Raw genomic sequence first — 144179 nt, 5'->3', positions numbered from 1 at the left:
CAGGTACTGCTCTAATCCTTAAGTTCGTCTGTTTTCCCTTGAGTTCAATCATAGAAAGCGTCAATTTCTGATCCTTAATTTGCCTCTCCAAATCTGGGACTTTCTCCGTTTCCAATTGAGTTGTCTTGAATTCCACGGCATCAGCTTTCTTCTTGGCTTCCTCTGCGGTCTGTCGGGTCAGAGTTGATTCCTGCAGCAATTTCTGAATAGATTATGTGTTGGTGTTCACCTTTTGTCCCAAACTATTTAAGCTTTCTGTATTTAAATCAATTTTAGTAGTTGCTGCATCTACCTTCGATTTTGTCTCATCCACTATCACCTTTGTCTCTTCGACCCTCTTATTTGTCTCTTCAGCCCTTTTATTAAGTCTCTCCAAAGATTCATTAATCTTAGCCAATGCAGCCGCCAGAGTATCTTCTGATGACATTCCACTAGGTTTAGGTTGTGATGGTACAGTCACTGATGAAGTGGGAAGGCCAGCAACTGATTGTCTTCGTGCCCAATTCTTCCCAGATCTTGTTGTTTTGTCTGGGAATTGTGAATCTACTTTTTCTCTCCCATCTGCCATAACACTTAAACAATAGAGAGGCCAAGGTCAATCCCAGCTACGCAGTTTGTCTTTACAAGTGGAAAATTCCCCTGGTAACAGTTTAACAGTTTCAGAATCTAGGGGGAAACAGTTGCAATAATCCAGGAAAAACTCTTTTTAAACTCAAGCAATAAAAGAAATAAACAGTTCAAATTTTTGTTACTTTTCAGTTACTTTCCCTCTTTTCAGTTACTTTCCCTCTTTCTTAGCAGCAGCAGAGGAAACTGGCCACAATGTATCTCTCTTGCTGAACTAACTGTCAGCAAGTCCCCTGTTCACAGTCAAAGCTCAGTTCAAAGCACGGCAGTCTTTGTCTATTGGCAGCCGTTCCCAAGTTTAGAGCGATGAATTTTAGGTTTTCCCCCTCTCTCTTGTGGGTATATACGGTCCAAAACTTCCCCCCTCCTGCCCCTGCTTCCTTGGGGGGGGGGGGGTTACGATATTTTAGTGTTAGAAATTTAGTCCTTTCCAGTCAGTTTTCCCAGGCTTTAGCTTGTTTTCTCTTTGCTTTGATCTATTTACAAAAGAGGAAGGCGGACTTCCTGTTTAAACCTTCCCCACTTCGGTGTCAAATTAAGTCTCTCTTATACTTCCAAATTTCCCCTACTCACAGGTAGTTGCTTTTATAATTTTCACAAGAAGTAGTCAGCGCTCTCCAGTAACGGCTGTGTGGCTTCACTCCGGGGAAGAAGCAATCAATTCACAGCACCGCGCCGCTCACCCGCTTCGCTCCGGAACCCGTAGTCGAGGTTCCCCGCGAATTTGGGGGGCGCAAAGGGTGCCCGCTGAATCCCACGCTCACAGGCTTCGCCTGCCTGTGGTTTTTGAAGGGTCTCCGGTTTCGCCGTAGCTGTAAGACCCGATTCCCCCGAGGCAAATCCCCCCTAGTCAGAAGGATTCCGCCATTACCGATGGCGCTATATCCGGAAGTCTTATTCTAGCTCTATTTCTTTTATATATATATATATATATATATAAATAAATTTATTGATTTTCCAAACAGTTATACAATTTTACCCAAAATACAACAAATTGTTTCTTTTTTGAACTTCCTTCAGCGTCTCTGACAATCATCCGTATTTATAACTTTGGTTACACATTCCCTTCTTTCGTATTGCCATTATACTTCCCTTCTCCCACTATTTCATATTAACAATACTTCTCCATTTTTACAGTGCCTCTTGAAATCCCACTAGCGTTGTGTTCACGCCACATATGTTTTTCAGATAATCTACAAACTTTCCCCAGTCTTCGATGAACTTTTGGTCTTTGGTGTATCTGATTTTCCCAGTTAATTTGTCCAATTCCGCATAGTCTGTCATTTTCAGTCTCCATTCTTCTATTTCCTCTTGTTTCCATTTCTGGGCCATCAAGATTCTGGCTGCCGTTACTGCATATTGGAAGAGTTTACAGTCTTTTCTTCTTATATCCTTTCCTACAATCCCTAAAAGAAAGGCCTCCGGGTTTTTTACAAAAGTATATCTTAACATTTTTTTCATTTCATTATATATCATTTCCCAAAAGCTTTTCACTTTCTTACATTCCCACCACACATGAAAAAACGTCCCTTCTTTTTCTTTACATTTCCAACATTTGTTACACGTCTTATACATCTTTGCTAACTTTACAGGTGTGATGTACCATCTGTAAAACATTTTCATAACATTTTCTTTCAATATCGTGCATGCAGTAAATTTTATATTCTCTTTCCACAAGTTTCCCCATTCATCAAATTGGATATTATACCCAAAATCTTTTGCCCACTGTATCATTACCGATTTAACCTCTTAGTCTATTCTAGCTCTATTTCAGGCTTGGCCTGTGTCTCAGCCTTTGTCTCTGTTTCACGCTGTTTCTATGTTTCAGGTTCCGACACTGTTTCAAGCCCTGTATCTGCCTCTGCCTCTGTTTCAGGCTCTGGCACTCTATCAAGCACTGTTTCTGGCTCTGGCTCTCTTTCAGGCTCTGGTTCTGAATTAGGGTTTTGTTCTGGCTCTGGCTGTGTCTCTGGATCTGGCTGTGTCTCTGCTTCAGGCTCCTACGCTGTTTCAAGCACTGTATCAGGCTCTGCCTCTCCCTCTGCCCCTGGCTACGTTTAAGCGTCAGGCTCAGTTTCAGACAGTGTCTCTGTTTCAGGATCCAGCACTCTATCAAGCACTATTTCAGACTCAGGCTGTGGATCTCGGCTGTGGCTCTAGGCTCCGTCTGTGGCTCTGGCTGTGGCTCTGGCTCTCTTTCAGGGTCTGGTTCTGAATGAAGATCTGGTTCTGACTCTGATTCAGGGTCTCATGATGGCTCTTCCTCTGCCTCTGACCAAGCTATATTTCAGGGTCTGGCTCTCTTTCAGGCTCTGGTTCTGAATTAGGGTTTTGTTCTGGCTCTGGCTGTGTCTCTGGCTCCGGCTCCAGCTCCGGAACTTTATCAAGTACTGTTGCAGACTCAGGCTGTGGCTCTAGGCTGTGGCTGCAGCTATGTTTTGTGCTCCGGCCCTGTATCAAGCCCTGCCTCTGTTTCAGGCTCAGGCTCTGTTTGAGGCTGTGTCTCTGCTTCAGGCTCCGGCACTGTATTAAGTACTGTTGTAGACTCAGGCTGTGGCTCTAGGCTGTGGCTGTGGCTGTTGCTCTGGTTCGGGCTGTGGCTCTGTTTCAGGCTCTGGTTCTGAATGAGGGCTTGGTTATGGCACTGATTCAGGGTCTTGCTCTGTCTCTGGCTGTGTCTCTGTTGCACCTCAAACGGTGGTTTGTTGTTGTTGTTATTTTCTTTCTGGGGTGGGACAAATGTTTAGTTGGGGCGGGGATTATTTTAAGTTTAGCATAACTGTTTCTTGCTTTGTTTTTCTTTTACTATTTTTTAGGTTATTGTATAGTTTGTATTTTGCTTTTTAAGGGGAAAGGGTCAGGGCTGCCTGGGAGGGGGCCTCAGCCAACAGAATGGCTGGGGCAGGTTCCCTACGGGGGGATGTATTGGAACACCCAATCTCTATTATCGCGGGTGGGAGGAGCAGTTGCGCTAAGACCAGACCACGTCTTTACCGAAGATCTGGTTCTGACTCTGATTCTGATTCTCTGATTCTGGCTCTCTATCAAGGGCTGTTTCAGACTCAGGCTGTGGCTGTTGCTCTGGTTCTGGCTCTGGCTCTTTCTCAGGCTCTGGTTCTGAATGAGGGCTTGGTTCTGGCACTGATTCAGGGTCTCGCTCTGGCTCTGGCTCTGGCTCTGGCACTCTATCAAGGACTGTTTCAGACTCAGGCTGTGGCTCTGGCTCTGTTTCCATTCTTACAATGGAATGTACACAAAACAATAATCCTTTCTATATAAATAGCTGTTACAAGAATCATTTATATAGTACACCGTTATTTTGGGCTCCGCCGAGCCTCGGACTTCTCTTCACTTCATTGGTAAGTATCAGATAATTTCTAAAGTTACGTGTTTTATCTCCTTTACATAGTTGCCAAACACTGTTAGAGTTGTTCCAGCCCTGCCAGAGTCATCGAAGTTCTATACCTATCTCTTATATACGTCAGATATTTGTTCCAATTTTCATGAAACTTCTGGTCATCCTGGTCTCTTATTCTTCCTGTTATTCTAGCTAGTTCAGCATAATTTATCATCTTGATCTGCCAGTCATTTATAGTAGGTATTAATTCCATTTTCCAGCTTTGGGCTAACATAGTTCTAGCGGCCGTTGTGGCATATAGAAAAAGATTTTTGTCCTCTTTTGATTTCCTTGCCAACTATTCCTAGCAGGAAAGCTTCAGGCTTTTTGGGAAAAGTATACTTAAATTTTTTTTTAAGTTCGTTGTAAATCAGTTCCCAAAAGCCTTTTACTTTACTGCATGTCCACCACATATGATAGAACTCACCATCCCCCTCTCCACATTTCCAGCATTTCTTAATCTTCGGTTTATAAATCTTAGCCAATTTCACTGGTGTGAGATGCCACCTATAAATCATCTTCCAGAGGTTCTCCCTTAGTGCCGTACACGCCGTGAATTTCATATTTACATTCCACAATTCTTGCCACTTCACAAAGTCAATTTTGTAACCAATATCTATGGCCCATTTTATCATGGCCTCCTTCACCTCTTCGTCTTTTGTATACCAATCCAGTAAGAGGTCATACATCCTAGATAATGTTTTGTTTTTACCTTCTATGACTTCCACATTAAATTCAGATTTTGTATCTTCAAATCCCAGTTTCTTTTTAACATCTTTTAACAGATCATTCACTTGATGGTATTGCAGCCACCCTGTGAGTACATTCTTTACCTCCTCATAGGGCTTAAGTTTTATGCCCTGATCAGTTTTATTGATAAGATCTTCATAGGTAGCTTTCCCCCCCTCCATGTTAGTTTTTTTTGACAGTTAAGGCATTTATTGGTGAGATCCACCACAGGGTTTTCTTTTCCAGCAGGTTCTTATTTCTTTCCCATACTTGAAATAATGGTCCTCTAATTATATGATTTAGAAAGCCTCTATGAACTTTCACCTTTTCGTACCACAGGTACGAGTGCCACCCGTACCTGTTATCAAAGCACTCTAAATCCAAGATATCAGTATTCTCTAGCTTTAGCCAGTCTTTCACCCACGTTAAACAAGCCGCTTCGTAATATAAACTCAAATCTGGTAATAAAAAACCCCCTCTTTCTTTTTTATCTACAAGTAATTTTGTGATGGCCTGGGAATCCGATTCAGAGGCTGAACCGGAGGAATCCCAGCCTGCACCGGAGTCCCCGCCTCCAGGGCCGGCTGAACTGGGGCAGAGCCTTGATTCTGAAGCGCCTGCACCTGTGCCGGATCCTCAGGAGCAGGCACCAGGTGAATCCACTCTGGCTCCAGAGGTGGTTGAGGACTCAGTGCCTACAGGTGAGTCTCCCCCTGGGCCCAGTAACCCTTCAGCCTCTCCTGAACTGCAGAGGCGAAGGGCAGAGAGGCGAAGGGAACTGATTTCTCCCAGGAGGAGTGCTCGCCTTAAGGCCAGGAGAGGCGGGTCTCCTGGGGGCCGGGACCACCCCTGGCCTCAGAGAAGATAAAGGCCAGTCAGCCCGGTCCCAGGTTGTGGGAGCAACGTCGTTGTTGAGTACCTGTTCCTGCCCGGACCCGGACCTGACCCTCCAGTGTTCCTGTCCCCGCCCGGCTTCCTGCTTCGGACCTCGCCCCGCTCCTTGTGACCTGTTTCCAGGCTAGTGACCCAGGACCGGACTTTGACTACGCCAACGGTAACCTTCCCCCCGGGACCAGCACAATTTTCATTTTTATATGTGATCTTTTCCCCTGCCAAATGAATCTCACTAAGATCCTTTGCCAATCTTTACACTGTTTTAGTCCTTTCATTACTGGTATAGTTTGAAACAAAAATAACATTCTGGGCAGGACATTCATTTTAATATCCGATATCCTCCCTAAGAAGGAAAGTTTCAATCTCTCCCAGATTTCTAAATCTTTTTTGACACCCTTCCAAGTAGTCTATTAATTATCTTTGTATAAGTTTATATTTTTTGCTGTGATCCACACTCCTAGATATTTTACCTTCTTAGCAACCATAATTCCCGTCCTTTGTTCTATCTCTACTATATCTTCCTTGGTTATATTTTTTGTTATCATTTTAGTCTTATTCCTGTTGAGCTTGAGACCTGCCACTTTTCCAAATTCTTCTAGTTTCTGTAGGGCTTCTTGTAAACTGTTCTTAGGATCTTCCAGTGTTAATATCAGGTTGTCTGCAAATGCTTTTATTTTGAATTCCTTGCTTCCTACCTTAATTCCTTTAACCTCCGGTGTTTCCCTTAACCTTTTATTAAACACTTCCAACACTGTTATAAATAACAAAGGGGATAAGGGACAGCCTTGCCTATTCCCTTTGGTAATATCAAAGGCTTCTGATATATTGTTGTTTATTATAAGTTTGGCTTTTTGCTCTTGATAAATAGCCTCAATACCTTTTCTAAATCCTTCACCAATTCCCATCATTTTTAAATTTTCCTTCATGAAACGCCAGGAGACGTTGTCAAATGCCTTCTCGGCATCAATGAAGATCAGCGCCGCCTGCTTGTCTATTCTACTATGCAGATATTCAATAATGTCTATCACATTTCTTACATTGTCTTTCAATTGTCTCCCCGGGAGGAAACCCGTTTGGTCTTTATGGATTCTCTTATTTAAGACCTTTTTTTAACCTTTCCGCCAATACGTCTGCGAATAGTTTATAGTCATTATTTAATAATGAGATAGGTCTATAGTTTTTTACCTCTAAGCCATCTGTATCTTTTTTAGGGATTAAGGTAATATACGCTTCTTTCCAGGTGTTTGGAATTCTCCCTTCTTTTAGTACATTGTTCATGACTTCACATAGCACTGGGGAAAGTTGATCACTTAATATTTTATAATATTTAGCCGAGATACCATCTGGCCCTGGCACTTTTCCTCTTTTCATTTTTTTTATTGCTTTCCTAATTTCTTCCTCTGTAATTGTCTGATTTAGATATTCTCTTCCTTCAGTCGTGATCTGTTGCAATTGGTATTTTTTTAAGTAATCTTCTATCTCATTATCTATCTCTTTTTCTCTTTTGTATAATTCCTTATAGTATTTCTGAAATATCTTCTTTATCTCTTTTGGGTCCTCCACTATCCTTTCTCCATCCCTTATCTTACATATCGTGTTTTGTTTTTTCCTCTCTCTTAATTGCCACGCCAGGTATTTCCCTATCTTATTTGCTGATTCAAAGTTCTTTTGTTTCATCATTTTGATCCTCCATTCAATCTCCTGGTTCACTATCATAGAAAATTGAGCTTGTAGCATCCTTATGTTTTGTTTTATTATTTCATCTCCTGGTTTAATGGTTAATGGTCTTTCATTCTCCATGAGATGCAATAAGATTTCTTCTTTCCTTTTCTCTTTTTTCTTTTTTAAGATGCTATTTTTCTGGATTAGGAAACCCCTCATGACGGCCTTCCCAGCGCCCCACACCATTTCTAGAGATGTTTCTTTATTCAAATTCCACTTAAAGTATTCCTCAATTGTCTCTTTTGCTTTATTTACTATCTTTTGATCATTGAATAGATTTTCATTCATTTTCCATCTTAATGTCCTAAAGTCTTTTCCTTTTACCTCCATATATACTGGATTGTGATCAGATAGGGTTTGTGGGAGGATTTCCGTCTTAATTACTCTTTGCGCCAATTCCTTCGAAATCCAAATATGGTCTATTCTCCCCCAGCTTTGATTTGGGTTTGAAAAGAAGGTAAATTGTTTTATCGTGGGGTTTTTAAATCTCCAAGCATCAATTAGTCCCAAATTTTCCACTAATTCGAAGAAGGCTTTCGGTAATTTGCCCTCCCTCACTTCCTGTTTTCTTATTGATCTATCCAAGTTTGGGAGAACCACTCCATTAAAGTCCCCCATCAATATCAATTGTTGGTCCATCCATTCTAACAATTTGTTACCTAGTTCAGAATAGAATGCTGACTTTTTGTCATTGGGTGCATATATCCCAACCACATTTATCTTTTCTCCTTGATTGGGTGATCTGTACTACTATCGTTCTCCCCTCTTCGTCTTTATGTATTAGTTTTGGATCAAGTTTTTCTTTTATATATAATACCACTCCTCTTTTCTTGACATTATCCGATGCTACAAAGTCTAACCCTAATCTCTTATTACTTAAAATTCTTTTATGTTTTCTTGTTACATGAGTTTCTTGTAGACAGATTATGTCAAAGTTCTTTTTAAGCAATACATGAGCAATTTGGTTCCTTTTATTTTTATTGTTTAGCCCATTCACATTCCACAAGGTAATTTTTAAAGTCATTTTTAATGTACAATCAGTAAGTGGTCGAATCTAAGTTAAATCTACTGTTCTTTGTTATCTGTCTCTTCCTCTTCTTTTTCTTCGTCTAATTTTTCCTCCCCTTCTCCCTCTCCACTTCCTTCACCTCCACCCTCTCTTCCCCCATCTGCTCCCCTTCTGGTTCCCACCCTCCCAACCTTCCCAGTTCCTTCTCATATCTTCTTGCCAATTTATCCAATTCCAGAGAGCTGGATAGTTCGAATCTTTCCCCCTTGAAATAGAATGAAATCCCTTCCGGGAATTCCCATCTATTTTGGATCCCGTTCTTCTTCAGTTAGTTAGTTAGTTTTTTATAAACATCTCTCTTACAAAGAAATCTCGAAGGAATCTCTTTAAATATAATAATTGGCTTTCCTTCAATACATAGTTTTTGATTATAGTTTAGCTTTAGTATTTCATTTCTCATATCCAGAGAGTTAAACATGACCAGGACATCTCCTGGCAGTTTCTTCCCTCTGGCTTTGGCTGATTTTGTTTTTATCCGAAAAATATTTGCAACTGAATATCCTATGTCTTCTTCCTTCATATCTAACCAAACTGCCAATTCTCTAACCAATTTAGATCGTATATTTTCATTTGGTTCCTCAGGGATTCCCCTAAATTTCAGGTTTGATTGCTTCTGTCTCATTTGAGTCATCGCCACACTATCCAGTAACTCTTCCTGTATTTTATTTATCTCCTTCACCTCTGTCTTAATCCTGTCCATATCTTTCCTATTTTCTTTGATATCTTTTTGAACCCTTTTCATTGAGTCTTCAAGTACTTTGGATCTTAGAGATAAATCTTTTACTTTTCCTGTTAGTTCTCCCCCCCCCCCTCTAATCTCTTATTCAATGAGTACTTCCAATAATTTTTTCTCAATATACTGTTCATTATGTTTAAATTCTTTCCTTATTTCAGCCATCAAATTATCATAGTCCTTAATTTCCTTCCCCTCTTTCCCATTTTCTTGTCTGGATGGTCTCCTTTCAGCAGGCGTTCCCGCCCCCTTTTTCATTTTGTATTTCTATTTGTCTTAATTAACTAAAAATAAAAAATAAAAATGAAACAAAAGAGAAAAAAACGTTTTTCCCCACCCCAGGGGTCGCTCAACTGTAGTTTAAAAAATTTCTTTGTTTTCCCAATGTAGTTCCTTTCTGGCCCCACACGGTGGCGCTTTACTTGCATTCACCCTTTTAGTTCTTCAGTATGAAGTCTCTCTCCACGCACAGCTAGGGGACCAGTTAGATGGATCGTTTACAGTCACAAAAAGCAAATGAAGGAGGAAGAAAGTTCTCGAGATTTAAGTCCTAGAGAGTAAATAAAGTAGGGAACATCAAGACACAGGGGGGGGGGGAGAAAAGGAGGTGGGGAACATCCAGCTCAATACTTTCCAGGAAGTAGGGATGAAATACGGGGCAGGTTTCGAAGCCGGAACAGAAAAGGTGGGGGGGGGGGGAGTCAAAATTACACCAACAGATTGCCACGGGAAGGCAGCAGGGTCTAGAGAGAACGTAAAGTCTTGCCAAGGTACTGTGTTTAAGTCTTCTTTTCTTTTCTTTCGACTTAGCCGTTTACTCCCCGTTTTCTGTAGCAATAGATTAAATGTTTAAGGCGCCAAGATTATCTTCTCCTAAATGATTACAGCTGTGTGCCGCTTTAAGAGAAAAACAGGAAATGGAGCACACAATGGCGGCGAGAGGTTCCGCTGTTTTCCAAAGTTCTCCTCTTACAGTTCACTTTCTCCTCCCAGACCTCTCGTCGTATCCGCTCCTCTCAATAACAAACTCAGCTTTCAGTCAATTAAGCACCCCAAATAATAAAGAGAAACAGTTTCAGCTTGAACACATTAGGCGGGGGAGGTATATAGAAAATACAGTAACTCGGAACAAAGTCTCACTTATATATCCTAGACTGGGTAAAAAATTACAGTCCCTTTCGGTCGCTGGCATAGCGCGCTCCGACCAGGACAGAGCAGAAATGTTTCTATCCGCTTTTCAAATATTCAACTGTTTTCAATCAGTCCATTGCCTCAGATTTTTACACTTTGTATCTGAGGTCTCTCCACAACGCCCACTCAGCAGTTACAGTCTTACTCCCTCTCCTCTCTCAGTCTTCCGTCACACGCCGTTTACTCTTACCGCTGAAGCAAATTCCTTCTTCTTTCATATCATAGTATCTTTGTTCCGCTGGTTTCTTTAACTTAAATTCAATCTGTTATTGATTTAGTTATGACCCAGCTTCTTAATTGTTGTTGGAGGCTTGCCGCTTTCACTCGAAGCCTGAGGCTTCACAACACGGGGTCTGTTGCTTCCCTTTCGTGCTGCAGCTCCAATCCTGTTCTCAAACTTGATTTAAAATGTCCGAAAAACAGGGGTGCGCCAGCAGCACCACCAGGTACCTGTCCCCCAAGATAACCCTCTTGGGGTTTCGAGGTCCACGGAGCCTTCGTGACACCTCTAGACCCCCGCATTGTTTGAGACCCCCCCCCCGGAGGGCAGCCTCACACTCCTTTCCTGTGGCTGCGGTTCGCCGGAAGTTGTTAATTTTTTAATAATATATTGCCGGTAGGACGTCTGGCCCTGGTGGCTTTCCAATCTTTTCTTCCTTAATTGCTCTTTGAATTTTGTACGATGTGATAGGGGCATTCAACAGTTCTTTTTGTTCTTTAGCAAATTTCGGAAGACAGTTCTGTTCTAAATGTTCTTTAACTTCTTCTGTTGTTTCATTTCCTTCCTTATAGATTTCTCTAAAGAATTCGAGAAATCGTTTCTCTATTTCTTTAGGGTTCTTTATTATTTTGCCTTCGCACTTAACTCTATTTATAAGCCTTTCTGCCTCTCTCTTCTTTAATTGCCATGCTAATAACCAGGCTCAGGTACTGTTTCAGGCTGTGTCTCTGTTTCAGGCTCCGGCGCTGTATCAACCACTGTTGCAGACTCAGGCTGTGGCGCTATGGCTGTCACTGTGGCTCTGGTTCTGTTTCAGGCTCTGGCACTGTATCAAGCACTGTTTCAGGCTCAGGCTCAGGCTTCTGCTCTTTATTAGGCTTTGTCTCAGTCTCCGACGCTGTTCCAAGCCCTGTATCTGCCTCTGCCTCTGTTTCAGGCTCTGGCAGTCTATCAAGCACTGTTTCTGGCTCTCTTTCAGGCTCTGGTTCTGAATTAGGGTTTTGTTCTGGCTCTGGCTGTGTCTATGGCTCCGGCTCCAGCTCCGGCACTGTATCAAGTACTGTTGCAGACTCAGGCTGTGGCTCTAGGCTGTGGCTGCAGCTATGTTTTGCGCTCCGGCCCTGTATCAAGCCCTGTATCTGGCCCTGGCCCTGTATCAAGCCCTGTATCTGGCCCTGGCCTTGGCCCTGGCCCTGATTCTGATTCTGTATCAAGCCCTATTTCTGGCTCTGGCTCTGGCTCTGGCTCTGGCTCTGGCTCTGGCTCTGGCTCTGGCTCTGGCTCTGGCTCTGGCTCTGGCTCTGGCTCTGGCTCTGAATGCGGGCTTGGTTCTGGCACTGATTCAGGGTCTCGCTCTGGCTCTGGCTCTGGCACTCTATCAAGGACTGTTTCAGACTTAGGCTGTGGCTGTGGCTCTGGCTCTGTTTCCATTCTTACAATGGAATGTACACAAAACAATAATCCTTTCTATATAAATTTTCCAATACATTCTGAAAACATAATAAATCCCTAATTGTTGTCCACCTCCTTTTAGGTCCTCTATCACTCAAATGCTAGCACGGAGTCAAAACTATTATTGTATTTTTTAACATATCTTGTATAACCATCCCATTTTTCTGCAAATTTTTGCTTTGAGATTCCTCTGAGTTTGCTAGTCAATTGAGCCGTCTCCACCAATTCCTGTAATTTGATTTGCCAATCTGTTATTTTTGGAGCCTCGTGATCTTTCCATCCCTTGGCCACAAGTATACGAGCTGCTGCGGTTGCATACAAGAATACCTCTCTTAGATTATTTGGGATCTCTTTATCTAAAATACTTCATAGAAATGCCTCCGTTTTTTTCGTAAAAGTTATCCCCATCATCTTTTTAATTTCATCGTATATCCACCCCCCCAAATCTTAATCTTTTCACAGGTCCACCACATGTGGCTCTCTGTTTCAGCCTCCAACGTTGTTTCAAGCCCTGTATCTGCCTCTGCCTCTGTTTCAGGCTCTGGCACTCTATCAAGCGCTGTTTCTGGCTCTGGCTCTCTTTCAGGCTCTGGTTCTGAAGTAGGGTTTTGTTCTGGCTCTGGCTGTGTCTCTGGATCTGGCTGTGTCTCTGCTGCAGGCTCCTATGCTGTATCAAGCACTGTATCAGGCTCTGCCTCTCCCTCTGCCCCTGGCTACGTTTAAGCATCAGGCTCAGTTTCAGATAGTGTCTCTGTTTCAGGATCCAGCACTCTATCAAGCACTATTTCAGACTCAGGCTGTGGATCTCGGCTGTGGCTCTAGGCTCCGTCTGTGGTTCTGGCTGTGGCTCTGGCTCTGTTTCAGGGTCTGGTTCTGAATGAAGATCTGGTTCTGACTCTGATTCAGGGTCTCATGATGGCTCTTCCTCTGCCTCTGACCCAGCTATATTTCAGGGTCTGGCTCTCTTTCAGGCTCTGGTTCTGAATTAGGGTTTTGTTCTGGCTCTGGCTGTGTCTCTGGCTCTGGCTCCAGCTCCAGCTCTGGCACTGTATCAAGTACTGTTGCAGACTCAGGCTGTGGCTCTAGGCTGTGGCTGTTGCTCTGGTTCGGGCTGTGGCTCTTTTTCAGGCTCTGGTTCTGAATGAGGGCTTGGTTATGGCACTGATTCAGGGTCTCGCTCTGTCTCTGGTTGTGTCTCTGTTGCACCTCAAACGGTGGTTTGTTGCAAATTGAAATTATGAGAAGCTTAAAGAGAGTTATGAGAAGCTTAAAGAGTTATGAGAAGCTTAAAGAGAAGGTGCGAGACTGGTTACACTATTTTCAAATAAGAGAGGTGTACAACCAGGACAAAAAAGTGGGTTTCCAGGTGGAAAGATCAAAGTTAGAGACAGAATTGCTAGAACCCAATGCTAAGATTCTATCAAGAATGTATAATTTGCTGCTGAAATGGAACACTGAGGAAGAAACAGTAAAATCGGCAATGATAAAATGGGCACAAGATATAGGATACAATATCATGTTTGCTGACTGGGAGAAGTTGTGGACCACCGGGATTAAATTTACGGCATGTAATGCCCTAAGAGAGAATATTATGAAAATGATGTTCAGGTGGTACATGACCCCAGTCAAGCTTGCAAAAATTTATCATTTGCCCGATAATAAATGCTGGAAATGTAAAGAAAATGAAGGTACATTCTTTCACCTTTGGTGGACGTGCCCAAGGATTAAGGTTTTCTGGGAGATGATCTATAATGAATTGAAAAAGGTATTTAAATACACTTTCCCTAAGAAACCAGAGGCCTTTCTCCTGGGCATAGCTGGCCAATTGGTGCCAAAGAAGGATAGAACTTTCTTTATGTACGCTACAGCAGCAGCAAGAATATTTATTGCAAAGCATTGGAAGACACAAGACCTACCCACTCTGGAAGAATGGCAGATGCAAGTAATGGACTACATGGAAATGGTGGAAATGACTGGCAGAATCCGAGACCAGGGAGAAGAGTTGGTGGAAGAAGATTGGAGGAAATTTAAAATTTATTTACAGAAATATTGCAAAATTTTTGAATGTTGATGACATTGAAATGAACTGAAGGGGTTCTAGCAACAAGGTTAAAAATAAGATTGGATTGATAATAGATAAATTAATTGGATATGAATTTGCTGAATTAATTTTCAAAAGGGATACAAAAAAGGGAGACGTGAGGAAGTCAGGAAAATAAGTGAATCGAAGATGAGAAATTAAAAAGAGGGATTTTTGTTTTTTCTTAGTGTTTTTTTCTGCTTTTCTTCTTTTTCTATAAGTTAAATGTCTGTATTTTTTGTATTTTGTAACTTTATATTTTTGCGTATGTGTTTTTTCCTTTTTCTGCTTGTTACTATTCCTTAAACTTAATAAAATATTATTATAAAACAAACAAACAAACGGTGGTTTGTTGTTGTTGTTGTTATTTGCTTTCTGGGGTGGGACAAATGTTTAGTTGGGGCGGGGATTATTTTAAGTTTAGCATAATTGTTTCTTGCTTTGTTTTTCTTTTACTATTTTTTTAGGTTATTGTATAGTTTGTATTTTGCTTTTTAAGGGGAAAGGGTCAGGGCTGCCTGGGAGGGGGCCTCAGCCAACAGAATGGCTGGGGCAGGTTCCCTACGGGGGGATGTATTGGAACACCCAATCTCTGTTATCGCGGGTGGGAGGAGCAGTTGCGCTAAGACCAGACCACGTCTTTACCGAAGATCTGGTTCTGACTCTGATTCTGATTCTCTGATTCTGGCTCTCTATCAAGGGCTGTTTCAGACTCAGGCTGTGGCTGTGGCTGTTGCTCTGGTTCTGGCTCTGGCTCTTTCTCAGGCTCTGGTTCTGAATGAGGGCTTGGTTCTGGCACTGATTCAGGGTCTCGCTCTGGCTCTGGCTCTGGCACTCTATCAAGGACTGTTTCAGACTGTTTCAGAGTGAGGTACCACCTATGAGCCATTTTCATTATGTTCTCTCTTATATTATAGCTGGCTGTAAATTTCAAATTTACATTCCATCAGTTTTCCCCATCTTTTAGCATAATTGGACGGCCCACATCTTGGGCCCACTTTATCATTGAAGCCTTAACCTCCTCATCCATTACTTCGTAGTCTAAAAGAAGTCTATAGATTTTTGCGATTATTTTGGTTTTACTATTCAGTAGTTCTCTATCAAATCTTGAAGGCTCCTTTTCAAAACCTATCTGCTTATCCTGTCTGAACACTTCATTCACCTGGACGTAATCTAGCCAACTAGAAAAGTGATCTTATATTTTCTCATAACTTATCAATATTATTTGACCCTCCTCCTCCCCCCTTAATATTGTGTTATACGTTATCCAGTTCTCTTTGATGTTGTTCCTTTTTTTAACAGCAATTGCTTCTAGTGGAGAGTTCCATCTTGGGGTTTTCTTTTGTATTTTCCCCATACCTTATTGTAATGGGAATTGGGGTTGCTTGTGCGTAAGCCACAAACTGCTCCAAGCTGGTTGTATGACTAAACCTTTCCCTGGCTTGACAACGCGGCTGTCTCAGTCACTGGCAGAATCCGTCAGTGGGCGTTTCCTGAATTTCTTCCAACATCAAAGTTCCTTGACTCCAAGTCTCCGCCTAGCTTCTCTGCGCGGAAGCTTTCTGCGCAGCGTAGGCGTGCCAAGCGGAGGTCCTGTGCTCTCCCCGCTGATCTCACTGGAAGAGTCTCGGAGCCTTCCCTCCGAAGTACTTTCAGCCTCCCCTTTCTTCCTGGTGTCACCTTGATTTCCTTCCCCAGCGGAAGCTCTCCCTCTCTCCTTGCTAGTTCCCTCTCCGGCATCATTGGGGAGCCTTACCTCTCCTCTTGGCTCCGATGGCAGTTCCCTGACATCCACCTCCCCCCCAGGGCCCTCCTCTCCCCCCGTCCGTTCCTTGGACGGTGATGCGGGGAATCCCTGGAAGGAACTATCCCCTTCCTCAGATGATTCAAACACCGCTCTCCACCTGCTGCTGTCTCTTTCCGCTGCCCAATCTCCCCAGTCGGATTCCTCTCCCTCGGATACCCCCACTTCCTCCTCTTCGAAGGCTGGAAATCCCATAAACTCTTCTTCATCATCCGTGGTGCCAAATTGCTCCTCCCAGAACCTCCCTAGTGGTTTCGGCTTCCTTGGGAACCTGCGATGAAACTCCTCCTGCAGATACTCATCCTTGATCTCTTCTGCAGGAACCCAAGTGTTTTCCGACTCGGGCTCCCCCTCCCAAGACACCAAATATTCCACCCGTCTCCCTCTCCACCTTGAATCGAGAATTTCCGCGGCTTGACCACTGAGTTCCCTTTCCTCCACCTGTGGGTGCATGGGGATTTCTCTTTCTTGCCCCAGAAATTCCCTCCCTTCCCGGTACGGTGAGAGTAATGACCTGTGGAACACCGGGTGCAGTTTCATGTTGGTGGGCAAGTTGAGTCTAAAGGCCACAGGATTCACCTGTTGTGTTACCTCGAAAGGTCCCAGTCGCCTTGGCCGTAATTTCTTACAAACCCCTTTGAACGGTAGCCCTTGGGTTGACAACCACACCCGGTCCCCAACCCTTATTGTCTCCCCTTCTCTGCAGTGCTTGTCTGCCTGCCTCTTGTACGCTTCCTTCGCCCTCTCCAGGTTAACCTTAAGTTGTTGGTGTAAAGCCTCCATTTCTTCCACAAACTGCTCGGCCGCTGGCACACTCCACCTCCCGTCCCCCTCCCCTGGGAAGGCCCTGGGGTGACACGCGTAATTGGCCATGAACGGACTCATCCCCGTGGACACATGTTCAGCGTTATTGTATGCAAATTCGGCCAGCGCTAGTTTTTCCACCCAATCGTTCTCCCTTTCGTTGACGTAGCAGCGTAGGTACTGTTGGAGTATGCTATTAGCTTTTTCTGCTTGTCCGTTGGTCTCCGGGTGTCTGGCCATCGAGAAGCTCACCTCGACGTCCAGCAGGCTCATGAGCTTCCTCCAGAATCTGGAAGTAAATTGCCTTTCTCTGTCGGACAAAACCCTCAAGGGGGCGCCATGCAACCTGAAGACGTGATCTAAACGTGATCTAAACATATGGTCCATGGCGCTAAATTTTTTTCTCAAATCCTTTAAGGCAGCATTCTCCGATGCCATTAAGGGTCTGATCCATTCTCTGGCATCGCCTTCCAGATGCCCTATCACAAAAGCGACTCTCCCCCCATCGTCTACAAAGTCATCATACTGCAGGTCCAGCGCGTACTGCACCTCTGTCTTAAATGCATCATAATCTCTGGGATTGCCCCCAAACTTCTGCACTAGTCCCGGTACCTTCCTTGCGATGGGGGGTGGGCTTCCCCTGGGCAGCCTTTCATCGAGCCGCGCCGCTAGTAGAGCCAGTTGCTGTTCCAAATCTCTTTTTCTCTCCTCCAGAGTTGGTCCTCCCCTGGCCCCCTCTCCGGCGCCTGCTCCTCCTGTTTGACTCATGATGCTGCCTCTTCTGCTCTGCGCACAAACAACTTAGAAGACTGACGGATTGCTGTAATGGGAATTGGGGTTGCTTGTGCGTAAGCCACAAACTGCTCCAAGCTGGTTGTATGGCTAAACCTTTCCCTGGCTTGACAGCCCTTACAACGCGGCTGTCTCAGTCACTGGCAGAATCCGTCAGTGGGCGTTTCCTGATTTTCTTCCAACATCAAAATTCCTTGACTCCAAGTCTCCGCCTAGCTTCTCTGCGTGGAAGCTTTCTGCGCAGCGTAGGCGTGCCAAGCGGAGGTCCTGTGCTCTCCCCGCTGATCTCACTGGAAGAGTCTCGGAGCCTTCCCTCCGAAGTACTCTCAGCCTCCCTTTTCTTCCTGGTGTCACCTTGATTTCCTTCCCCAGCGGAAGCTCTCCCTCTCTCCTTGCTAGTTCCCTCTGCGGCATCATTGGGGAGCCTTACCTCTCCTCTTGGCTCCGATGGCAGTTCCCTGACACTTATATATAGCATTTCTTATTATATGATTTGAAAAACTCCTATGCGTCTTTATTTTCCCATAATTAAGATAGCCATGCCACCCAAAACGGGTGTCATGACCTTCTAGATCTAAAATATCCCAATTTTTTAATAAATACCAATCTTTCAACCAGAGAAGACATGAGGCTTCGTAATATAGCTTCAAATCCGGTAACCCGTAGCCACCTCTTTCTACAGTATCTATTAATATCTTATGCTTTACTCTTGGTCTTTTACCCTTCCACAAAAATTTAGAAATTTCTTTTTGCCACTTGTTGATACTGCTGGTCTTTCCTGTAATTGGAATCGTTTGGAATAGAAAGAGTAGCTTCAGTAAAACTATCATTTTAATTACCGAAATACGGCCTAGGAATGATAAATTTAACCTTGTCCATGTCTCCAACTGTCTTTTGATATCTTTCCAACAATTGGTATAATTATCTTCATATAAGTTAATATTCTTTGGTGTTATCCATAATCCTAAATACTTGATTTGGGGGTAGATTTTAATGCGTATTATTTGTTCTAATTCTGCTTTTTCTTCTGGCGACATATTTTTAACTAATAGTTTTGTCTTGTTTAAATTCATTTTGAACCCCGCAACTTTACCGTAGCCATATATTATTTCCAACGCCTTTCTTCAACTCTGTTTTGGTTGCTCCGTAGTTATAATTAAATCGTCAGCAAATGCCCTCATTTTGTAACTTCTATTTCCTAGCATAATCCCTTTTATTTCTTTTTCTTCCCTAATTTGTTTACATAAAACTTCCAATGTTAATATGAAAATTAAGGGGGGTAGTGGGCAAACGGAGACGGAATGCCACAGGCGAGACCTGGTCCACGATAGGAAACGGGCCGGTGAAACGGGCGTCCAGCTTCCGCGAAGGTCGAGAGGGGTGGAGGTGGCGAGTGGAGAGCCATACCAGGACACTGACGTGGAGTTCCGGCCCCACCTGGCGGTGGCGGTCAGCCTGGGCCTTGTACACCTCCTTGGCCTGGCGCAGTTGCTCCATCAATAGCTGTTGCTGGGACTGGAGCTCCTGTAGGCACTCCGTCACAGCAGGGACCGCGGATGCCGGCAGCAAATCCGGAAACAGCTGTGGATGATAACCGTAACTGGCCTGGAATGGGGTCTGCTGGGTGGACGCATTCACCGCGTTGTTGTAGGCGAACTCCGCCAATGCTAGGTGGTCGATCCAGTCATCCTGCTGGTAGCTGCAGTAACACTGGAGGTACTGCTCCAGCACCGCGTTCGCCCGTTCCGTCTGGCCATTGGTCTGTGGGTGGTAGGCTGATGAGAGACAGACCTCTGTCCCGAGGGTCTGGTGCAAAGCTCGCCAGAACCGGGATGTGAACTAAACGCCCCGGTCGGACACCACACGCACAGGTAGGCCATGCAGGCGGAAGACATGCTGAAGGTACAGCTGAGCGGTTTCCTGAGCTGAGGGTACGGATGGGCAGGGGGCACAGTGCACCATCTTAGTGAAATAGTCGGAAAAAACTAGAAGGCAGGTACAGCCACGAGACGGGGGTAAGTCCACTACAAAGTCCAGAGAAACCGTGTGCCAAGGACGTGGTGGAACTGGCAACGGCTGAAGAAGGCCGGGGGGTCGCCCGGTAGGGCCCTTGGCCCGCCGGCAGACATCACAACCAGCGATGTAGCGAGCCACGTCAGCCTTCAGGCGGGGCCACCAAAACTCACGGCTTACCAGATGGGTGGTCTGATACCGCCCAAAGTGTCCCGTTGCTGGGGCATCATGGGTCATCTGGAGAACCTCAGCCCGCAGTGGCCCTGGCGGGATGTACAGGCGACCATGGTGCAGCAGAAGGCCCTGATGCAAGACCAGCCCTGGATACTGAGGGCATGACCCTTTGGACAGTTCCCGGAGTCGTTCCTGGGCCCAAGCGTCGACCCGCTGCTGTTCCAGCACCCGAGCCTGCAGTGGCTCAGCCTCCTGGGTGGCCAGGAATGCAGCCGGTGGTAGGATTGTGGTGGGTACTGCTTGCTGTACCGTGTCTGCGTTGTCTTCAGGTTTCCGGGACAGGGCATCCGCCTTCTGGTTTTGGGAGCTAGGGATGTAGCGGATCCGGAACTGGCAACGGGAAAAGAACGCCCACCAGATCTGCCTTTGGTTCAGCTTGCGGGTGGTCTGGAGGTACTCCAGGTTCCGGTGGTCGGTTCTCACCTCCACCGGGTGTCGTGCCCCCTCAAGATGGTGGCACCAGACCTCAAAGGCCACCTTGATGGCCAGTAGTTCCCGCTCCCACATGGTATAGTTACGCTCCGCTGGAAGGAGCTGGCGGGAATAGAAGGCGCAGGGTAAGAGTGGCGCATCAGGTCCGTACTGCTGAGACAAGACGGCACCGAGAGCTGTACTGGAGGCGTCGGTCTCTACCACAAAGGGTCGAGAGGGATCAGGATGTTGCAAGATCGGCGCTCTCTGGAAACAGGCCTTCAACCCCTGAAACGCCTCCTCTGCCTCCTTGTCCCAGGAAAACGGCATCTTGGGGCGCAGTAGCCAAGTCAACGGGGTGGTGCGATGAGCATAATCTGCAATGAAGGTCCGGTAATAGTTGGCGAACCCCAGGAATCGCTGTAGGTCCTTGCGGTTCCGAGGTGCTGCCCAATCCTGAACCGCTGCCACCTTCCCAGGATCCATCTGCACCCCATCTGGAGAGAGTCGGTGACCAAGGAAGTCCACTGACCGCTGATGGAACTCGCACTTGCTGAGCTTCGCATACAGGCGGTGCTCCCGCAAGCGCTGCAGCACGGTCCGGACTTGACCCTCATGGCGAGCCGGGTCACGGGAGAAAACCAGAATGTCATCCAAGGACACCACCACGTACTTGTCTAGCAAGTCCTGGAACACGTGGTTGATGTACCGTTGGAACACAGCGGGCGCGTTGCACAATCCGAAGGGCATAACCAGGTATTCGAACTGCCCGTACCGGGTCCCGAATGCTGTCTTCCACTCATCCCCGGCTCGGATCCGAATTAAATTGTAGGCCCCCCGGAGATCTAGCTTGGTGAACACCTGCGCCCCTTGCACCCGCTCCAGCAACTCCGAAATAAGGGGCAAGGGGTACCGGTCTGGGATGGTAATTTTGTTCAGGACCCGGTAATCATGGCAAAGGCGAAGCTCCCCACATTTCTTCTTAACGAAGAGCACTGGTGCAGCGGTGGGCGAGGTAGAAGGCCTAATGAAACCACGCTCCAGGTTCTTGCGCAGGAAGTCCTGCAAAGCTTCGCGCTCTGGCTCTGTTAGAGAGTATAAGCGACTCACCGGCAGGGGCGCTCCGGGCTGGAGGTCTATGCCGCAGTCAAAAGACCGATGCGGCGGCAGCTGGTCTGCCCCCTGTTCCTCGAACACGTCGTGATAGTCCCGGTACTCGGCGGGGAGCGTTGATGCAGCCTCCTCAGTGGGCGCAGCTGCTAGCATCTCGGACTGAGCATGGGAACATGGGTCTGGGAAGTGCACAGTCCGTTTGACCCAGTCAATCTGAACATTGTGAGCCTCCAGCCAGTCCATCCCGAGCACCAGGGGGAACCGGGGCATGGAGGCAATGTCCAAAGTTCGCATCTCCCGGTGCTGCTGGAGACACAGGACCAAGGGCTGGGTCTCCTGAGTAATGGCACCTGAATGCAGGAGCCGTCCGTCAATTGCCTCCACCTGTACCGGTTCTGGCTTGTTCTGAAGTGGCACCTGATGTTACGATAATGAAGCAATGCTGCTGCAAAGTCCTAGCTTGAAGAGTAAACGTGATGGGACTGTCTGTGGGAACAGAGGGGCAGTCATTTCACAGTGCGAAGCACCGGAATTACCTCAGAGTGTAATATGAGCTGTACAGGAAGTACAGGAAGTGTTTTGTCTCAACACTGCTGGAGTATGGAGAGAGCAGTCATGTTTTTTGTAACGCTGCAAAGACAGAAATAAAAGCATGTAAATACGTTTCTGTCTATCTCTTTCCCCTGCCAGGGGAAGAGGGGGTGTGTTCTTCTCACATTTGAGAAGAATCGCCGATCGAGACCTTGGCTGCGCTTGCTGGGGAATGCAGCCAGGGAGGTCAACAGGGAATCAAGCCGGGTGCCTGGGACTGCTGCCAGCTTCTCCTGAGAAGGGCTTGAATTTCCCGACAGCTGGTGATGGGCAGCAAAAGCAGCGTCCATATAGGAGCGGGTTGCCCTCGAATCCACCAGAGCATGGGTAAGAATCCAGGGCCCACCTGGAGGGTATAGACATACCGGGACCATAATGTTGGGATACTGCCAGGGAGATAAAGTCCATCTGAGCCCCCAAGCCGGCTGCCGGACGATCCATCGACCTCCCGTAGGTATCAGCAATTAGCGACACGAAGCCTAAGAAATAGCTTGCCACATTCTTGGGCTGGTGCACACTCTGTCAGCAGAATTCACACAGCAAAAGTTGCACTCAGGAGGGTATCATTTAGAATGTTTATTCAGCGTTGGTCAGAACAAAGAAAAGCATGACCGCCTGCTAGCGTGTTCTGGCGCAGAGAGAGAAAAAACGAAAGCAATAGCAAACATAAACATCCTGTAAAAGGAAATGCGCAGACTCTGTGTCTCACAAGCCTGCTCTCTCTTAAGGTGGAACGGAAATATCCTAACATCCTCCCCCTTTCCGTGTAACCTGTAGTACCTGTGGTTCAACCCAATTGCAACCTCTGTACGTAAACCTTAAGTTGTTCTCTGTTAACAACCTTAGACAACAGATCAGCAGAAATTTCATTTCCTGCCATGTAGGACACTTGAATGAGTCCTTTCTGAATACACTCTCTTGCACGATGTAGCTTAATCTGCAAGTACTTGGTTCTTTGCTTGCAACTCTCTGAGTTCAGCAAAGCCAAACAGGATCTATTGTCTTGATACACTTGTATAGGACATTTCACAGAAACCCCAATGTCCTTAAACAGTTGCATCAACCATTCACAATCCATGAGTGAAAATGACAGAGCATTGAGTTCTGCTTCACAGGAACTTAGGCTCACTGTCGTCTGCTTCTTGCACAGCCAGTCAAACAGACAGTGGTTGTACATGTAGCACACTCCAGAAGCGCATGTACCATCCGTGGTGTCACTTCCAAAACTTGCATCTGCAAAGATTTCAAGACCTCCAGTCTTCTGACTGGTGAACCTCAGCCTGTAGTGCATTGTCCCTTTCAGATAGCGGGCTATGCGCTTCAGAGCTTTCCAATCCTGAACAGGAGGATTGTTAGCATGTCTGCTAAGCAGGTTAGTGCTTACAGCAATGTCAGGTCTTGAGCATCTAGCAATGAAATTCAACTTGCCTAGAATACATCTGTACAGCGTAGTGTCAGAAAACGCTTCATTTTTTTTTTAATATAAATTTTTATTAAGGTTTTTTAATGCAAATGCATATTTAACAAACCACATTATTTTTATAACATCTTTTTATTACTACTGTGGACTCCCTCACGCCTCCCGCTTCCACTTGTATCGTTATAAAATTGTTTCCAAGCAAATTATCATTTTGTTTACAATCTTAAATCCAAAAATTTAGGTTTAACTCAAATATTGTTTGATGGTAGACAGTTATTTCTACTCTGACATCCTTGTTAACATTCAGCCAAATTACAATACTTTTGTAAGTAAATCTTAAATTTCTTCCAATCTTCTTCAACCTTCTCCTCTCCCAGGTCTCGAATTCTGCCAGTCATCTCAGCTAGTTGCATATAGTCCATCAGCTGCATCTGCCATTCTTCCAGTGTGGGTAGATCTTGAGTTTTCCAGTTCTTAGCGATCAGTATCCTTGCTGCCGTTGTTGCATAGATAAAAAATGTTCTGTCCTTCTTTAACACATTCTGGCCGACAATGCCCAGAAGGAAGGCCTCTGGTTTCTTGGTAAAGGTATACTTAAACACCTTTTTCAGCTCATTATATATCATTTCCCAGAAGGCCTTCACTCTAGGTCTTGAGCATCTAGCAATGAAATTCAGCTTGCCTAGAATGCATCTGTACAGCGTAGTGTCAGAAAACGCTTCAGCAGTACTATCTACCTGGTAACCTGTCACCATCGGTGTGTCTGCTGGGTTTGCATCAACCAAATTCAACCTGGTTAATACATCAGCAATTTTCTGTGTTTGGTGTACCAGAAAATTACCTGCTTGGTCCCTCTCCACCTGCAGAGAAAGATAGTTGGATACCTCACCAAGATCCTTCATGTCAAAGTGCTCCTTCAGTTGAGCTAGGGTGCTTTGGTAAAAAGCCTGATTCTTCCAAAACATCAGAAGATCATCAACAAAACATAAACAATACAGTTTGTTTTGCCCCTCCTCCTTGACAAACACACATGGATCAGCTTTGCCCTGGTGAAAACCTAGAGAAAGCAATGTTTCAGTGAGCTTTGTGTTCCAACACCTGGCACTCTGCTTGAGACCATATAAGGATTTCCGCAGTTTACAGACCATTCCCTTCTGTATCTGCATTCCATCAGGTGGAAGCATATACAGCTCCTCCCCCAAAATCCCGTATAAAAAAGCTGTATTAATGTCATGATGGGAAACATGCAGTTTCTCCTCTGCAGCGATCTTGAGCATCAGTCGAATGCTCTCATATTTGACAGTGGGCGAGTAGGTCTCGTGGTAATCCTGTCCTGGTACCTGTGAAAAACCTCTGGCAACCAATCTGGCTTTGTGTCTGACAACCTTGCCATTCTGGTCTGTCTTGGCCTTGAAGACCCATTTGCTGCCAACCAGTCTCATTCCTGGGACTACCGGTACCAATTCCCAAGTTTGGTTCCTATTCAAGGAATCAACTTCAGCCTTCATGGCATTAAGCCAAGGCTCAGCATCTTTAGAGGTTAACTCCTGAACCTCTTTGAAGCTTGAAGGTTCCCACACCTTCTCTGAGCTACTAAGAACAGCAGTTGCTGTCTTAGCAAACTCATCAGCAAATCTCTTTGGAGGTCTGCCTTTGGTCGCCCTTTCAGACCTGCAAACTAGACGTAAGTCTTCTGGACTCATCTTCTCCTTCTTAGGAGAAAAGTGACCAATGGTGAACAGTGGTTCTTCCAGTTCATTGTCAGACGCATCAGATGGTCTGACTGAGGCTTTTGCGCTCTTGTAGTCTGCTGTGTCATCACTGTCACTGACACCAGCAGCAGCGCCACCAACTGAACTGGAATCCGAACTCTGATGATGATGATGATCATCATCATCATCCTCAGCTTCCTCAACATCATCTGCCTTTTTCACATCACCTTCATCCTGCTCTGGGTAACTCTGGAAAATTCCCACATTTCCCCCCCACTTAGGATTGTACTCAACACTCTTGGTGAACTTAATGGACTTAGAGTTAGTCATCCATACCCTGTATGCACCCTTTTCGTACCCCATGAACAAACCATGTGCCCCACACTTCCCAAGCTTGTTGCTTTGTGGGGTGTGTACCCACATGTCAGAACCAAAGATTTTCATGTGCTTGACGTTTGGTTTTTTACCAAACATCTTCTCGTACGGAGTGCAACCTATGGGCGATGACAGTCTCCGATTAACGGTATAAACAACCGTTGACAGAGCTTCCCCCCAAAACTTCTCAGGGAGGTTGGCATCATGCAACAAGGTTTTCAGGCCTTGAAGCAAAGTCTGATTTGCTCACTCCGCAAGTCCATTCATCCATGGCGATCTAGGCGTTGACAAGTCATGCTGGATTCCCTTCTCAGTCAGGAAAGCTTCAAACTGCTGAGAAGTGAACTCCCCGCCCCGATCGGTAAAAAGACAGCCGATACGTTTACCACGAACATTCTCCAACCAAGCACAGAATGCCTTGAACTTAGGGAATGCTTGCGATTTCTGCTCAAGCATAAACACATGAATGTACCTAGAAAAAGAATCAATTAGAACCATGAAGTACCTTGCTCCTCCCAAAGAGGGCACAAGTGGACCAACCAGATCTGCATGCACTAGCTGGTAGGGTTTGGAAGCCTGCCTGCTAGACTCCTTGCCTTTTGGAGCAACCTTCACCTTGTTCTCTGCACAAGATACACATTTCATGTGATACTTACAAGGTTTGATGTTCAAACCCTCAACCAACTCTGGCATCTTGGCTAGCGCTTGCCAAGACGTGTGACAAAATCTTCGATGTGCTTCATGAATACATCCTGCATGAAGAACCTTGTTAGTTTGTGCAACACAACAAGAATCAACATTAGACACAACAGCATTGTCATCATAAGTTATACAGAACAAACCATCCATAAACTTTGCATGCAAAATGTCCTCTTTGCCTTTCCTGATGACACAGATGCTTCTCTTGAAGGAAATCTCAAAACCACGCCCAGTCAGTTGTGGGACACTGAGCAAATTGTCCGCAGCTCCTGTAACATAAAGTACATTACTGATGGTTGTATGCAAACTTGCAAGTTTAACAGTCCCTTCTCCTGCAATTTGCAACGTCCTTCCATCAGCCAGGTGGATCTCTCCGTCTTGAGGTGTGAAGGAGATAAACAGGTGCTTATCCTTCGATAAATGGCGCCTGGCGCCTGAGTCCACAATAAACCTGGCTTTAGCCTTTGGAGCAGTCTTTGCAGCAAGCAAAACCTTGTTTTCCACCGGCGTGGGCTTTTGCAGCTTGCCCCCCTGCTCCTGGCCATCAGACTTGCCTTTAGCCTTTGGTGAAGCAGTGCCAGCAAACAACGCTTTGTTTTCCACTGGCGTGGGCTCTTCACCCCCCCTCTGCTTCGGGCCATCTGCAGGCATCTGTCTTTGTTTACCTCTGGCCTTCCGGCCTCTGCAAAGACGATGACCTTGGCTCCCACGAGATACAGAGCTCTCAGCTGCCGGCTCCTTGCCTCCCCCTGGAGGCTGGAATGCTGCCTGGGCTGACATCACAGTCTGCTCCCTCTGCAGCTTGCAACCGGTGCCCTCTGCATCCCTGCATTCACTCGCATTCTGGGAAACAGCCAGGACCTCCGATGCATTCACACCCTGGGCATTCAGACTCTGAGCTGGGATGATTGGCAGATGGGCAGCTTTCAAAGCATTCCACATCTCACGTGCACTGGGCTTGCCAGCCAGGGTGATTAACTCTTCAGGAGCTACTGAGAGCAAAATTATCCCCATGGCTCTCGAATCCTGTGCCTTCCACTCATCTGTCACAGGGGCTGGGGGATTCTCAGTAACGGTATTCCACACTCCAAGCCTTCTCATCTGGCCCTCACAGTACCTTGCCCAGGTCTGATAGTTGTGGCCATTTAGCTTTGGTGGACACGGAGCAGCTTCTGAGGATTGTAAAAGATCCATCTCACGTCTTTACGTGAGCCCAAGTCTCTATGCCTTCAAAGACTTATTATCTTGGCAGCTCATTAATCACGAAGCCTTCTGGCTCGGCTCCCAGGCCAATTAAGCCTGCCGGACATCAGAGACTCTTCCGCGGCTCACAGAAAAGCCTCCTCTTTTGCTTTTCCACATACCTCAGCAGTCTGTCGCAGTCACAGTCTTATCCTCCTGTAAATGCCGTGAATCTGGGCCCGAAACCTGTTGTTGGGATACTGCCAGGGAGATAAAGTCCATCTGAGCCCCCAAGCCGGCTGCCGGACGATCCATTGACGATCCATTGTAGGTATCAGCAATTAGCGACACGAAGCCTAAGAAATAGCTTGCCACATTCTTGGGCTGGTGCACACTCTGTCAGCAGAATTCACACAGCAAAAGTTGCACTCAGGAGGGTATCATTTAGAATGTTTATTCAGCGTTGGTCAGAACAAAGAAAAGCATGACCGCCTGCTAGCGTGTTCTGGCGCAGAGAGAGAGAAAACGAAAGCAATAGCAAACATAAACATCCTCTAAAAGGAAATGCGCAGGCTCTGTGACTCACAAGCCTGCTCTCTCTTAAGGTGGAACGGAAATATCCTAACACATAAGGTGTTGCAATTTCATTGGTGCGGGCCCATTCTGCGCTGTTTGGGACCCCAGGTAGCCAGGGCCATCAGCTACTGGGGTTGGCGGTTTCCCTGTGGCTGGCGTTTCTCAGGACAGGACCGGGCGTAGTGTCCGCTTCCGCCACAGTAGACACATAGATTCCCCTCCCGACGCCGCGTCTTCTCCGCGGGGGAGAGGCGTGGCCGCACTGCCCCAAGCTGCATAGGCTCCTCCGATGACTTGGCTGTGGCCGTGGAGGTGCTGGTAGAAACTGGCGCCGAGAACTGGAAGTGCCGGTGGCCCCGGGCCTGACGACGGTCCTCCAGCCGATCGTCTATCTGTAGACTCCGTTGAATGAGGGTGTCTAGCGTGGTGGGGCGTTCCATTGTGGCCAGCTGGTCCAGTATCTCGTCTGAAAGCCCCTCGAGATACTGGTCCCGAAGAGCAGAGTCATTCCAGGTCAAGTCCTGTGCCAGCAGCCGGAATTCCGTGGTGTATGCAGCCACAGTGGACTTGCCCTGTTTCAACCGCCTGATTGCCCGGTTGGCTTGACTCCCCTTCTGGGGGTTGCCGAATGCGGCCTCCAAATGATTGCAAAACCCCATATAGTCTGTCAGCAAGGGGGAGTCTTGTCTGAGCAGCGGCAACGCCCACTTGGCCGCCTGGTCCTTTAACAAACTAATCAAAAAGTGCACCTTGGTGCGGTCGTCAGGGAAGTTCCGGGCTCGCCCCTGAATATACAACTTGGCCTGGGCAAGGAACATGGGAAAGCTGGCCGGGGCCCCATCAAATTTCTCTGGCAAAGCCACTGGGTACTTGCCAGGAGCCGGGGCGTCGGCCCCAGGAGCCGGTAGGGCGTCCAACCGTCGGCCATGGCTTCTGGCTCGTCCCGAACGCACCCCAACGAAGGGGGAGTGCGGGTGTGGTGGGAGCAAACTGCTGGTCCCAGGGGGAAGGTTACCGTTGGCGTAGTCAAAGTCCGGTCCTGGGTGACTAGCCTGGAAACAGTTCACAAGGAGCGGGGCGAGGTCCGAAGCAGGAAGCCGGGCGGGGACAGGAACACTGGAGGGTCAGGTCTGGGTCCGGGCAGGAGCAGGTACTCAACGACGTTGCTCCCACAACCTGGGACCGGGCTGACTGGCCTTTATCTTCTCTGAGGCCAGGGGCGGCCCCGGCCCCCAGGAGACCCGCCTCTCTTGGCCTTAAGGCGAGCACACCTCCTGGGAGAAACCAGTTCCCTCCGCCTCTCTGCCCTAAGCCTCTGCAGTTCAGGAGAGGCTGGGGAGTTACTGGACCCAGGGGGAGACTCTCCTTCCTCTGGCAGGGCCGGGAGAGGCGCACCTGTAGGCACTGTGTCCTTAATCACCTCTGGAGCTAGAGTGGAATCACCTGGTGCCTGCTCCTGAGGATCCGGCACAGGTGCAGGCTCTTCAGATCCAAGGCCCTGCCCCAGTTCAGCCGGCCCTGGAGGCGGGGACTCCTGTGCAGGCTGGGATTCCTCCGGTTGAGCCTCTAAATCGGATTCCCAGGCCATCACAGCTATAAATGTGCCTCCCAGGCAAAAAGCCAGCTTGGTCATTGTGTATCATCATCTGGAAGACTTTTTTTGATCTTTCGGCTAAAATATTAGCATATAATTTATAATCGTTATTTAGAATAGGCCTATTGTTGTTAATAAGTAGATTGTCCGTTCCCTGTTTTGGAATTAATGCAATAAGGCTGTCTTTCCAAGAATCCGGCATGGTTCCGTCTTCTAAGATACTTCTTAATGGGTCAGACAGTAAGTCCTCATTTTTTTATAATATATTGCCGGTAGGCCGTCTGGCCCTGGTGGCATTCCTATCTTTGCTTCCTTAATTGCTCTTTGAATTTCGTACGATGTGATAGGGTCATTCATCAGTTCTTTTTGTTCTTTAGTACGTTTCGGAAGACAGTTCTGTTCTAAATGTTCTTTAATTTCTTCTATTGTTTCATTTCCTTCCTTATAGATTTCTCTAAAGAATTCGAGAAATCATTTCTCTATTTCTTTAGGGTTGTTTATTATTTTGCCTTCGCACTTAACTCTATTTATAAGCCTTTCTGCCTCTCTCTTCTTTAATTGCCATGTTAATAACCAGGCTCAGGTTCTGTTTCAGGCTGTGTCTCTGTTTCAGGCTCCGGCGCTGTATCAACCACTGTTGCAGACTCGGTTAACCGAGATCAACCCAGGTTCGGTGCACCTTGGTTTGATGCCAAATGTAAGCAAGCTAGACTCTCTCTCTGTTGTATCTACAACAGATATAAATCTTCTGGAGCTGAAACTCTCCCCCCAGAGTACTTGCAGGCCAAAATTGCTTACAAACAGGCACAGAAGTCAGCCAAGCACGAGTGGCAGCTAAGACGTTGGCAAGCGCTGATTGCTGCCTCTAAGCCTCGCAGCTCTCGCGGTTTTTGGAATTTAATCAACAAAAGATCGAGGAAATACCCATTGACGGTTATCCCAGCCCCGACATGGGAACAATTTCTAAGAAAATATTTCTCCCAGACAGATATCTCTAACACTCAATCTGATACTCTTTCAAGTCACTTGCCCATATGGCCAGATACTGACCCGGAGGAAATAGTAGATTTAATTGCTAAACTGAAAACTGATAAAGCCCCAGGGCCCGATCTGATCCCGGCGGAAGCTATTAAACAACACCCAACATGGTGGGCTAAAATTCTTGCAAAAATCTTTGATGCAATCAATGCCACGGGCCAGATACCTAGATCATGGAAGGAGTCCATCATAATTCCTATATATAAAAAAGGACCACCAGAGGACCCAGGAAACTATCGTAACATCAGTTTATTATCAATCATCGGGAAAATCTATACTCGCTTCCTGCTAACCAGACTAACCCAATCGGCCGAAGATTCCAATCTGATAGGTCATGAACAGGTCGGGTTTAGACCAAATCGCGCTTCTATTGACCATGCTATAATTCTATATCATTTGGCGCGGAAGTATTCTTCCCCTACTCATGGTCTTCTATGTGCCGCTTTTATAGACCTGAAGGGTCTATAAAAGGTGAGGAGCAGGCACCCGCTAGGGTGAGGTTAACACCTGAGGGCGATCTCACAAACCCTGTACCAATAAATAAGGGGGTACGACAAGGGTGCATCCTTGCCCCCTATCTTTTTAACCTCTATATTAGTGACATGAGAACGCCCCTAGCTGAGGCCCAAACCTCCATTCATGCACCCAGGCTTGCAGACTATCGCTGCCCCTTATTATTGTACGCTGACGATGCGGTGATCCTCTCTTATTCTCGAATCGGTTTGAGGAGGGCCCTTAAGATTTTTGCGTTATACTGCCAAACAAATTTACTTACTGTCAGGGACTCAGGAGCAGAGGCACAGGGGAGAGAGGAAATGGAGAGCGAAGGGGAAGAATCTGAGGGCAGCGTAGGGGAGTATGAAAGTGGCCCGAGAGATTCCATGAGTCTCTCCAGCGAATCAGAAGATTCCCAGAGGGGGGCGCCGATGGCCAGGGCAGGGGGGGTCCCAGGGGGGACACACCAGAAACAAGGGGCCAGCGGGGACTCCCAAAGCAGCAGCGGGAGATCAGGACCAGCTCATCCACCAGAGCGTAGTGAGGGGGAAGAGTCACATGTATCAGGGCCAGCTTCTCCTCCAGCAGGGAGAGGAGATGAGTCAGGGCTGGCCACGCCTCCATCGCAGAGTGAGGGAACGGAGGGGAAGTCAGGTTCAGCTAGCCTCCCCGAAGGGGGAAGCAGTGACAGGAGCAGTGTAGCGGTCAGGAGGAAGGTGGCCGGCTGGGCGCGCGCGCCAAGTTCAAATGTACAGGCGCGCGGCACAGCAGGAAGCCCGGATTGGGAACCAGGTCCTAAAGCCCGCCGGAGAGAGGGGGAAGACTCAGGGGACTCCTCAGCGTCAGAAGAGTCTAGAAGAGGCGAGGCCCCAGCGGACAGGCGGGCCCAGAGGAGAAGAGAGCAAAGGAAGAGGTGGAGCAAGGCTAGAGTCTTAAACTGGTGTCAGGGGGGAGGAGATTCAGACGGAGCTTCAGCGGTCTAGAGTTTGAGACGTAGAGCTGCGCGCCGCGGCTTTGAAATCGAAACTGAACTTCAATAAAGACTTTTGTAAATAGTAACGCACTGCCGTTGGTCCTTTGTGAGCTGGGACCTCGGGCAGCTCTGACACTTACTATTAACCATTCCAAATCTAAAGTCCTAATTTTTTCCAGGAGTCGTAAACTGTATAGATGGGAACTCGAGGGGAAGCCAATTGAACAAGTTTACAAATTTCAATATCTAGGAATTTACTTCCAGTATAATATGGGATGGAAAGCGCATATCACATATTTACAAAATAAGGTTAAAGCCCTTATCTATGCTCTATTACGCTTCTTCTTTACGGAGGGGGCTATGCATGTTCCATCTGCCTTAAAAGTTTATAGTGCGAAAGTGGTTGCAACTATGGCCTATGCGGTCCCTTTATAAACCCTTTGTAAACCTCTTGCCTCTGGTGACATTGCAAAATCTTTTTCTAAGACGTCTTTTGAAACTACCCTCCTGTGTAAGCAACTCTGCCATTCGCCTAGAACTTAAGATCCCCTCCCTAGAGATTCTGATGTGGAGACATGACTTTAATTATTGGCTGTCCCTTTGGCATAAATTGCCAAACTACCATCTTATTCAGTGCCTTTGGAGAGATGAATTCACCAGCCCATGGGCAACAAAAATCCATTCCAAACTGTTGTCTTATGGAATCTCTCCTTCCGATATACTTAATTTAGATCTAATTACTGCTAAAAAGGTCATCAAACAAAGATTGGAGGAGGTAGATTTGCAACAAAATCTTACTACAGGTGGAGGTACATGTTCCCCGATAAATCAGGGCATTACATCTATGTCCCAGATACCTCGATATCTGTGTACTTTATCGGCTGCGTCGCATAGACTCGCATTTGTTAGAGCCAGATTTAATGTGTTCCCCTCAAATGTGCTGAGCAATAGATTTTCTAACGGTAAAACCTCTGTTTTATGCGCATGTGACAACAAATCAATAGAATCCCTCTATCACATCTTGTTTAATTGCCCCTTATACATTGTTCCCCGATCAAGGATCCTGAGTTCAATCATTCTGGAAATTGCTGCTAAACCACCTGAATTACATCTAGCCTATCTACTCCAGGACATTGACTCTTATAGAACATTACAGGTTGCTAGATTCCTGATTTCAGTTCTTTCATATAAAAGACTTCATGGAATGCTGCATGACTATTAAAAATCCAGTAAACTCTATGCACCATCTTTATCTTCAAGGCCATAACACGGTACATCTAGAGATTGTAAGTAATGTGAAGGAGATTATGCGATTGATTTGTTTTACCTTGTGGGCTTATAGCCGAATAAAGTATTATCTATCTGAACATATCTTGTATAACCATCCCATTTTCCTGCAAATTTTTGCTTTGAGATTCCTCTGAGTTTGCTAGTCAATTGAGCCGTCTCCACCAATTCCTGTACGGTAATCTTTTCTTGATCATCTGGAAGGAGTGAGGTACCACCTATGAGCCATTTTCATCATGTTCTCTCTTATATTATAGCTGGCTGTAAATTTCAAATGTACATTCCATCAGTTTTCCCCATCTTTTAGCATAATTGGACGGTAGTCTAAAAGAAGTCTATAGATATTTGCGGTTATTTTATATATTATATATGTTATATTATATAAATTATATATTATTATATAGATTATATAGATTATATATCTGGAAGACTTTTTTTTATCTTTCGGCTAAAATATTTGCATATAATTTATAATCGTTATTTAGAAGTGCGATAGGCCTATAGTTGTTAATAAGTAGATTGTCCGTTCCCTGTTTTGGAATTAATGCAATAAGGCTGTCTTTCCAAGAATCCGGCATGGTTCCATCTTTTAAGATACTTCTTAATGGGTTAGACAGTAAGTCCTCAATTTTTTAATAATATATTACCGGTAGGCCGTCTGGCCCTGGTGGCTTTCCTATCTTTCCTATCTTTCCTATCTTTGCTTCCTTAATTGCTCTTTGAATTTCGTACGATGTAATAGGGGCAGTGGCGTAGCGTGGGTTGTCAGCACCCGGGGCAAGGCAAGTAATTTGCGCCCCCTAACCCGTGGATTTGCGCCCCCTAACCCTAACCCCCAGATGTTGTGCCCGGTGCGGCCGGCCCCCCCTGCACCCCCACGCTACGCCACTGAATAGGGGCATTCAACAGTTCTTTTTGTTCTTTAGTAAGTTTCGGAAGACAGTTCTGTTCTAAATGTTCTTTAACTTCTTCTGTTGTTTCATTTCTTTTTTTATATATAAATTTTTTTATTGGTTTTTCATTTTAAAACAAGCAAGACAAACAAACACATACAAACATGTATATTTTCATATCCTCCTTTTCATAAGCCTTCTTTCATGAACTTCCCCATACCTCCCCCTCTCTGCATCCTTATTTTACAATTTTTCAGCAACCCCTTGGTCCCATTATATTAATAACTTATTTTTTGAGTTTCATCATAATTTATCAGACAGTTTCAGCTGCAATTCTGCATCTTCCTTCCCCTTGACCTTTTAGCACTCAACAATTTTACAACTGTTCTTAAGATAAACTTTAAATTTCTTCCAATCTTCCTCCACCGTCTCTTTCTCTTGGTCCCGGATTCTGCCGGTCATTTCTGCCAATCCCATAAAGTCGATCACTTTCATCTGCCATTCTTCCAGTGTGGGTAATTCTTGCGTCTTCCAATACTTTGCTAGAAGTATCCTTGCTGCTGTGGTAGCGTACATAAAAAAAATCCTATCCTTTCTTGACACCAATTGGTCAACCATGCCCAAGAGAAATGCCTCTGGTTTCTTATGAAAAGTACATTTAAGTATCTTCTTGATTTCATTATAGATCATTTCCCAGAAGGCTTTAATCTTTGGGCAGGTCCACCAAAGGTGGAAGAAAGTACCTTCAATTTCATTACATTTCCAGCATTTATTATTGGGCAAATGATAGATCTTTGCAAGCTTGACTGGAGTCATGTACCACCTATAAATCATTTTCATAATATTTTCTCTTAAGGCATTACATGCCGTAAATTTAATACCGGTGGTCCATAACCGTTCCCAGTCCGCAAACATAATGTCATGACCGATGTCCTGTGCCCATTTAATCATAGCTGATTTGACTGTTTCATCTATTGTATTCCACTTCAGCAACAGATTATACATTCTTGATAAATTCTTAGTATTGGGTTCTAACAGTTCTGTTTCTAATTTAGATTTCTCCACCTGGAAGCCAATTTTCCTGTCTTGTTTAAAGGTCTCCATTATTTGATAATAATGGAGCCAATCTCTTACCTTAGACTTTATTTCTTCAAATCTCTTTAGTTTGAATTTACCACTTTCTTGTTCTAAAATTTCAAAATATTTTGGCCAATTAGATTCCATATTAAGTTTCTTCACTTCTTTAGCCTCCATTGGTGATAACCACCTAGGAGTTTTATTTTCCAACAAATCCTTATATCGAATCCAGACATTATATAATGCTTTCCTAACCACATGATTTTTAAAACCTTTATGAGCTTTAACCTTGTCATACCATATGTAAGCATGCCAACCAAACCTATTGTCAAACCCTTCCAGATCCAAAATATCAGTATTCTCAAGAAGTAGCCAATCCTTCAACCAGCAGAAAGCTGCTGCTTCATAATAAAGTCTTAAGTCCGGCAGGGCAAACCCCCCTCTATCTTTTGCATCAGTTAATATCTTAAATTTTATTCTGGGCTTTTTGCCCTGCCAGACAAATCTAGATATATCTTTCTGCCACTTCTTGAAACAATCTAGTTTATCCACAATCTGTAATGTCTGAAACAAAAATAGCATTCTTGGCAAAACATTCATTTTGATCACCGCAATTCGGCCTAACAAGGAAAGCTTCAATTTCGACCATATTTCTAGATCTTTCTTTACCTCCGTCCAACATTTGTCATAATTGTCCTTAAATAAATTCACATTTTTAGATGTCATGTCAATCCCCAAATATTTCACTTTCTTGGCCACCATCAGCCCAGTTTCACTTTGAAACTTCTCCCTTTCGCCATTTGTTAATTTTTTCCCCAAGACTTTAGTTTTTTGTTTATTCAGTTTAAATCCTGCAACCTGGCCAAAGAATTGAATTAGTTCCAAAACTCTTTTAGTGCTAATGTCTGGCTCTTGTAAAGTCAATACCAGGTCATCTGCAAATGCCTTTAATTTGTACTGTCTGGCTCCGACCCGAATTCCTTTTACCAACTGGTCCCCCCTGATCATATTTAATAAAACCTCCAGGACTGATATAAAGAGTAATGGGGATATTGGGCACCCCTGCCGTGTCCCTTTTTCTATCGGAAGTTCATCAGTCACCACATTATTTACAATTAACTTTGCCTTTTGTTCCAAATATATTGCACCTATACCATTTTCAAACCTTTGGCCTACCCCCCATCCCATGGAGATTCTTCTTCATAAAGTTCCAAGAAATATTATCAAAGGCTTTCTCCGCGTCCACAAATATTAAAACTGCCTTCGTATTGATATTTACTGTCAACATTTCCATAATATCAATTATATTCCTTACATTGTTCGACAAGTATCTTCCCGGGAGAAAGCCTGCCTGGTCTTTATGAATCTCCTCCACCAGCACCTTCTTAAGTCTTTTTGCTAAAATGTCAGCAAATATTTTGTAATCCACATTAAGTAATGATATAGGGCGGTAGTTCTTAATCTGATTTTTTTCAGTTTCAGACTTTGGTATAAGTGTAATAAAAGCTTCTTTCCACGATTCAGGAGCCTTTTCCCCCTCTAATATTTCATTACAAACCTCCTTCAACGGCTGTATTATCCATTCTTTCAAAGCTTTGTAGTATCTGGAGGTTAATCCATCTGGTCCTGGAGATTTACCTAGTTGCATATTCTGAATGGCACCCTCTATTTCTTTATCTGTTATTTTCTCATTTAAAACCAACATACTTTGTTGAGAAATTTTTTGTAGTCCATATTTCTTAAGAAAGTCTTCTATATCTCGTTCATTCTCCGGCCCTTGTGCATATAATCTTCTGAAATAACTCTGAAAACAGTTGCTAATCTCATTTGGTTTGATGATGTTCTTTCCATCCACCTCCAAATTTGTGACTGTATTCAGTTTTTGTCTCTTCTTCAATTGCCATGCGAGTAGTTTCCCACATTTATCTGCTGATTCAAATGTCCTTTGTCTCATTTGCTTAACTTTCCATTCTATCTCTTGATTCATCAGTTCCATATACTGCATCTGGTAAAATTTAATTTCTCTCAGAATCTCATGAGACTTTGGTTTAGACCTCAATCTCTTTTCTCCCTCTTTTATTTTTTCCAGAATCTTATCTTTCTTCTCATTTTGCTTTTTCCTCTTTAAAGTGTTCTGTTGTATTAAAAAACCTCGCACCACGGCTTTACTTGCATCCCAAATCACTCTTTTTTCAACATCCGTCCTCAAATTTATCTCGAAATAATCCTTCAAAGTTTTTTGGGCCTTTTTGTAGATCTCATCGTCTCTAAATAGGGTGTCATTCATTCTCCATCTGAAGGAGCCAGCTGTTGTTAGTTTCATTTCCATCTTCACCGCGTTATGGTCGGAGCATGTCTTTGGGCAGATTTCTACTTTTTTTATCCTTGGAGCCATGCCACTCGTAATCCAAATTTGATCAATTCTTGTCCATGTCATTTGTGCCTCGGAAAAGAACGTTCCCTCTCTCTCGAGAGGGTTTCTAGTTCTCCAAATATCTATCAAGTCCAAATTCTCTGTCATTTCAAAAAAAGTCTTGGGTAATCTCCCATCCTTAGAGACCACCTGTCTTTGTGCTTTGTCCATGTTAGTGGGAACCACACCATTCATGTCTCCTAATAAAATTACCTTATAATCCAGATAGTCCATTAATGTCTCATGCAGTTTCTTAAAGAATTCTGCCTTCCCTTCACTAGGTGCATAAATGCCAACTGTCAAAAAATTTTCTCCCTGGATTTGTATTTCAATTGCCAAAAATCTTCCTTGTTCATCTTTAAAGATCAATTTAGGGGCCAATTTCTCCTTTACATAGATCACCACTCCTCTTTTCTTAACTTTATCCGACGAAATGAATTCCTGTCCTAACCTTTTGTTTATAAGCAATTTTCTATGTGTCCTTGTTATGTGGGTCTCTTGTAAACAAATCCAATCCAATTGTTCTCTTTTCAGAATATGGAAAACTTCGCGCCTTTTTCTGGGAAGGTTCAGTCCATTACAGTTCCAAGTCAAAAATTGCAGAGACATCATTAATTAGTTACCTCCAGCCGCTCCCTGCGGCTGTTCTTCTTCCGTTGGTGATTTAAGTCCAAATGTCAGGTTTCCAAGATCTGTCTCAGAGGTCAATTCTACCACTCCTTTCTGTAGGTCCTCTTCATTTCTGTCCAGAAATTGTTCTTTATCTTGTACTGTTCTTATCTTGACTTTCTTTCCTTTGTAACTAAAGGACCAACCCTGTGGAAACTCCCACCTGAAAGGAATGTTATTCTGTTTCAGCAGGTAAACCAGGTTCTTATAATGAGATCTAGCCTCCAGAATATATTTCGGGATGTCCTTGTAAATTTGCACAAAAACCTTCTCAATCTCAAGGGTTCTTTGATAGTGTAGATCTAATATTTTATCTCTTTCCTCCTTTGATCTCAAAGTTATCAGGCAATCCCTCGGAATCTTTCTATTCTGCCTTCTCCCCAATCTGAAGGCTGCCGTTATCTTAAAATCTTCCTCCTCTGTGTTTACCTGCCAGAATTCTGAAAGTTCTTTGGTGAGAAAGTCCACTAAGTTGTCCCCCTAACTTTCTGGGACCAATCTAAGTCTTAAATTCCTCTCTTTCCTCTGCATCTCCCATAAAGACAAAGCGGCCTCATGTTCGTCCAACCTCTTACAAACTGGTGCTAATTTTTCCTGTGTATTGTCTGCAGTGGATTTCGCTTCTTCCGCTATTTTTCGGGTTGTTGCATTTTCCTCAATTAATTTATTTATAGTTGCTGTGTTGAAGGTTATACTTTTGGTGTTCAAGTCCAATTTTGTAGTAAGTTCTGTCAGCTGTTTGGTATTTTCCGTACTCTGCTTTGTCAGATTTTCTAAAGATTCATTTATCTTAAGCAAAGCTTGTGTCACTGAATCCATCAATATATCTGTCCCTCTTTCCTGTCCTGCTGCGCCTGTTGACAATGTACCTGATGTAGAGCCCCTTTTCTTTTGTGTGGCTTTAGCTTTAGACCTTGTTGCTATCTCCTCTGCTGGGCCGCTCATGTCCCAAGGTCGTTCCCACAGGAGCAGCTTTGAATGGAAAAATCCAGTGACTTGTTTTATTTTATTTTTTTTACAGTCTATGTTGCAACTATTGTCCTTAGGTCCTCTAGAGGGAGCAATTCAATGTATCCACAAGGCAGAGAAAAGACAAAGAAGCCAAAAGTCCCCAAAGAGGAAAATTTTTAACCAGAGTCTTCTAGTTGCAACAAGCTATCAAATTGATCTTTCAGCAAAATCCCAAAGTCACGAAAACCAAGATTGTATCAAATAAAGTCACAGTCTATCCTTTCTGACAGTCCCTGTCAAGTGTTTCACCCAGGCAGCTCGCTCCCAGAGTCAGAGACAGCGGAAAGTTTTTCCCTTTGCTTCCTTTCATGCAGGTTAAATCAAGTTCCCTTTTCTTCCCCCCTCGCTCCTGCTTGCTGGGGGGGAGGTTCAAACTCAATGCCAGGGTTAAACCACTTTAAAAAGTTCAAAATTACTTCTCCTTCAATTGCAGCTTTAAATTCCGTTGCTTTAAAGATCATGCAGCCGGGGGGGGGGGGGAGGCAGACTTCCTTTATTTACCGTCCCCGTTTTCAGCCGAATTTCAAAGAAATTTTATAGTCCCAATAGGTTTCTCAATCCTACTTACGGATGTTGAATTTCAGTCCAAATTTCAGGAAGAAGTCAGCGCTCTCCGCTTGTGGCGACGCGGCTTCACTCCACGGGCTGGGTAGCGACTCTCAGCACCGCGCGATCCCCCAATGCTCCTCCGGAGCCTTTAAAAAGGCTCTTTTGCAGTAAGGGGGGGGCGCAAATGGTGCCCACCGAGTCTCCTTGTTCACAGGCTTCTGCACCTGTGATTTTAGGGGTCCCCGCTTTGCCGTAGCGGTCAGACCCGAACTCGTGGAGCAGCCCTCTCTCCGGAGATCAGAGAGAGAGCCGCCATTAAGCGCTGGCGCCGAAATGAAATGTTGTTTCATTTCTTTCCTTCTTCTCTAAAGAATTCGAGAAATCGTTTCTCTATTTCTTTAGGGTTGTTTATTATTTTGCCTTCGCACTTAACTCTATTTATAAGCCTTTCTGCCTCTCTCTTCTTTAATTGCCATGCTAATAACCAGGCTCAGGTTCTGTTTCAGGCTGTGTCTCTGTTTCAGGCTCCGGCGCTGTATCAACCACTGTTGCAGACTCAGGCTGTGGCGCTATGGCTGTAGCTGTGGCTCTGGTTCTGTTTCAGGCTCTGGCACTGTATCAAGCACTGTTTCAGGCTCAGGCTCAGGCTTCTGCTCTTTATTAGGCTTTGTCTCAGTCTCCGACGCTGTTTCAAGCCCTGTATCTGCCTCTGCCTCTGTTTCAGGCTCTGGCACTCTATCAAGCACTGTTTCTGGCTCTGGCTCTCTTTCAGGCTCTGGTTCTGAATTAGGGTTTTGTTCTGGCTCTGGCTGTGTCTCTGGCTCTGGCTCCAGCTCCAGCTCCGGCACTGTATCAAGTACTGTTGCAGACTCAGGCTGTGGCTGCAGCTATGTTTTGCGCTCCGGCTTTGTATCAAGCCCTTTTTCTGGCTCTGGCTCTGGCTCTGGCTCTGGCTCAGGCTCATGGTCTCACTCTGACTCTGCTCTTAGATTACTTCGTAGTCTAAAAGAAGTCTATACATTTTTGCGATTATTTTGGTTTTGTGATAAGGAGACGCCGGAGTCGCTCCAGCACATCATGTTCACTTGCCCCCTGTTCAATGTGCCACGGGCAAATTTGTTGGGATCAATCATACAGAAACTAGAGGGTACCCCACCAAAATTCCACCTTGCCCAAATCTTGCAGGATAAGGATACTCATACGACCCTGAAAGTGGCAAGGTTCCTGGTCGCTGTCCTTACCCAAAAGCGACGCCAAGGAGCACTACAAGCTAACTAAGGCGTAGTATGCCATTCTATTTTATAGTATTTTATTGTTATTGTGGTGTTCTAGCGGCTTTTTTTTTTTCTTCCCACGTACACAAGCTGTTATTTATGTGTTGTTTTTACTTGTATGGGCCTATGGCCGTAATAAATGTTGTTGTTGTTGTTGTATTTTGGTTTTACTATTCAGTAGTTCTCTTTCAAATCTTGAAGGCTCCTTTTCAAAACCTATCTGCTTATCCTGTCTGAACACTTCATTCACCTGGAAGTAATCTAGTCAACTAGAAAAGTGACCCGCTCCGATATCTTCCCGCGGGGTGGCCCTCCCAGTCCGATTCCTCTTCCTCTGACGCCTCTCCTCCCTCCTCTTCGGAGGCAGGAAAACCCACAAAATCCTCTTCAAGATTGTCCTTTCAGGGCTCTACCATCGCCATCGATCCCCGGCATTGAATGTGTTGGCCTAGTGTGGGGCTCCGAGGAGAGCTTGGCTGTTTGGCTGGTGTACCGGCCACCTAGCGCACCAGCAGCCACCCTGCCAGGCCTATTGGAGGCGGTGGCTGGCTGGGCCTTGGAGTTCCCTAACCTATTGGTATTGGGGGACTTCAACATCCATGCTGATGCCACTCCCTCCTCACATGCTCTTGACCTGGTGTCTTCCATGGCAACACTAGGGTTCTCCCAGTTTGTTTCGGGCCCCACACATCAAGCAGGCCACACGCTGGATTTGATCTTTGGCGTAGGTATAGATGTGATCATGTCTCCTTCGATGAAAGTGCCATGGCCTGATCACTACGCTCTGAAAGCCAGGATTGACTTTCCACCCCCACCCTGCTTAGGTGGCGAGCCAATTTGGGCTCGCCCGCAGAGGCTGATGGACCCTGATAGATTCCGTCAAGCCTTGCAGGACCTTGCTCCCCCTGGCGACTCATTGACTGAGCTTGTTGAGGGCTGGAATATCCAGCTCCTGGCAGCCATTGATGAGATCGCACCTAAGCGCCCTCTGCGACCCCGCAGAAGCCGGGCTCCCTGGTTTACCGAAGAGCTCCGGAAAATGAAGCGGGACCTCAGACGGCTAGAGCGAGTATGCCGGGGTGCCCGTGACGGAGCCTCAAGAACATCTTATAGGGCTTTTATGAAAACCTATGAGATGGCGGTGAAGGCTGCTAAGAAGTCTTACTTCTCGGCCTCCATTGCATCCGCTAGCTCTCGCCCGGCACAATTATTTAGTATAATCAGGTCTTTAACGTCCCTTGAGGGACAGCCAAATTTAAATAATAATTTGGCACATAGCTGTGAGGCATTTGCGAGCTTTTTTGCGGAGAAGGTCTTGGTGCTCCGCCATGACCTCCCTGCCAATTTGGATACAATAAAGGAACTGGAGGCCCCTCGACTGTCCTCGGGTCCAGTATTGGACCACTTCGACCGGATATCCCCAGCCGATGTGGACAGACTCCTCCGAGCTGGAAAGGCCACCACCTGTCCTCTCGACTCGTGCCCGTCTTGGCCGATTAGAGCGTGTCCAGACGAGGTGCGGGCCCTCCTGGGGGATATCATCAATTTGTCCCTTGGCACGGGGACATTCCCTGCAGAACTGAAGGAGGCAGTGGTGCGCCCGCTCTTAAAGAAAACATCATTAGATCCTTTAGATCTATCCAATTACCGCCCGGTTTCAAATCTTCCGTTCCTGGGTAAGGTGATTGAGAGAGCGGTTGCCGAACAGCTTGGTAGGTTTCTGGATGAAACATCGGCTCTGGATCCATTCCAGTCCGGCTTCCGCGCGGGTCATGGGACCGAGACGGCTCTGGTTGCCCTAACAGATGATCTTCGTAGACAGCTGGATCGAGGCGGGTCAGGGCTGCTGATTCTTCTAGATCTGTCAGCAGCTTTCGACATGGTCGATCACGAACTCCTGGACCACCGCCTTGCCGACGTGGGGATTCAGGGCACAGTCCTTCAATGGCTGCGCTCGTTTCTCTCTGGTCGGGGACAGAGGGTGGTGCTTGGGGGGGAATTGTCATCGCGCCACTCCTTGGTGTGTGGAGTACCTCAGGGTGCAATACTCTCCCCGATGCTTTTCAACATCTTTATGCGCCCCCTCGCCCAGCTTGTCCGGAGTTTTGGGCTGGGTTGCCATCAGTATGCTGATGACACCCAACTCTATCTGTTGATGGATGGCCATCCTGACTCGGCCCCAGACACACTGACCAGATGTTTGGAAGCTGTGGCTGGATGGTTACGAGGGAGCCGGTTGAAGCTAAATCCTTCGAAGACAGAGGTCCTGTGGCTGGGACGGGACGATATGGGATTGGGGGGGGCAACTCCCATCTCTTGCGGGGGTGCACTTAGTGCCAGCACCATCCGTTAAGAGTTTGGGTGTAATCTTCGACACCTCCCTTTCCATGGAGGTGCAGACTGCAGCTATAACAAAGGCAGCATTTTTTCATCTCCGCCAAGCTAAGCAGTTGGCTCCTTACCTCTCTCGCCCTGACCTAGCCACTGTGATCCATGCGACGGTCACCTCCAGCCTGGATTATTGTAACTCGCTCTACGTGGGGCTGCCCTTGAGACTGACCCAGAAACTCCAGCAGGTGCAGAATGCTGCAGCGAGACTCCTTACGGGGTCTTCGCTGCGAGACCACATTCACCCGGTGCTATACCAGCTGCACTGGCTCCCGGTGGAGTACAGGATCAGGTTTAAGGTGCTGGTTTTAACCTTTAAAGCCCTATACGGCCTAGGACCCTCGTACCTACGGGACCGCCTCTCCTGGTATGCCCCACAGAGAAACTTACGGTCTTCAAATAAAAACATCTTGAAGGTCCCAGGCCACAGAGAAGTTAGGCTGGCCTCAACTAGAGCCAGGGCTTTTTCGGCTGTGGCTCCGATCTTGTGGAACGCTCTGTCACTAGAGACTAGGGCCCTGCGGGACTTGTCATCTTTCCGCAGGGCCTGCAAGACAGAGCTGTTCCACCAGGCCTTTGGCCAGGGCACAGCCTGACTCCCTCCCTCGGCAATCTTCATGGAGCTCTGGCACAATGGTTGCCAGTGGCTTGATTTGAACCAATTTTATAATGAATGATTTTAGAGTGTTGTTTGTGCTGTACTTTTGTACTGTTTTATTGTTGTTAGCCGCCCTGAGCCCGGCTTTGGCTGGGGAGGGCGGGATATAAATAATTTTATTATTATTATTATTATTATTATTATTATTATTATTATTATTATTCATCTGTGGTTCCAAATTGCTCCTCCCAGAATCTCGCTAGTGGTTTAGGTTTATCTGGGAACAGGCTGTGGAACTCCTCCGCAAGATACCCATCATTGATAGCCTCCGCTGGAACCCACGTGTTTTCTGACTCGGGTTCTCCCTCCCAAGCTACCAAGTACTCCACCTGGCGCCCTCACCATCTTGAATCGAGTATTTCCGTGGCTTGGTTGTGGTGTTCCCAAGTTCATCTTAAGTTCCTGGTGCAAGGCCTCCATTTATTCCACAAACTGCTCTGCCGCAGGTACGCTCCCCCCTTCCTCCCCCCTCCCCGGGAAGGCCCTGGGGTAACACCCATAATTGGCCATGAACGGGCTCATTCCCGTGGAAGCCCGCCTCGACCTGTAGCAAGCCCATGAGCTTCCTCCAGAACCGGGAAGTAAATTGTTTCCCGCGATCCGAGATGACCCTCAAGGGAGCCCCATGCAGCCTGAAGATGTGATCTACAAACAACCTGGCTGTTTCCTCTGCCGTTACCGCATGCGAGCAAGCTATGAAATGGCACATTTTTGTTAGCAGATCGACTACTACCATGACTGCTGTCTTCCCCCTTGATTTGGGCAAATCTGTCATAAAATCTATGGATACCACCTCCCAGGGTCTTCCCGGCGTGGGTAAGGGTTCCAGTAACCCTGCGGGTGCAGCCCTCTCCCCCTTTGCCCTCTGGCAGCGGTCGCACCCCCGTACATATTCCCGTACATCTTCCCTTACCCTTGGCCACCAGAACTGCCTGGTGACAAGCAACATGGATTTGTGTTGACCAAAATGTCCCGCTGTTGGGTTGTGGTGGAGTTGTTTGAGTACCCTTCCCCTCAAGGTCTCCCCCGGTACGTACAGCGCTCCCTTGTAGTACAGTACCCCTTCCTTTTCCTCAAACCCTCCCTGGTTTTCCCTTCCGTTCCAGAGTTCCCTGATTTTTGTTTGAGCGAATTCGTCGTTTCTAGTAAGCCCGGCTAGTTCTCGTTTCCCAACCAACACTCCCCCCCACACCCATCGGTTCTCGGGGAACACGTGTCTGACTTCCGGCGGTCTCTCTCCTTCCATGTACTCCGGCTTCCGGGAGAGAGCATCTGCTCTTACGTTCTCCTCCCCCGGCACGTACCGGATCTCGAAGAAAAACTTGGAGAACTCCTGTGCCCATCGAATCTGTCTCTGGTTGAGTACTCGCGCAGTCCTCCAGTATTCCAAGTTCTTGTGATCCGTACACACCTGGATCTCGTGCTGCGCCCCTATTAGCAGATGTCTCCATCGTCAAAATGCTGCATAAATTGCAAGCAGTTTGCGGTCATACACCGTGTAGTTTTGCTCCGACTTGCTCAGCTTCCTCGAAAAAAAGGCGCACGGCCTCCAGCTCTGCTGGGGCCCCGGCTGCAACAGTACCGCTCCGATGGCCCGGTCTGACGCGTCGGTCTCCAGCCTCATTGGCTTCTGCAGATCCACGTGCAGGAGCTGCTCTTCCGAAGCGAACGCCTTCTTCAGCCTTTCGAAGGTTGCTGGCACTTTCTGTCCAGACGAACTTCTTTTTGCTACTGAGACAATCTGTGATAGGCGCTGTCAAGTGGGCGAAGTTCCTGATGAACTTCCGGTAGAAGTTGCTGAACCTCTGCCCCTGGCTACGTTTAAGCGTCAGGCTCAGTTTCAGACAGTGTCTTTGTTTCAGGATCCAGCACTCTATCAAGCACTATTTCAGACTCAGGCTGTGGATCTCGGCTGTGGCTCTAGGCTCCGTCTGTGGCTCTGGCTGTGGCTCTGGCTCTCTTTCAGGGTCTGGTTCTGAATGAAGATCTGGTTCTGACTCTGATTCAGGGTCTCATGATGGCTCTTCCTCTGCCTCTGACCCAGCTATATTTCAGGGTCTGGCTCTTTTTCAGGCTCTGGTTCTGAATTAGGGTTTTGCTCTGGCTCTGGCTGTGTCTCTGGCTCTGGCTCCAGCTCCGGCACTGTATCAAGTACTGTTGTAGACTCAGGCTGTGGCTCTAGGCTGTGGCTGTGGCTGTTGCTCTGGTTCGGGCTGTGGCTCTTTTTCAGGCTCTGGTTCTGAATGAGGGCTTGGTTATGGCACTGATTCAGGGTCTCGCTCTGTCTCTGGCTGTGTCTCAGCGGTACTGCAAGAAGCCACGTCAGCACAAAGGAGCCAAGGCAAGCTCTACAAAGTCTGAGGCGTCAGGCAAAGGTCATACCATCCCAAAGGCAAAGACTGCAAAGGCTTTGATGTCGAAAGGAACCACGCCAAAAGTGGAGTTGAAGTTCAATCTGCTCAGCGTTTCGCAGATTGCCAAGAAGGGACTAAAACTGTCCTATGATGATGAGAACTGCGAGATCTACAAAGATGGAGAGTTGTATCTTTCTGCCAAAGAGAAAGATGGACTATATTTGTTGACTTTTGATCAAAGTGATTACATGGAATGTAATTCTTGTGATTCTAACATGATCTCTTTTGCAGGTCTGACCAAGAAGAACACCAAGAAGGTGACCTCGAGGGTCGACAGAGAATTTCAGCGGGTGTATGCTGATGTGATTGGTCCTCTAGCACCATCTAGAGGCAATGCAAAATATTACCTTGTGTGTGTGGATTCTTTCACAAATTATGTCTGGATTTATGTTTTGAAGAGACCTAAAGAAGCCTTAGAAAGGTTTAAAGAGTTTTGTGACAAAGTTAAAAATATGCATGATGCTGACATAGATTGTCTTTGCACAGATAAGATGCCAATTTTTCTTTCACAGGATTTCCAGAGGTTCCTGAAGAAGAAAGGGATAAGACACAAAATTGCTAGTTCCGAAGAATCTTGGAAAAGATGTGTCTGTGTTAGGGTGAACAAAGAATTGCAAAAGGGAATGCATGCGCAATTGCTTAGTTCGCATCTGCCAAATGAATTCTGGGCGGAGTCGCTAATGTCATTTTGTTATAATAATAATAATAATAATAATAATAATAATAATAATAATAATAATAATAATAAATTTTATTTATATCCCGCCCTCCCCAGCCGAAGCCGGGCTCAGGGCGGCTAACAACACCAAAATAGTGCGACATTATAAAAACATTATAAAAATTAATTAAAATCAAGATTGATGGCAGCCATAAAGTTTTGTAAAGGTTGCCAAAGGAGGGCGCCAGGCTGCGCCCTAACCAAAGGCCTGGCGGAACAGCTCTGTCTTGCAGGCCCTACGGAAAGATGTCAAGTCCTGCAGGGCCCTTGTCTCTTGTGACAGAGCATTCCACCAGGTTGGAGCCGCAGCCGAAAAGGCCCTGGCTCTAGTTGAGGCCAGCCTAACCTCTCTGTGGCCTGGGACCTTCAAGGTGTTTTTGTTTGAAGACCGTAAGTTCCTCTGTGGGGCATACCAGGAGAGGCGGTCCCGTAGGTACGAGGGCCCTAGGCCGTATAGGGCTTTGAAGGTTAAAACCAGCACCTTAAACCTGATCCTGTACTCCACCGGGAGCCAGTGCAGCTGGTATAGCACCGGATGAATGTGATCTCTAAGCGAAGACCCCGTAAGGAGTCTCGCTGCGGCATTCTGCACCCGTGGTTGAGAAAGGTTTCAAAAGAGTTGGGATGTTCTCCGTTTGAGAAACTTCCATAGAAAACCTTCAGTTGCCCATTTCAAGGTTTTTGGGTCTCATGTGAGAACAGAAACTCCAGGTGGGGTAAAGAATGCCAGAGGCATTTTTGTGGGTTATGAAAAGGGTCTCTACAGAGTAATTTTGTCTGAATCTGGTCAGGTGATTCTCACAAAATTTCTAGAGAGTGCTCCTGAACAGGAGAGAGTGATTGATCACACATTTCTCACTGCAGATGATTCTGATGATGATGATGAGTTTGATCTTATTGAGTTCAGTAGTACTGATGATGACAGCGATAGCTCAGGGAGCTCAGTTGACACAGTCATTGAGAGGAAATCTCACATAATGGCAAGACCCTCAGAAGAGGAGGATGAACCACTGATTAAGCTTAGTACTGGTTCTCCAGAGAGTTCAAAGGTTGAACCAGAAAGCAAAGAAGAGCAGCAACTCTTACGTAGGTCTGAGAGAGCAACGAAGGGTGTACCACCCAAGAGGTATTCAAAGGAATTTGCCAACCTAGCTATTGCATGTGTTGCTGTTGTAAACGACCAAGGACAAATTGAAGCTGTGTCTGAGTCAGAGACAAAGGCACAACAGAAAGTTGTTAACCAAGGTAATGCAGAAGCACTCATTCCTTGGAAGTCACACAACCAGAGAGGTACATTGGTAAAACCAGTGGTGGGTAGTTCCAAGGGTGGAACTGAAACAACAGGGGAATGTTATAAGTATAACAACTGTTTGTTTTCTTCTCTGGATGACGCTTTGCTCGCAGCACGCATTGATACTTTAGGGGGAGTATGTTACCATAAAGCACCAAAGCTGCAGCAAGCAAAGGCTCTAGCAGCTCAGTCAGCTGCTTGTGGCTGGAAAGCCAAACAGGATGTTTGTGACTGTTGCCATGGGAACAAAGGGGCAGTCCATTCTGTACTGAGCACCGGATGTTAGCTCAGTGTGTGTGTCAGATGACCCGTACTGGAAGTGCATGGGTGGAGTTTATTCTTACTGCTGTGGAGTGCAGACATGTTTCTCTGTACTGATGTAAAGAGACAGAAATAAAGGATGTAAATAGATTTCTGTCTGAATCTTTCCCCTCCCTGGGGGACACCAAAGGGGAGAGAGGAAGAACGGTGTGTTCCTCTCACACATCTGAGATGAATCGCCGAGACCTCGCCTGCTTATCAGCAGAGTGGCGCAGCAGGGAGGTCGACAAGGAATATCTGCCGGTGCCTACGCTGTGGCACATTCCTCTGACCCAGGCAGAATTCCAACACTGTGCTCTCCCCGCTGATCTCACTGGAAGAGTCTCGGAGCCTTCCCTCCGAAGTACTCTCAGCCTCCCCTTTCTTCCTGGTGTCACCTTGATTTCCTTCCCCAGCGGAAGCTCTCCCTCTCTCCTTGCTAGTTCCCTCTCCGGCATCATTGGGGAGCCTTACCTCTCCTCTTGGCTCCGATGGCAGTTCCCTGACATCCACCTCTCCCCCAGGGCCCTCCTCTCCCCCCGTCCGTTCCTTGGACGGTGATGCGGGGAATCCCTGGAAGGAACTATCCCCTTCCTCAGATGATTCAAACACCGCTCTCCACCTGCTGCTGTCTCTTTCCGCTGCCCAATCTCCCCAGTCGGATTCCTCTCCCTCGGATACCCCCCCTTCCTCATCTTCGGAGGCTGGAAATCCCATAAACTCTTCTTCATCATCCGTGGTGCCAAATTGCTCCTCCCAGAACCTCCCTAGTGGTTTCGGCTTCCTTGGGAACCTGCGATGAAACTCCTTCTTCTGCAGGAACCCAAGTGTTTTCCGACTCGGGCTCCCCCTCCCAAGACACCAAATATTCCACCCGTCTCCCTCTCCACCTTGAATCGAGAATTTCCGCGGCTTGACTACTGAGTTCCCTTTCCTCCACCTGTGGGTGCATGGGGATTTCTCTTTCTCGCCCCAGAAATTCCCTCCCTTCCCGGTACGGTGAGAGTAATGACCTGTGGAACACCGGGTGCAGTTTCATGTTGGTGGGCAAGTTGAGTCTAAAGGCCACAGGATTCACCTGTTGTGTTACCTCGAAAGGTTCCAGTCGCCTTGGCCGTAATTTCTTACAACCCCCTTTGAATGGTAGCCCTTGGGTTGACAACCACACCCGGTCCCCAACCCTTATTGTCTCCCCTTCTCTGTGGTGCTTGTCTGCCTGCCTCTTGTACGCTTCCTTCGCCCTCTCCAGGTTAACCTTAAGTTGTTGGTGTAAAGCCTCCATTTCTTCCACAAACTGCTCGGCCGCCGGCACACTCCCCCTCCCCTCCCCCTCCCCTGGGAAGGCCCTGGGGTGACACGCGTAATTGGCCATGAACGGACTCATCCCCGTTGACACATGTTCAGCGTTATTGTATGCAAATTCGGCCAGCGCTAGTTTTTCCACCCAATCGTTCTCCCTTTTGTTGACGTAGCAGCGTAGGTACTGTTGGAGTATGCTATTAGCTCTTTCTGCTTGTCCGTTGGTCTCCGGGTGTCTGGCCGTCGAGCAGCTCACCTCGACGTCCAGCAGGCTCACGAGCTTCCTCCAGAATCTGGAAGTAAATTGCCTTCCTCTGTCGGACAAAACCCTCAAGGGGGCGCCATGCAACCTGAAGATGTGATCTACAAACAGCCTAGCTGTTTCCTCTGCCGTCACTGCATGCGAGCAAGCAATGAAATGGCACATTTTGGTCAACAAGTCAACTACCACCATGACTGCTGTTTTCCCCCTGGACTTGGGTAAATCGGTCATAAAATCTATGGATACCACCTCCCATGGTCTTTCCGGGGTGGGTAAGGGTTCCAGTAACCCTGCGGGTGCTGCCTTCTCCCCTTTTGCCCGCTGGCAGCGTTCGCACCCCCGTACGTATTCCCGCACATCTTCCCTCACCCTTGGCCACCAGAACTGCCTGGTGACAAGCAACATGGTTTTGTGTTGACCAAAATGCCCCGCCGTGGGGTTGTCATGTAGTTGTTTGAGTACTCTTCTCAAGTCCCCTTCTGGTATGTACAATGCTCCCCTATAGTACAGTGCCCCTTCCTTTTCCTCAAAACCCCCCTGATTTTCTTCTGCGTCTCTGATCTCCCTGATTTTTGTTTGGGCGTACTCGTCATTCCTTGTCAACCCGGCTAGTTCTCGTCACTCTACCACTACTCATCGGTCCTCCGGTATCACATGTGGTAGTTCCGGCGCTCCCTCTCCTTCCAAGTACTCCGGTTTCCGGGAGAGGGCGTCTGCTCTGACGTTTTCCTTCCCCGGCACGTAGCGAATTTCAAAAAAAGAACTTGGAAAACTCCTGTGCCCATCGCACCTGTCTTTGGTTGAGGACTCGTGCAGTCCTCCAATATTCCAGGTTCTTATGGTCCGTGCACACCTGGATCTTGTGTTGTGCGCCTATTAGAAAATGTCTCCAGCGTCGATTGGAAGTTTTTTTTTCTTTCCACCCGACTGTGTGAGTTACTAAGTAACTGTCTTGGACTTCTAATGTAACGAACGTAAAAATTTGAAACATTCCTCAACCCTGGACAGCCAGCCTCTTTGGAGAGGAGCGGCTTAAATCTAAAATCTAAAAAGAGAGTGTAAAATCGGAAGGCTGCAGAGCAGTTTGAAATGGAGCTTTGCAGATCAGGAGAGAAGAGCTGCCTATGGAACTCTATGTAGAAGGGCACAGAAAAAACGGCTCGAGAAAACCGTCGGAAATATTAATAAAAAGAACTCTCCCTAACTTGTTGGCTCTCGTGGACACGCTGGAGGTTTGCTCAAGGCCTCTACGACTGAAACTAAAAACCATACGAAGCTAAAATATATTCCTCCAGCCTACCTCTGTCAAAACTGTACATATACCATGCTCATAAGTTCGTTATTATCATTCTTTTCCCCTCCCCTGGTCCCCCCTTCTATCCCACGTTCTGTTATACCATTTATGACATTTACATTTTTGCGTTAAGTCAAAAAATAAATTGGTTACTCTATATTTTTTTTCCTTCCCCTCTCCTGTCCCCTCTCTCCCTCCTCCCTCCCCTCCAACTCTGTTTTACTGTCTGTTTCTCTTTCCTCTTTATTTTAATAACATAACTAACAACTTATCCAACCTATTTTCTACTCACCAATTTTTGGAGGAACTCTAAATCATCGGAATCATAACATTTAATTTAGGATGATCCCTTATCTCCTGAAAACACAACCAATGGGATAACAGCTAACATCTGAGGCACCCAGTGTGGTTTCCTGGATATAACTACACCTCACCAAGACCGAACAAAGAGACGCATTGGAATTTGGAACTGGAAATTCCAGAGTGCAATAAAACTTTGCACAGCCCCCGCGAACTGGACTAAATAAATAAGTGGCTGAAAATTACAGGATTATACAAGTGGCTGAAACTACTGAATATATAGAGACTATACAACTTCTTCTTTTTCCCCCCTGGAATATAACAGAAAGACACCGATTTTTGTTTACGCTTTCTTATTTTTTGCTCATCCCCCCTCTGTCTCTGAAACAATTATACTAATATACTAATACAAAGCAAATATTTAACAACAAAAAGTTTCTGGAAATATAAGTGGGACTGGTTAATATTGTGTGAATAATTGATGTAAGTAAACTGAAATAAGGTATTGGAAGCCCCCTTGATATTAAGAAAACAAAAGAGGATAGGAGGTCAGGAGGGCAAGAGTTTTAAACTAATACAGTTTAAGGTGTTTATGGTTTGGAAAACATAAAAAAGGGGGAAAAACAGATTGTGAGCCCTCTAGGGGAGAGAAATATAAACCACAGGATGTCGGGGGAAAATGGTAAAAAAGCTGGAGGGACCCCGGGAGAAAGAAAAGCATCTTGACAAGAGGAAATTAAAGACTTAGACTTTTTGTGGTTTAAGATTAAAGAGGAATTTAAGCAAAGGGAAACACACATGGAAAACAAACTAGGAGAAATACAGGAGCAAATTGATAGGAAAATAGAAAGTGCTGTAGGCGAACTCTCGAAAAAGATACAAGATTTGACAGTTAAATCAAAAATAATTGAAAACTCCAATAAAAAAAACACAAAAAGATTTGAGGGACCAAAAGAAGGAAACAGAAAAGCTGAAGGAAGAAATAAAAAAATTAAATAAAACACAAGACCAATTATTGGACAATTTAGCTATGACAGAAATGCGTCAAAAAAATCTTAATTTAAAATTTAAAGGGATCGCCGAAGAAGCAAATGAAAACATAAGAGGAAAAATAGTTCAGGAACTTGCAAAATGGTTGGAGATGAAAGAAGAACAAATAGCATATACAATAGAGAACGCGTTTAGAATAAGAGGAAAACCACAACAATTTAAGTCCAAAAGAATCCCCGGAGACTGTTTAGTAATATTCAACTCCATTGAAATGAAAAATATAATATTAAGAAATAGTTTTAAAAGAAAGTTGATGATTGGAGACCGTCCAATCACCATCTTTAAAGAAATTCCAATTAGGATCCTGCGCAAAAGGGAAGGATACAGACAGTTAACAAGTGTTTGGAAGAGGAACGCAATACAATACAAATGGGAATTCCCAGAGGGGGTTTCTTTCTATCATAAAAATAAAAAATTCAAGCTGACAGATATTCATGAAGCAGAAAAGTTCGTGAGAAGATACGAGAAAGACCTGGGTAAAGAAGAAGTAGGACAGCGAGGAGGCGACTTGGTCACAGGGGGGAGTGGAGGGGGTGGAGTCGAGGAGGGGGGGAGTCAGAGGAGGAAACGGAGGATTTTAGATCGGAGGAAGAGGAGGAGGGAGAAGACAGAGAGTTCAACAGAAAGGGAAGCACCAGACTTTAAATCAGAAAGTAGGATAAAGTGTACTTAGTCATAACTTGAAATGACCATTAAGTTTATATTGTGGAATGTGAATGGCTTTAACGATAAGTCCAAGAGGAATAAATTTGAAAAAATTATAAAGAAAAAAAATATTGATGTCATTTGTTGCCAAGAAACTCATGTTGCCAAAAAACACAAGCATATTTTAATAAATAAGAAGCTTGGAATAGAATTTATCAACTCAGACTCAAAAAAGAAAAGAGGGGTAGCAATTTATGTGAAAGAAAAATTAGAACCCAAGCAAATATGTAAGGATGAGGAAGGAAGAATCCTAGGAGTACAAATTAAATACCAGGGAGAAAAAATAAATGTGGTTACAGTTTATGCCCCAAACTCAAATAGACTGGAGTTTTTTAAAAAATTGGAGCAAATCTTATTAGACTTAGATAACAACAAATTGGTCTTACTTGGAGATTTAAATGGAGTACCGACACCAGAACTAGATAGAAGTGTAAGAAAAAAGAAGTTAAACCAAGGGAAATTACCAAAATCCTTCAATGACCTTGAGGAAAATTTAGATCTAATAGATATATGGAGATACAAAAACCCTACGACAAAACAATTCACCCACTTCTCTGAACCACACCAGAGCTGGAGTAGGTTGGATCAGATCTGGATCTCAAGAGAATTAACAACAAGAGTGGTGAATTGTGAGATCCAACCCAGAACTCTGTCGGACCATAACCCAATAACACTACAACTAAAGTGGAACACCCAGGGGCTATACAGATGGAGAATGAATGACTACTTATTTGAAACAGAAGAAGTGATTGAAAAAGCAAAAACTACTATAAAAGACTATTTTGACCTAAATATGAATAAAGGGACAGACATAGATGTAGTGTGGGACGCTAGCAAGGCAGTGTTAAGAGGCCTCCTGATACAGCAAAATATTCAAAGAAAAAAGGCCAAAGAACAGAAAAAAGAAGAAGTAATTAATAAAATGAGAATATGTGAGAAAAACATGATAAAAAATTCGAACAACAATGGTTATAAACAAGAATATAAGATGCTCCAAACACAATACTCAATATTAATAAATCAAGAAGTGGAATGGGGAATCAAGTTAATGAAACAAAAGTTTTTTGAATCTGCAAACAAAACTGGAAGGTTCCTGGCGTGGCAATTGAGAAAAAGGAGAAAACTCAGTCTTATCAACAAAATAAAAGTGGAAGTGCAAGTGCTAGAGGACCCCAACGAAATAAAAAAGAACTTCCTTAAATTCTATGAAAAGTTATATAAAATAGAGGAAGAAGACTTAACAAGTATAGAAAAATATTTAGAAGAAAACAGCCCAAATAACATATCAGAAGAGGAAAGAAACGATTTAAATAAACCTATAAAAGTAGAGGAAATTAGAGAGGCAATTAAGAGGATGAAACTGGGGAAAGCCCCAGGCCCAGACGGGTTATCTGCTAAGTATTACAAGACCCTAGAAGAATATATAACACCGGTATTATGTGATGTAATGAATGAGATTTTAAGAGGAGGAAAAACACCAATATCTTGGAAAGAAGCATACATCACGTTGATTCCGAAACCAGATTCAGACAAACTTAACATCAAGAACTACAGACCGATCTCATTATTGAATAATGATTATAAGATCTTTGCCGATATAATGGCACACCGACTTAAAAAGTGTCTGAGTAATCTCATCCATACTGACCAGGCCGGTTTTCTACCCAATAGACAAATTAAAGACAACATAAGACATACAATAGACATCATTGAATATCTAGAATGTCATAATGAAATTCCAGCAGTTTTAATGTTCGTTGACGCCGAAAAGGCATTTGATAATGTGTCTTGGGTTTTCATGATAAAATGTTTGGAAAGGTCGGGGATAGAGGGCACATTCCTGGAAGGAATTAAAGCGATTTATACACAACAAAGTGCTAGACTAATCATAAATAACAATTTGACAGATCCGTTAAAGATAGCGAAAGGTACCCGACAGGGGTGCCCTCTGTCCCCGTTACTGTTCATTATGGTGCTAGAGATAATTACAAATAAGATAAGGAAAACTCAAGATATTCGGGGTATAAAAATAGGAGTGAAAGAACACAAATTGAAATCATATGCTGATGATCTTATGTTGTCGCTGGAAGACCCAAAAAAGAGTGTTGGTAAAGTAGTGGGACTACTAGAGGAATTTGGAAAACTATCCGGTTTTAAATTGAACAGAGCAAAAACCAAAATAATGACCAAAAATCTGGAAGAAAAGACAAAAAATGATCTTGAAACTCAAACAGGGATTAAAATTGCCAAAAAAGTAAAATATCTCGGAATCTGGTTGTCAGGGGCTCAGGAGCAGAGGCACAGGAGAGGGAGGAAATGGAGAGCGAGGGGGAGGAATCCGAGGGCAGTGTAGGGGGTGACAGTGGCCCGAGGGATTCCTGGAGTCTGTCCAGCGAATCGGAAGACTCGCAGAAGGGAGCGCCGATGGCCAGGGCAAGGGGGGTGCCAAGGGGGACACCCCAGAAGGAAGGGGCCAGCGGGGACTCCCAGAGCAGCAGTTGGAAATCAGGACCAGCTTCCCCACCAGAGCGCAGTGGGGGGGAGGAATCCCAGGCATCGGGACCAGTGTTCCCACCACCAGCGAGAGGAGATGAGTCAGGATTGACCACGCCCCCATCGGAGAGCGGGGAAACGGTCGAGAGGAAGGTTGCCGGCTGGGCGCGCGCGCCAAGTTCAAATGTACAGGCGAGCGGCACAGCAGATAGCCCAGATAGGGAGCCAGGTCCTAAAGCCCGCCGAAAGGAGGGGCAAGAATCAGGGGGGTCAGCGTCAGAAGAGTCCAGAAAGGAGGAAACCCCAGGGGGCAGAAGGACCCAGAGGAGGAAAGAGCAACGGAAGAGGTGGAGTAAGGCTAGAGTCTTAAACTGGTGTACAGGGGGCGGAGACTCAGATGGAGCTTCGCCGGTCTAGCTTCTAGACGTAGAGCTGCACGCTGCGGTTTGGAAGTGGAAACTAATCGTCAATAAAGACTTTTGTACGTTATTACTGACTAGCGTTGGTCCTCTGTGAGCTGGGACCTAGAGGCAGCCCTCTGTGAGCTGGGACCTAGAGGCAGAACATAAATCTGATTGAAAATAACTACAAGAACACATGGAAAGAAATAACAAAGGACTTGGATACTTGGAACAGAATACACCTCTCTTGGTTGGGGAGAATGGCTGCGATCAAAATGAATCTATTACCAAAATTACTCTTTTTATTCCAAAATTTACCGATAATTAGGGGAGTTTCACTATTTAAAGATTGGCAGAGACTACTTTCTAAATTTATTTGGCAAGGAAAAAGACCAAGGATTAAATTCAAATTGCTCACAGACCAAAAAGACAGGGGGGGATTTGCTGTCCCAAATTTACAGTTATATTATGAAGCAGCATGCCTTTGTTGGGTAAAAGAATGGATTGTCATTAAAAATAAAGATTTGTTAGATCTAGAGGGTTTTAACTTAAGATTTGGATGGCATGACTATCTGTGGCAGGATAATGGAAAGAAACATAAAGATTTTTCTAACCATATTATTAGAGGGCCACTGTTAGAAGTGTGGGAAAGGAATAAAAAATTATTGGAACAGAAAACCCCCTGGTGGTTATCACCAATCGATATACTGACAAAAAAGAAAATAAACACTGAAGGGGAAAGATGGACATATGAAGATCTATTAGTTAGAAATGAATCCGGGTGGAGAATCAGACCATATGAAGAAATAAAAAACAAGTTGACTGGCTGGATTCAATATCACCAAATTAACTCCATGTGGACGGAAGATAAAAAGATTGGGATAAATGAGAAGAAATCTAGATTTCAGATTGAAATAATAGAAGGAAGAACAAAATTGTTATCAAAAATGTATAACCAGTTACTTGAGTGGGACACCAAAGATGAGGAAGTGAAGGAGGTGATGGTGAAGTGGGCAGTGGACTTGGGTTATAATATAGAATTTGACAAATGGAAGGCTTTATGGTGTAAAGGTATGAACTTCACGGCATGTACAACACTCAAGGAGAACATGTATAAGATGATGTACAGATGGTACATGGCGCCGGTAAAATTGGATAAAATTTATAAAACAGGTGATAAAATGTGTTGGAAATGCAAGAGTAAGGAGGGCGACTTTATACATATGTGGTGGTCATGTGAGACACTTTAAAATTTTTGGGAATCTATCTATAATGAATTTTAAAAAGTCCTCAAATACACCTTTAGCAAAAAACCTGAAGCTTTCCTCCTGGGGATAATTGGCGAAGAAATTAAAAAGGAAGATAAAACATTTTTTCAATACGCAACAGTGGCTGCCAGAACCCTCATAGCACAGTATTGGAAGACGTCTAAAATCCCAACGATAATAGAGTGGCAATCTAAACTATTTGACTATTTAGAACTGGCAAAATTGACACAGAAAATAAGAAATAAAAAAAGTACAAAATTTAATAATGAATGGGATAAATTTAAGTTATATATGGAAACAGAAATAAAAGGAAAATAAAAGGACTTCCGGAGGCGGCGCAAAACGGCAATGGCGGTCCTCTTTACTGTGTGAAGAGGGGCTCCGCGAAAAAGGGTCGTCCGCTGCGGCAAAGTGGAGACCCATTAAGAAAAACCGCAGGCAGAGCGAGCCTGCGGCCGTGGGACTCGGCGGGCGCCAGAAGCCCCCCCAGAAACGAAGAAGGGACCTCGTAAGAGGCTCCGGAACGTGAAAGGGGGAGCGGCGCTATGAGTTCATCGCTCTTTTCGCGGAAGTGAAGCCGCGCTGCTGCTGCCGATGAGCGCTGACCTTTCTTCTTGAAAATATCGGAATTGGCTGCAATTTACCCGTGAGTAAGAGGTACCAAAGGCTGGCTTTAATCTGATTGATTGGGCTGAAAACGGGAGGCGAGTAACAGGAAGTCCGTCTCCCGATCCTGCTAGCTAGATCAAAGCAAAGAATTTGAAGTGGGCTGAAGCGCTTAAAAGAGACTGTAAAAGCAGGACAAAGGGGCATTAACAGACTGTGTATTTAGAAGACAAAAGGATATATTGGCTAAACTTTCTGGTTTTTTTATTACGGAACTTTCTTCCTACTTTTGAGCTATGCGGAGTTAAAGGTGATAACCAAGTTGCCGGGCTGCCAGTGTGCAAAAGGAGAACTGTCAAACTGCTGAAACTTTTCTTGGAGTATAAACTGTTACATTGGTTGATACACTAGCGCTTTAACATCTTTGCTGGGACCTTTCTGTCATCTTGTGGCATTATTTTGAAACAGAAACCTCTGGAAGCCTCCCTTTTGAAATTGAGGATTACAAAGGTTTAATAGGAACTTCAATGGCGGAAAAGAGCTTTTCCTTCTTATGAAACTTTGAAACACTCCCCCTAGAGGATTTGCGGAGATATAGAGGTCTGGGAACTGTACCATATGGAGATTTTTTGTGGTTAAATTGTTTACATTCTGGACCTGCCTTTCTCATGGATTGAAAGACTATCTGACCTTGAACAGAGGCAGCTGTGGAATGAGTGGCTCAGGGAAAACAAGAACAGCTAAAGCCAAAGAAAAAGAAAAGAAATCTGCGCAACTTGTTCAAACAACGTTAACCCACCAACGCAGATCATCTGTCCCAGCTGTGCTGACAGCACAGGAGGTGGAAGTTGAACCGCCTGTCACAGAAGACATGGCAACTGGAGGATCTGACCCAGTCCTGAGACAAATTTTGGAACAATTGGCACTTTTGAACAAGAAGGTGGACGATCAGTCATCTAAAATTGACCGAGCTACATCCACTATCAGTAAGTTATCGGACCAGGTTTCCCAGCATACTCAGGCCATTGAGAAACTGCAAGGAGCTACAGCAGAGAATTATAAATTAGCTGCGGAAGCCAACCAAAAAGCTGAGCAGGCGTGTAAAAAGGTTGAAGAGATCAAGGGGGAAGTAAGACCTCTGAAAAGACAGGTAGGAGAACAGCAAGCCTACCTGTCACTGGTGGAACTGAAAAGTAAGGAAAGTAATCTCAGGCTGAGGGCCATTCCAGAACTGGAACAGGGCAACCTAGAGGGATTTCTGACGCTTCTATTCTCTAAATTTTGGGGGGTTGAGGAAGACAAAGACTTTAAAATTGTGACGGCCTTCAGACTGGGAAGATCGGTTAAGAAAGACAAGGCCAGAGACTGTTTGGTTGTCTTGAGAACAAGAGAGGAAAGAGATAAGATATTAGGCCTACATTTTAAAAAATCTTTGGAAATAGAAGGCAAAAAGGCAGAAATCTATAGAGACATCCCTAAATATCTGTTGGACCTTAGGGCCTCATATATAGACTTGACCAAATTGCTGAGGTACAACGCAATTCCTTATAGGTGGGAATTTCCTCAAGGACTATCATTTACCTACAAAGGAAGGAAGGTAAGAATTAAAGCACCTGAGGACCAGCAGAAGTTCCTACACGACAACGAGGAGGACCTCCAAAAGGGAGCTGCAGCTTCTTGGCCACCACCACCGGGACTACCACCAGGACGTGTACCACCTGGATCTGGACCAGCACCACTACCTCTGGGAACGGAGGGAAACTTAGACACCCAATTGTAATATCTAAGAACTAGACCAGGATGTCTCTGCAGCTTCTTAGCTGGAATATACACGGCGGGAATTCTCCAGAAAAAAGGAAAAAAGTATTCCATATTTTGAAAAAAGAACAATTGGACATTATCTGCTTACAAGAAACACATGTGACAAGGCTTCATAGAAAAGTGTTAATTAATAAAAGATTAGGCCAAGAATTTATCTCATCGGACAAAGTCAAGAAAAGAGGAGTGGTGATATATGCAAAGGAGAGCTTGTCACCAAAATTTTTATTTAAAGATGAACAGGGCAGAATTTTGGCGATTGAAATTCAGACACAAGGAGAAAAGTTTTTAATTTTAGGAATATACGCCCCAAATGAAGGAAAATCGGAATTTTTCAGGAAGCTGCATGAGATTATGCTGGACTATTTGGATTACAACAACATCATTATGTTGGGAGACATGAATGGGGTTGTCTCTGTGAATATGGACAAGTCGCAAAGTGCTAACATAACGAAAGATGGCAGACTACCAAAAACCTTTTTTGAAATGACTGACAATATGGATTTGATTGATATATGGAGGGTCAAGAACCCTCTAGGGAAAGAAGGAACTTTCTTTTCTGAAGCTCACATGACATGGACGTGAATCGACCAAATATGGATAACTAGAGGACTGGCACCTAAGACTAGAAAAGTGGAAATCTGCCCAAAAACTTGCTCCGACCACAACGCTTTGAGAATGGAATTGAGATTAAATACAACCGGATCTTTCAGATGGAAAATGAATGACACTTTACTAAGAGATCAGGAGATTGTCAAGAAGGCCCAAAAAGCCTTAAAGGACTATTTTGAAATAAATTTAAAGACGGCTGTGGAAAAAAGAATAATCTGGGACGCAAGTAAAGCAGTTATGAGAGGGTTTCTAATACAGCAGAACACGATTAAAAAAAGGCTCTGGAATGAAAAGAAGGAGAAGATCTTGGAGAAAATAAGAGAAGGAGAGAAAAAATTGAGATCTAGGCCTAAGTCGAAGGAAGTGTTGAGAGAAGTGAAGTTTTTCCAGGCACAATATTCGAAACTGATAAATCAAGAGGTGGAATGGAAAATTAAACAAATGAAACAAAGATCTTTTGAATCAGCTAATAAGTGTGGGAAACTGCTAGCATGGCAGTTGAAAAAGAGACAAAAACTTAATACAGTTACAAATCTAGAGATCAAAGGGAGAATGGTTCAGAAACCCGAGGAAATTAGAAAATGTTTCCAGAGATATTTCAAAGAACTTTATTCTCAAGGGCCGCAAAAAGATTCCGAGGTGGATCAATTTCTTACAACTAACGGATTACAAAAAATACCCCCGGAAATGAGAACAACCTTGAATTGTAACATTACGCATCAAGAAATTGAATGTGCCATTCAGAACCTTCAACTAGGCAAGTCTCCAGGCCCTGATGGACTTACTTCCAAATATTATAAGGTGTTGAAGGACTCTTTGATACAACCACTGTTGGAGGTCTGCAACCAGATTATGGAGGGGAGGAAGGCACCGGAAACGTGGAAAGAAGCTTTCATCACGTTGATACCAAAATTAGAAACTGAAAAAACCCAACTTAAGAACTACCGTCCCATCTCACTCCTAAATGTGGATTACAAAATTTTTGCAGACATTTTGGCAAGTAGGTTTAAAAAAGTATTAAATGAAGTGATTCATAAGGACCAAGCAGGCTTTCTCCCTGGCAGGCATTTGTTTGACAATACAAGAAACATCATTGACATTTTGGAATTTTTACAAACAAACTCAAATACAAGAGCAGTGTTGATCTTTATTGATGCGGAGAAAGCCTTTGACAATATCTCTTGGATGTTTATGAAGAAAAATTTGGAAAGGATGGGAGTGGGGCGGGGGTTTGAAAATGGAATAGAAGCAATTTATTTAGAACAAAAAGCTAAATTGATAGTAAACAACGTGGTGACAGAGGAGTTTAAAATTGAAAAAGGGACACGACAGGGGTGCCCTCTGTCTCCTCTGTTGTTTATCTCAGTCCTGGAGGTGCTATTGAACATGATTAGAAATGACCGGTTGGCACAGGGAATTGTGGTCGGAGAGAAACAATATAAATTGAAAGCATTTGCAGATGACTTGGTATTAACACTACAGGAGCCAGTCCCTAGTACTAAAAGAGTGTTAGAATTAATTTCTGACTTTGGTCGGGTAGCGGGATTTAAGTTGAACAAACAAAAAACTAAGGTTTTAGCAAAAAACTTGACAACTACAGAAATAGAGGAGTTTATGAAAGAAACAGAATTAAATGTGGTTAAAAAAGTAAAGTACCTAGGGGTGTACCTGACCTCCAAAAACTTGAACTTGTTTAAAGATAATTACGAGAAATGTTGGTCAGAGATTAAAAGAGATTTGGAAACATGGTCAAGATTGAAACTTTCCTTGTTGGGTAGAATAGCAGCTATAAAGATGAATGTATTGCCGAAAATGTTATTTTTGTTTCAGGCCCTTCAGATCGTGGACAAGGTGGAATGTTTTGGAAGATGGCAGAGGGACATCTCTAAATTTGTTTGGCAGGGCAAAAAGCCCCGAATAAAGTTTAAAATACTAACTGATGCGAAAGAAAGAGGGGGGTTTGCCCTGCCAGACTTGAGGTTATATTATGAATCTGCAGCCTTCTGCTGGTTGAAAGATTGGATTTTATTGGAGAACACCGATGTCCTTGATCTGGAAGGGTTTGGTAACGCTTTTGGGTGGCATGCATATTTGTGGTACGACAAGGTTAAAGCTCACAAATCGTTCAAAAACCATATTGTCAGAAGAGCAATTTTTATGGTCTGGACAAAATACAAAGACTTATTGGAGAGTAAGACTCCGAGGTGGCTCTCGCCGATGGAGGCCAAAGCACGTAAAAGACTTAATATGGAGGCCTACTGGCCTAAATATTGGGAAATAATTGAAAAAATCGGAGATAATTGGAGGTTGCAGACTATGGAAAAGTTAAAAAACAAGGTGCGAGATTGGTTGCACTATGCTCAAATTCAGGAAGTTTTTAAAGCGGATAAAAAAGTGGGTTTCCAGGTGGAAAAATCGAAATTAGAGACAGAGTTGCTAGAGCCAAAATCTAAGTTACTTTCGAGAATGTACAACTTGCTGCTTAAATGGAATACACAGGATGAGACAGTTAAATCTTCCATGATAAAGTGGGCGCAGGATCTGGGGCATAACATTATGTTTGAAGACTGGGAAAGGTTATGGAACACCGGAATGAAATTTACGGCATGTAGTGCCTTGAAGGAAAATATTATGAAAATGATATACCGGTGGTACATGACCCCAGTCAAGCTTGCAAAGATATACCACCTGTCGGACAACAAATGTTGGAAATGTAAGGAGGAGGAAGGGACATTCTTACACCTCTGGTGGACCTGCCCGAAAGTGAAGGCCTTCTGGGAGATGATACATAATGAATTAAAAAAGGTACTCAGATTTACCTTACCTAAGAAACCGGAGGCCTTCCTCCTGGGCATGGTAGACCAGAGAGTGGTCAAGAAAGATAGAATTTTCTTTATGTACGCTACCACAGCAGCAAGGATCCTGATTGCAAAGTATTGGAAGACACAAGATCTACCCACGCTGGAAGAATGGCAGACGCAGTTGATGGACTATATGGAATTGGCCGAAATGACTGGCAGAATCCGAGACTTGGGAGAAGAAACAACGGAGGAAGTCTGGGAAAAATTTAAGGACTATCTGAAAAAGCACTATAAGCTGTATGAATGTTAAAAAAATGCTCTTTTTTGGAAATTATAGCTTCAGCATTTGTAAATTATTGAAATGGAAAATAAGGTACAAGAAACTAGAGGTGGTGCAATGAAATAACTTTATTGTGTTGAAACTAAAAGCTTAAGGACTTGGGTTACAACGTTTTAGAGATTAGACATCACGATAAAATGAAAGATACATTATTGTGTTTGAAATAAGTTAACAAATTGCTGATGTTTTGAATTTACAGAGAATGCAGGGTTCGGAAGATGGGGGAAGTCCACTAGATCTATTGAAATTTGTAATTTGAAGTTGGATTTTGCATTTTATAAACTTAATAAAAAATTATATTAAAAAAAATAAAATAAATAAAATCCCAACGATAATAGAGTGGCAATCTAAACTATTTGACTATTTAGAACTGGCAAAATTGACACAGAAAATAAGAAATAAAAAAAGTACAAAATTTAATAATGAATGGGATAAATTTAAGTTATATATGGAATCAGAAATAAAAGGAAAATAAAAATGTTGATAAAAAACAAATATATATTTGAAAAATTCACAGTAGGTATGAGATAATGCTTACTACGTAAAAATTGCTTGAAAAATGAGACACTGCAGATAAAAAATATGATAACTTTATTCCGAAATCGAGATAAAGGGAAGTCGATGAGTGTTTGTCAATGTAAGTTGAGTTGCCTATGTTTTTATGTATTACATGTTTCGTTTTTCTTTTTTTTCTTTTTTTCTTTTTTCTTGGCTGTTTAAGTATGTTTGTGATATGTATGATATGTATGTTAAAAGGCAATAAAAAATAATTTTTTTAAAAAAATGTCTCCAGCGTCGAAAAGCTTCATGAATTGCAAGCAGTTCCCGGTCATACACCATGTAGTTCTGTTCTGACTTGTTCAGCTTCCTTGAAAAAAAAGCGCACGGCCTCCACTCGGACTGATTTCCCGTCTGAAGCAGTACGGCCCCCACCGCTCTGTCTGACGCGTCGGTCTCCAGCCTCATAGGCTTCTGCAGATCCACGTGTAAGAGCTGCTCTTCCGAAGCGAACGCCCTCTTTAGCCTTTCAAAGGACTGCTGTGCCTCTTCTGTCCATTCAAACTTCTTTTTGCTGCTGAGACAATCGGTGATGGGTGCAGTTAAGTGGGCGAAGTTCTTGATAAACTTCCTATAGAAGTTCCCAAACCCCAGGAACCTCTGCACGTCCTTCCGGTTCTTGGGAGCCCAGGAACTCAACCTCTCGGGCGTGGAATTGGCATTTCTCCAGTTTGACCCACAGCTGGTGCTCCTGCAGCCTTTTCAGCACTTCCCTGACGTCCTTAACATGCTGCTCCTCGTTCTCCGAGTAGATTAACACGTCATCTAGGAAAGCCACGCAATTCTTGTACAGCAGGGACCCCAACACGTGGTGCATGAAAGCTTGAAAGCAGGCCGAGCCTGATTGTAATCCGAAGGGCATAACTAAGTACTCAAAGGCCCCCAGAGGGGTGAACATGGTGGTTTTCCATTCATCCCCCTCCCTCATCCTTATCAAATTGTACTCCCCCCGAAGGTCCAGCTTGGTAAAAACCTTCCCCTTCCTTACCCTGCTCAAAATGTCATCAATTCTGGGCATTGGGAAGGTCACTGGTTCCGACACAAGGTTGACCCCCCTCTGGCTCTGGCTCTGGCTCTGGCTCTGGCTCTGGCTCTGGCTCTGATTCAGGGTCTCGCTCTGATTCAGGGTCTCTCTCTGGCTCTGGCTCTGGCACTCTATCAAGGACTGTTTCAGACTCAGGCTGTGGCTGTGGCTTTGCCTCTGTTTCAGGCTCAGGCTCTGTTTGAGGCTGTGTCTCTGTTTCAGGCTCCGGCACTGTATCAAGTACTGTTGCAGACTCAGGCTGTGGCTCTAGGCTGTGGCTGTTGCTCTGGTTCGGGCTGTGGCTCTTTTTCAGGCTCTGTTTCTGAATGAGGGCTTGGTTATGGCACTGATTCAGGGTCTCACTCTGTCTCTGGCTGTGTCTCTGTTGCGCCAAAAACGGTGGTTTGTTGTTGTTGTTGTTAGTTTCTTTCTGGGGTGGGACAAATGTTTAGTTGGGGCGGTTTAGCATAATTGTTTCTTGGTTTGTTTTTCTTTTACTATTTTTTTAGGTTATTGTATAGTTTGTATTTTGCTTTTCAAGGGGAAAGGGTCAGGGCTGCCTGGGAGGGGTCCTCAGCCAACAGAATGGCTGGGGCAGGTTCCCTACGGGGGTATGTACTGGAACACCCAATCTCTGTTATCGCGGGTGGGAGGAGCAGTTGCGCTAAGACCAGACCACGTCTTTACCGAAGATCTGGTTCTGACTCTGATTCTGATTCTTTGATTCTGGCTCTCTATCAAGGGCTGTTTCAGACTGCTCTCTATCAAGGGCTGTTTCAGGCTGTGGCTGTTGCTCTGGTTCTGGTTCTGGCTCTTTCTCAGGCTCTGGTTCTGAATGAGGGCTTGGCTCTGGCCCTGATTCAGGGTCTCGCTCTGGCTCTGGCTCTGGCTCTGGCTCTGGCACTTTATCAAGGACTGTTTCAGACTTAGGCTGTGGCTGTGGCTCTGGCTCTGTTTCCATTCTTACAATGCAATGTACACAAAACAATAATCCTCTCTTAGATTTTTTTGGGATCTCTTTATCTAAAATACTCATGTCACCGTTACTTCCTCCACATCTCCAACAAGCATTCGCCAAATTTTTATACATTCTTGATCATCTGGAAGGAGTGAGGTACCACCTACGAGCCATTTTCATCATGTTCTCTCTTATATTATAGCTGGCTGTAAATTTCAAATTTCCATTCCATCAGTTTTCCCCATCTTTTAGCATAATTGGACGGCCCACATCTTGGGCCCACTTTATCATTGAAGCCTTAACCTCCTCATCCATTACTTCGTAGTCTAAAAGAAGTCTATAGATTTTTGCGATTATTTGGGTTTTACTATTCAGTAGTTCTCTATCAAATCTTGAAGGCTCCTTTTCAAAACCTATCTGCTTATCCTGTCTGAACACTTCATTCACCTGGAAGCAATCTGGAAGTAATTCACCTCCTCCTCCCCCCTTAATATTGTGTTATAGATTATCCAGTTCTCTTTGATGTTGTTCCTTTTTTTAACAGCGATTGCTTCTAGTGGAGAGTTCCATCTTGGGGTTTTCTGTTCCAAATATCTTTTGTATTTTCCCCATACCTTATATATAGCATTTCTTATTATATGATTTGAAAAACTCCTATGCGTCTTTATTTTCCCATAATTAAGATAGCCATGCCACCCAAAACGGGTGTCATGACCTTCTAGATCTAAAATATCCCAATTTTTTAATAAATACCAATCTTTCAACCAGAGAAGACATGAGGCTTCGTAATATAGCTTCAAATCCGGTAACCCGTAGCCACCTCTTTCTACAGTATCTATTAATATCTTATGCTTTACTCTTGGTCTTTTACCCTTCCACAAAAATTTAGAAATTTCTTTTTGCCACTTGTTGATACTGCTGGTCTTTCCTGTAATTGGAATCGTTTGGAATAGAAAGAGTAGCTTCGGTAAAACTATCATTTTAATTACCGAAATACGGCCCAGGAATGATAAATTTAACCTTGTCCATGTCTCCAACTGTCTTTTGATATCTTTCCAAAAATTGGTATAATTATCTTCATATAAGTTAATATTCTTTGGTGTTATCCATAATCCTAAATACTTGATTTGGGGGTAGATTTTAATGCGTATTATTTGTTCTAATTCTGCTTTTTCATCTGGCAACATATTTTTAACTAATAGTTTTGTCTTGTTTAAATTCATTTTGAACCCCGCAACTTTACCGTAGCCATATATTATTTCCAACGCCTTTCTTAAACTCTGTTTTGGTTGCTCCGTAGTTATAATTAAATCGTCAGCAAATGCCCTCATTTTGTAACTTCTATTTCCTAGCATAATCCCTTTTATTTCTTTTTCTTCCCTAATTTGTTTACATAAAACTTCCAATGTTAATATGAAAATTAAGGGGGATAGTGGGCAACCTTGTCTGACCCCTTTACTGATTTCACACTCCTGTGATAAATTTCCATTGATTATGATTTTAGCTTTTTGTTTTGATTATATTGCTTCAATCCCTTTTATATACTGTACTGTATACCAAAATCCATATGGTGTAATAGACCTTTCATAAATTTCCAGAATACCCTGTCAAAAGCCTTTTCTGCATCTATAGCCATTAAGACTGCCTTCTTTTCTATTCTTAAGTCTAAATACGCTAATAAGTTTATAATGTTTCTAGTGTTGCTATAAATGTGCCTCCCGGGCAAAAAGCCAGCTTGGTCATTGTGTATCATCATCTGGAAGACTTTTGTTGATCTTTCGGCTAAAATATTTGCCTCTAATTTATAATCGTTATTTAGAAGTGCGATAGGCCTATAGTTGTTAATAAGTAGATTGTCCATTCCCTGTTTTGGAATTAATGCAATAAGGCTGTCTTTCCAAGAATCCGGCATGGTTCCGTCTTTTAAGATACTTCTTAATGGGTCAGACAGTAATTCCTCAATTTTTTTATAATATATTGCCGGTAGGCCGTCTGGCCCTGGTGGCTTTCCTATCTTTGCTTCCTTAATTGCTCTTTGAATTTCGTACAATGTGATAGGGGCATTCAACAGTTCTTTTTGTTCTTTAGCAAGTTTCGGAAGACAGTTCTGTTCTAAATGTTCTTTAACTTCTTCTGTTGTTTCATTTCCTTCCTTATAGATTTATCCTTATCGTTTCTCTATTTCTTTAGGGTTGTTTATTATTTTGCCTTTGCACTTAACTCTATTTATAAGCCTTTCTGCCTCTCTCTTCTTTAATTGCCATGCTAATAACCAGGCTCAGGTTCTGTTTCAGGCTGTGTCTCTGTTTCAGGCTCTGGCGCTGTATCAACCACTGTTGCAGACTCAGGCTGTGGCGCTATGGCTGTAGCTGTGGCTCTGGTTCTGTTTCAGGCTCTGGCACTGTATCAAGCACTGTTTCAGGCTCAGGCTCAGGCTTCTGCTCTTTATTAGGCTTTGTCTCAGTCTTTGGCTCTAGCACTTATTCTAGCTCTATTTCATTTTTAAAAAAATATTTATTAAAGTTTCAAAAAAGTTACAAAAATGAGAAAGAAAAAAAGAAAAAAGAAAAAAGGATACAAAATACAGAAAAATAAAAGCAGTTAAAAACATTTCCATGTCTTATCTTTCATTGACTTATTTCCCTGACCTTCTCACACCTCCCTTTTTTGTACTCTAGTTCACTTAAGTATTCCAGCAAATCCTTTCCAACTTGGTTTTTATCCTAATAGTTTATCCTAATGTAGTATAATATTACATTCTGATCTTTCAACAGTTAAAAAATCAATTTTTACCTAATCTTTTGTATCATTTCTGCTAATACCACATTACTTCATTCCAACATCCTTCTAACATTCCTGAATTTTACAATGTTTCTGTAGATAAACTTTAATTTTTTTCCAATCTTCTTCCACCAACTCTTCACCTTGCTCTCGGATTCTGCCAGTCATCTCCGCCAGTTCCATATAGTCCATCACTTTCATCTGCCATTCTTCCCGGGTGGGTAAATCTTGTGTCTTCCAATACTTTGCGATGAGTATTCTTGCTGCTGTTGTTGCATACATAAAAAAGGTTCTATCCTTCTTTGGCACCATTTTCATTATATTCTCTCTTAAGGCAATACTGTTGGTTTCTGCTTTCTTCTCTGTGCAGCGAAGTGCTTGTCACGAGACAGGTTGTTTACATTCCACAGTAAATGCACTGTTGGTTTCCCACGGGAAGAGGAGACTGGATGTGACATACACTGGTTTCCTGTTTTTCACAGTTCTCTCGGAGTTCTTTGTTTTCCGAGGAGAGAGGGGTTGCCTCTCTGCTCTAGCAGAGGCAAGATGCCTGCTTGTAATCTCTCAGCATTGAAGTGTAAATAAACTAAAACTTAAGCATGTAGCATGTACGACTCATTCTTCTGCTGTGTAAAGGACTCTGCACAATCAACATTTTTGGTCCTGGGCCCAGAAAAACGCGATCAATCTGACGGATGGACTCCGTGGGTCGAGTGGGAGTTCCGGCAAAGGAACAGAGAAACGGACCGGTCTTATCTTCTCTGCGTCAAGTTGATTGATTGAGAGGTATGTGCTCATGCTCCGGGCAGCCTGCCAGCTCCTAATTAATGGCTTTATGGCTGGACTTTGAACTTTTTAAGGCCGTTTGCCACGGCACAAGCGTAGAGGCTTGGGGGAAAGCGAAAGTAACGTTTAAAAGTGCCTTTGGAATGAGGTTTGAAGCAGCAGAGAAGCAGCTTGTATAAAGCAGCTTGATTTAAAGCAGCAGAGATGATGCAGAAGGCTAATGCCAGAGTCATGATGGCTAGCTGCAGAAGGCTGGCTGATGCAAGTGGGGAATCTGATGCCAATCAGCCACATGCTCAGCTCAGAGTAGCCTGTGATACTGCCGTGATTCTGAATGAAGCAGACCGCCAGGGTGATAGCTGCATGGGTAAGGGGAAGTCTTCACAGACGTCATCCCAGAGTGCAGTGGAACCACCAGATGGCGCCAAAGCTTTGAAGGCAGTGAAATGCTACTCATGTGGACGTCTAGGCCATATGAAGAGGGAATGCAGATATCTCAGGGCCAAGACAGAGCAGCGCAGCGGAAGCTCATCGCGTGGAAAAGGCCAGAGCAAAGGCAAAGGTCCGGTGTCCAGGACAACGCAGCACAAGGCAATGGTCTCACGCTTCACACCAAAGGTTGCAAAGGTCCAGAAGACGTCTAGATCTTTCTTCGTGGTGGATTCGGCTGCAACGCATCACATGTGCAACGATAAGCGACTGTTTGTGTCTTTTACACCGCAGGAAGGTGCGATTCACCAGGCGGATGGCAACACGATCCCCAGTAAAGGCTACGGAACTGTTGTTCTTCACAGTTTGGACTTATCGATACGAGATGTGCTTTATGTACCGGATGCCAAACATAATCTACTCAGCGTTGCGCAGCTGAATGAACGGAACATTGACGTTTCCTTCAAGAACAAGAGGTGCACCATCACAAAGAAAAACGATTATGTATTGCATGCTGAATATGTTGATCGTTTGTTTGTTTTGTATTATGATGATGTTGTGCAGGATGAAACTTGTTGCATTGCAGGTTCTAACAAAAGTTTGCATGCAGAATGTATTCACGATTTTCACCGAAAATTTGGTCATTTGCATTTTGAGGCAGTATCTAAAATGCCTGCCTTGGTTGAAGGTATGACTATTAAACCCTGCAGGTACCACATGAAGTGCAAAGCATGCGCAGCAAACAAGGTGAAAATGGCTGCGAAAGGTAAGGTGTCTAGTAGGCAAGCTACAGAACCATACCAGGTTGTTCATGCTGATTTGGTTGGACCACTAGCGCCCTCTTTGGGTGGAAATAGGTACTTCATGGTTCTCATTGATGCATTTTCCAGGTATATTTATGTGTACAATCTCAAGCAGAAATCAGAGGCTTTTCCTAGGTTCAAGGAATTCTGTGCTTGGTTGGAAAATGTGCATGGTAAGAAGATAAAGATTCTTTTCACTGATCGCGGGGGGGGGGGATTCACTTCTCAGCAGTTTGAAGCTTTTCTGACTGAGAAAGGAATTCAACACGATTTGTCTAGTCCTCGCTCGCCATGGCAGAATGGACTTTGCGAGAGGGCAATTCAACCATTGCTTCAAGGGTTAAAAACCTTGCTGCATGATGCCAATCTTCCAGAGAGTTATTGGGCCGAATCTCTCTCGTGTTTTGTTTACAGTTACAATCGCAGGTTATCTTCAGCGATTGGTTGTACCCCCTATGAGAAGATGTTTGGCAAGAAACCATACATCAAACACATGAAAATTTTTGGTTCTGACATGTGGGTTCACTCACCACAAAACTCCAAGTTAGACAAGCGTGGATTGCATGGTGTCTTTCTAGGTTATCAGAAAGGTTCTTACAGAATAATGATGTCTGACTCTAAGACAATTAAGCTCACAAGAAGTGTTGAGTACAATGCAAAGTGGGGGAGAATGTGGGAATTTTTCAATGTTATCCTGATGACAGTAATGAGACTGAGGATAGTCAAAAGCAGCCACAACAACCCACACCCACTGATGAAGGTTCTGATTCTGAGTCTGAAACTGAATCGGGTGATTCAGAGGATTTCAAGAGTGCGAAAGCCTCTATGCGACCCTCTGAAAGCTCTGATCAAGAATTGGAAGAACCATTGTTCACAATAGGTCACTTTTCTCCTAAGAAGGAAGAGGAAAGTGTTGAGGACTTAAGGCTAATTCGTAGGTCACAGAGAGCCACAAAAGGCAGACCTCCAAAGAGATTTGCTGATGAGTTTGCTAAGATAGCAGTAACAGCTGTTAAAAGCTCCAAGAAGGTATTTGAACCTTCAAGTTTCCAAGAAATCCAGGATTTGGATTCAAAGGAAGCTGAGCCATGGTTAAATGCCATGAAGGCTGAGCTTGATTCCTTAGAAAGGAACAAGACTTGGGAACTAGTTCCAGTAGTTCCAGGAATGAAACTGCTTGGAAGCAAATGGGTCTTCAAAGCGAAGACAGATCAAAATGGCAAGATAGTCAGACACAAAGCCAGATTGGTAGCCAGAGGTTTTGCACAGGTACCAGGTGAAGACTATCACGAGACCTACTCACCCACAGTGAGGTATGAGAGCATTAGGCTTATGCTCAAGCTAGCTGCAGAGGAAAATCTACACATTAGTCACCATGATGTGAATACAGCTTTTTTGTACGGATCTCTAGGTGAATCACTTTATATGCTTCCACCTGATGGCGTACAGGTAAAACAGGGATTTGTTTGTGCTCTGAAGAAGTCCCTTTATGGTCTCAAACAAAGTGCACGGTGTTGGCACACAAAACTCACTGAAGTGTTGTTTTCTCTAGGTTTTCAGCAAGGGAAAGCTGATCCATGTGTATTTGTCAAAGAGGAGGGGCAAAAGAAACTGTATTGTTTGTTTTATGTTGATGATTTATTATTCTTTTGGAAAGATGTCACAATGTACAATAACGTCCTAGCTCAACTGAAAGAGCACTTTGACATGAAAGATCTTGGTGAGGTAAACAACTACCTATCTCTGGAAATAGAGAGAGATCAAGATGGTAACATTCTAGTACACCAGTCACGGAAAATTGCTGATGTGTTAAGCAAACTAAACCTGATGGATGCTAACCCTGTAGACACACCAATGACAGCAGGTTATCAGGTAGAAGACACTGAAGAAGCATTTTCTGACACTACACTGTACAGAAGTGTGCTAGGCAAGCTAAACTTCATTGCCAGATGTTCAAGACCTGACATTGCTGTTAGCTGTAATTTGCTAAGCAGACAAGTCAACAATCCTAGTGTTAAGGATTGGAAAGCTCTGAAACGCATAGCGCGCTATTTGAAAGGCACTATGCATTACAGACTGAGATTTAACAATCAGAAGTCTGGTGGTCTTGAGATATTTGCAGATGCAAGTTTTGGAAGTGACACTACAGACAGGAAAAGTACGTCTGGAGTTTGCTATATGTACAATCAGGGTCTTTTTGATTGGTCATGCAAGAAGCAAACAACAGTTAGCTTAAGTACTTGTGAAGCTGAACTGAATGCACTGTCTTATTCACTTAAGGATTGTGAATGGTTGTTACAATTGTGCAAAGATATGAAAATTCCTGTCAAATGTCCAATCCAGGTTTACCAGGACAACAAAGCATGTTTGGCTTTGCTGAATTCTGAAGGTTGTAAGCAAAGCACGAAGCACTTGCAATTGAAGTTGCAACATGCTAGGGAATGTATTCAGAAGGGACTCGTAACGGTGTCCTATATGCCAGGTAATGAAATTCCTGCTGATGTATTGTCCAAGATTGTATCAAGGGATCGACACTGTACCTATGTGCAGAAGTTGGGTTTGTACTGATATTGTACGAACACGCTGCCCAGTGATGTTCACAGAAAGGGGGAGGATGTTGGTTTCTGCTTTCTTCTCTGTGCAGCGAAGTGCTTGTCACGAGACAGGTTGTTTACATTCCACAGTAAATGCACTGTTGGTTTCCCACGGGAAGAGGAGACTGGATGTGACGTACACTGGTTTCCTGTTTTTCACAGTTCTCTCGGAGTTCTTTGTTTTCCGAGGAGAGAGGGGTTGCCTCTCTGCTCTAGCAGAGGCAAGATGCCTGCTTGTAATCTCTCAGCATTGAAGTGTAAATAAACGAAAACTTAAGCATGTAGCATGTACTACTCATTCTTCTGCTGTGTAAAGGACTCTGCACAATCAACAAATACATGCCGTAAACTTAATACCTGTGGTCCATAACTGTTCCCAGTCAGCCATCATAATGTTATGTCCAACATCTTGAGCCCATTTAATCATAGCTGATTTCACCGTTTCATCCTGAGTATTCCATTTCAACAGCAAGTTATACATTCTTGACAAATTCTTAGTTTTAGGATCTAACAATTCTGTTTCCAATTTTGATTTCTCCACCTGAAACCCAATTTTCTTATCCAAATTATAAACCTCCGTTATTTGATAATAATGAAGCCAATCCCATACTTTGTTTTTTAATTTTTCAAAACTCTGCAGCTTTAACCTGTATCCTTCTTGTTCCAATATCTCCCAATATTTCGGCCAATTGGCCTCCATATTGAGCTTTTTCAGAGCCTTTGCTTCCATTGGTGACAACCACCTTGGAGTTTTGTTTTCAAGCAGATCCTTGTATCTTATCCAAACAATAAACAAAGCTTTCCTGACAATATGGTTTTTAAACACTTTATGTGCTTTGACCTTATCATACCACAAGTATGCATGCCAACCAAATACATTATTAAACCCTTCCAAATCCAATACATCAGTGTTTTCAAGAAATAGCCATTTCTTCAGCCAACAAAATGCGGCTGACTGATAATATAGTTTAAGGTCTGGCAGGGCAAAACCACCCCTTTCTTCAGCATCAGTTAGTATTTTAAATTTTATTCGGGGCTTCTTGCCCTGCCAGACAAATCTAGAAATATCTTTCTGCCACTTCTTGAAACATTCCATTTTGTCCAAAATTTGCAATGTTTGAAACAAAAACAACATCCTTGGCAATACATTCATTTTTATCGCTGTAATTCGGCCTAGCAATAAAACTTCAAATTTGACCATATTTCTAAGTCCTTTTTCACTTCCGTCCAACATTTTTCATAATTATCTTTAAATAGGTTCACATTCTTAGCAGTCATGTTAACCCCAAGGTATTTCACTTTCTTAACCAATGTTAATCCTGTCTCTTTCTGAAACCTCTCTCTCTCAACCGGTGTTAGATTTTTCTCTAAGACCTTAGTTTTCAAGTTATTCAACTTAAAACCTGCTACCTGACCAAATTCTTGAATCAATTCCAATACTCTTTTAGTACTAGATTCTGGCTCCTGTAATGTCAATACCAAATCATCCGCAAATGCTTTCAATTTGTACTGTTTAGCTCCGACTTGTATACCTTTAACCAATTGGTCCTTTCTAATCATATTTAGCAAAACCTCCAGGACCGATATAAAAAGCAATGGAGAGATTGGGCACCCCTGTCGTGTTCCTTTCTCAATCTTAAACTCTTCTGTAACTACGTTATTCACAATCAATTTAGCGTTTTGTTCTGAATAAATTGCACCTATACCGTTTTCAAAACCTTGGCCTACCCCCATTCCCTGTAAATTTTTCTTCATAAAACTCCAAGAAATATTGCCAAAGGCTTTCTCCGCGTCCACAAATATCAAAACTGCTTTTGTATTGATATTCACTTGTAATTTTTCTAAGATGTTAATTATATTCCTCGTATTGTCAGACAAGTGTCTCCCCGGGAGAAAGCCCGCTTGGTCTTTATGGCTTTCTTCTACCAATATCTTTCTTAACCTTTTAGCCATGATATCAGCGAAAATTTTGTAATCCACATTGAGCAATGATATAGGGCGGTAGTTCTTAAGCTGTGTCTTCTCAGACTCCGTTTTCGGTATAAGTGTAATATATGCTTCCTTCCACGACTCTGGTGCCTTTCCCCCTTCCAGTATTTCATTGCAGATATCATTTAAAGGCCGTACTAACCATTCTTTCAAGGATCTGTAATATCTTGAGGTCAAGCCATCCGGCCCTGGGGATTTGCCCAATTGCATGTTCTGAATGGCTCCTTCAACCTCCTGGTCTGTTATTTTATAGTTCAGCATTAGCTTATTTTCTTGAGAGATTTTTTGTAATCCATTTGTTTTCAAAAATCGGTCAATGTCAATTTCTTTCTGAGTCTCTTGTGTATATAAATGTTTAAAATACTTCTGAAAGCACGTCCTAATCTCCACTGGATTCTGTATATTCTTTCCCTCCACTTCCAAATTGGTAATAGTATTAAGCTTTTGTCTTTTTTTCATTTGCCAGGCCAACAATTTCCCACATTTATTTGCTGATTCAAATGTCTTTTGTCTCATCTGTTTGATCTTCCATTTGATTTCCTGATTGATCAGTTTCGTGTATTGTACTTGATATAACCTTTTTAGTCACTTCTTCATTCCTAAACAATGTGTCATTCATCCTTCATCTAAAGGAACCAATTGGTGTTAGTTTCATTTCCATCTTCACCGCATTGTGGTCGGAGCAAGTTTTAGGGCAAATTTCCACTTTTCTAATCTTCGGGGCCAGCCCCCTAGTTAGCCAAATTTGGTCGATTCTTGTCCATGTCATTTTGGCCTCAGAATAGAAAGTTCCTTCTATTCCCACGGGGTTCTTAGTTCTCCAAATGTCAACTATGTCCATATTGTCAGTCATATCAAATTACATCTTTGGTAGTCTACCATCTTTTGTTACTACCTGTCTCTGTGCCTTATCCATATTAGTGGACACTACTCCATTCATATCTCCCATCAAAATCATATTATAGTCCAAATAGTCCATCAGAATCTCGTGTAGCTTCTTGAAAAACTCCGATTTCCCCTCATTTGGTGCATAAATACCTAATATCAAAAATTTCTCTCCCTGTGATTGAATTTCAATTGCAACAAATCTTCCTTGATCATCTTTAAATAAAAATTTCGGTGATAGGCTCTCCTTTGCATAAAGTACTCCTCCTCTTTTCTTTACTTTATATGATGAAATAAATTCATGTCCTAATCTTTTATTACTTAGAATCTTCCTGTGTAGCCTTATCACATGTGTTTCTTGTAAACAAATCAGGTCCAATTGTTCATTTTTAAAAAAATGAAAGACTCTCCGTCTCTTTTCCGGGGAGTTAAGTCCATTCACATGCCAGCTTAATACTTGCAGTGCCATGATGTAGTTACTTTGCTTCTCCTCCTTCAGCACCTAGTAGTTTCTTTAGTTCTAACAATGATGTTGGTTTCCCTCCTTTTGGTGGGCTTCTGTCCAAAACTCCTGGCTCTTTTCCAAGTTCTTTCTGCAGATCTTCTCCGTGGTCTCTCAAAAACTTGTATTTTTCCTCAACTGATCTTATTTTTATCTTCCTTCCTTTAAAGCTAAAGAATAGGCCTTGGGGGAATTCCCACCTGAAGATAATTTTGTTCCTTCTCAGAAGGGCAACCAAATCTCCAAAGTTGGACCTAAGATCCAAAAGATGTTTCGGTATATCTTTAAAGATTTCCACTCTTTACTGCAGAATTGTCAAAGGAGTCTGAAAGTGCAGACCCAAGATTTTATCTCTCTCTTCCTTAGATCGGAGAGTAATCAGACAATCTCTTATTTTAATCTTCTTTCCTCCTCTTCCCAGTCTGAAGGCCCTCACGATTTTAAAGTCTTCTTGTTTCAAATCCGACTTCCAAAACTCTGCAAATTCCTGTGTCAAAAAGTCTATCAAACTGCCCTTCTCCAATTCAGGTACTGCTCTAATCCTTAAGTTCGTCTGTTTTCCCTTGAGTTCAATCATAGAAAGCGTCAATTTCTGATCCTTAATTTGCCTCTCCAAATCTGGGACTTTCTCCGTTTCCAATTGAGTTGTCTTGAATTCCACGGCATCAGCTTTCTTCTTGGCTTCCTCTGCGGTCTGTCGGGTCAGAGTTGATTCCTGCAGCAATTTCTGAATAGATTATGTGTTGGTGTTCACCTTTTGTCCCAAACTATTTAAGCTTTCTGTATTTAAATCAATTTTAGTAGTTGCTGCATCTACCTTCGATTTTGTCTCATCCACTATCACCTTTGTCTCTTCGACCCTCTTATTTGTCTCTTCAGCCCTTTTATTAAGTCTCTCCAAAGATTCATTAATCTTAGCCAATGCAGCCGCCAGAGTATCTTCTGATGACATTCCACTAGGTTTAGGTTGTGATGGTACAGTCACTGATGAAGTGGGAAGGCCAGCAACTGATTGTCTTCGTGCCCAATTCTTCCCAGATCTTGTTGTTTTGTCTGGGAATTGTGAATCTACTTTTTCTCTCCCATCTGCCATAACACTTAAACAATAGAGAGGCTAAGGTCAATCCCAGCTACGCAGTTTGTCTTTACAAGTGGAAAATTCCCCTGGTAACAGTTTAACAGTTTCAGAATCTTCCTCTAGGGGGAAACAGTTGCAATAATCCAGGAAAAACTCTTTTTAAACTCAAGCAATAAAAGAAATAAACAGTTCAAATTTTTGTTACTTTTCAGTTACTTTCCCTCTTTTCAGTTACTTTCCCTCTTTCTTAGCAGCAGCAGAGGAAACTGGCCACAATGTATCTCTCTTGCTGAACTAACTGTCAGCAAGTCCCCTGTTCACAGTCAAAGCTCAGTTCAAAGCACGGCAGTCTTTGTCTATTGGCAGCCGTTCCCAAGGTTAGAGCGGTGAATTTTAGGTTTTTTCCCTCTCTCTTGCAGGTATATACGGTCCAAAACTTCCCCCCTCCTGCCCCTGCTTCCTTGGGGGGGGGGGTTACGATATTTTAGTGTTAGAAATTTAGTCCTTTCCAGTCAGTTTTCCCAGGCTTTAGCTTGTTTTCTCTTTGCTTTGATCTATTTACAAAAGAGGAAGGCGGACTTCCTGTTTAAACCTTCCCCACTTCGGTGTCAAATTAAGTCTCTCTTATACCTCCAAATTTCCCCTACTCACAGGTAGTTGCTTTTATAATTTTCACAAGAAGTAGTCAGCGCTCTCCAGTAATGGCTGTGTGGCTTCACTCCGGGGAAGAAGCAATCAATTCACAGCACCGCGCCGCTCACCCGCTTCGCTCCGGAACCCGTAGTCGAGGTTCCCCGCGAATTTGGGGGGCGCAAAGGGTGCCCGCTGAATCCCACGCTCACAGGCTTCGCCTGCCTGTGGTTTTTGAAGGGTCTCCGGTTTCGCCGTAGCTGTAAGACCCGATTCCCCCGAGGCAAATCCCCTCTAGTCAGAAGGATTCCGCCATTACCGATGGCGCTAAATCCGGAAGTCTTATTCTAGCTCTATTTCTTTTTTATATATATATATAAATAAATTTATTGATTTTCCAAACAGTTATACAATTTTACCCAAAATACAACAAATTGTTTCTTTTTTGAACTTCCTTCAGCGTCTCTGACAATCATCCGTATTTATAACTTTGGTTACACATTCCCTTCTTTCATATTGCCATTATACTTCCCTTCTCCCACTATTTCATATTAACAATACTTCTCCATCTGTAAAACATTTTCATAACATTTTCTTTCAATATCGTGCATGCAGTAAATTTTATATTCTCTTTCCACAAGTTTCCCCATTCATCAAATTGGATATTATACCCAAAATCTTTTGCCCACTGTATCATTACCGATTTAACCTCTTAGTCTATTCTAGCTCTATTTCAGGCTTGGCCTGTGTCTCAGCCTTTGTCTCTGTTTCACGCTGTTTCTATGTTTCAGGCTCCGACGCTGTTTCAAGCCCTGTATCTGCCTCTGCCTCTGTTTCAGGCTCTGGCACTCTATCAAGCACTGTTTCTGGCTCTGGCTCTCTTTCAGGCTCTGGTTCTGAATTAGGGTTTTGTTCTGGCTCTGGCTGTGTCTCTGGATCTGGCTGTGTCTCTGCTTCAGGCTCCTACGCTGTTTCAAGCACTGTATCAGGCTCTGCCTCTCCCTCTGCCCCTGGCTACTTTTAAGCTTCAGGCTCAGTTTCAGACAGTGTCTCTGTTTCAGGATCCAGCACTCTATCAAGCACTATTTCAGACTCAGGCTGTGGATCTCGGCTGTGGCTCTGGGCTCCGTCTGTGGCTCTGGCTGTGGCTCTGGCTCTGTTTCAGGGTCTGGTTCTGAATGAAGATCTGGTTCTGACTCTGATTCAGGGTCTCATGATGGCTCTTCCTCTGCCTCTGACCCAGCTATATTTCAGGGTCTGGCTCTCTTTCAGGCTCTGGTTCTGAATTAGGGTTTTGCTCTGGCTCTGGCTGTGTCTCTGGCTCCGGCTCCAGCTCCGGAACTTTATCAAGTACTGTTGCAGACTCAGGCTGTGGCTCTAGGCTGTGGCTGCAGCTATGTTTTGTGCTCCGGCCCTGTATCAAGCCCTATTTCTGGCTCTGGCTCTGGCACTCTATCAAGGACTGTTTCAGACTCAGGCTGTGGCTGTGGCTCTGCCTCTGTTTCAGGCTCAGGCTCTGTTTGAGGCTGTGTCTCTGCTTCAGGCTCCGGCACTGTATTAAGTACTGTTGTAGACTCAGGCTGTGGCTCTAGGCTGTGGCTGTGGCTGTTGCTCTGGTTCGGGCTGTGGCTCTGTTTCAGGCTCTGGTTCTGAATGAGGGCTTGGTTATGGCACTGATTCAGGGTCTTGCTCTGTCTCTGGCTGTGTCTCTGTTGCACCTCAAACGGTGGTTTGTTGTTGTTGTTATTTTCTTTCTGGGGTGGGACAAATGTTTAGTTGGGGCGGGGATTATTTTAAGTTTAGCATAACTGTTTCTTGCTTTGTTTTTCTTTTACTATTTTTTAGGTTATTGTATAGTTTGTATTTTGCTTTTTAAGGGGAAAGGGTCAGGGCTGCCTGGGAGGGGGCCTCAGCCAACAGAATGGCTGGGGCAGGTTCCCTACGGGGGGATGTATTGGAACACCCAATCTCTGTTATCGCGGGTGGGAGGAGCAGTTGCGCTAAGACCAGACCACGTCTTTACCGAAGATCTGGTTCTGACTCTGATTCTGATTCTCTGATTCTGGCTCTCTATCAAGGGCTGTTTCAGACTCAGGCTGTGGCTGTTGCTCTGGTTCTGGCTCTGGCTCTTTCTCAGGCTCTGGTTCTGAATGAGGGCTTGGTTCTGGCACTGATTCAGGGTCTCGCTCTGGCTCTGGCACTCTATCAAGGACTGTTTCAGACTGTTTCAGAGTGAGGTACCACCTATGAGCCATTTTCATTATGTTCTCTCTTATATTATAGCTGGCTGTAAATTTCAAATTTACATTCCATCAGTTTTCCCCATCTTTTAGCATAATTGGACGGCCCACATCTTGGGCCCACTTTATCATTGAAGCCTTAACCTCCTCATCCATTACTTCGTAGTCTAAAAGAAGTCTATAGATTTTTGCGATTATTTTGGTTTTACTATTCAGTAGTTCTCTATGAAATATTGAAGGCTCCTTTTCAAAACCTATCTGCTTATCCTGTCTGAACTCTTCATTCACCTGGACGTAATCTAGCCAACTAGAAAAGTGATCTTTTATTTTCTCATAACTTATCAATATTATTTGACCCTCCTCCTCCCCCCTTAATATTGTGTTATACGTTATCCAGTTCTCTTGGATGTTGTTCCTTTTTTTAACAGCAATTGCTTCTAGTGGAGAGTTCCATCTTGGGGTTTTCTTTTGTATTTTCCCCATACCTTATTGTAATGGGAATTGGGGTTGCTTGTGCGTAAGCCACAAACTGCTCCAAGCTGGTTGTATGGCTAAACCTTTCCCTGGCTTGACAACGCGGCTGTCTCAGTCACTGGCAGAATCCGTCAGTGGGCGTTTCCTGAATTTCTTCCAACATCAAAGTTCCTTGACTCCAAGTCTCCGCCTAGCTTCTCTGCGCGGAAGCTTTCTGCGCAGCGTAGGCATGCCAAGCGGAGGTCCTGTGCTCTCCCCGCTGATCTCACTGGAAGAGTCTCGGAGCCTTCCCTCCGAAGTACTTTCAGCCTCCCCTTTCTTCCTGGTGTCACCTTGATTTCCTTCCCCAGCGGAAGCTCTCCCTCTCTCCTTGCTAGTTCCCTCTCCGGCATCATTGGGGAGCCTTACCTCTCCTCTTGGCTCCGATGGCAGTTCCCTGACATCCACCTCCCCCCCAGGGCCCTCCTCTCCCCCCGTCCGTTCCTTGGACGGTGATGCGGGGAATCCCTGGAAGGAACTATCCCCTTCCTCAGATGATTCAAACACCGCTCTCCACCTGCTGCTGTCTCTTTCCGCTGCCCAATCTCCCCAGTCGGATTCCTCTCCCTCGGATACCCCCACTTCCTCCTCTTCGGAGGCTGGAAATCCCATAAACTCTTCTTCATCATCCGTGGTGCCAAATTGCTCCTCCCAGAACCTCCCTAGTGGTTTCGGCTTCCTTGGGAACCTGCGATGAAACTCCTCCTGCAGATACTCATCCTTGATCTCTTCTGCAGGAACCCAAGTGTTTTCCGACTCGGGCTCCCCCTCCCAAGACACCAAATATTCCACCCGTCTCCCTCTCCACCTTGAATCGAGAATTTCCGCGGCTTGACCACTGAGTTCCCTTTCCTCCACCTGTGGGTGCATGGGGATTTCTCTTTCTTGCCCCAGAAATTCCCTCCCTTCCCGGTACGGTGAGAGTAATGACCTGTGGAACACCGGGTGCAGTTTCATGTTGGTGGGCAAGTTGAGTCTAAAGGCCACAGGATTCACCTGTTGTGTTACCTCAAAAGGTCCCAGTCGCCTTGGCCGTAATTTCTTACAAACCCCTTTGAACGGTAGCCCTTGGGTTGACAACCACACCCGGTCCCCAACCCTTATTTTCTCCCCTTCTCTGCAGTGCTTGTCTGCCTGCCTCTTGTACGCTTCCTTCGCCCTCTCCAGGTTAACCTTAAGTTGTTGGTGTAAAGCCTCCATTTCTTCCACAAACTGCTCGGCCGCTGGCACACTCCACCTCCCGTCCCCCTCCCCTGGGAAGGCCCTGGGGTGACACGCGTAATTGGCCATGAACGGACTCATCCCCGTGGACACATGTTCAGCGTTATTGTATGCAAATTCGGCCAGCGCTAGTTTTTCCACCCAATCGTTCTCCCTTTCGTTGACGTAGCAGCGTAGGTACTGTTGGAGTATGCTATTAGCTTTTTCTGCTTGTCCGTTGGTCTCCGGGTGTCTGGCCATCGAGAAGCTCACCTCGACGTCCAGCAGGCTCATGAGCTTCCTCCAGAATCTGGAAGTAAATTGCCTTTCTCTGTCGGACAAAACCCTCAAGGGGGCGCCATGCAACCTGAAGACGTGATCTACAAACAGCCTAGCAGTTTCCTCTGCCGTCACTGCATGCGAGCAAGCAATGAAATGGCACATTTTGGTCAACAAGTCAACTACCACCATGACTGCTGTTTTCCCCCTGGACTTGGGTAAATCGGTCATAAAATCTATGGATACCACCTCCCATGGTCTTTCCGGGGTGGGTAAGGGTTCCAGTAACCCCGCTGGTGCTGCCTTCTCCCCTTTAGCCCGCTGGCAGCGTTCGCACCCCCGTACGTATTTCCGCACATCTTCCCTCACCCTTGGCCACCAGAACTGCTTGGTGACAAGCAACATGGTTTTGTGTTGACCAAAATGCCCCGCCGTGGGGTTGTCATGTAGTTGTTTGAGTACTCTTCTCCTCAAGTCCCCTTCTGGTATGTACAATGCTCCACTATAGTACAGTGCCCCTTCCTTTTCCTCAAAACCCCCCTGATTTTCTTCTGCGTCTCTGATCTCCCTGATTTTTGTTTGGGCGTACTCGTCATTCCTCGTCAACCCGGCTAGTTCTCGTCTCTCTACCACTACTCCCCCACACACCCCTCGGTCCTCCGGTATCACATGTGGTAGTTCCGGCGCTCCCTCTCCTTCCAAGTACTCCGGTTTCCGGGAGAGGGCGTCTGCTCTGACGTTTTCTTTCCCCGGCACGTACCGAATTTCAAAAAAGAACTTGGAAAACTCCTGTGCCCATCGCACCTGTCTCTGGTTGAGGACTCGTGCAGTCCTCCAATATTCCAGGTTCTTATGGTCCGTGCACACCTGGATCTTGTGTTGCGCGCCTATTAGAAAATGTCTCCAGCGTCGAAAAGCTTCATGAATTGTAAGCAGTTCTCTCCCATCAATGTTCGTTACTTGCAAGGGGTGTTCTAGAGGCACCACGTGGAGCTGGTGTTCTAGTGCAAAATCCCTGCTAAAGAAGTTGCAAGAGCTGCCTGAATCCAGCAATGCCTTCACCTTAATTGGGTGTCCGTTAGGGAGTTCTAGCACCACCTCTATGGCTATGGCTGCCCGGGGGGGGGGGGGTCTGGCTTGGGCACTTTTACTGGTTGCTCGCCTGGCTGCTGTGCCCGCTCTTCTGCAGCCAAGCATTGGTGTTTCCCTGCTCCTTATTCCCCTCCTCCTCACCACCAGCTGCCCCCACCATTCCTTGCCACGCAAGCGCCATTTTAGTCAGCTGGTCCATCGATTGCGGGCGGGGCAAGCGGGAAAGTTCGTCTTTTACCCAAGGGGATCTGCACTGGTTCTGAACCCAGTTCCCTACCGAGTTTGTGGATAAGCATCGCAAATCGCGACCAGTACTCTCTCACTGATTGGTTCCCTTGTTTGCACCCCATCAGTTCCTTGCGCGTCACGCTCTGCTCCACATCACTCGAAAACATATGGTCCATGGCGCTAAATTTTTTTCTCAAATCCTTTAAGGCAGCATTCTCCGATGCCATTAAGGGTCTGATCCATTCTCTGGCATCGCCTTCCAGATGCCCTATCACAAAAGCGACTCTCCCCCCATCGTCTACAAAGTCATCATACTGCAGGTCCAGCGCGTACTGCACCTCTGTCTTAAATGCATCATAATCTCTGGGATTGCCCCCAAACTTCTGCACTAGTCCCGGTACCTTCCTTGCGATGGGGGGTGGGCTTCCCCTGGGCAGCCTTTCATCGAGCCGCGCCGCTAGTAGAGCCAGTTGCTGTTCCAAATCTCTTTTTCTCTCCTCCAGAGTTGGTCCTCCCCTGGCCCCCTCTCCGGCGCCTGCTCCTCCTGTTTGACTCATGATGCTGCCTCTTCTGCTCTGCGCACAAACAACTTAGAAGACTGACGGATTGCTGTAATGGGAATTGGGGTTGCTTGTGCGTAAGCCACAAACTGCTCCAAGCTGGTTGTATGGCTAAACCTTTCCCTGGCTTGACAGCCCTTACAACGCGGCTGTCTCAGTCACTGGCAGAATCCGTCAGTGGGCGTTTCCTGATTTTCTTCCAACATCAAAATTCCTTGACTCCAAGTCTCCGCCTAGCTTCTCTGCGTGGAAGCTTTCTGCGCAGCGTAGGCGTGCCAAGCGGAGGTCCTGTGCTCTCCCCGCTGATCTCACTGGAAGAGTCTCGGAGCCTTCCCTCCGAAGTACTCTCAGCCTCCCTTTTCTTCCTGGTGTCACCTTGATTTCCTTCCCCAGCGGAAGCTCTCCCTCTCTCCTTGCTAGTTCCCTCTGCGGCATCATTGGGGAGCCTTACCTCTCCTCTTGGCTCCGATGGCAGTTCCCTGACACTTATATATAGCATTTCTTATTATATGATTTGAAAAACTCCTATGCGTCTTTATTTTCCCATAATTAAGATAGCCATGCCACCCAAAACGGGTGTCATGACCTTCTAGATCTAAAATATCCCAATTTTTTAATAAATACCAATCTTTCAACCAGAGAAGACATGAGGCTTCGTAATATAGCTTCAAATCCGGTAACCCGTAGCCACCTCTTTCTACAGTATCTATTAATATCTTATGCTTTACTCTTGGTCTTTTACCCTTCCACAAAAATTTAGAAATTTCTTTTTGCCACTTGTTGATACTGCTGGTCTTTCCTGTAATTGGAATCGTTTGGAATAGAAAGAGTAGCTTCGGTAAAACTATCATTTTAATTACCGAAATACGGCCCAGGAATGATAAATTTAACCTTGTCCATGTCTCCAACTGTCTTTTGATATCTTTCCAACAATTGGTATAATTATCTTCATATAAGTTAATATTCTTTGGTGTTATCCATAATCCTAAATACTTGATTTGGGGGTAGATTTTAATGCGTATTATTTGTTCTAATTCTGCTTTTTCATCTGGCAACATATTTTTAACTAATAGTTTTGTCTTGTTTAAATTCATTTTGAACCCCGCAACTTTACCGTAGCCATATATTATTTCCAACGCCTTTCTTAAACTCTGTTTTGGTTGCTCCGTAGTTATAATTAAATCGTCAGCAAATGCCCTCATTTTGTAACTTCTATTTCCTAGCATAATCCCTTTTATTTCTTTTTCTTCCCTAATTTTTTTACATAAAACTTCCAATGTTAATATGAAAATTAAGGGGGGTAGTGGGCAAACGGAGACGGAATGCCACAGGCGAGACCTGGTCCACGATAGGAAACGGGCCGGTGAAACGGGCGTCCAGCTTCCGCGAAGGTCGAGAGGGGTGGAGGTGGCGAGTGGAGAGCCATACCAGGACACTGACGTGGAGTTCCGGCCCCACCTGGCGGTGGCGGTCAGCCTGGGCCTTGTACACCTCCTTGGCCTGGCGCAGTTGCTCCATCAATAGCTGTTGCTGGGACTGGAGCTCCTGTAGGCACTCCGTCACAGCAGGGACCGCGGATGCCGGCAGCACATCCGGAAACAGCTGTGGATGATAACCGTAACTGGCCTGGAATGGGGTCTGCTGGGTGGACGCATTCACCGCGTTGTTGTAGGCGAACTCCGCCAATGCTAGGTGGTCGATCCAGTCATCCTGCTGGTAGCTGCAGTAACACTGGAGGTACTGCTCCAGCACCGCGTTCGCCCGTTCCGTCTGGCCATTGGTCTGTGGGTGGTAGGCTGATGAGAGACAGACCTCTGTCCCGAGGGTCTGGTGCAAAGCTCGCCAGAACCGGGATGTGAACTAAACGCCCCGGTCGGACACCACACGCACAGGTAGGCCATGCAGGCGGAAGACATGCTGAAGGTACAGCTGAGCGGTTTCCTGAGCTGAGGGTACGGATGGGCAGGGGGCACAGTGCACCATCTTAGTGAAATAGTCGGAAAAAACTAGAAGGCAGGTACAGCCACGAGACGGGGGTAAGTCCACTACAAAGTCCAGAGAAACCGTGTGCCAAGGACGTGGTGGAACTGGCAACGGCTGAAGAAGGCCAGGGGGTCGCCCGGTAGGGCCCTTGGCCCGCCGGCAGACATCACAACCAGCGATGTAGCGAGCCACGTCAGCCTTCAGGCGGGGCCACCAAAACTCACGGCTTACCAGATGGGTGGTCTGATACCACCCAAAGTGTCCCGTTGCTGGGGCATCATGGGTCATCCGGAGAACCTCAGCCCGCAGTGGCCCTGGCGGGATGTACAGGCGACCGTGGTGCAGCAGAAGGCCCTGATGCAAGACCAGCCCTGGATACTGAGGGCATGACCCTTTGGACAGTTCCCGGAGTCGTTCCTGGGCCCAAGCGTCAACCCGCTGCTGTTCCAGCACCCGAGCCTGCAGTGGCTCAGCCTCCTGGGTGGCCAGGAATGCAGCCGGTGGTAGGATTGTGGTGGGTACTGCTTGCTGTACCGTGTCTGCGTTGTCTTCAGGTTTCCGGGACAGGGCATCCGCCTTCTGGTTTTGGGAGCTAGGGATGTAGCGGATCCGGAACTGGCAACGGGAAAAGAACGCCCACCAGATCTGCCTTTGGTTCAGCTTGCGGGTGGTCTGGAGGTACTCCAGGTTCCGGTGGTCGGTTCTCACCTCCACCGGGTGTCGTGCCCCCTCAAGATGGTGGCACCAGACCTCAAAGGCCACCTTGATGGCCAGTAGTTCCCGCTCCCACACGGTATAGTTACGCTCCGCTGGAAGGAGCTGGCGGGAATAGAAGGCGCAGGGTAAGAGTGGTGCATCAGGTCCGTACTGCTGAGACAAGACGGCACCGAGAGCTGTACTGGAGGCGTCGGTCTCTACCACAAAGGGTCGAGAGGGATCAGGATGTTGCAAGATCGGCGCTCTCTGGAAACAGGCCTTCAACCCCTGAAACGCCTCCTCTGCCTCCTTGTCCCAGGAAAACGGCATCTTGGGGCGCAGTAGCCAGGTCAACGGGGTGGTGCGATGAGCATAATCTGCAATGAAGGTCCGGTAATAGTTGGCGAACCCCAGGAATCGCTGTAGGTCCTTGCGGTTCCGAGGTGCTGCCCAATCCTGAACCGCTGCCACCTTCCCAGGATCCATCTGCACCCCATCTGGAGAGAGTCGGTGACCAAGGAAGTCCACTGACCGCTGATGGAACTCGCACTTGCTGAGCTTCGCATACAGGCGGTGCTCCCGCAAGCGCTGCAGCACGGTCCGGACTTGACCCTCATGGCGAGCCGGGTCACGGGAGAAAACCAGAATGTCATCCAAGGACACCACCACGTACTTGTCTAGCAAGTCCTGGAACACGTGGTTGATGTACCGTTGGCCCCCCGGAGATCTAGCTTGGTGAACACCTGCGCCCCTTGCACCCGCTCCAGCAACTCTGAAATAAGGGGCAAGGGGTACCGGTCTGGGATGGTAATTTTGTTCAGGGCCCGGTAATCATGGCAAAGGCGAAGCTCCCCACATTTCTTCTTAACGAAGAGCACTGGTGCAGCGGTGGGCGAGGTAGAAGGCCTAATGAAACCACGCTCCAGGTTCTTGCGCAGGAAGTCCTGCAAAGCTTCGCGCTCTGGCTCTGTTAGAGAGTATAAGCGATTCACCAGCAGGGGCGCTCCGGGCTGGAGGTCTATGCCGCAGTCAAAAGACCGATGCGGCGGCAGCTGGTCTGCCCCCCGTTCCTCGAACACGTCGTGATAGTCTCGGAACTCGGCGGGGAGCGTTGATGCAGCCTCCTCAGTGGGCGCAGCTGCTAGCATCTCGGACTGAGCATGGGAACATGGGTCTGGGAAGTGCACAGTCCGTTTGACCCAGTCAATCTGAACATTGTGAGCCTCCAGCCAGTCCATCCCGAGCACCAGGGGGAACCGGGGCATGGAGGCAATGTCCAAAGTTCGCATCTCCCGGTGCTGCTGGAGACACAGGACCAAGGGCTGGGTCTCCTGAGTAATGGCACCTGAACGCAGGAGCCGTCCGTCAATTGCCTCCACCTGTACCGGTTCTGGCTTGTTCTGAAGTGGCACCTGATGTTACGGTAATGAAGCAATGCTGCTGCAAAGTCCTAGCTTGAAGAGTAAACGTGATGGGACTGTCTGTGGCACAGAGGGGCAGTCATTTCACAGTGCGAAGCACCGGAATTACCTCAGAGTGTAATATGAGCTGTACAGGAAGTACAGGAAGTGTTTTGTCTCAACACTGCTGGAGTATGGAGAGAGCAGTCATGTTTTTTGTAACGCTGCAAAGACAGAAATAAAAGCATGTAAATACGTTTCTGTCTATCTCTTTCCCCTGCCAGGGGAAGAGGGGGTGTGTTCTTCTCACATTTGAGAAGAATCGCCGATCGAGACCTTGGCTGCGCTTGCTGGGGAATGCAGCCAGGGAGGTCAACTGGGAATCAAGCCGGGTGCCTGGGACTGCTGCCAGCTTCTCCTGAGAAGGGCTTGAATTTCCCGACAGCTGGTGATGGGCAGCAAAAGCAGCGTCCATATAGGAGCGGGTTGCCCTCGAATCCACCAGAGCATGGGTAAGAATCCAGGGCCCACCTGGAGGGTATAGACATACCGGGACCATAATGTTGGGATACTGCCAGGGAGATAAAGTCCATCTGAGCCCCCAAGCCGGCTGCCGGACGATCCATCGACCTCCCGTAGGTATCAGCAATTAGCGACACGAAGCCTAAGAAATAGCTTGCCACATTCTTGGGCTGGTGCACACTCTGTCAGCAGAATTCACACAGCAAAAGTTGCACTCAGGAGGGTATCATTTAGAATGTTTATTCAGCGTTGGTCAGAACAAAGAAAAGCATGACCGCCTGCTAGCGTGTTCTGGCGCAGAGAGAGAAAAAACGAAAGCAATAGCAAACATAAACATCCTGTAAAAGGAAATGCGCAGACTCTGTGTCTCACAAGCCTGCTCTCTCTTAAGGTGGAACGGAAATATCCTAACATCCTCCCCCTTTCCGTGTAACCTGTAGTACCTGTGGTTCAACCCAATTGCAACCTCTGTACGTAAACCTTAAGTTGTTCTCTGTTAACAACCTTAGACAACAGATCAGCAGAAATTTCATTTCCTGCCATGTAGGACACTTGAATGAGTCCTTTCTGAATACACTCTCTTGCACGATGTAGCTTAATCTGCAAGTACTTGGTTCTTTGCTTGCAACTCTCTGAGTTCAGCAAAGCCAAACAGGATCTATTGTCTTGATACACTTGTATAGGACATTTCACAGAAACCCCAATGTCCTTAAACAGTTGCATCAACCATTCACAATCCATGAGTGAAAATGACAGAGCATTGAGTTCTGCTTCACAGGAACTTAGGCTCACTGTCGTCTGCTTCTTGCACAGCCAGTCAAACAGACAGTGGTTGTACATGTAGCACACTCCAGAAGCGCATGTACCATCCGTGGTGTCACTTCCAAAACTTGCATCTGCAAAGATTTCAAGACCTCCAGTCTTCTGACTGGTGAACCTCAGCCTGTAGTGCATTGTCCCTTTCAGATAGCGGGCTATGCGCTTCAGAGCTTTCCAATCCTGAACAGTAGGATTGTTAGCATGTCTGCTAAGCAGGTTAGTGCTTACAGCAATGTCAGGTCTTGAGCATCTAGCAATGAAATTCAACTTGCCTAGAATACATCTGTACAGCGTAGTGTCAGAAAACGCTTCATTTTTTTTTAATATAAATTTTTATTAAGGTTTTTTAATACAAATGCATATTTAACAAACCACATTATTTTTATAACATCTTTTCATTACTACTGTGGACTCCCTCACGCCTCCCGCTTCCACTTGTATCGTTATAAAATTGTTTCCAAGCAAATTATCATTTTGTTTACAATCTTAAATCCAAAAATTTAGGTTTAACTCAAATATTGTTTGATGGTAGACAGTTATTTCTACTCTGACATCCTTGTTAACATTCAGCCAAATTACAATACTTTTGTAAGTAAATCTTAAATTTCTTCCAATCTTCTTCAACCTTCTCCTCTCCCAGGTCTCGAATTCTGCCAGTCATCTCAGCTAGTTGCATATAGTCCATCAGCTGCATCTGCCATTCTTCCAGTGTGGGTAGATCTTGAGTTTTCCAGTTCTTAGCGATCAGTATCCTTGCTGCCGTTGTTGCATACATAAAAAATGTTCTGTCCTTCTTTAACACATTCTGGCCGACAATGCCCAGAAGGAAGGCCTCTGGTTTCTTGGTAAAGGTATACTTAAACACCTTTTTCAGCTCATTATATATCATTTCCCAGAAGGCCTTCACTCTAGGTCTTGAGCATCTAGCAATGAAATTCAGCTTGCCTAGAATGCATCTGTACAGCGTAGTGTCAGAAAACGCTTCAGCAGTACTATCTACCTGGTAACCTGTCACCATCGGTGTGTCTGCTGGGTTTGCATCAACCAAATTCAACCTGGTTAATACATCAGCAATTTTCTGTGTTTGGTGTACCAGAAAATTACCTGCTTGGTCCCTCTCCACCTGCAGAGAAAGATAGTTGGATACCTCACCAAGATCCTTCATGTCAAAGTGCTCCTTCAGTTGAGCTAGGGTGCTTTGGTAAAAAGCCTGATTCTTCCAAAACATCAGAAGATCATCAACAAAACATAAACAATACAGTTTGTTTTGCCCCTCCTCCTTGACAAACACACATGGATCAGCTTTGCCCTGGTGAAAACCTAGAGAAAGCAATGTTTCAGTGAGCTTTGTGTTCCAACACCTGGCACTCTGCTTGAGACCATATAAGGATTTCCGCAGTTTACAGACCATTCCCTTCTGTATCTGCATTCCATCAGGTGGAAGCATATACAGCTCCTCCCCCAAAATCCCGTATAAAAAAGCTGTATTAATGTCATGATGGGAAACATGCAGTTTCTCCTCTGCAGCGATCTTGAGCATCAGTCGAATGCTCTCATATTTGACAGTGGGCGAGTAGGTCTCGTGGTAATCCTGTCCTGGTACCTGTGAAAAACCTCTGGCAACCAATCTGGCTTTGTGTCTGACAACCTTGCCATTCTGGTCTGTCTTGGCCTTGAAGACCCATTTGCTGCCAACCAGTCTCATTCCTGGGACTACCGGTACCAATTCCCAAGTTTGGTTCCTATTCAAGGAATCAACTTCAGCCTTCATGGCATTAAGCCAAGGCTCAGCATCTTTAGAGGTTAACTCCTGAACCTCTTTGAAGCTTGAAGGTTCCCACACCTTCTCTGAGCTACTAAGAACAGCAGTTGCTGTCTTAGCAAACTCATCAGCAAATCTCTTTGGAGGTCTGCCTTTGGTCGCCCTTTCAGACCTGCAAACTAGACGTAAGTCTTCTGGACTCATCTTCTCCTTCTTAGGAGAAAAGTGACCAATGGTGAACAGTGGTTCTTCCAGTTCATTGTCAGACGCATCAGATGGTCTGACTGAGGCTTTTGCGCTCTTGTAGTCTGCTGTGTCATCACTGTCACTGACACCAGCAGCAGCGCCACCAACTGAACTGGAATCCGAACTCTGATGATGATGATGATCATCATCATCATCCTCAGCTTCCTCAACATCATCTGCCTTTTTCACATCACCTTCATCCTGCTCTGGGTAACTCTGGAAAATTCCCACATTTCCCCCCCACTTAGGATTGTACTCAACACTCTTGGTGAACTTAATGGACTTAGAGTTAGTCATCCATACCCTGTATGCACCCTTTTCGTACCCCATGAACAAACCATGTGCCCCACACTTCCCAAGCTTGTTGCTTTGTGGGGTGTGTACCCACATGTCAGAACCAAAGATTTTCATGTGCTTGACGTTCGGTTTTTTACCAAACATCTTCTCGTACGGAGTGCAACCTATGGGCGATGACAGTCTCCGATTAACGGTATAAACAACCGTTGACAGAGCTTCCCCCCAAAACTTCTCAGGGAGGTTGGCATCATGCAACAAGGTTTTCAGGCCTTGAAGCAAAGTCTGATTTGCTCGCTCCGCAAGTCCATTCATCCATGGCGATCTAGGCGTTGACAAGTCATGCTGGATTCCCTTCTCAGTCAGGAAAGCTTCAAACTGCTGAGAAGTGAACTCCCCGCCCCGATTGGTAAAAAGACAGCCGATACGTTTACCACGAACATTCTCCAACCAAGCACAGAATGCCTTGAACTTAGGGAATGCTTGCGATTTCTGCTCAAGCATAAACACATGAATGTACCTAGAAAAAGAATCAATTAGAACCATGAAGTACCTTGCTCCTCCCAAAGAGGGCACAAGTGGACCAACCAGATCTGCATGCACTAGCTGGTAGGGTTTGGAAGCCTGCCTGCTAGACTCCTTGCCTTTTGGAGCAACCTTCACCTTGTTCTCTGCACAAGATACACATTTCATGTGATACTTACAAGGTTTGATGTTCAAACCCTCAACCAACTCTGGCATCTTGGCTAGCGCTTGCCAAGACGTGTGACAAAATCTTCGATGTGCTTCATGAATACATCCTGCATGAAGAACCTTGTTAGTTTGTGCAACACAACAAGAATCAACATTAGACACAACAGCATTGTCATCATAAGTTATACAGAACAAACCATCCATAAACTTTGCATGCAAAATGTCCTCTTTGCCTTTCCTGATGACACAGATGCTTCTCTTGAAGGAAATCTCAAAACCACGCCCAGTCAGTTGTGGGACACTGAGCAAATTGTCCGCAGCTCCTGTAACATAAAGTACATTACTGATGGTTGTATGCAAACTTGCAAGTTTAACAGTCCCTTCTCCTGCAATTTGCAACGTCCTTCCATCAGCCAGGTGGATCTCTCCGTCTTGAGGTGTGAAGGAGATAAACAGGTGCTTATCCTTCGATAAATGGCGCCTGGCGCCTGAGTCCACAATAAACCTGGCTTTAGCCTTTGGAGCAGTCTTTGCAGCAAGCAAAACCTTGTTTTCCACCGGCGTGGGCTTTTGCAGCTTGCCCCCCTGCTCCTGGCCATCAGACTTGCCTTTAGCCTTTGGTGAAGCAGTGCCAGCAAATAACGCTTTGTTTTCCACTGGCGTGGGCTCTTCACCCCCCCTCTGCTTCGGGCCATCTGCAGGCATCTGTCTTTGTTTACCTCTGGCCTTCCGGCCTCTGCAAAGACGATGACCTTGGCTCCCACGAGATACAGAGCTCTCAGCTGCCGGCTCCTTGCCTCCCCCTGGAGGCTGGAATGCTGCCTGGGCTGACATCACAGTCTGCTCCCTCTGCAGCTTGCAACCGGTGCCCTCTGCATCCCTGCATTCACTCGCATTCTGGGAAACAGCCAGGACCTCCGATGCATTCACACCCTGGGCATTCAGACTCTGAGCTGGGATGATTGGCAGATGGGCAGCTTTCAAAGCATTCCACATCTCACGTGCACTGGGCTTGCCAGCCAGGGTGATTAACTCTTCAGGAGCTACTGAGAGCAAAATTATCCCCATGGCTCTCGAATCCTGTGCCTTCCACTCATCTGTCACAGGGGCTGGGGGATTCTCAGTAACGGTATTCCACACTCCAAGCCTTCTTATCTGGCCCTCACAGTACCTTGCCCAGGTCTGATAGTTGTGGCCATTTAGCTTTGGTGGACACGGAGCAGCTTCTGAGGATTGTAAAAGATCCATCTCACGTCTTTACGTGAGCCCAAGTCTCTATGCCTTCAAAGACTTATTATCTTGGCAGCTCATTAATCACGAAGCCTTCTGGCTCGGCTCCCAGGCCAATTAAGCCTGCCGGACATCAGAGACTCTTCCGCGGCTCACAGAAAAGCCTCCTCTTTTGCTTTTCCACATACCTCAGCAGTCTGTCGCAGTCACAGTCTTATCCTCCTGTAAATGCCGTGAATCTGGGCCCGAAACCTGTTGTATCTCGTCTGAAAGCCCCTCGAGATACTGGTCCCGAAGAGCAGAGTCATTCCAGGTCAAGTCCTGTGCCAGCAGCCGGAATTCCGTGGTGTATGCAGCCACAGTGGACTTGCCCTGTTTCAACCGCCTGATTGCCCGGTTGGCTTGACTCCCCTTCTGGGGGTTGCCGAATGCGGCCTCCAAATGATTGCAAAACCCCATATAGTCTGTCAGCAAGGGGGAGTCTTGTCTGAGCAGTGGCAACGCCCACTTGGCCGCCTGGTCCTTTAACAAACTAATCAAAAAGTGCACCTTGGTGTGGTCGTCAGGGAAGTTCCGGGCTCGCCCCTGAATATACAACTTGGCCTGGGCAAGGAACATGGGAAAGCTGGCCGGGGCCCCATCAAATTTCTCTGGCAAAGCCACTGGGTACTTGCCAGGAGCCGGGGCGTCGGCCCCAGGAGCCGGTAGGGCGTCCAACCGCTGCTGAAGTGCCGTAACCGCATTGCTGAGCTGCTGCACGGTGTGAGTCAAGGCCTGGTTCTTCTGGGCCAATGCCACCAGCGCAGCTGCCTGGTCGGCCATGGCTTCTGGCTCGTCCCGAACACACCCCAACGAAGGGGGAGTGCGGGTGTGGTGGGAGCAAACTGCTGGTCCCGGGGGGAAGGTTACCGTTGGCGTAGTCAAAGTCCGGTCCTGGGTCACTAGCCTGGAAACAGTTCACAAGGAGCGGGGCGAGGTCCGAAGCAGGAAGCCGGGCGGGGACAGGAACACTGGAGGGTCAGGTCTGGGTCCGGGCAGGAGCAGGTACTCAACGATGTTGCTCCCACAACCTGGGACCGGGCTGACTGGCCTTTATCTTCTCTGAGGCCAGGGGCGGCCCCGGCCCCCAGGAGACCCGCCTCTCTTGGCCTTAAGGCGAGCACACCTCCTGGGAGAAACCAGTTCCCTCCGCCTCTCTGCCCTAAGCCTCTGCAGTTCAGGAGAGGCTGGGGAGTTACTGGACCCAGGGGGAGACTCTCCTTCCTCTGGCAGGGCCGGGAGAGGCGCACCTGTAGGCACTGTGTCCTTAATCACCTCTGGAGCTAGAGTGGAATCACCTGGTGCCTGCTCCTGAGGATCCGGCACAGGTGCAGGCTCTTCAGATCCAAGGCCCTGCCCCAGTTCAGCCGGCCCTGGAGGCGGGGACTCCTGTGCAGGCTGGGATTCCTCCGGTTGAGCCTCTAAATCGGATTCCCAGGCCATCACAGCTATAAATGTGCCTCCCAGGCAAAAAGCCAGCTTGGTCATTGTGTATCATCATCTGGAAGACTTTTTTTGATCTTTCGGCTAAAATATTAGCATATAATTTATAATCGTTATTTAGAATAGGCCTATTGTTGTTAATAAGTAGATTGTCCGTTCCCTGTTTTGGAATTAATGCAATAAGGCTGTCTTTCCAAGAATCCGGCATGGTTCCGTCTTCTAAGATACTTCTTAATGGGTCAGACAGTAAGTCCTCATTTTTTTATAATATATTGCCGGTAGGCCGTCTGGCCCTGGTGGCATTCCTATCTTTGCTTCCTTAATTGCTCTTTGAATTTCGTACGATGTGATAGGGTCATTCATCAGTTCTTTTTGTTCTTTAGTACGTTTCGGAAGACAGTTCTGTTCTAAATGTTCTTTAATTTCTTCTATTGTTTCATTTCCTTCCTTATAGATTTCTCTAAAGAATTCGAGAAATCATTTCTCTATTTCTTTAGGGTTGTTTATTATTTTGCCTTCGCACTTAACTCTATTTATAAGCCTTTCTGCCTCTCTCTTCTTTAATTGCCATGTTAATAACCAGGCTCAGGTTCTGTTTCAGGCTGTGTCTCTGTTTCAGGCTCTGGCGCTGTATCAACCACTGTTGCAGACTCGGTTAACCGAGATCAACCCAGGTTCGGTGCACCTTGGTTTGATGCCAAATGTAAGCAAGCTAGACTCTCTCTCTGTTGTATCTACAACAGATATAAATCTTCTGGAGCTGAAACTCTCCCCCCAGAGTACTTGCAGGCCAAAATTGCTTACAAACAGGCACAGAAGTCAGCCAAGCACGAGTGGCAGCTAAGACGTTGGCAAGCGCTGATTGCTGCCTCTAAGCCTCGCAGCTCTCGCGGTTTTTGGAATTTAATCAACAAAAGATCGAGGAAATACCCATTGACGGTTATCCCAGCCCCGACATGGGAACAATTTCTAAGAAAATATTTCTCCCAGACAGATATCTCTAACACTCAATCTGATACTCTTTCAAGTCACTTGCCCATATGGCCAGATACTGACCCGGAGGAAATAGTAGATTTAATTGCTAAACTGAAAACTGATAAAGCCCCAGGGCCCGATCTGATCCCGGCGGAAGCTATTAAACAACACCCAACATGGTGGGCTAAAATTCTTGCAAAAATCTTTGATGCAATCAATGCCACGGGCCAGATACCTAGATCATGGAAGGAGTCCATCATAATTCCTATATATAAAAAAGGACCACCAGAGGACCCAGGAAACTATCGTAACATCAGTTTATTATCAATCATCGGGAAAATCTATACTCGCTTCCTGCTAACCAGACTAACCCAATGGGCCGAAGATTCCAATCTGATAGGTCATGAACAGGTCGGGTTTAGAACAAATCGCGCTTCTATTGACCATGCTATAATTCTATATCATTTGGCGCGGAAGTATTCTTCCCCTACTCATGGTCTTCTATGTGCCGCTTTTATAGACCTGAAGGGTCTATAAAAGGTGAGGAGCAGGCACCCGCTAGGGTGAGGTTAACACCTGAGGGCGATCTCACAAACCCTGTACCAATAAATAAGGGGGTACGACAAGGGTGCATCCTTGCCCCCTATCTTTATAACCTCTATATTAGTGACATGAGAACGCCCCTAGCTGAGGCCCAAACCTCCATTCATGCACCCAGGCTTGCAGACTATCGCTGCCCCTTATTATTGTACGCTGACGATGCGGTGATCCTCTCTTATTCTCGAATCGGTTTGAGGAGGGCCCTTAAGATTTTTGCGTTATACTGCCAAACAAATTTACTTACTATTAACCATTCCAAATCTAAAGTCTTAATTTTTTCCAGGAGTCGTAAACTGTATAGATGGGAACTCGAGGGGAAGCCAATTGAACAAGTTTACAAATTTCAATATCTAGGAATTTACTTCCAGTATAATATGGGATGGAAAGCGCATATCACATATTTACAAAATAAGGTTAAAGCCCTTATCTATGCTCTATTACGCTTCTTCTTTACGGAGGGGGCTATGCATGTTCCATCTGCCTTAAAAGTTTATAGTGCGAAAGTGGTTGCAACTATGGCCTATGCGGTCCCTTTATAAACCCTTTGTAAACCTCTTGCCTCTGGTGACATTGCAAAATCTTTTTCTAAGACGCCTTTTGAAACTACCCTCCTGTGTAAGCAACTCTGCCATTCGCCTAGAACTTAAGATCCCCTCCCTAGAGATTCTGATGTGGAGACATGACTTTAATTATTGGCTGTCCCTTTGGCATAAATTGCCAAACTACCATCTTATTCAGTGCCTTTGGAGAGATGAATTCACCAGCCCATGGGCAACAAAAATCCATTCCAAACTGTTGTCTTATGGAATCTCTCCTTCCGATATACTTAATTTAGATCTAATTACTGCTAAAAAGGTCATCAAACAAAGATTGGAGGAGGTAGATTTGCAACAAAATCTTACTACAGGTGGAGGTACATGTTCCCCGATAAATCAGGGCATTACATCTATGTCCCAGATACCTCGATATCTGTGTACTTTATCGGCTGCGTCGCATAGACTCGCATTTGTTAGAGCCAGATTTAATGTGTTCCCCTCAAATGTGCTGAGCAATAGATTTTATAACGGTAAAACCTCTGTTTTATGCGCATGTGACAACAAATCAATAGAATCCCTCTATCACATCTTGTTTAATTGCCCCTTATACATTGTTCCCCGATCAAGGATCCTGAGTTCAATCATTCTGGAAATTGCTGCTAAACCACCTGAATTACATCTAGCCTATCTACTCCAGGACATTGACTCTTATAGAACATTACAGGTTGCTAGATTCCTGATTTCAGTTCTTTCATATAAAAGACTTCATGGAATGCTGCATGACTATTAAAAATCCAGTAAACTCTATGCACCATCTTTATCTTCAAGGCCATAACACGGTACATCTAGAGATTGTAAGTAATGTGAAGGAGATTATGCGTTGAAATATTTTAGTTGATATTTTAGATTGTAAAATGCTATTTTATCTATTGATTTGTTTTACCTTGTGGGCTTATAGCCGAATAAAGTATTATCTATCTGAACATATCTTGTATAACCATCCCATTTTCCTGCAAATTTTTGCTTTGAGATTCCTCTGAGTTTGCTAGTCAATTGAGCCGTCTCCACCAATTCCTGTACGGTAATCTTTTCTTGATCATCTGGAAGGAGTGAGGTACCACCTATGAGCCATTTTCATCATGTTCTCTCTTATATTATAGCTGGCTGTAAATTTCAAATGTACATTCCATCAGTTTTCCCCATCTTTTAGCATAATTGGACGGCCCACATCTTGGGCCCACTTTATCATTGAAGCCTTAACCTCCTCATCCATTACTTCGTAGTCTAAAAGAAGTCTATAGATTTTTGCGGTTATTTTATATATTATATATGTTATATTATATAAATTATATATTATTATATAGATTATATAGATTATATATCTGGAAGACTTTTTTTATCTTTCGGCTAAAATATTTGCATATAATTTATAATCGTTATTTAGAAGTGCGATAGGCCTATAGTTGTTAATAAGTAGATTGTCCGTTCCCTGTTTTGGAATTAATGCAATAAGGCTGTCTTTCCAAGAATCCGGCATGGTTCCATCTTTTAAGATACTTCTTAATGGGTTAGACAGTAAGTCCTCAATTTTTTAATAATATATTACCGGTAGGCCGTCTGGCCCTGGTGGCTTTCCTATCTTTCCTATCTTTGCTTCCTTAATTGCTCTTTGAATTTCGTACGATGTAATAGGGGCAGTGGCGTAGCGTGGGTTGTCAGCACCCGGGGCAAGGCAAGTAATTTGCGCCCCCTAACCCGTGGATTTGCGCCCCCTAACCCTAACCCCCAGATGTTGTGCCCGGTGCGGCCGGCCCCCCCTGCACCCCCACGCTACGCCACTGAATAGGGGCATTCAACAGTTCTTTTTGTTCTTTAGTAAGTTTCGGAAGACAGTTCTGTTCTAAATGTTCTTTAACTTCTTCTGTTGTTTCATTTCTTTTTTTATATATAAATTTTTTTATTGGTTTTTCATTTTAAAACAAGCAAGACAAACAAACACATACAAACATGTATATTTTCATATCCTCCTTTTCATAAGCCTTCTTTCATGAACTTCCCCATACCTCCCCCTCTCTGCATCCTTATTTTACAATTTTTCAGCAACCCCTTGGTCCCATTATATTAATAACTTATTTTTTGAGTTTCATCATAATTTATCAGACAGTTTCAGCTGCAATTCTGCATCTTCCTTCCCCTTGACATTTTAGCACTCAACAATTTTACAACTGTTCTTAAGATAAACTTTAAATTTCTTCCAATCTTCCTCCACCGTCTCTTTCTCTTGGTCCCGGATTCTGCCGGTCATTTCTGCCAATCCCATAAAGTCGATCACTTTCATCTGCCATTCTTCCAGTGTGGGTAATTCTTGCGTCTTCCAATACTTTGCTAGAAGTATCCTTGCTGCTGTGGTAGCGTACATAAAAAAAATCCTATCCTTTCTTGACACCAATTGGTCAACCATGCCCAAGAGAAATGCCTCTGGTTTCTTATGAAAAGTACATTTAAGTATCTTCTTGATTTCATTATAGATCATTTCCCAGAAGGCTTTAATCTTTGGGCAGGTCCACCAAAGGTGGAAGAAAGTACCTTCAATTTCATTACATTTCCAGCATTTATTATTGGGCAAATGATAGATCTTTGCAAGCTTGACTGGAGTCATGTACCACCTATAAATCATTTTCATAATATTTTCTCTTAAGGCATTACATGCCGTAAATTTAATACCGGTGGTCCATAACCGTTCCCAGTCCGCAAACATAATGTCATGACCGATGTCCTGTGCCCATTTAATCATAGCTGATTTGACTGTTTCATCTATTGTATTCCACTTCAGCAACAGATTATACATTCTTGATAAATTCTTAGTATTGGGTTCTAACAGTTCTGTTTCTAATTTAGATTTCTCCACCTGGAAGCCAATTTTCCTGTCTTGTTGAAAGGTCTCCATTATTTGATAATAATGGAGCCAATCTCTTACCTTAGACTTTATTTCTTCAAATCTCTTTAGTTTGAATTTACCACTTTCTTGTTCTAAAATTTCAAAATATTTTGGCCAATTAGATTCCATATTAAGTTTCTTCACTTCTTTAGCCTCCATTGGTGATAACCACCTAGGAGTTTTATTTTCCAACAAATCCTTATATCGAATCCAGACATTATATAATGCTTTCCTAACCACATGATTTTTAAAACCTTTATGAGCTTTAACCTTGTCATACCATATGTAAGCATGCCAACCAAACCTATTGTCAAACCCTTCCAGATCCAAAATATCAGTATTCTCAAGAAGTAGCCAATCCTTCAACCAGCAGAAAGCTGCTGCTTCATAATAAAGTCTTAAGTCCGGCAGGGCAAACCCCCCTCTATCTTTTGCATCAGTTAATATCTTAAATTTTATTCTGGGCTTTTTGCCCTGCCAGACAAATCTAGATATATCTTTCTGCCACTTCTTGAAACAATCTAGTTTATCCACAATCTGTAATGTCTGAAACAAAAATAGCATTCTTGGCAAAACATTCATTTTGATCACCGCAATTCGGCCTAACAAGGAAAGCTTCAATTTCGACCATATTTCTAGATCTTTCTTTACCTCCGTCCAACATTTGTCATAATTGTCCTTAAATAAATTCACATTTTTAGATGTCATGTCAATCCCCAAATATTTCACTTTCTTGGCCACCATCAGCCCAGTTTCACTTTGAAACTTCTCCCTTTCGCCATTTGTTAAATTTTTTCCCAAGACCTTAGTTTTTTGTTTATTCAGTTTAAATCCTGCAACCTGGCCAAAGAATTGAATTAGTTCCAAAACTCTTTTAGTGCTAGTGTCTGGCTCTTGTAAAGTCAATACCAGGTCATCTGCAAATGCCTTTAATTTGTACTGTCTGGCTCCGACCCGAATTCCTTTTACCAACTGGTCCCCCCTGATCATATTTAATAAAACCTCCAGGACTGATATAAAGAGTAATGGGGATATTGGGCACCCCTGCCGTGTCCCTTTTTCTATCGGAAGTTCATCAGTCACCACATTCTTTACAATTAACTTTGCCTTTTGTTCCAAATATATTGCACCTATACCATTTTCAAACCTTTGGCCTACCCCCCATCCCATGGAGATTCTTCTTCATAAAGTTCCAAGAAATATTATCAAAGGCTTTCTCCGCGTCCACAAATATTAAAACTGCCTTCGTATTGATATTTACTGTCAACATTTCCATAATATCAATTATATTCCTTACATTGTTCGACAAGTATCTTCCCGGGAGAAAGCCTGCCTGGTCTTTATGAATCTCCTCCACCAGCACCTTCTTAAGTCTTTTTGCTAAAATGTCAGCAAATATTTTGTAATCCACATTAAGTAATGATATAGGGCGGTAGTTCTTAATCTGATTTTTTTCAGTTTCAGACTTTGGTATAAGTGTAATAAAAGCTTCTTTCCACGATTCAGGAGCCTTTTCCCCCTCTAATATTTCATTACAAACCTCCTTCAACGGCTGTATTATCCATTCTTTCAAAGCTTTGTAGTATCTGGAGGTTAATCCATCTGGTCCTGGAGATTTACCTAGTTGCATATTCTGAATGGCACCCTCTATTTCTTTATCTGTTATTTTCTCATTTAAAACCAACATACTTTGTTGAGAAATTTTTTGTAGTCCATATTTCTTAAGAAAGTCTTCTATATCTCGTTCATTCTCCGGCCCTTGTGCATATAATCTTCTGAAATAACTCTGAAAACAGTTGCTAATCTCATTTGGTTTGATGATGTTCTTTCCATCCACCTCCAAATTTGTGACTGTATTCAGTTTTTGTCTCTTCTTCAATTGCCATGCGAGTAGTTTCCCACATTTATCTGCTGATTCAAATGTCCTTTGTCTCATTTGCTTAACTTTCCATTCTATCTCTTGATTCATCAGTTCCATATACTGCATCTGGTAAAATTTAATTTCTCTCAGAATCTCATGAGACTTTGGTTTAGACCTCAATCTCTTTTCTCCCTCTTTTATTTTTTCCAGAATCTTATCTTTCTTCTCATTTTGCTTTTTCCTCTTTAAAGTGTTCTGTTGTATTAAAAAACCTCGCATCACGGCTTTACTTGCATCCCAGATCACTCTTTTTTCAACATCCGTCCTCAAATTTATCTCGAAATAATCCTTCAAAGTTTTTTGGGCCTTTTTGTAGATCTCATCGTCTCTAAATAGGGTGTCATTCATTCTCCATCTGAAGGAGCCAGCTGTTGTTAGTTTCATTTCCATCTTCACCGCGTTATGGTCGGAGCATGTCTTTGGGCAGATTTCTACTTTTTTTATCCTTGGAGCCATGCCACTCGTAATCCAAATTTGATCAATTCTTGTCCATGTCATTTGTGCCTCGGAAAAGAACGTTCCCTCTCTCTCGAGAGGGTTTCTAGTTCTCCAAATATCTATCAAGTCCAAATTCTCTGTCATTTCAAAAAAAAGTCTTGGGTAATCTCCCATCCTTAGAGACCACCTGTCTTTGTGCTTTGTCCATGTTAGTGGGAACCACACCATTCATGTCTCCTAATAAAATTACCTTATAATCCAGATAGTCCATTAATGTCTCATGCAGTTTCTTAAAGAATTCTGCCTTCCCTTCACTAGGTGCATAAATGCCAACTGTCAAAAAATTTTCTCCCTGGATTTGTATTTCAATTGCCAAAAATCTTCCTTGTTCATCTTTAAAGATCAATTTAGGGGCCAATTTCTCCTTTACATAGATCACCACTCCTCTTTTCTTAACTTTATCCGACGAAATGAATTCCTGTCCTAACCTTTTGTTTATAAGCAATTTTCTATGTGTCCTTGTTATGTGGGTCTCTTGTAAACAAATCCAATCCAATTGTTCTCTTTTCAGAATATGGAAAACTTCGCGCCTTTTTCTGGGAAGGTTCAGTCCATTACAGTTCCAAGTCAAAAATTGCAGAGACATCATTAATTAGTTACCTCCAGCCGCTCCCTGCGGCTGTTCTTCTTCCGTTGGTGATTTAAGTCCAAATGTCAGGTTTCCAAGATCTGTCTCAGAGGTCAATTCTACCACTCCTTTCTGTAGGTCCTCTTCGTTTCTGTCCAGAAATTGTTCTTTATCTTGTACTGTTCTTATCTTGACTTTCTTTCCTTTGTAACTAAAGGACAAACCCTGTGGAAACTCCCACCTGAAAGGAATGTTATTCTGTTTCAGCAGGTAAACCAGGTTCTTATAATGAGATCTAGCCTCCAGAATATATTTCGGGATGTCCTTGTAAATTTGCACAAAAACCTTCTCAATCTCAAGGGTTCTTTGATAGTGTAGATCTAATATTTTATCTCTTTCCTCCTTTGATCTCAAAGTTATCAGGCAATCCCTCGGAATCTTTCTATTCTGCCTTCTCCCCAATCTGAAGGCTGCCGTTATCTTAAAATCTTCCTCCTCTGTGTTTACCTGCCAGAATTCTGAAAGTTCTTTGGTGAGAAAGTCCACTAAGTTGTCCCCCTAACTTTCTGGGACCAATCTAAGTCTTAAATTCCTCTCTTTCCTCTGCATCTCCCATAAAGACAAAGCGGCCTCATGTTCGTCCAACCTCTTACAAACTGGTGCTAATTTTTCCTGTGTATTGTCTGCAGTGGATTTCGCTTCTTCCGCTATTTTTCGGGTTGTTGCATTTTCCTCAATTAATTTATTTATAGTTGCTGTGTTGGATGTTATACTTTTGGTGTTCAAGTCCAATTTTGTAGTAAGTTCTGTCAGCTGTTTGGTATTTTCCGTACTCTGCTTTGTCAGATTTTCTAAAGATTCATTTATCTTAAGCAAAGCTTGTGTCACTGAATCCATCAATATATCTGTCCCTCTTTCCTGTCCTGCTGCGCCTGTTGACAATGTACCTGATGTAGAGCCCCTTTTCTTTTGTGCGGCTTTAGCTTTAGACCTTGTTGCTATCTCCTCTGCTGGGCCGCTCATGTCCCAAGGTCGTTCCCACAGGAGCAGCTTTGAATGGAAAAATCCAGTGACTTGTTTTATTTTATTTTTTTTACAGTCTATGTTGCAACTATTGTCCTTAGGTCCTCTAGAGGGAGCAATTCAATGTATCCACAAGGCAGAGAAAAGACAAAGAAGCCAAAAGTCCCCAAAGAGGAAAATTTTTAACCAGAGTCTTCTAGTTGCAACAAGCTATCAAATTGATCTTTCAGCAAAATCCCAAAGTCACGAAAACCAAGATTGTATCAAATAAAGTCACAGTCTATCCTTTCTGACAGTCCCTGTCAAGTGTTTCACCCAGGCAGCTCGCTCCCAGAGTCAGAGACAGCGGAAAGTTTTTCCCTTTGCTTCCTTTCATGCAGGTTAAATCAAGTTCCCTTTTCTTTCCCCCCTCGCTCCTGCTTGCTGGGGGGGAGGTTCAAACTCAATGCCAGGGTTAAACCACTTTAAAAAGTTCAAAATTACTTCTCCTTCAATTGCAGCTTTAAATTCCGTTGCTTTAAAGATCATGCAGCCGGGGGGGGGGGGGGGGAGGCAGACTTCCTTTATTTACCGTCCCCGTTTTCAGCCGAATTTCAAAGAAATTTTATAGTCCCAATAGGTTTCTCAATCCTACTTACGGATGTTGAATTTCAGTCCAAATTTCAGGAAGAAGTCAGCGCTCTCCGCTTGTGGCGACGCGGCTTCACTCCACGGGCTGGGTAGCAACTCTCAGCACCGCGCGATCCCCCAATGCTCCTCTTTTGCAGTAAGGGGGGGCGCAAATGGTGCCCACCGAGTCTCCTTGTTCACAGGCTTCTGCGCCTGTGATTTTAGGGGTCCCCGCTTTGCCGTAGCGGTCAGACCCGAACTCGTGGAGCAGCCCTCTCTCCGGAGATCAGAGAGAGAGCCGCCATTAAGCGCTGGCGCCGAAATGAAATGTTGTTTCATTTCTTTCCTTCTTCTCTAAAGAATTCGAGAAATCGTTTCTCTATTTCTTTAGGGTTGTTTATTATTTTGCCTTCGCACTTAACTCTATTTATAAGCCTTTCTGCCTCTCTCTTCTTTAATTGCCATGCTAATAACCAGGCTCAGGTTCTGTTTCAGGCTGTGTCTCTGTTTCAGGCTCCGGCGCTGTATCAACCACTGTTGCAGACTCAGGCTGTGGTGCTATGGCTGTAGCTGTGGCTCTGGTTCTGTTTCAGGCTCTGGCACTGTATCAAGCACTGTTTCAGGCTCAGGCTCAGGCTTCTGCTCTTTATTAGGCTTTGTCTCAGTCTCCGACGCTGTTTCAAGCCCTGTATCTGCCTCTGCCTCTGTTTCAGGCTCTGGCACTCTATCAAGCACTGTTTCTGGCTCTGGCTCTCTTTCAGGCTCTGGTTCTGAATTAGGGTTTTGTTCTGGCTCTGGCTGTGTCTCTGGCTCTGGCTCCAGCTCCAGCTCCGGCACTGTATCAAGTACTGTTGCAGACTCAGGCTGTGGCTCTAGGCTGTGGCTGCAGCTATGTTTTGCGCTCCGGCTTTGTATCAAGCCCTTTTTCTGGCTCTGGCTCAGGCTCAGGCTCATGGTCTCACTCTGACTCTGCTCTTAGATTACTTCGTAGTCCAAAAGAAGTCTATACATTTTTGCGATTATTTTGGTTTTGTGATAAGGAGACGCTGGAGTCGCTCCAGTACATCATGTTCACTTGCCCCCTGTTCAATGTGCCACGGGCAAATTTGTTGGGATCAATCATACAGAAACTAGAGGGTACCCCACCAAAATTCCACCTTGCCCAAATCTTGCAGGATAAGGATACTCATACGACCCTGAAAGTGGCAAGGTTCCTGGTCGCTGTCCTTACCCAAAAGCGACGCCAAGGAGCACTACAAGCTAACTAAGGCGTAGTATGCCATTCTATTTTATAGTATTTTATTGTTATTGTGGTGTTCTAGCGGCTGTTTTTTTTGTTTGTTTGTTTGTTTGTTTTTTTGTTTTTTTCTTCCCACGTACACAAGCTGTTATTTATGTGTTGTTTTTACTTGTATGGGCCTATGGCCGTAATAAATATTGTTGTTGTTGTTGTATTTTGGTTTTACTATTCAGTAGTTCTCTTTCAAATCTTGAAGGCTCCTTTTCAAAACCTATCTGCTTATCCTGTCTGAACACTTCATTCACCTGGAAGTAATCTAGTCAACTAGAAAAGTGACCCGCTCCGATATCTTCCCGCGGGGTGGCCCTCCCAGTCCGATTCCTCTTCCTCTGACGCCTCTCCTCCCTCCTCTTCGGAGGCAGGAAAACCCACAAAATCCTCTTCAAGATTGTCCTTTCAGGGCTCTACCATCGCCATCGATCCCCGGCATTGAATGTGTTGGCCTAGTGTGGGGCTCCGAGGAGAGCTTGGCTGTTTGGCTGGTGTACCGGCCACCTAGCGCACCAGCAGCCACCCTGTCAGGCCTATTGGAGGCGGTGGCTGGCTGGGCCTTGGAGTTCCCTAACCTATTGGTATTGGGGGACTTCAACATCCATGCTGATGCCACTCCCTCCTCACATGCTCTTGACCTGGTGTCTTCCATGGCGACACTAGGGTTCTCCCAGTTTGTTTCGGGCCCCACACATCAAGCAGGCCACACGCTGGATTTGATCTTTGGCGTAGGTATAGATGTGATCATGTCTCCTTCGATGAAACTGCCATGGCCTGATCACTACGCTCTGAAAGCCAGGATTGACTTTCCACCCCCACCCTGCTTAGGTGGCGAGCCAATTTGGGCTCGCCCGCAGAGGCTGATGGACCCTGATAGATTCCGTCAAGCCTTGCAGGACCTTGCTCCCCCTGGCGACTCATTGACTGAGCTTGTTGAGGGCTGGAATATCCAGCTCCTGGCAGCCATTGATGAGATCGCATCTAAGCGCCCTCTGCGACCCCGCAGAAACCGGGCTCCCTGGTTTACCGAAGAGCTCCGGAAAATGAAGCGGGACCTCAGACGGCTAGAGCGAGTATGCCGGGGTGCCCGTGACGGAGCCTCAAGAACATCTTATAGGGCTTTTATGAAAACCTATGAGATGGTGGTGAAGGCTGCTAAGAAGTCTTACTTCTCGGCCTCCATTGCATCCGCTAGCTCTCGCCCGGCACAATTATTTAGTATAATCAGGTCTTTAACGTCCCTTGAGGGACAGCCAAATTTAAATAATAATTTGGCACATAGCTGTGAGGCATTTGCGAGCTTTTTTGCGGAGAAGGTCTTGGTGCTCCGCCATGACCTCCCTGCCAATTTGGATACAATAAAGGAACTGGAGGCCCCTTGACTGTCCTCGGGTCCAGTATTGGACCACTTCGACCGCATATCCCCAGCCGATGTGGACAGACTCCTCCGAGCTGGAAAGGCCACCACCTGTCCTCTCGACTCGTGCCCGTCTTGGCCGATTAGAGCGTGTCCAGACGAGGTGCGGGCCCTCCTGGGGGATATCATCAATTTGTCCCTTGGCACGGGGACATTCCCTGCAGAACTGAAGGAGGCAGTGGTGCGCCCGCTCTTAAAGAAAACATCATTAGAGCCTTTAGATCTATCCAATTACCGCCTGGTTTCAAATCTTCCGTTCCTGGGTAAGGTGATTGAGAGAGCGGTTGCCGAACAGCTTGGTAGGTTTCTGGATGAAACATCGGCTCTGGATCCATTCCAGTCCGGCTTCCGCGCGGGTCATGGGACCGAGACGGCTCTGGTTGCCCTAACAGATGATCTTCGTAGACAGCTGGATCGAGGCGGGTCAGGGCTGCTGATTCTTCTAGATCTGTCAGCAGCTTTCGACATGGTCGATCACGAACTCCTGGACCACCGCCTTGCCGACGTGGGGATTCAGGGCACAGTCCTTCAATGGCTGCGCTCGTTTCTCTCTGGTCGGGGACAGAGGGTGGCGCTTGGGGGGGAATTGTCATCGCGCCACTCCTTGGTGTGTGGAGTACCTCAGGGTGCAATACTCTCCCCGATGCTTTTCAACATCTTTATGCGCCCCCTCGCCCAGCTTGTCCGGAGTTTTGGGCTGGGTTGCCATCAGTATGCTGATGACACCCAACTCTATCTGTTGATGGATGGCCATCCTGACTCGGCCCCAGACACACTGACCAGATGTTTGGAAGCTGTGACTGGATGGTTACGAGGGAGCCGGTTGAAGCTAAATCCTTCGAAGACAGAGGTCCTGTGGCTGGGACGGGACGATATGGGATTGGGGGGGGGGCAACTCCCATCTCTTGCGGGGGTGCACTTAGTGCCAGCACCATCCGTTAAGAGTTTGGGTGTAATCTTCGACACCTCCCTTTCCATGGAGGTGCAGACTGCAGCTATAACAAAGGCAGCATTTTTTCATCTCCGCCAAGCTAAGCAGTTGGCTCCTTACCTCTCTCGCCCTGACCTAGCCACTGTGATCCATGCGACGGTCACCTCCAGCCTGGATTATTGTAACTCGCTCTACGTGGGGCTGCCCTTGAGACTGACCCAGAAACTCCAGCAGGTGCAGAATGCTGCAGCGAGACTCCTTACGGGGTCTTCGCTGCGAGACCACATTCACCCGGTGCTATACCAGCTGCACTGGCTCCCGGTGGAGTACAGGATCAGGTTTAAGGTGCTGGTTTTAACCTTTAAAGCCCTATACGGCCTAGGACCCTCGTACCTACGGGACCGCCTCTCCTGGTATGCCCCACAGAGAAACTTACGGTCTTCAAATAAAAACATCTTGAAGGTCCCAGGCCACAGAGAAGTTAGGCTGGCCTCAACTAGAGCCAGGGCTTTTTCGGCTGTGGCTCCGATCTTGTGGAACGCTCTGTCACTAGAGACTAGGGCCCTGCGGGACTTGTCATCTTTCCGCAGGGCCTGCAAGACAGAGCTGTTCCACCAGGCCTTTGGCCAGGGCACAGCCTGACTCCCTCCCTCGGCAATCTTCATGGAGCTCTGGCACAATGGTTGCCAGTGGCTTGATTTGAACCAATTTTATAATGAATGATTTTAGAGTGTTGTTTGTGCTGTACTTTTGTACTGTTTTATTGTTGTTAGCCACCCTGAGCCCGGCTTCGGCTGGGGAGGGCGGGATATAAATAAAATTTATTATTATTATTATTATTATTATTATTATTCTTCATCTGTGGTTCCAAATTGCTCCTCCCAGAATCTCGCTAGTGGTTTAGGTTTATCTGGGAACAGGCTGTGGAACTCCTCCGCAAGATACCCATCATTGATAGCCTCCGCTGGAACCCACGTGTTTTCTGACTCGGGTTTTCCCTCCCAAGCTACCAAGTACTCCACCTGGCGCCCTCACCATCTTGAATCGAGTATTTCCGTGGCTTGGTTGTGGTGTTCCCAAGTTCATCTTAAGTTCCTGGTGCAAGGCCTCCATTTATTCCACAAACTGCTCTGCCGCAGGTACGCTCCCCCCTTCCTCCCCCCTCCCCGGGAAGGCCCTGGGGTAACACCCATAATTGGCCATGAACGGGCTCATTCCCGTGGAAGCCCGCCTCGACCTGTAGCAAGCCCATGAGCTTCCTCCAGAACCGGGAAGTAAATTGTTTCCCGCGATCCGAGATGACCCTCAAGGGAGCCCCATGCAGCCTGAAGATGTGATCTACAAACAACCTGGCTGTTTCCTCTGCCGTTACCGCATGCGAGCAAGCTATGAAATGGCACATTTTTGTTAGCAGATCGACTACTACCATGACTGCTGTCTTCCCCCTTGATTTGGGCAAATCTGTCATAAAATCTATGGATACCACCTCCCAGGGTCTTCCCGGCGTGGGTAAGGGTTCCAGTAACCCTGCGGGTGCAGCCCTCTCCCCCTTTGCCCTCTGGCAGCGGTCGCACCCCCGTACATATTCCCGTACATCTTCCCTTACCCTTGGCCACCAGAACTGCCTGGTGACAAGCAACATGGATTTGTGTTGACCAAAATGTCCCGCTGTTGGGTTGTGGTGGAGTTGTTTGAGTACCCTTCCCCTCAAGGTCTCCCCCGGTACGTACAGCGCTCCCTTGTAGTACAGTACCCCTTCCTTTTCCTCAAACCCTCCCTGGTTTTCCCTTCCGTTCCAGAGTTCCCTGATTTTTGTTTGAGCGAATTCGTCGTTTCTAGTAAGCCCGGCTAGTTCTCGTTTCCCAACCAACACTCCCCCCCACACCCATCGGTTCTCGGGGAACACGTGTCTGACTTCCGGCGGTCTCTCTCCTTCCATGTACTCCGGCTTCCGGGAGAGAGCATCTGCTCTTACGTTCTCCTCCCCCGGCACGTACCGGATCTCGAAGAAAAACTTGGAGAACTCCTGTGCCCATCGAATCTGTCTCTGGTTGAGTACTCGCGCAGTCCTCCAGTATTCCAAGTTCTTGTGATCCGTACACACCTGGATCTCGTGCTGCGCCCCTATTAGCAGATGTCTCCATCGTCAAAATGCTGCATAAATTGCAAGCAGTTTGCGGTCATACACCGTGTAGTTTTGCTCCGACTTGCTCAGCTTCCTCGAAAAAAAGGCGCACGGCCTCCAGCTCTGCTGGGGCCCCGGCTGCAACAGTACCGCTCCGATGGCCCGGTCTGACGCGTCGGTCTCCAGCCTCATTGGCTTCTGCAGATCCACGTGCAGGAGCTGCTCTTCCGAAGCGAACGCCTTCTTCAGCCTTTCGAAGGTTGCTGGCACTTTCTGTCCAGACGAACTTCTTTTTGCTACTGAGACAATCTGTGATAGGCGCTGTCAAGTGGGCGAAGTTCCTGATGAACTTCCGGTAGAAGTTGCTGAACCTCTGCCCCTGGCTACGTTTAAGCGTCAGGCTCAGTTTCAGACAGTGTCTCTGTTTCAGGATCCAGCACTCTATCAAGCACTATTTCAGACTCAGGCTGTGGATCTCGGCTGTGGCTCTAGGCTCCGTCTGTGGCTCTGGCTGTGGCTCTGGCTCTCTTTCAGGGTCTGGTTCTGAATGAAGATCTGGTTCTGACTCTGATTCAGGGTCTCATGATGGCTCTTCCTCTGCCTCTGACCCAGCTATATTTCAGGGTCTGGCTCTTTTTCAGGCTCTGGTTCTGAATTAGGGTTTTGCTCTGGCTCTGGCTGTGTCTCTGGCTCTGGCTCCAGCTCCGGCACTGTATCAAGTACTGTTGTAGACTCAGGCTGTGGCTCTAGGCTGTGGCTGTGGCTGTTGCTCTGTTTCGGGCTGTGGCTCTTTTTCAGGCTCTGGTTCTGAATGAGGGCTTGGTTATGGCACTGATTCAGGGTCTCGCTCTGTCTCTGGCTGCAGCTATGTTTTGTGCTCCGGCCCTGTATCAAGCCCTATTTCTGGCTCTAGCTCTGGCACTCTATCAAGGACTGTTTCAGACTCAGGCTGTGGCTGTGGCTCTGCCTCTGTTTCAGGCTCAGGCTCTGTTTGAGGCTGTGTCTCTGCTTCAGGCTCCGGCACTGTATTAAGTACTGTTGTAGACTCAGGCTGTGGCTCTAGGCTGTGGCTGTGGCTGTTGCTCTGGTTCGGGCTGTGGCTCTGTTTCAGGCTCTGGTTCTGAATGAGGGCTTGGTTATGGCACTGATTCAGGGTCTTGCTCTGTCTCTGGCTGTGTCTCTGTTGCACCTCAAACGGTGGTTTGTTGTTGTTGTTATTTTCTTTCTGGGGTGGGACAAATGTTTAGTTGGGGCGGGGATTATTTTAAGTTTAGCATAACTGTTTCTTGCTTTGTTTTTCTTTTACTATTTTTTTAGGTTATTGTATAGTTTGTATTTTGCTTTTTAAGGGGAAAGGGTCAGGGCTGCCTGGGAGGGGGCCTCAACCAACAGAATGGCTGGGGCAGGTTCCCTACGGGGGGATGTATTGGAACACCCAATCTCTGTTATCGCGGGTGGGAGGAGCAGTTGCGCTAAGACCAGACCACATCTTTACCGAAGATCTGGTTCTGACTCTGATTCTGATTCTCTGATTCTGGCTCTCTATCTGGAAGGAGCCATTTTCATCATGTTCTCTCTTATATTATAGCTGGCTGTAAATTTGAAATTTACATTCCATCAGTTTTCCCCATCTTTTAGCATAATTGGACGGCCCACATCTTGGGCCCACTTTATCATTGAAGCCTTAACCTCCTCATCCATTACTTCGTAGTCTAAAAGAAGTCTATAGATTTTTGCGATTATTTTGGTTTTACTATTCAGTAGTTCTCTATCAAATCTTGAAGGCTCCTTTTCAAAACCTATCTGCTTATCCTGTCTGAACACTTCTGTCAGAGCTGCCTCCAGGTCCCAGCTCACAGAGGACCAACGCTAGCCGGTAGTAATGTACAAAAGTCTTTATTGAGATTCAGTTTCCATTTACAAGCCGCAGCGTGCAGCCCTACGTCTAGACGCTAGATCGGCGAAGCCCCGTCTGAGTCTCCACCCCCTGTACACCAGTTTAAGACTCTCGCTTTACTCCACCTTTTCCGTCTCTCCTTTCTCCTCTGGGTCCTTCTGCCCACCTGTGTCTCCTCCTTCCTGGACTCTTCTGACGCTGATCCCCCGGACTCCTGCCCCTCCTTTTGGCGGGCTTTAGGACCTGGCTCCCTACCCGGGCTACCCACTGTGCCGCTCGCCTGTACATTTGAACTTGGCGCGCGCGCCCAGTTTCCAACCTTCCTCTCAACCGTTTCCTCTCTCTCGGATGAAGGCGTGTCCAATCCTGACTCATCTCCTCCCGCTGGCGGTGAGCAGCCTGATCCCGATACCTGGGACTCCTCCCCCCTACTGCTCTCTGGTGGGGAAGCTGGTCCTGATTTCCAACTGCTGCTCTCTGAGTCCCCTCTGGTCCCTTCTTCCTGGGGTGTTCCCCTAGGCAACCCCCTTGCTCTGACCATGGGAGCCCCTTTCTGTGAGTCTTCCGATTCGCTGGAAAGACTCAGAGACCTCGGACCACTGTCATCGCTTACGTTCCCTTCGGATTCCTCCCCTTCGCTCTCCATTTCCTCCCTCTCCTGTGCCTCTGCTCCTGAGCCCCTGACATCCATCCCCCCCTCGAAGCCCCCCCTTCCCCCCTCCCCTCCTTCAGGTGTGGGTACTGGGCGCTCCATTGTTGTGGGGGTGAGTGCCGGATACAGTTCGTCTCTCGTGGCGTGCAGCCAGCTGGAGGAGTTCTGATCGTCCTCCATGTTCTCGTCGACATCGATCTCCTCTGCTTCCATCTCTTCGCCTCCGTGCTCGAAACCAAGGTCCTCTCCCAACGCGTCCATGTCCGCCTCTCCCCCGGTTTCCTCTGGAGATGTTGCCTGCCAGGGACCCTCCAACCACTTCCTGCGCCACTGCTCCTCCGGTCGATCGTCCCACCAATAAGAGCGGTCTGAGGCAAACCCCGAGGGCGATCCCTCCGGGGAACGTGTGTCCATTGCCGGTTCCTCGTCCGAGGAGAACCCCTGGAACGTGCTGGCTGAAAGTGTGGGTGTGAAAAGATATTCGTCGAAATAATCTGCCGGCATAGGTCTGTGTGGGAAGAGTGCGTGGAACTCGTCCTTGAGGTAGTGCTCCTCCACCTCATAGTACGGCACCCAGCTGTTGGCACTTGCCGGGGTACCTTCCCTGGCGAGGAGATACTCAACCCCCTCTTTCCCCCATCTCGAGTCTAAAATCTCTGTTACCTCGTTGATGGGTTCCCCCCTTGGCGACCCCCTGTCTGTGGGCGTTTCCCTGAGTGGTTCTGGTGCCTTTCCTGGCTCCTGAAATCTGTGAGGTGCCTTGTAGGGCGTGAGCACTGATCTATGAAAGACCGGGTGCATTCTGGAACCTTCCGGAAGTGTTAACCGAAAGGCCACTGGATTGACCTGTGCCTCAACTTGGTACGGCCCTAGCTGCTTATGTCCGAGCTTCTTCTTCGCTAACGATCTGGCCGGCACTGCCTGGGCTGCTAACCAAACCCAGTCTCCCACCTGTATGTTTTCCCCGGCCCTTCTGTGTTTGTCAGCCTGTAGTTTGTATGCATGCTTTGCTAGTTCTAACTGCCTTCGGAGCTGTTCGTGGATCTCCTGCAACTCTGACGCGAAGGCGTCCGCTGCCTGTGGCTCCCCCTCCCCCACTCTCTCTAATCCCGGGAAGGTTCTGGGATGTCTCCCATTGTTGGCGAAGAACGGTGTCACCCCCGTGGACACGTGCTTCGTGTTGTTGTATGCAAACTCGGCGAGCGGCAGGTAGTCCACCCATGTCGCAGGTTGCTGATTCGCGTAGCATCTTAGGTACTGCTGCATGATGGCGTTGACCCGCTCCGCTTGCCCGTTGGTCTGCGGGTGTCTCGCCGACGCTAGGTTGATCTTGACGTTCAGGATGCCCATCAGCTTTTGCCAGAAATTCGAGATGAACTGTCGCCCCCGGTCGGACAGGATAGATCGTGGTAGACCGTGAACCTTGAACACGTGGTCTATGAACAGCTTGGCGGTCTGTTCCGCTGTGGCCACCTTCGCGCACGGAATGAAATGGGCCATTTTGGTGAACATGTCCACCACTACTAGAACTGCTGTCTTGCCCCGCGAGCTGGGTAGATCCGTGACAAAGTCCAATGCCACCCTCTCCCACGGTTCGAGCAGAGTCTGCAGCGGTTCCAGCAGTCCAGCCGGCGGTTTGTGCACTGGCTTGGCCCTCTGGCAGGTGTCGCACCTCGAGACGTAGTCCGCTACTTCCCCCCGCATCCTGGGCCACCAAAAGTCTCTGGCTAGCAATTCTACAGTCTTCTCTTTGCCAAAGTGCCCGGCGGTGGGTGCGTCGTGCAGCTGCTGCAGTACCTTCGCGCGGAGGTCGTCCCCCGGTACGTAGAGGGCCCCTTTGCGGATGAGCAATCCGGCGCGTATCTGGAACTCGTCGTCCTTCGCCTTGCCACTGTGCACCTCCTCCATCTTGGCTTGCGCGAAGGGGTCCTCCTGCAGCGCGCGACGTACAGCATCCAGGTCCACGGTTGCCGAAGCGCATGCCCACGCCTTCGGTGCGAAAATGTGCTTTGCCGCCGCTGGAGCCGCCTCCTTGAGGTATTGCGGCTTCCTGGATAGTGCATCTGCCATGACGTTGTTGTCGCCTGGGATGTACTCTATCTTGAAGTCGAAATCCGCAAAGAACTCCGCCCAGCGTATGTTTCTCTGGTTCAGGAACCTCGCCGTGCGCCAGTACTCCAGGTTCTTATGGTCAGTGCGGACCTGCACTGTGTGCTTGGCTCCGATGAGGAAGTGCCGCCACGCCTTGAATGCTGCATGAATGGCCAGCAACTCCCTGTCCCAGATGGTGTAGTTCTGCTCCGACTTGCTGAGCTTCCTGGAGTAGAAGGCGCACGGCCTCCAGTCCCCATGCGGGTCTTGCTGCAACAGGACTGCACCCACGGCCCTGTCTGAGGCGTCCGTTTCCACCCTCATCGGTCTGCTGGGGTTCACATGCAGTAGCTGCTCTTCGGACGCGAAGAGACGCTTGAGTTTCTGAAAGGACTGCTCCGCCTGCTCCGTCCAGACAAACTTCTTCTTCTTGGAGCTGAGCGTGTCGGTGATGGCCGCCGTCTGCATAGCGAACCCCTTGATGAACTTGCGATAAAAGTTTGCAAAGCCGACAAACCGCTGGACCTCCTTCCGAGTGCGCGGGCTTTTCCAGTCCAACAGTGAACAAACTTTGGCGCTGTCCATGGCGAGACCCTTGTCCGATTGGCACTTCTCCAGCTTGGCGTACAGTCTGTGCTCCTGCAGTCTCTGCAGAACTTCCTTGACGTCCCTCTCGTGCGCCTCCTGCGAGTCTGAGAATATCAGGATGTCGTCCAGGAAGCAGACGCATTTTTTGTAGAGGAGTCCCGCTAACACGTGATGCATGAAGGCTTGAAAACAGTGGGAGCCATTTTGTAATCCAAACGGCATAACTCTGTATTCATAGGTGCCCAGGGGCGTGAACATGGCTGTCTTCCACTCATCGCCCTCCCGCACACGTATGAGGTTGTACGCCCCTCGAAGATCCAGCTTGGTGAAGATGCGTCCCTTCCTCACCGTCGCGAGTAGGTCGTCGATCTTGGGCATGGGGAATGCCGTGGGCTTCGTCCTCGAGTTTATGACCCGGTAATCAACTACAAGCCTCTTTTGGGGCGTGTCTTTCTTCTTCACGAAGAATACGGGGCTGCCCCCCACTGCCTTGGACTCCCTGATGAAACCGCGCTTCAAGTTGTGATCTATGAACTCCCTGAGTTCCTGTAGTTCGTCTTCAGACATGGAATATAGTTTCCCGGTCGGTAGCGTCGCCCCCGGCAGGAGGTCAATCTTGCAGTCATAGGACCTGTGGGGAGGTAGCTTGTCCGCTTCCTTTTCGCAGAAAACCTCCAAAAAAGCTGTGTACTTGTGGGGCACTGCTTGCAGCGTGCCTAATTGTAGCTGCGGGTCATCCTCTTCCCCTTCCGGGCTAGGCAGAATGCAGTGTTCTGCACAGTAGGAGGAGCCGAAAGTCAGTTGGCGCTGGTACCATGCCAACGCTGGCCTGTGCCTGTGCAGCCAACTCATGCCCAATACTACAGGCGTGTCTGACAGTTGGGTGACATTGAAGCTGATGACTTCCCGGTGATTGCCAATCTGCATCACCATCGGCGGCGTTGGCTTCACCACCTGCCCCCCCAGCAATTCCCTGCCATCCACCGTGACAACCTTCAGGGGCAGCGTGGCAGGCAGGAGCGCTATGCTGTGTTGCTTAATGAAATCCAGTCCTATAAAGTCAGCGTTACTACCAGAGTCAATGGTAATGGGTACTTCCATTGTGAGTCCATTGGGTAACTGGAGCGATGCAGTGAGTTGCACCACTGGTTTGGGCGGGAGAGGGTCTGTGGGCTGCAAAATCTCTGGGGACTGCTTCACTGACTTGTCTGGCTGGGCCCCAGTGCCTCTGATTCCAGCCAGACTTGGTTGTTTCCCTGCTGTGGTTCTCTTTGCTGAGCTGCTTCTGTTACTGTTGCTGAGGCTGCAGTGTGCTTGTGGAGCCTCTGGGGACACTCTCTTGCCATGTGCTGAGCACTGTCGCAGATGTAGCACTTCCTGTTCCCTCTAGGAGGCTTCGCTTTGACTGCTCCCGGTGTTAGGGCTCTGGCTGCTGACTGAGCCCTGGCGCCTCCAATCTCCATTGGTTCTTCTCCCCCTCCCTGCGGAGGTGCGGATTGCGTACGCGCTGCATCCCTGGGAAAGAGGGGAGGTGCTCTCGCTGGCGCGCATCCCCAACGCCCTTCTTCTTTGCCCCAGGGACGCTCTTCCAGCCTCACCCCAATCGTCAGTGCCCTCTGCACAACTTCCTGAGTGCTTTGTGGTCTCTCCCCCCTTGCGATTTCGTCTTTCACAGCTCCATTCAGCCCTTCCCAGAAAAGTTCTCTGACTGCATCTGAATCTTTCTCCCATCCCAGAGCATTCACCAATGCAAAAAAGCGGGAATGATACTGCCTCACAGTGGCTCTCCCTTGTTTCAGTCCATGAATCTCTTTTCTGGCGATATCAATGTCTATTGTTGATAAAAAACACGAATCCATCGCTTTAATGAAGGCATTCGCACTTTGGAGCGCCGGATCCTTATCTCTCCACAGGTTGCGCAGCCACGCTTTAGCTTCTCCATGCAAATGAGATAATATAAATCCCACTCTCTCCTGCTCATCTCTAAAGTCTTTATCCAGCAATTGCAGCGCAAACATCACGTCTGCTCGGAAGTTAGGGTACTGCTGCAAATTCCCATCAAAATGAGACACAAGGCTGGCTCCTCTCCTCCCCAACCCAATCCCCTCCGGTTTTTTTTTTTGGGGGGGTGCTCCTGCTTAGTAAACGCGTCCAACCTGGCTTGTAGATCTCTGCAGGCAGCAGCTGCTTCGTCTTCTCTCTTCCTAGATGCGAGAATCTCCTGGTTGAGTCGCGTCACTGCATTTTGCAGGTCAGCCATTTGCTGTTCGGTAGTCATCTTTCCTTGCTTTTGTGAGCTCGCAAAGCACCAATCTTCGCCCCTCGCTGCGTCCACTCACTTGCGAGGTTCTTGGTGACAACCAGAGACGGGGCTTACTGTCAGAGCTGCCTCCAGGTCCCAGCTCACAGAGGACCAACGCTAGCCGGTAGTAATGTACAAAAGTCTTTATTGAGATTCAGTTTCCATTTACAAGCCGCAGCGTGCAGCCCTACGTCTAGACGCTAGATCGGCGAAGCCCCGTCTGAGTCTCCACCCTCTGTACACCAGTTTAAGACTCTCGCTTTACTCCACCTTTTCCGTCTCTCCTTTCTCCTCTGGGTCCTTCTGCCCCCCTGTGTCTCCTCCTTCCTGGACTCTTCTGACGCTGATCCCCCGGACTCCTGTCCCTCCTTTTGGCGGGCTTTAGGACCTGGCTCCCTACCCGGGCTACCCACTGTGCCGCTCGCCTGTACATTTGAACTTGGCGCGCGCGCGCCCAGTTTCCAACCTTCCTCTCAACCGTTTCCTCTCTCTCGGATGAAGGCGTGTCCAATCCTGACTCATCTCCTCCCGCTGGCGGTGAGCAGCCTGATCCCGATACCTGGGACTCCTCCCCCCTACTGCTCTCTGGTGGGGAAGCTGGTCCTGATTTCCAACTGCTGCTCTCTGAGTCCCCTCTGGTCCCTTCTTCCTGGGGTGTTCCCCTAGGCAACCCCCTTGCTCTGACCATGGGAGCCCCTTTCTGTGAGTCTTCCGATTCGCTGGAAAGACTCAGAGACCTCGGACCACTGTCATCGCTTACGTTCCCTTCGGATTCCTCCCCTTCGCTCTCCATTTCCTCCCTCTCCTATGCCTCTGCTCCTGAGCCCCTGACAACTTCATTCACCTGGACGTAATCTAGCCAACTAGAAAAGTGATCTTTTATTTTCTCATAACTTATCAATATTAGTTGACCCTCCTCCTCCCCCCTTAATATTGTGTTATACGTTATCCAGTTCTCTTTGATGTTGTTCCTTTTTTTAACAGCGATTGCTTCTAGTTGCGAGTTCCATCTTGGGGTTTTCTGTTCCAAATATCTTTTGTATTTTCCCCATACCTTATTGTAATGGGAATTGGGGTTGCTTGTGCGTAAGCCACAAACTGCTCCAAGCTGGTTGTATGGCTAAACCTTTCCCTGGCTTGACAGCCCTTACAACGCGACTGTCTCAGTCACTGGCAGAATCCGTCAGTGGGCGTTTCCTGAATTTCTTCCAACATAAAAATTCCTTGACTCCAAGTCCGCCTAGTCTCTGCGCGGAAGCTTTCTGCGCAGCGTAGGCGTGCCAAGCGGAGGTCCTGTGTGTTACCATAAAGCACCAAAGCTGCAGCAAGCAAAGGCTCTAGCAGCTCAGTCAGCTGCTTGTGGCTGGAAAGCCAAACAGGATGTTTCTGACTGTTGCCATGGGAACAAAGGGGCAGTCCATTCTGTACTGAGCACCGGATGTTAGCTCAGTGTGTGTGTCAGATGACCCGTACTGGAAGTGCATGGGTGGAGTTTATTCTTACTGCTGTGGAGTGCAGACATGTTTCTCTGTACTGATGTAAAGAGACAGAAATAAAGGATGTAAATAGATTTCTATCTGAATCTTTCCCCTCCCTGGGGGACACCAAAGGGGAGAGAGGAAGAACGGTGTGTTCCTCTCACACATCTGAGATGAATCGCCGAGACCTCGCCTGCTTATCAGCAGAGTGGCGCAGCGGGGAGGTCGACAAGGAATATCTGCCGGTGCCTACGTTGTGGCACATTCCTCTGACCCAGGCAGAATTCCAACAGTGGTAGCAGATGCCGGTTGCTGGTTTCCTCGATCCATGGAAGTCTGCAAAAAGAGTAGCAGAGCTGCTGTTTTCATCCCTCCATGGAAGCCTGAGGTGAGAAAGCTGATCCTCTGCAGCCAGAAGCTGACCAGAAGAAGCTGACAGCCAAAGCCACGGAGCCCAAGGTATGAGATTTTCGGGCTTAAAAGAGTGAACGCAGATTGAGTTATTCTCTGCTTCACGGGGAGCAGCGTTTGGGAAAAACAGCTCCGAGTGGGAAGAGGCTTGCATTCCAGAGATTCTTGTGGTTTCCTGTACAAGGGAAGGAATGCACTGTTGCTAAGCAACGCCCGCCAGTCAAGTGGAAAGTTACTCGAGAGGGCTGGACAGTCAGGCTATGCCTCAGAGAGGCAAAAACAAAGTTTGTTGTGACTAGGCTCTCATGAAGTCCCTTTGGAAAGGGACTTTCCAAAGCAGCTAGCGTTAAGAGCTGCCAGGTGCACAAGAGTGCAAACAAACAAGCTTTTGGATTTTAGAGGCTTGTGTTTGAGAGTTAATGCAAGGACTCAAAAATGGATGCTAAGAAGGGCGGAGGCTTGCCTTCTCCACCCCTCCTGACCAATGACAATTATGCATCTTGGTCTATTAAGATGAAGGCCCTGTTGCAGAATCAGAGACTGTTGATTCTCCAGCTCCGGCACTGTATCAAGTACAGTTGCAGACTCAGGCTGTGGCTCTAGGCTGTGGCTGTTGCTCTGGTTCGGGCTGTGGCTCTTTTTCAGGCTCTGGTTCTGAATGAGGGCTTGGTTATGGCACTGATTCAGGGTCTCGCTCTGTCTCTGGCTGTGTCTCTGTTGCACCTCAAACGGTGGTTTGTTGTTGTTGTTATTTTCTTTCTGGGGTGGGACTGTTCGTGTGAATATAAATCCTGCATCCAGCCAGGCTTCCCTGCGCAGCCTCTGTGTCTCCGAAGCTGGCCTAGCAGGATAGCAGAGTAGCAGCGGTCCTGCGTCCGTGTGAGAAAAAGGGATAAATCAAGTCCAGAGACAGTTCGGTTCTTATCTCTAGTAGCGTTTATTTACAAGCCATAAATCAGTCTCTTTCCATCAGAGCTTTCCGGCATTTCTCTGTGCCAAAAGCACACACAGCCTGCAGCCTTGGAGCTGAGCTGTGTCTCTCAGGCAGAAGCGAAAACAAGTCTGCTCACAGACTGTGACGCACTTCTCTGCGTCAAGCTCCTCCCAGATACAGGACACCACGGAGTTTTAACCCTGTCTGTTCCAAACTCCACACCCCCTCTTGTATTGCATCTGGGGACAATAGCCAACAATGCTTTCCCCATACACAGACCCTCACAGAACTCCTCGTGCTTCTGGAAGGTTAATGGTTTTGTGAAACCATCAGCGAGGTTCTTTGTTGAGGGACAGTATTTCAGAGCAACTAGCCCCTCACGAACGCTCTGACACACATTTTGAAAACGTATGTCCAAATGTTTGGTCCTCACCTTTAATTGCCCCGTCTCAGCCAATTTAAGGCACGGTTGATTGTCTTCATGCACCACAACGGGCAGACAATTCTCTCCACAGATTTCCTCGACCAAACACACATAGAACTCCAGCTCTCTGCAAGCATCTGATAGCGCACTGAACTCAGCTTCAGTAGACGAAAGCGCTATGAGATTTTGCTTCCGGGACCTCCACCCAATCACTGAGTCCCCAAACTTCACCACTAGGCCTGACACTGATCTGCAGTCCTCAGAGTTACCCTAATCTGCGTCCACAAAGCAAGTCAGTTTGACTTCTCCTTGGGCTGGCAACCTAAGACAAAAATCTTTGGTATCTTGCAGGTAATGCAGCAGACCTGCACACTAGGACTTGAAGCCTCTCTACTGAGCAGATTGACAGCAAATGCAATGTCTGGCCTGCTCCACTGTGACAGATACAACAGACTACCCAGAGCTGACTGAAAGAGTTCAGTATTTTCGAACACCACGCGTTCTACTTGCTGACACTCCTTCACGTATCCAGTCTCCATGGGTGATCTGGCACCTGCACAATCAGACATTCTGAACTTCTCAAGCAACTGTTTGCCTTTCTGGCAAAGCAAGAAGCTTCCATCACTTGCTTTTGTGATCTGCACGCCTAAATAGGACTTGACATCTCCAAGCTGCTTTAGCTTGAACCGCTTTCCAAGCTCTTTAGCAAACTTCTCCACCTGTTCACCTGTCTGTGTCATGACTAAGATATCATCAACAAACACCTGCACCACTTGCTGTTTTACGCCTGAACCTCTAATGTAAAGACAACTGTCTGCAAGAGATCTCTTAAAACCTAGCTCTTCTAAGGCTTCATGTAGGCACATATTCCAATTCCTGGCAGATTGGCGTAATCCATAGATGGATTTGTGCAACCGCCACACGATGCCTGGCTCACTGACTTCAAACCCTGGAGGAGGAAGCATGTACAACTCCTCCTTGAGATCTGAGTTCAGGTAGGCGACATCTACATCAAAATGGTTCACCTTCCAACCTCTCTGTGCTGCTATCGCCAAAAGCGTTCTTAGAGTCTCCGCTCGTGACGTTGGCGAATACACCTCCGTGAAGTGGACACCCTTTTTCTGTGTGAATCCTCGGGCCACTAATCTCACTTTATACTGTGGTTCTCCCGCTTCTGTGGGTTTCAAACGGTAAACCCACCTGCAACTAACAGCTCTCTGGTTAGCCGGCAGCTGAGTGAGTGAGAACACACCAAGAGACTCCATTGAGTTCATCTCCTTCTGCATCGCCTCACGCCATTTGCTGGCTTCTTCCTGAGGCAACTTTTGAACATCCTCAAAGGATTCAGGTTCACATCTAGCCACACCAACCCAGACACTAGTGGCTTCATACCTTTCAGGTGGCTTTCCCTTGGTTGATCTTGCTGACCTCCTCAGCGTGAATTCTGGAACTGCGCCTGATTCACCTGGATCAGCCCTACTATCCTCTGTGTCTGAAACATCCCCCTCTGACTTGCTGCGCCGTTTCGGGCGTACAGCTGGTTCTGCTGGCGAGGATGGTTCACTCCTTAGCTCAGACTTGACAGAAACCTGTGGAGGGGTCCTGGGACTCCCTTTTGGAGCGATACGGAGCCTCCCCCTTGGAGATCCCTGCTCTGGACTCTGTGGCTGTGGACCGTGCATCTCAGCAACAGGTTCAGCCTCGTCCTCCTCCTCTTCCTCACCTGAGTCTAACAGAACATCCGGGTTCCCATGAAGACGTTTCCACCCACTCTGCTCACAAAACTCAGCACTGCCACTAATAAGCAGCTTAGACTGGTTGCCAGTAGGGTATGCAAAATGCCACGCCTTTGAACCCGGCTCATAGCCTACAAAGATCATCTTCCTGGACCTTGGCTCACCCTTTCTGCGCATGGCCTTTGGAATGAGAACCCAAGCCTGAGAACCAAAGACATGAAAGTTGTGCACTTTCGGCTTCTTCTGATGCAACAAGAAATACGGTGTGTTGCCTACACTGGAATTGTACACCCCGTTTTGCAAAAAACATGCTGTCTTATAACTCTCAGCCCAAAAGCGCTGTGGTAAACCCGAGTCTGCCAGCATAGCGTTTGCAGATTCCTGTAGTGTGAGAAACTTTCTCTCTGCAACCCCATTCTGTTGCGGAGAGTGGGGGGTCGTCAGTCGATGACTGATGCCCTTCTGCCTGAAAAACAATTGCAGCGCAGAACCTGTGAACTCCCCCCCCCCCCCGATCAGATTGAAAGGAAATCACCCTGGTAGTGAACTGCAGCTCTATCGCTGTGATCCAATCCCTGATCAGCGCAGCTGCTTCTGACTTACATTTAAGCGCAAAAACCCAAGAAAATTTTGAAAAATCGTCAATCAGAACCAGAATCCATTTTGACCCAGCTAAAGAAGGTGTTGGCATGGGACCTGACAAATCTGCACGCACAAGTTTAAAGTGTTTGCTGGTTCTCCTCTCTGACCTGGGATATGTGCATGTTGTGACCTTCGACTGCTTACAGGCTTGACAATCTAGGTATTTGTCACAAGCCTTGAACCTACAACCAATGGTGTTTTCTGCAGCTTTTCGCACAAGCGACCACCCAGCGTGCCCAAAATTTCGGTACCACATGTGTATACAATAATTGTGTGGTGGGACGTTTGCACACTGCACATGGGCATCTTCAATGGACTCTCCACTAGCCCCATTTTCCACCAGCCCCATTTTTCCACCAGTCCCATTTTCAACAGGCATTTGCACCAGAAAGAGCCTGTCTTTTCGCTCAACACTGTAGACCTTCTTCCCATCCCTGTAAAAGGAGCACAAATTGTTAGAGAACAGAACATCGAACCCATCATCATTTAGTGCTGGCACACTTAAAAGAGAGTGTGCAAGCTCTGGGACCACAAAAGCCTGCACCCAATGATCCAAGAAAGAACAATATAAAAACCCAGATTCAGTCAATGGTCTCTGAGACCCATCTGCTAATTTGACATAGCGTTCAGTTTTAACTGTCTTGCAGTTCCTCAGGAACTCTCTAGATGGCACTAGACTGTGAGAAGCTCCAGAGTCGATAATAAGAGATAAAGTGTCTCTCTGGCTGTTTTCCAAAGCTGCCATGGCGTTGCTCGCACCCCCACCGGTTGCCATGGACACAGCCTCCCCCCGACCAAGGCTTTTGCCTTTTCCCAGAGACGCCGTCGCAGCTGTGAGGTGATAAGACGCCTTGTCTTTGTTTTTCTCCTGGCCTGCCGCTTTCCCACGTCGCTGCTGAGAACCGGCCTTGGGAAACTGCTTTGTTGACATTCCACTCCAGCTGGTGTCCTTGGCAGCCTGGGCTTCAAGTGGATGCTTCCCAGCGCTGTTGGAGGTCGCAGAAAAGCACAAACAACTTTCGGAGACTTTCGCTTTCTCAGAGCTCTTGGATCGGCCTGCACCCCCACTCTTGGGTGCACTGTTGCCTGAGGAACAGCTTGCCACTGCTTTCCTCTTTTCAGCTCTCAGCCTTTCTCCTGTACACAGTCCATCACACAGACGTGTTGAAGCATTGCAACAGCTTCCCAACATAGCGCCAGCCCCCACTGGGCTTTCTGGGCATCCTTCAGCCCCTCCTGGGCTTCCATCCCCTTCTGGTCTGGCTCCCGCTGAGCTTTCACACAGACTCCTCAGCGCCTGCCAGGCGGCCTGGGCCAATTTAATGCCCTCCAGATGAGGCAACAGCAAAGCGTCCAGAGATGCTTGCAACATGCAAAGCTGCCTCTGCTCTCTCTCCTTCAGCAGAGCAGTAGCTAGCGTGGGTGGGGCCGGCTCCTTCTGGACTGGACTCCAGAGCCCTGTGGCCACAAACCACCCCCTGGCTCTTCTTGACCAGGCCTCCCAATTGGCCCCATTTAATCTTTCGAGGGGGATATTGAAACTTTCATGGCCCTGCTGTGCCTGAGCAGCCATCTTCCACCCACCAGGGCTTAAAGCGTACTAACTCTGCCAGCAAGCTGGACCTCCGAAGCAGCCGTCTCTCTTGGCTCTTGGCTCCGATCACCAGCATCTCCCACTGCCCTTCCTGGCAGGAGATCACAGCAACTCAAAGCTGGCAGTCTTCCTCCCTTCTCACACTTGTCAGGAAACACGGAACTTCCATAACCTGTTCGTGTGAATATAAATCCTGCGTCCAGCCAGGCTTCCCTGCGCAGCCTCTGTGTCTCCGAAGCTGGCCTAGCAGGATAGCAGAGTAGCAGCGGGTCCTGCGTCCGTGTGAGAAAAAGGGATAAATCAAGTCCAGAGACAGTTCGGTTCTTATCTCTAGTAGCGTTTATTTACAAGCCATAAATCAGTCTCTTTCCATCAGAGCTTTCCGGCATTTCTCTGTGCCAAAAGCACACACAGCCTGCAGCCTCGGAGCTGAGCTGTGTCTCTCAGGCAGAAGCGAAAGCAAGTCTGCTCACAGACTGTGACGCACTTCTCTTCGTCAAGCTCCTCCCAGATACAGGACACCACGGAGTTTTAACCCTGTCTGTTCCAAACTCCACAGGGACAAATGTTTAGTTGGGGCGGGGATTATTTTAAGTTTAGCATAATTGTTTCTTGCTTTCTTTTTCTTTTACTATTTTTTTTTAGGTTATTGTATAATTTGTATTTTGCTTTTTAAGGGGAAAGGGTCAGGGCTGCCTGGGAGGGGGCCTCAGCCAACAGAATGGCTGGGGCAGGTTCCCTACGGGGGATGTATTGGAACACCCAATCTCTGTTATCGCGGGTGGGAGGAGCAGTTGCGCTAAGACCAGACCATGTCTTTACCGAAGACCTGGTTCTGACTCTGATTCTGATTCTCTGATTCTGGCTCTCTATCAAGGGCTGTTTCAGACTCAGGCTGTGGCTATGGCTGTTGCTCTGGTTCTGAATGAGGGCTTGGTTATGGCACTGATTCAGGGTCTCGCTCTGGCTCTGGCTCTGGCACTCTCTCAAGGACTGTTTCAGACTTAAGCTGTGGCTGTGGCTCTGGCTCTGTTTCCATTCTTACAATGGAATGTACACAAAACAATAATCCTCTCTTAGATTTTTTGGGATCTCTTTATCTAAAATACTTTATAGAAATGCCTCCTTTTTTTCGTAAAAGTTATCCCCAACATCTTTTTTAATTCATCGTATATTCCCCCCCCCCCAAATCTTAATCTTTTCACATGTCCACAACATGTGGCTCATGTCACCGTCATTTCCTCCACATCTCCAACAAGCATTCGCCAAATTTTTATACATTCTTGATCATCTGGAAGGAGTGAGGTACCACCTACGAGCCATTTTCATCATGTTCTCTCTTATATTATAACTGGCTGTAAATTTCAAATTTCCATTCCATCAGTTTTCCCCATCTTTTAGCATAATTGGACGGCCCACATCTTGGGCCCACTTTATCATTGAAGCCTTAACCTCCTCATCCATTACTTCGTAGTCTAAAAGAAGTCTATAGATTTTTGCGATTATTTTGGTTTTACTATTCAGCAGTTCTCTATCAAATCTTGAAGGCTCCTTTTCAAAACCTATCTGCTTATCCTGTCTAAACACTTCATTCACCTGGAAGTAATCTAGCCAACTAGAAAAGTGATCTTTTATTTTCTCATAACCTATCAATATTAGTTGACCCTCCTCCTCCCCCCTTAATATTGTGTTATACGTTATCCAGTTCTCTTTGATGTTGTTCCTTTTTTTAACAGCGATTGCTTCTAGTGGAGAGTTCCATCTTGGGGTTTTCTGTTCCAAATATCTTTTGTATTTTCCCCATACCTTATATATAGCATTTCTTATTATATGATTTGAAAAACTCCTATGCGTCTTTATTTTCCCATAATTAAGATAGCCATGCCACCCAAAACGGGTGTCATGACCTTCTAGATCTAAAATATCCCAATTTTTTAATAAATACCAATCTTTCAACCAGAGAAGACATGAGGCTTCGTAATATAGCTTCAAATCCGGTAACCCGTAGCCACGTCTTTCTACAGTATCTATTAATATCTTATGCTTTACTCTTGGTCTTTTACCCTTCCACAAAAATTTAGAAATTTCTTTTTGCCACTTGTTGATACTGTTGGTCTTTCCTGTAATTGGAATCGTTTGGAATAGAAAGAGTAGCTTCGGTAAAACTATCATTTTAATTACCGAAATACGACCCAGGAATGATAAATTTAACCTTGTCCATGTCTCCAACTGTCTTTTGATATCTTTCCAACAATTGGTATAATTATCTTTATATAAGTTAATATTCTTTGGTGTTATCCATAATCCTAAATACTTGATTTGGGGGTAGAATTTAATTTTAATATTATTTGTTCTAATTCTGCTTTTTCATCTGGCGACATATTTTTAACTAATAGTTTTGTCTTGTTTAAATTCATTTTGAACCCCGCAACTTTACCGTAGCCATATATTATTTCCAACGCCTTTCTTAAACTCTGTTTTGGTTGCTCCGTAGTTATAATTAAATCGTCAGCAAATGCCCTCATTTTGTAACTTCTATTTCCCAGCATAATCCCTTTTATTTCTTTTTCTTCCCTAATTTGTTTACCTAAAACTTCCAATGTTAATATGAAAATTAAGGGGGATAGTGGGCAACCTTGTCTGACCCCTTTACTGATTTCACACTCCTGTGATAAATTTCCATTATGATTTTAGCTTTTTGTTTTGATTATATTGCTTCAGTCCCTTTTATATACTGTACACCAAAATCCATATGGTGTAATAGACCTTTCATAAATTTCCAGGATACCCTGTCGAAAGCTTTTCTGCATCTATAGCCATTAAGACTGCCTTCTTTTCTATTCTTAAGTCTAAATACGCTAATAGGTTTATAATGTTTCTAGTGTTTCTTATTCTTTAACCCTGTAAAGCATCATTCATTACATACCAATATACTAACTCCAGAACAATGTTTTTTCATATACTCTTTAGCACAACCCCATTCTTTTAATAATTTCTGGTCCAATTGTCCCCTTATGTAAGCTGTGAGTCTTGTCAGATTTATGTATTCACAAAATTTAATTTGCGGATCTTTCACTGATGGAATTTTTCTGCCTTTCCAGTTTTTAGCTATAAGCATCCTGGCAGCTGTTGTTGCATAAAGGAATACTTTCCTTTGATTTTCGGGGATATCATTTGTAATTAAACCTAAAAGGAATGCCTCCGGTTTTTTACTAAAAGATATTTTAAACATCTTTTTGAGTTCTTCATAGATTTCATTCCAGAATTGTTTAATAGGTCGGCATTCCCACCACATGTGAAACATTGTTCCTATTTCTTTTTTACATCTCCAACAGGTATTCGATTTTAATTTGTGAATTTTAGCCAATTTTACTGGAGTTAAGTACCATTGGTACACCATTTTCATAAAATTTTCTCTTATTGTATAACATGCCGTGAATTTAATGTCATATTTCCATAATTTCTCCCATTGGTCCAGCCGAATTACATATCCTATATCACATACCCATTTGATCATAACTTCTTTTACTTCTTCATCCTTTAATTCCCATTCTAATAATAAATTATACATTTTGGATATATATTTTTTTGAGTTTTGTAATAATACTTTTTGTAATTTTGATTCTTCTTTTTCAAATCCTATTACTTTATCCTGGTTGAATATTTGTGCAATTTGGTGATATTGTAACCATGTGGTACAGTATTGGGTCACCTCATCGTATGGTCTCAGTTTTAATTGGCCCTGTTCTTCCTTTAGGAGCTGCTGGTAAGTTGCCATTCTTCCTATAGTATTTTTCTTTTTAACCGATATTACTTCTAGCGGTGAGACCCACCATGGGGTTTTTGGTTCTAACAACCTTCTATGTCTCACCCAGACCTTGTATAATGCATTTCTAATTACGTGGCTTAGAAATTCTTTATGGACTGCCACTTTGTTATAAATTAGATAGGCATGCCAACCATATCTGTTGTTCCTGTTACCAAAAAGGAGCAATGCAGCAGCGAGCAGCAGCTTCAGCAGCTGGCTGGAAAGCCAAACAGGATGTTGATGTTTGTGACTGTTACCATGGGAAGACAGGGGCAGTCCATTCACTGTACTGAGCACCGGATGTTAGCTCAGTGTGTCATCTGACCTGTACTGGAAGTACATGGGTGGAGTCTAATCTCTCTCTGCTGTTGATGTTAAGAGAGCGCAGACATGTTTCTCTGTACTGCTGCAAAAGACAGAAATAAAGGCATGTAAATACATTTCTGTCTGTCTCTTTCCCCTCCCTGGGGATAGCAGGGAGGAGAGTGAAGGAGTGGTGTGTTCTTCTCACGTTTGAGAAGGATCGCCGATTAGAGACCTCGCCTGTTTCCTGCCGGGAGTCGCAGACGGGGAGGTCAACAAGGAAATCAGCCGGGTGCCTGAAGAGTGGCACATTCCTCTGACAAGGCTTGATTCCAACAGTTCCATGTTTGATCCGTGGCTTTTTGCCTTGCCATATAAACTTTGTTAGGTCCATTTTCCATTTTTTAAAACAATCATCTTTACCTATTATGGGAATCATTTGAAAAAGGAACAGAAGTTTTGGTAAGATATTCATTTTAATAGCCGAAATTCTACCCCAGAGTGTTAATTTCAATATTGTCCAAGTTTCCATTTCTCTTTTTGTTACTTCCCAATTTTTTTTATAATTATCTTCAAACAAATTTATATTTTTCATTGTTATTTGTATACCTGAATATTTCACTTTTTTTACAATTTGTAATCCAAATTTTTCTACCAGTTCCTTTTTCTCTTGATCTCCCATGTTTTTTACCATTAGTTTCGTTTTTTCTTTATTCAAGGCAAAACCTGATACCCATCCAAAGTTTTCCATTTTTTCTAGAGCCTTTGCTATGCTTTCCTTTGGATTTTCCACCATTAAAACTAAATCATCTGCAAATGCCCTTATTTTGTATATTTTCTCTCCTAGGGATATTCCATTTATTTCTTGATCCAATCTGATTTCTTGATTTAATATTTCCAAAACCAAAATGAATAACAAAGGTGAAAGTGGGCACCCTTGCCTGGTGCCCTTCTGTATTTTAAAATAATCAGTCGTGTCATTATTTATTATTATATTTGCTTCTTGTTGTTCATAAATTGCTTTTAACCCTCTTGTGATTTGGTCTCCCATGTCCATCTGGTCTAATAATATTTTTAGAAATTTCCATGATACTTTGTCAAACGCCTTTTCCGCGTCCACAAAAACAAAGGCTACCTTCTTACTTGGTTTCATGTCTAAATACTTGATCATATCAATCACTGTTCTTATATTGTCACTCATTTTCCTGCCCGGCAAGAACCCTGCCTGCTCTTTATTTATACAATCCTGCAAAACTGTCTTTAATCTTGTTGCCAATATTTGTGCATAGATCTTGTAATCATTATTTAGTAATGATATTGGTCTATAATTGGTTATAAACTCTTTATTTCGTCCTTGTTTTGGGATTACTACTATGTGCGCCTGTTTCCAGGTGTTGGGAATCTTCCCGTCTTCTAATATTTTATTTAAGAGTGTCTTCATAGGTGATAATAATGGTTCCTCTAATTTTTTGTAATGTATTGCGGTAAGACCATCTGGGCCTGGGGATTTTCCCAGTTTCATCTTAATTATCGCTTGATGAAGCTCTGTCGTGGTTATTGGGGAGTTTAGCTCTTGAATCTTTTCTTTCTTAATTTTAGGTATATCCTTTCCACATAAATACTCTCTTATTTCAACCTCTGTCTCATTTCCTGCTTCATATAGCTTGTTATAATATTTTGTAAAACACTTTTTAATTTCCTCAGGGTTATCTAAAGTTCTCCCCTCTTCCACTATTTTATCAATCAGTTTTTCCTTTTGTCTCTTTTTCAGTTGCCAGGCTAGCCTCTTTCCGGGTTTATTTGCAAATTCGAACGACCTTTGTTTCATCCATTTAATATTGTCCTCAATTTCACTATTTAATATTGCTGAAGCCTGAGTTTGTAATATTTTTAGTTTTTGGTTTATTAATTCATTTTTTGGTTGTTTTGCTAATAATTTTTCATTTATTCCTATTTCCTTCCTTATTTGTTCCAGTTTTTGCTCTCTGTTTCTTTTCCTTATTGCACTTTGTTGTATGTAAAAGCCTCTTATGAAAGCTTTACTTGCATCCCATATTGTCCTGAAGTCTGTATCCTGTTCTTTATTTAATTCAAAAAATTCTTTCAATAGTTCTTGCGCTTTTTTCACAATCTTTTCGTCATTTAATAATCTTTCATCAAGTCTCCATCTTGTATTAGTTTTCTTGTGTTCCTTTAATTCTAATGTGACTGGGTTGTGATCTGTAATAATTTTGGTCTGTATTTCTGCTTTTTTAATTTTAGTTGTTAAGTTATTTGATACCCATATGCTGTCAATTCTGCCGGCTGATTTTTTAACTTCCGAGAAATGTGTATACTGTCTTTCTCCTGGGTTTTTATATCTCCATGTATCAATCAAATTTAAGTTTTCTACCATCTGAAAGAAGGTGTCTGGGAGTCTGCCTTTTTTGGATTTTCTTTCTCTCTCTGTCTATTGATGTGACAATTCTATTGATGTGACACCATTTAGGTCTCCCGTCAAAATCATTCCCTCTTCTATAAATTCCAGTAAATTAGCTTCTACTTTTCTGAAAAATTCTGTTTTGTTACCATTCGGTGCATAAACTCCTACTATAATTAAATGTTGTTTACCTTTTGTTATTTTTACCCCTAGTATTCTACCCTCATCATCCTTGAAGATTTTTTTTGCGTCTAGTTTAGGGTTCACATAGATCACAATTCCCCTTTTCGTTTTTACATCTGAGGATATAAATTCTTGACCCAATCTCTTATTTTCTAAAACCCTTCTATGGTTTCTAGTCACATGGGTCTCCTGCAAGCATATAATATCCCATTGTTCTTTCCTCAATACATGTTCTATTTTATTTCTCTTCCTCTTATCATTTAGACCGTTAACATTCCAAGATATAATTTTTAGATTCATTAATTTTTATTTATTATCTACAGTAGTTTCGTTGGGTAAGTAAAAAAAAGAAAAGAAAAAAAGAGAAAAAACTCAGAAATTTTAGGATTTTGATAATCTGCTTCTTCCACTCCCCCCCCTTAATACGCGCTTGTCTCTCTATGCTTCTTGTGGTTGTCTGCGTTGTTTCCTCTCGCTCCAATGTTGGCTCTCCAGTTAATTCTTTTTTGTACTTCCTCCAGAATTTTCCCAGCTCATCTACTGATTTAAAAGTTTTTCTTCTGTCCTTATATGTGAAGGTGATACCCTCGGGAAATTCCCACCGGAATCTAATCGAATTCTTCTTGAGTGCTTCTGTTACTGTCTTATAATTCTGCCTTTTCTTCAGAATTCTTTTTGGAATTTCCTTAAATATTTTGATAGGCCTATCATCTATTACTAACTTCACTTGTCCTTTTTGATGTAATATTTTGTCCTTTAAAAGTCTTGAGTTGAAAAAAATTAAGCAATCTCCTGGCCCTTTATAAGTGTCCGATCTTTCTGATTTGATCCTGAAAATTTTATCAATATCCAATAGCATCTCTTCTACCTCTACTCCCAACCAGTTTGCAATCTCCTGTGATAGTTTCTCTTGAATTTGTTCATCATGAGTTTGTGGGACACCTCGGAAGCGAAGGACCATCTCCTTCTGACGCATCTCCATCAATGATATATCATCTAGCAGCTCTTCATGGGCTCTCTTTAGGTCGTTTATTTCTTCCTTCGTTGAGTCTTGTGATTTTTTAATGTCCTTATTTTCCATCTGCAATTTCTTCGTCATTTCCTCTTGTTTGGTAGATTTACTCTTAAGTTCTTGTACAGATTTATCCAGTTCTTTGTTTTTAAGTGAGAGGTCACTTATTTGTGTTGTTAGGTCTATTATTAGCTTTGAGTTTTGTTGGATGTTGCCAGTTAGTATGTCCAACTTATCATTTAGGCTCTTTTCCATCCCCATTATAGGGTCTTTTATGTCAGCATTGGGGTCTGTTTCAGCTGTTGATTGTCTTCTCACTTGTAGACCTGACCCAGATGTCAGTGTAGTTTGGTATTTTTTAGAACCCATATTTGTCATTCTTCCTTTTGGTTCTGATCTAGATGTCTTTATTTCAAACCAAGAATATATATATTCCTAAACTTTGAAAATGCTCTGTTTATAGTCTATAATTTGGTCCTTTTGCCTGATGGGATTGAAAGTCAGTTAAGATTCCGGTGGTTTTACCCTATGTTGTTATCAGTTCATCTCAAATATTTAATTTAAAAAAAAAAAGTCCAAGTTTTTTTTAAAAGATAGTTAAGTCTTTTTAATTACTTTGGCAATTTTAAATTACTTTGGCAATGATCAGAGAAAAAATCCTTCGAAGTACTTAACATCCGTCTTAAGAACTTATTTTCCAGAAGCTGAACTTGGTATTTCAAATGTCCTTTCGTGTATAGCTAGTTTTCTTTATGGTTGTACTTCAAGCCTGTGTCTTAGCAGCGTTTTTTAAATTATGGGAGTAATTTTATTTTCCGCCACTAGGTGGCGCAATTTTCCAATTTACTTGTGAGGTGGTCCTTCTTGTTTTGTTTCTCTAGCCTCTCTTTGTTGCAGTGACGGTTTCCGCCACTATTCTTCTTCCGGCTTTTTCCCTTCTGAGGGCGATGACTCACTCTTCCCCTCCCAGCGCCATTTTCGCCAGCTGCTTTCTTCCCTATTCCAGTCTTTTCCTCCTTCTTTCTCTCCCTTTGTATATCTCTTCCTCTTCCTCTTCCCTTTCACTTCTTTATCTTAATCTTTATCTTCCCACCGCTGCCTGGTCTTCAAATCTTTTCTATTCCTTCTCTTTTTCCACTGTATCCTCCACGTTTCTCCCCCTCCTTTTTCTTTTCCACTCACCCCTTTGTTTTACGCTGATCTCCTTCTTAATGGCCGCTGCTTTGTTGTCACCGCTGCTGCTGCTGCTGCTGCTTGCTATTTCAGCTCCTTGTCTCTCTCAACAGAGCGTCCCCCTGTAGAAGCAGGTACTCAGTATGTCTCAGTTTTTATTTTCTGCCTCTTTACAAGGCTTATTTTCCACAACTTGATAAGTCTCAGAACGCTGAAGCTCCTCTCTCCATTAGCTTTACTGTCCTTTATAATATTAAGTTAGTCCGTACTCCTTTTATTTTAATTTAAGCCAGCATTATTACCTTGTTCCTTCAGGAGTACTCTTGATTTTGCAGTTTTAGTTTGGAGCAGCCTGGTGCTTTCTCATTCGGGTCTCAGGGGCGTCTCACGGTCGGGTGTGCGATCTTTTCTGCGCTGAAGTTCTTCCACCTCCCTGCACTTTTTGTGCTGGGACGGCAGAAAACCCCTTTATGCGCTGCTTGGATCTGTTTTCTGTTATTCTAAAGCACCAATGCTGCAGCAAGCAAAGGCTATAGCAGCCAAGTCTGCTGCTTGTGGCTGGAAAGCCAAACAGGAAGTTTGTGACTGTTGCCATGGGAACAAAGGGGCAGTCCATTCTGTACTGAGCACCGGATGTTAGCTCAGTGGGTTTGTCATATGACCTGTACAGGATGTACATGGGTGGAGTTTTGAGGTTTGAGTTTCTCTCTGTTTGTTGAAGAGAGCAGACATCTTTACTGTATGACTGCTAAAAGACACAAATAAAGACATGTAGATACGTTTCTGTCTGTGTCTGATTCCCCTCCCTGGGGATATGCAGGGAGGAGGAGAAGGAGGAGAAGCAGTTGGTGTGTTTTCCTCACAGCCTGAGGAAAATCGCCGGAACGGACCTCGTATGTTTTATCCAGCCGGGAGTCGCCGGAGGGAGGTCTAAGGAATTCAGCCGGTGCCTGAACAGATAGGCACATACCTCTGACTGGGCTTGAATTCTAACAGTGGTAGCAGAGGATGGTTGCTGTTTTCATCGACCTCTGCAGAAGAAATGGCCTCCATGGAAGCCTGAGGTGAGAAGGCTGATTCTCTGCAGCCAGACGCTGACCAGAAGAATCTGAAAGCCAAGCAACGGAGCCCAGGTATGAGATTTTCGGGCTTAGAAGTGTGAATGCAGATTGATTCATTCTCTGCTTTGAGGGAGAAACGTTTGGGAAAAACAGCTCCGAGAGACAATAGCTCTGCATTCCAAACATTCCTGTGGTTTCCTGTTCAAGGAAAAGGAATGCTGTTGCTTAGCAACGAAGGCCAGTTTCACGAGAGGGCTGGACAAGTCAGGCTTTTGCCTCGGAGAGGCAAAAACAAGGTTTTGTTATGACTTAGGCCCAAAACGAACTGTTGGAAAGGGACTTTCCAAAGCAGCTAGCGTTCAGAGCTGCCAGGTGGCACAGAGTGTAAACAAGCCAGCTATTGGATTTTAGAGGCTTGTGTTTGAGAGTCAATGCAAGGACTCAAGATGGATGCAAAGAAGGGCAGTTTGCCTTCTCTGCCCCTTCTGACCAGTGACAATTATGCATCTTGGACTATTAAGATGAAGGCCCTGCTGCAGAATCAGAGACTGTTTGAAGTGATTGAGAACCCCATCCCAGCAGCACCAACGCGTGCTTGGGAGTCACAGGATGTGAAGGCCAGAACTGCTATAATTCTGTGCGTGTCAGATTCGCAGCTGATCCACATACAAGATTTAGACCACGCGAAAGATGTTTGGGACACGCTGAGAAGGACACATCAGAGAGATGCAGGTTCTTCAGCGTTGCTGTATTTTGAGAAGCTGACCAACCTGAGGCTTGCGCCTGATGGAGATGTTCAAGCGCACCTGACGGAAATGAAATTTCTGCGTCAACAGATGGTGGAACGCAATTTCCGTCTGCAGGAGGAAGTGTTTTGCTTCATGGTAATCAACAGCCTGAATCGGACTTACAAAACGGTTGCCAGTCAGCTGGGGTCTCTCCCAGCAGCGGATCTAACGTCGGACAGGGTCTTTGCCGTGGTTCTTTGTGAACATGACAGACTTGCCGCCCTGGAAGTCAAGGACAGGGGGAGCCAAGAACGGAGTTCTAACGCCCCTACTGCTGTTGCTACTGGAGAAAGCGCCGAAGCTTTGAACGTTGTCCGATGTTACAATTGTGACCAGACTGGGCATCTTCAGCGGTACTGCAAGAAGCCACGTCAGAACAGAGGAGCCAAGGCGAGCTCCGCAAAGTCTGAGGCGTCAGACAAAGGTCATACCATCCCAAAGGCAAAGACTGCAAAGGCTTTGATGTCGCTAAAAGCCACGCCAGAAGCGGGGAATTTCTTTGTCCTAGACACGGGAGCCACAGTTCACATGACAGGACACAGAGGACTATTTTCTACGTTTAAGAAGCAAAGCTTCGCTGTGCAACTAGCCAACGGTCAAGAGCTGGAAGCCACCGGAATTGGGACTGTGCATCTTAAAAGTCTGAACTTGACTATAAACAATGTTTATTTGGTTCCAGAGTTAAAGTATAATCTGCTCAGCGTTTCGCAGATTGCCAAGAAGGGACTAAAACTGTCCTATAATGATGAGAACTGCGAGATCTACAAAGATGGAGAGTTGTATCTTTCTGCCAAAGAGAAAGATGGACTGTATTTGTTGACTTTTGATCAAAGTGATTACATGGAATGTAATTCTTGTGATTCTAACATGATTTCTTTTGCAGGTGTAGCCAAGAAAAACGCCAAGCAGGTGACCTCGAGGGTCAACAGGGCATTTCAGCGGGTGTATGCTGATGTGATTGGTCCTTTAGCACCATCTAGAGGCAATGCAAAGTATTACCTAATATGTGTTGATTCTTTTACAGGTTTTGTCTGGATTTATCTTTTGGAGAGACCGAAAGAAGCCTTAGAAAGGTTTAAAGAGTTTTGTGACAAAGTTAAAAATATGCATGATGCTGACATAGATTGTCTTTGCACAGATGAGAAGCCAATTTTTCTTTTACAGGTTTTCCAGAGGTTCCTGAAGAAGAAAGGGATAAGACACAAAATTGCTAGTTCCGAAGAAGCTTGGAACAGATGTGTTTGTGTTAGGGTGAACAAAGAATTGCAAAAGGGAATGGAAGCGCAATTGCTTAGTTCACATCTGCCACATGAGTACTGGGCTGAGTCGCTAATGTCATATTGTTACACGTGGTTGAGAAAGTTTTCAAAGGGGTTGGGATGTTCTCCTTTTGAGAAACTGTTCCACAGAAAACCTTCTGTTGCCCATTTCAAGGTTTTTGGGTCTCATGTGAGAACAGAAGCTCCAGGTGGAGTAAAGAATGCCAGAGGCATTTTTGTGGGTTATGAAAAGGGTCTCTACAGAGTAATTTTGTCTGAATCTGGAAAGGTGATTCTCACAAAATTTCTAGAGAGTGCTCCTGAACAGGAGAGAGTGATTGTTCACACATTTCCCACAGGTGATGATGATTCTGATGATGATGATGATGAGTTTGATCTTATTGAGTTCAGTACTACTGAAGATGACAGCGATAGCTCAGACAGCTCAGTTGTCACAGTCATTGAGAGGAAATCTCAGATAATGACTAGATCCTCAGAAGAGGAGGATGAACCACTGATTAAGCTTAGTACTGGATCTCCAGAGAGTCCAAAGGCTGAACCAGAAAGTAGAGAAGAGCAGCACCTCTTACGTAGGTCTGAGAGAGCAACGAAGGGTGTACCACCCAAGAGGTATTCACAAGAGTTTGCTAACATAGCTGTTGCTGTTGTAAACGACCAAGGTCAGATTGAAGCTGTGTCTGAGTCAGAGACAAAGGCACAACAGAGAGTTGCTAACCAAGGTAATGCAGTTGCACTCATTCCTTGGAAGTCACACAGCCAGAGAGGTACATTGGTAAAACCAGTGGCGGGTAGTTCCAAGGGTGGAACTGAAACAACAGGGGAATGTTATAAGTATAACAACTGTTTGTTTTCTTCTCTGGATGACGCTTTGCTCGCAGCACGCATTGATACTTTAGGGGGAGTATGTTATTCTAAAGCACCAATGCTGCAGCAAGCAAAGGCTATAGCAGCCAAGTCTGCTGCTTGTGGCTGGAAAGCCAAACAGGAAGTTTGTGACTGTTGCCATGGGAACAAAGGGGCAGTCCATTCTGTACTGAGCACCGGATGTTAGCTCAGTGGGTTTGTCATATGACCTGTACAGGATGTACATGGGTGGAGTTTTGAGGTTTGAGTTTCTCTCTGTTTGTTGAAGAGAGCAGACATCTTTACTGTATGACTGCTAAAAGACACAAATAAAGACATGTAGATACGTTTCTGTCTGTGTCTGATTCCCCTCCCTGGGGATATGCAGGGAGGAGGAGAAGGAGGAGAAGCAGTTGGTGTGTTTTCCTCACAGCCTGAGGAAAATCGCCGGAACGGACCTCGTATGTTTTATCCAGCCGGGAGTCGCCGGAGGGAGGTCTAAGGAATTCAGCCGGTGCCTGAACAGATAGGCACATACCTCTGACTGAGCTTGAATTCTAACTGAATTCTGAATTCAGTCTGGGACCTCCTCTCAGACCTCTTCAGGGTTTGCGTCGCCCTCGCTTCCCCGCCTTTTTATCCCGTAGCCGTGATTGGGAGTGTTCTTACTGCAGCAGAGCGCTTTCCCTGACCCGACGCTGAGCGCACCACGCCAGGAAGTCCTTTTAAGATAGTTCTTAATGGGCCAGACAGTAAGTCCTCAATTTTTTATAATATATTGCCGGTAGGCCGTCTGGCCCTGGTGGCTTTCCTATCTTTGCTTCGTTAACTGCTCTTTGAATTTCGTACGATGTGACAGGGGCATTCAACAGTTCTTTTTGTTCTTTAGTAAGTTTCGGAAGACAGTTCTGTTCTAAATGTTAACTTCTTCTGTTGTTTCATTTCCTTCCTTCTTCTCTAAAGAATTCGAGAAATCGTTTCTCTATTTCTTTAGGGTTGTTTATTATTTTGCCTTCGCACTTAACTCTATTAATAAGCCATTCTGCCTCTCTCTTCTTTAATTGCCATGCTAATAACCAGGCTCAGGTTCTGTTTCAGGCTGTGTCACTGTTTCAGGCTCCGCCGCTGTATCAACCACTGTTGCAGACTCGGGCTGTGGCGCTATGGCTGTAGCTGTGGCTCTGGTTCTGTTTCAGGCTCTGGCACTGTATCAAGCACTGTTTCAGGCTCAGGCTCAGGCTCAAGCTTCTGCTCTTTATTAGGCTTTGTCTCAGTCTTTGGCTCTAGCACTTATTCTAGCTCTATTTCAGGCTCGGCCTGTGTCTCAGCCTTTGTCTCTGTTTCACGCTGTTTCTCTGTTTCGGGCTCTGACGCTGTATCAAGCACTGTTTCTGGCTCTGGCTCTGGCTCTAGCTCTCTTTCAGGCTCTGGTTCTGAATTAGGGTTTTGTTCTGGCTCTGGCTGTGTCTCTGCTTCAGGCTCCTAGGCTGTATCAAGCACTGTATCAGGCTCTGCCTCTCCCTCTGCCCCTGGCTACGTTTAAGCATCAGGCTCAATTTCAGACAGTGTCTGTGTTTCAGGATCCAACACTCTATCAAGCACTATTTCAGACTCAGGCTGTGGATCTCGGCTGTGGCTCTAGGCTCCATCTGTGGCTCTGGCTGTGGCTCTGGCTCTCTTTCAGGGTCTAGTTCTGAATGAAGATCTGGTTCTGACTCTGATTCAGGGTCTCATGATGGCTCTTCCTCTGACCCAGCTATGTTTCAGGGTCTGGCTCTCTTTCAGGCTCTGGTTCTGAATTAGGGTTTTGTTCTGGCTCTGGCTGTGTCTCTGGCTCTGGCTCCAGCTCCAGCTCCGGCACTGTATCAAGTACTGTTGTAGACTCAGGCTGTGGCTCTGGCTCTGGCTCTGGCTCTGGCTCATGGTCTCACTCTGACTCTGATTCAGGGTCTCTCTCTGGCTCTGGCTCTGGCACTCTATCAAGGACTGTTTCAGACTCAGGCTCTGGCTGTGGCTCTGCCTCTGTTTCAGGCTCAGGCTCTGTTTGAGGCTGTGTCTCTGTTTCAGGCTCTGGCAATGTATCAAGTACTGTTGCAGACTCAGGCTGTGGATCTCGGCTGTGGCTGTGGATCTCGGCTGTGGCTCTAGGCTCCTTCTGTGGCTCTCTCTGTGGATCTGGCTCTCTTTCAGGATCTGGTTCTGAATGAAGATCTGGTTCTGACTCTGATTCAGGGTCTCATGATGGCTCTTCCTCTGCCTCTGACCCAGCTATATTTCAGGGTCTGGCTCTCTTTCAGGCTCTGGTTCTGAATTAGGGTTTTGTTCTGGCTCTGGCTGTGTCTCTGGCTCTGGCTCCAGCTCCAGCTCCGGCACTGTATCAAGTACTGTTGTAGACTCAGGCTGTGGCTCTAGGCTGTGGCTGTGGCTGTGGCTGTTGCTCTGGTTTGGGCTGTGGCTCTTTTTCAGGCTCTGAATGTTTTTAGAATGTCGGATTATTTGATTGTTAGCCGCCCTGAGCCCAGCTCCGGCTGGGGAGGGCGGGATATAAATAAAATTTTTTATTATTATTATTATTATTATTATTATTAATTATTATTATTATTATTATTATTATAATGAGGGCTTGGTTATGGCACTGATTCAGGGTCTCGCTCTGTCTTTGGCTGTGTCTCAGTTGCACCTCAAACGGTGGTTTGTTGTTGTTGTTGTTGTTGCTATTTTCTTTCTGGGGTTGGACAAATGTTTAGTTGGGGCCAGGATTATTTTAAGTTTAGCATAATTGTTTCTTGCTTTGTTTTTCTTTTACTATTTCTTTAGGTTATTGTATAGTTTGTATTTTGCAAACTATATGGGGGTGACACCCATAATTGGCCATGAACGGGCTCATTCCCGTGGAAGCCCACCTCGACCTGTAGCAAGCCCATGAGCTTCCTCCAGAACCGGGAAGTAAATTGTTTCCCGCGATCCGAGATGACCCTCGAGGGATTTTCCCCCTCCTCCTCACAGCCAGCGGCTCCCACCATCCCTTACCATGCCTTTCTTTGAGGGCAGACCCTGGCAAAATGTCCTGGCCGTTGGCAGAGGAAGCACTTCTTGGGGGTTGTTTCAAGCCCTGTATCTGCCTCTGCCTCTGTTTCTGGCTCTGGCTCTCTTTCAGGCTCTGGTTCTGAATTAGGGTTTTGTTCTGGCTCTGGCTGTGTCTCTGGATCTGGCTGTGTCTCTGCTTCAGGCTCCTACGCTGTATCAAGCACTGTATCAGGCTCTGCCTCTCCCTCTGCCGCTGGCTACGTTTAAGCGTCAGGCTCAGTTTCAGACAGTGTCTCTGTTTCAGGATCCAGCACTCTATCAAGCACTATTTCAGACTCAGGCTGTGGATCTCGGCTGTGGCTCAACAACAACAACAACAACAACAACAATATTTATTATGGCCATAGGCCCATACAAGTAAAAACAACACATAAATAACAGCTTGTGTACGTGGGAAGAAAAAAACAAAAAAACAAACAAACAAACAAAAAAAAAAAACAGCCGCTAAAACACCACAATAACACTAAAATACTATAAAATAGAATGGCATACTACGCCTTAGTTAGCTTGTAGTGCTCCTTGGCGTCGCTTTTGGGTAAGGACAGCGACCAGGAACCTTGCCACTTTCAGGGTCGTATGAGTATCCTTATCCTGCAAGATTTGGGCAAGGTGGAATTTTGGTGGGGTACCCTCTAGTTTCTGTATGATTGATCCCAACAAATTTGCCCGTGGCACATTGAGCAGGGGGCAAGTGAACATGATGTGCTGGAGTGACTCCGGCGTCTCCTTATCACATTCGCACGTGGCGGGGGCTTGGCCCTTTGAGAATCTATGTCTCAGGACGTTGGAGGGAAAAACGTTGAACCTCGCTTTGGTGAAGGCCAGTCTATGGGCAACAGTCGAAAGGGAGGAGAGGTATGATGGAACGCAGTAAGTTAAAGTGATACCAATGTTCTGGGGCGAACAAACACCTCCCCCCAGCATATAGTTTCGCTGTAGATCGATGTCATCCAGTCTTTGGCAGATCAGTCTTTGAGCAGTAATTTGGTCTAGTTTTAGGGAATCTGAAGGAGAGATTCCGTAACTCAGGAGTTTGGCATGAATTCTACTAGTCCAAAGGCTAGAGAATTCATCTCGCCATAAGCATTGGACAAGGTAGTGGTTTGGTAATCTATGCCACAATGATAACCAATAATTGAAGACTTGCTTCCACAGGCAAGTTTCTAAGGATGCGATCTTCAGTTCTAGTCGCATGGCTGCGTTGCTTACGCACAGGGGGAGCATTAGGAGCCGACGCAGGAATTGATTTTGCAGTGTCTCAAGAGGAGCAGGGTCTGTCATCACGGCCCAAAGCGGGGCAGCATAGGCAAGCACGGCAACCACTTTTGCCTTGAACACCTTTAGGGCCGAGGGAACATGCAAAGCTCCATCCGAAAAAAAGAATCGGAGGAGCGCATATGACAGAGTTTTGGCCTTGTTAAGTAGGTGTTGAATTTGAGCTTTCCACCCCAAATTGTGTTGAAAAATAACTCCTAGGTATTGAAATTTTAGGACTTGCTCAATTTTTGCTCCGCCAAGCTTCCATTTGTATAATCTCCGGCTTCTGGAGAAAATCAGAATCTTGGATTTAGCATGGTTGATGGTTAATTGGTTGAGTTGACAATACGTGGCAAAGATCTTCAAAGCTCTGGTTAGTCCAACACGTGTATAAGAT

Source organism: Podarcis melisellensis (assembly GCF_964234715.1).
Source record: "Podarcis melisellensis genome assembly, chromosome: W".
Lineage (NCBI taxonomy): Eukaryota > Metazoa > Chordata > Lepidosauria > Squamata > Lacertidae > Podarcis > Podarcis melisellensis.
The sequence above is the reverse complement of the archived record's forward strand: the minus strand, read 5'-3'. Positions refer to the sequence as shown.